General features: G+C 40.5%; 1 protein-coding gene across 2 annotated transcripts; it reads left to right on the plus strand.

Annotated features, from left to right (window-relative positions):
• Nucleotides 1-26,920: 26,920 nt before the first annotated feature.
• On the plus strand, nucleotides 26,921-112,510 carry LOC136866555 (ciliary microtubule associated protein 1A). Of its 2 annotated transcripts, XM_068227098.1 has the most exons (8): nucleotides 26,921-27,052; nucleotides 67,788-67,902; nucleotides 81,042-81,099; nucleotides 84,032-84,102; nucleotides 90,006-90,182; nucleotides 92,329-92,588; nucleotides 100,043-100,171; nucleotides 109,516-112,510. In XM_068227098.1, the coding sequence occupies exons 2-7, from the start codon at nucleotides 67,794-67,796 to the stop codon at nucleotides 100,169-100,171; spliced, it is 804 nt and encodes a 267-aa protein (XP_068083199.1). In that variant the 5' UTR covers nucleotides 26,921-27,052; nucleotides 67,788-67,793; the 3' UTR covers nucleotides 109,516-112,510. The 2 variants fall into 2 exon arrangements, with proteins under 2 accessions (XP_068083199.1, XP_068083198.1); XM_068227097.1 differs by lacking the exon at nucleotides 100,043-100,171.
• The last annotated feature ends 31,669 nt before the right edge of the window (nucleotides 112,511-144,179 follow it).

Consider the following 144,179-nt stretch of genomic DNA (forward strand, 5'->3'; position numbering starts at 1 on the left):
CCTCAATCATACCAACTTGACCACTAGACCAGACGGGCTTGTCGCTGAGGTTACATGAAGTGTTAGTCAAATATTCTTACTCCTAGTTCTATATTAAACGAACAAACTTCTTTCCCTCCTTCAAGGACACGCTACCTATGCAGAATACAATACTAGGTGGCTTTGGAGCTTGCAAAAATAAGTAGTGTGGGGATATTGTGACTGGATTTTGCACTTCGTCTTTTCTCAACGGAATTTTCTGCAACATAGTTGTGGAAAATCTATCTTGGTGGAATAATGAAGTCAGGGGAACTTGTAAACCTAAGAAGGTGCATCATAAATGGCTCCAAACAAGGACTGATGTAGATAGGGAATTATACATGCAACAAATAAATAGAGTGAAAGACATCAATGTAGAGTTTTACAATACTTCGTGAGAAAAATTTGGCTATAACCTGGGGACACTTGCAAAAGGGAAAATCTTTCTGGGCAGGAAAAATACAGAAAGGGAGGGAAAAGGGAAACGAATAGTGTATTGGATAAATCAGTTGAACTCACTGTACAACCTACTGAATCACTAGACAGGTGGAAGGCATATCTCCTCAATGAAAATACAAATATTGCTCTTGAAATCCCGAACAATGAATTTCATGGTGAGGAGAACAACAACGAAGGCAGTGAAATTGCGCTAGAGAAAGTCGATAAGATAGTAAATAAACTAAATTTGCATAAAACATCAGAGATAGATGATATTAGACCTGGAATGTAACGGGAAAACAGGAATGAAATGGCTTCGCAGAGTAAGAACGTTAGCTTGGAATGTTATTAAGGTAGGTTCTCATTGGACGAAAGCAGTAATTGCACACTTTCTAGCAAGAGAACAGTAAGGATTACAAGAACTATCGAGGTATTCTATTTATCAGTATACCGGCGAGGTGTTCCTTTGAACGTCTTTCCAGAATGAAAGCGGATTGCGGTCGATGGTGGAGAGTAACTTGTGTGTTTTTAAGACTACAGAGGGGTTGTCAGGATCAGATTTTTAGTATGCGTCAAGAGAAAAAGATGATATCCGTATTGGGGGGTAATGGGATTAGGGGTAGATTAGGTTCTTCTTCTATCGCTTTTCACACACCTGTGGGGTCACAGGTGCGACCTGTGCCGAGCATGTGCATTTGGCCCTGTTTTAAGACCGCATGCCCTTCCCGACGAGGGATGCATTCAATATTCCGTCTTTCTGTGGTGGTTGTCTGAATATGAAGAGGAGAGGGTTGGATCACACACAAATACCCAATCCCGGAGCCAGAAGAATTAATCAGACGCCATTAAAATCCCCAACTCTGTCGGAAATCGAAGCCGAGACCCTCTGAACCGAAGGCCTCAACGCTAACCATTCATCCAAGGAGTCAGAGAGAGGTAGATTAGGTTATTACAGGCAATTAAAAGCATTTTAATTGATAGTATTGCCCCAGTGAGAACTGATGTTAGAATGAGTTCTTGAGGGTAGTTATAGGGGTTGTGCAAGGAACTAATCGTTCACCTTTGTTGTTCATAGTTTACATGGATCATTTGCTGCAAGGTACCGGATAAAATGGGAGGGTAGGATTCATTTACGTGGAAATGTAGTAAGCAGTTTGGGTATGCCGACGATTTCATCTTAATGACAAACTGTGCTGAAACATGCAATGTAATATCTTGCAACCTGAAAGGAAGTGTAGGAAAGATGTCAAAGTTAGCATTTCCAAGTCTACTCTAAAGTGACGTCAGTAGGAATGAAACTAAAGAGGATTGGTCAGGTCAGGAATACAAAGCTGGAACAGGTGGATCATTTCAAATGTTTATGATGTTTATTCTCCAAAAATGACAGTAAGTTAGGGAAACCGACTGAAAGTGCAACAAAGCAAATGCATCATATGTCATCAAAAGTATTCTGTAAGAAAGAAGTCACCTCGCGGACGAAGCTGTCCTTTCACCGATCTGTTTTCAGATCACTCTTTGCTGTACAGGAGTGAAATCTGAGTGGACTCAGGTTATCTATTTCATAAAATAAAACAGACATTTAAGTAGTGAGAATTATTACTAGTACATGCAGGTGGGAACAATGGCAGGAGGGTAGTCGGAACAATTATATAAAGGTTAAGTTAAGGATAAATTCTATGAATGAAACTGTATGTGCCAACAATTTTTTTGTGGAGGGGTCATGTGAAGCGAAGAGAACAATGCACTCAGCCATGGAGGATACGCTACGGCGACGGATGTCATTTGGTGATGAGCGATGTAGAACTATATGCAGCCTCAGAGCCAACTGGAAATAGAAAATTGAGGAGGCATTTACTTGACACACAGAGGCTTCCAGACTGAACGCTGAAAGGCACTATTTGTCGGTGATGGAAGGATAGGAATGGACTAGGAATGGGAAGGAAGCGGCTGCGGCTTTAATTAACGAACAGCCTGGTGTGAAAATGGGAAACCACGGAAAACTATCTGCATCGCTGACGAGGGTGAGATTCAAACCTACTATCTCTCGAATGTAAGCTCACAGCTGTGTGACTCTAACCGCGCGGTCAACTCACTTGGTACGCTAAAAGGGAAAACAGACTAAAATGAATGTGTGTGCGTTTTTCTGAAATTACTATAATATGGACAAAAATTATTAATTTTAAAGACTCTGGGTGTGGCAACCATGTCAGGGTCTGATTTAAATAGAGAGCCATTTCCAATGAGAGTAATAACAATAATGCTATTTGCTCTACGTCCCACTAACTACTTTTACGGTCTTCGGAGACGCCGAGGTGCCGGAATTTAGTCCCGCAGGAGTTCTTTTACGTGCCAGTAAATCTACCGACACGAGGCTGTCGTATTTGAGCATCTTCAAATACCACCGGACTGAGCCAGGATCGAACCTGCCAAGTTGGGGTTAGAAAGCCAGCGCCTTAACCGTCTGAGCCACTCAGCCCGGCTTTTTTTTTCAATGAGAGATAACTTGAATAACTTGAACAGCTGTTTCACTTAACCCTAGTTCGACTCGTTGGCTGAACGGTCAGCGTACTGGCCTTCGGTTCAGAGGGCCCCGGGTTCGATTCCCGGCCGGGTCGGGGATTTTAACCTTAATTGGTTAATTCCAATGGCATGGGGGCTGGGTGTATGTGTTGTCTTCATCATCATTTCATCCTGATCACGACGCGCAGGTCGCCCACGGGAGTCAAATAGAAAGACCTGCACCTGGCGAGCCGAACCCATCCTGGGATATCCCAGCACTAAAAGCCATACGACATTTCATTACTTAACCCTAGCACTGGTAATGTTAAATTTTGTGGTGGCAGCAATATTTTGCAGCTTTTACATGTCTAAATAAAATACATAATATACATATGATATGAAACAAATCTTTCTTTCTTAATCTGTTTACCCTCCAGGGTTGGTTTTTCCCTCAGACTCAGGGAGGGATCCTACCTCTACCGCCTCAAGGGCAGTGTCCTAGAGCATGAGACACTGAGTCGGGGGATGGAACTGGAGAGGAGGACCAGTACCTCACCCAGGCCGCCACACCTGCTATGCTGAATAGGGACCTTGGTGGGGGATGGGAAGATTGGAAGGAAATTTCACACAGAAGAGGGAAGGAAGCGGCCGTGGCCTTAAATGAAGTACCATCCCGGCATTTGCCTGGAGGAGAAGTGGGAAACCACAGAAAACCACTTCCAGGATGGCTGAGGTGGGAATCGAAACCACCTCTACTCAGTTGACATTCCGAGGCTGAGTGGACCCCGTTCCAGCCCCCGTACCACTTTTCAAATTTCGTGGCAGCTAATCACGCTAACCACTACACCACAGAGGCGGACACTAAAAATGTATGTAATCAAATGATAGACCGGTGCTCCACCAGTACCTTGGGATCCTGTTTTATGCATCCCTTCTCATTTACTACAATTCTGAAAGACATCGGTCCCTCTCCCAAAACTGAGGTAATATAACAAGATGTGTGTTTACGGGCTAGAAGACGGCAGGAATCGAGAACCCCACTATTAAGTCATGGGTACCTCGAATGAACCCAGCACTATACCCAATGCAACGATACATACGGTCCTTTACAGAGTCAAATAAACACACCTGTCCTTGGAAGCTATCAAGTATGCAACCTGATCATATCCCAGGCAACTGGCTGTTAAAAAAAAAAATGTTATGTGGGATTCAAACCTCCTGCCTCGAGCACTGTCCACTATCACATATCTCCCCGCCCGCTTGCCATGTGAGCTACTGCGACACTTGTCCTACGGCGCCCACTTCCCAGTCTTTACAGTAACGTGCGCCCGGTCTGTGCGTCCACCTCCTGTTTTAAAGTACGTGTTATGGGTATCTGTACTCGTTTTACGGGTTCAGTCGAGGTACCCATAATGAATGAATAGTGGCGCTCACGATTCCTGCTCTCTTCTAGCCCGTAAACACACATCTCGTTATATTACGCCGGTTTAGGAAGAAGGACTGATTTCTTTCAGAATTGTAGTAAAAGTGAAGGGATGCATAAAACTGGATCGCAAGGGGATGTGGACCACCCGGTATATGCAGTAAATAACTGCGCCAAACGGTAAACTACAAAATGAAATGAAACAGAATAGAAAAGCAGAGCCCGTGAAGGTTTGTTCAGACACTACAGAAATGGCGCTCAAACAGATCGTCGGAAAACTGCACTCATTAGTTTAATGAAATTGCGCCCAGTCCGCTTCTGTGGTGTAGTGGTTAGTGTGATTAGCTGCCACCCCGGAGGCTAGGGTTCGATTCCCGGCTCTGCCACGAAATTTGAAAAGTGGTACGAGGGCTGGAACGAGGTCCACTCAGCCTCGGGAGGTCAACTGAGTAGAGATGGGTTCGATTCTCACCTTAGCCATCCTGGAAGTGGTTTTCTGTGGTTTCCCACTTCTTCTCCAGGCAAATGGCGGGATGGTACTTAACTTAAGGCCACGGCCGCTTCCTTCCCTCTTCTTTGTGAAATTTCCTTCCAATCTTCCCATCCCCCACCAAGGTCCCTATTCAGCATAGCAGGTGTGGCGGCCTGGGCTAGGTACTGGTCCTCCTCTCCAGTTCCATCCCCCAACTCAATGTCTCATCCTCTAGGACACTGCCCTTGAAGCGGTAGAGATGGGATCCGTCGCTAAGTCCTAGGGAAAAACCAACCCCGGAGGGTAAGGAGATTAAGAGAGGGAGAGAAATTGCGCCCAAAGAGGTTGTAAATATCAATGAAACTGCTGAGGACATCGAGAACGACAAGAAGTAGACTGTCATGATATCTGTTGAAGAAATGAGGAAATTACGAGAAGAAATATGAACACGTCGAATATTCGAGTGCCACTACAGCAAAGTATCGAATATTCGATAGTTGCCAGTTCTAGGGTTAAGGAGACATTCTGCGTCATAGGATATTCTGTTTCATATTATTTAGAAGTAGACTACGCGAGTGAGGAAACAATTTGGGGAAATCCTTGTACTGTACGTGCATCACAGAAATGTTCGTTGTTGACCTACAAACACGATTATCGGGAAGCTAAAAATAATAAATCACCATTAGAATTAAGCGAATTCCTGAAATAACTGTGTGAATCGCACGGCAAACCACACTTTCCGTCTCGGGGTACTGATAACGATAAGTGTGATGGCGTCATTCATGTCGTCGTTATTTCGGAGAGATGCTTCTCAGTACGCGTTGGAGTGGGTTTATTTGGAAGGAAATTTATCGCTACTGGATATCTTACTTTCATAAAGTAGAAACAATAAAAATTGTCGCATAATGAATTCACTCATCCTGGGAGGTCAACTTTTTCGATTTTATTTTTTTATTTTTGCAGTAACCTACTAAAAAAATGCTCTCTATTATTTGATACTAACAAGATTAGTAATTTCAAATTATAATAATTATAAAATATCAAAACCATCTTATTAACAGTGCTGATGGTAGTAATTATTATAATTAACGATATACAGTCGTACAGTATCACACTAAATTTTATTTCAAAGCCGGTTTTCGGACTCTTTAACATGCATCAGTAGTGTTGAAATTATTTTAAAAACATTCGATTTTACATGAGTATGTTGTCACGTTGAGTTTTAAAACAGTTAAAATGGAGCCCTGTTGAGATCAACTGTCAAATAATAAGAAGAAAAGTGTAAAAGTATGCACACAATACATATAAAACTTAATAATGATGATTTAAAAAATATATATGTGACATACCATAGGAAGGGCTGGATTATCCTCATGATCAGGCTGTTTATCTAGTTTTTTTTTTTTGCTTTACGTCACACCGACACAGATAGATCTTATGGCGAAGATGCGATAGGAAAAGCCTAGGAGGGTGAAGGAAGCGTCCATGGCCTTAATTAAGGTACAGCCCCAGCATTTGGCTGGTGTGAAAATGTGAAACCACGGAAAACCATCTTCAGGGCAGCCGACAGTGGGATTCGAGCCCACTACCTCCCGGATGCAAGTTCACTATCTAGTATTAGACAAACGTTCATCTTTAAGTACGGGGCACGCTGGAAGCACATGATAATACGTCACCTCAAGGTTGTAGACAATATGTTGCTTGCCACTGTTTCATTTAAAATTTGATCAGGTTCCGTCATCTGCAAATGCTGGGATGGTACCTAACTTAGGGCCACGGCCGCTTCCTTTCCTCTTCCTTGCCTATCCGTTCCAATTCTCCCATTAGCATGGCCATTGGGCGCGCTGTGGGTTGATGGCTTTTCTACACTTCTACTCTCATCATTCTTAAAAGATTCTACTTCCATCAACAGAAACCAACATATTTCAAGTATATTGAACTTATTTTGATGCAATTTCCACTTTACATTAAGTGTATAATTGGACAGCATGATATCTAACGTCTTGCATGTCATCATCGCCTCAAGAACGGTGTCTTTCTAGAGATTACTTTGTAAAGAGGAAGAAGCCCTACTGACAGTTTGCAACTCGAATTGCCCACCACCAAGCATTTGTATCTTTCTACAGAAATGTTGGTACACTTCTGCTCCATTTCTCAAGCGTATCTCACTTTCAGACGCGGAATAATTCACTAGGGCATGCGAAAGTGAGCTTTCCTAAGTCCATGTATCAGACAGAGATTCAAGATCTTCACGGCTGCTGACAGTCGTGATGCCTTCCTGCACTTGTAGGTTAAGGCCGTAATGCCCCTTGCACAAGTTTGACGCCCTATGAACAGAGTTCTCTCTGCGTGTAGTACATCATCCTGTTTTGTCCGCACGGAGATTCAAGAAGAGATGATCTATCAGGGCTGAATCAACATCCTTTTCGGTTTCCGGCAGAATTAGAAATACCAGGCTTACAGTCGCATTTCCCAATGATCAGTAATAATAATAATAATAATAATAATAATAATAATAATAATAATAATAATAATAATAATAATAATAATAATAATAATAATAATAATAATAATAATAATAATAATAATAACTGTTACGGGAATACCCGTGGAGCAGAAAGAGGTTAAAGAAGGTGCCTGGGTGAATGGGTTTAACTACAATATCAAAATTAATTTAAAACTTGAACGGAAGGTTATATTTCTTCAAAAAGACAACAACTCAACAAATAACAATATGTCAGGTACAAAAGTAATCTTGAAACAAGACTAGGAAAATTCAAGATTAGTGAACTTTACAAATTATGGGCTTCAAGCCCGTAGTTCTACAATTCCAGAGATACGGATCCAGTTTACATCATTTAAGTTAAAAATTAGAAACCATTAAGTCAGGGGCAGAAATCCCCTAAATCAAGAGCACTTGCTCCCTAAATACAATACCTGGCCGTCCAGAGGCACTCTTTACAATAATCAAAACTTGGAAAAAGAGCAAACAGGCTCTCCAACATTCATCCAATTTTAACCGCCCGTTCAAGGCAACATTATACACAATTCTAACACTCTCTGACCTTCCATGATCCAACTTACAAATTGAAACAGGGGTATCTCGTACCGAACTTAGGGGGCCTTTGCGAAAAAGAACGGGTTAAGTAAATGGGCCGAAACACAAACTGAAAGGAGGCGTACACTGCACTCCCAGATAATGAGAATTAAAACCTACAGGGCTCTCGGCCGATGAAACAGGGGCTAATCCCAAGCTACTTGAGGTGGCGCGCATGGAAATCACGTTAACACATTACAGGAAGAAAACCGTTACAAAACGAGGTCACCTCAAACCAAGATGAAGGGGAGCTCGAGAGGGTACTTCACTCTCTATCCCCGGTTTACAGTTAAATATTTTATGAACTTTTTACATTAGCCGGAAGAAAGTTACATTTTAGAAAAGTAGGTTACACAATTAAAGATTAGGACCTTTCCCCTCGGATTAAGCTGCGGAGGTAGCTATAACAAGAAACATGTAATTTATGTGGTCATTACCTTATACATGTTCTGCTGCCGACAAAAGAGGCCGCCCGCCTGCTGCTTAAACACACACACTCAGTAAGACGACAATCAATTGGCCAAGAAATGTGAAAAGCCGCAGTTCATAAACGCGCAAGGAAGGTTCGAGATCATTCAAGACTAAATCAGCCACACCCTCTCATTTTAAATAGTTAATCTCAAAGTTATACTCAGAATCGAACAAGAAGCCTTTGATAGGTTGACAATTAATTACAGAAATGTTTGATTGACCAGGTTCAAAACTGGTGGAAAGAAAAAAGGAGGGTGGCCAACCCAAAAATAAATGAACATAGATCAGTTATGGTAAACGTAGGAATACAAAACTTCCTTAAGTTATAAGTTCTTATACCTTGCACAAGGGTGCATGATCATAGTTTTTTGGTAGTGTCATCTGTGGAAAAATGTTCAAACTTCTTGATGTACATCAAAACAAAACAAGGAGAAAATCGGTCAGTTAAGGAAACAGCACAATAACAAAATTACTTAATATTTCAGTGGATACATCTTCTGATTAAAGTTCTAAGTTCCTGTTGTAGTGGTTTCCACTTTAGTTTGATAAAGGAGTTCATTTAGGCGCTAATTTTGAATGTGCGGCGTTGAGGTGTACCTCCCGGTACAGACACCCCCCCCCCCCGCATGTCCTTCCTTGGGGTGACACAGAAGAATTTTGAGAACACATTTTCAGTTGAAGAAAACAAATTTCTAAGTTTTTGAAGTTGATAGGTAGAAACTTGTTTAACTCCAGCTTTAGAGTGTCCTTGTTGTTGTAGAATGTTAAATACATGTTGATAGATTTGCCGGCAAGACCTGCCGCCGCTTGCCGATACCGAGTTGAGGTCGCTCGGACCTCTCAAGTACCCTCAGATACACCTCTCCCACTATTATGAGAGGGGTAGTCGTGGTGACGGTCGCCGCAAATGAGATGTATATGTACAGTCCCCAGATGAGTTGGCAGTAGGGTCACCGCACTTCAGCCTTTGCCAGGAGATGGACTCCGGCGCGCCGTTCACAAGGAGTGGAGCGGGCCCTTACCCCACTTCTGTTTTTCTCACCAGGTGTTGCAGTACGGCGGCGAACGGCTGAGGGGGAAATGAAACAGTAATATCTAGGCGACAAAGAAGTGTTGAAGGAGACTTGAGAGTACGATCTTTATTGGTGATGCAGAGGGGCGGGCGGCGTGGAAAGTGCTTGTGTGCCAATAGTGCGGAGATGCAGGAGGCGTGGGATTTGGTAATGGCCACCAAGGAATAAATAGCAGGAAAACCAGAGGGGAAGATCGTACATAAAGATCATATACATAATTAAATTAAATAATTTGGGCCAGAAGGCCTCCAATAATTAAAAAAAATATAACTTTCAAACTCCTGCTAAATTTAGCGGCTAACGAATATAAGAAAACCAATTATACAGGTTTCACCTGGGAGAGGTGGACTCTAAAGATCCTCTCTGTGGCTGGTGTCAAAAAATCTAAAATGACGCACGCCCCACGGAATATGGGGGCAAGCCTTAAGTTTTGTAGATTTTTTCACATGTTATACTTGTCAACACCCGTGCGGCTTTCTTCTTCCTTAAGTCATTAACCAATCAGTAACTTTTGTGCATATTTCTCTAGCCAATTGAAATCGGGGGTGTGTACAGGCATTCTGGCTAGCTCAATAGAGTTCTGGAACTTTCTCCTCTGAGATACTATAAACGCTGGGCGCTTTAGGGCCGAATGTAGAGGCAGCAAACTATCGCTAGTAATCGCCATCGATATTTTCCGATATTATGAGCTCTACTATGGATAGTAATCGATAGTTTTCCAAAAGTGGAACGAATCATATCATTATGCCTGAAAATAGAAAATTTGCTGAGGAGAATCCACAAAAAAATTAGTAGAAAGCACAACTACTTCATACTATGTAATTTCTGAAATTCAAATCGGATTCACTTATAAATCTCTTCAGTGGCACGTCCGATACATTCCAGGGCTGCTCGCGCTTGCCCATAATGTGACCGCCCGAGAAATTCTTGCTCAACAGCAGTGTTCATTTTGCTTTCGCCCGACATTTTCTCGGGTATTGTAATATCTTAGAAACAATGTTTTACAGCATTCTCAACAGATGGCAGGAGAGTTTGCAGTTGCTTTCATGAAGTCTTTGACCTAAAATGTGCCTCATCTTCTCTCGCCTACATACAGTCTCTGACAACATATAAACACCTTTTTTGTCCCGTATTGGCATCAACTCAACTAAGGTTAGGTTGAATGGAGAATCCCACCTTCTAAAATGCTAAATAGTCTTTCTGTCGGCACTGAAGTCGCAGGTACGAGAGATACTTAAATGCACACCTATGAACTGAAATAAACTCCTCACCAGTTAACAACAAACAGCTGTACAATTTCTGTTAGCGCGAAAAATAAGCCAATGAGGGAAGAACTATCGTCAACTATCGATAATAGACAACCGATTATCGATGTATGACGATAGTGGTCGCTATCTATAACTATCGATAGCAATATCGTTAGTTTTCCGCCACTAGCCGTATTGTCATCTTCATCGCTCCGGTTTGGTGCGTGTACCGCGTAATAGGAAGCAGGGGATGTAGGCCACATTCGGAAGACGCAACAACTCAACGTAATGGCAGAGATCTCTTAACATGTGATAGCTCCAGGCAGATAACTCGAGGGGAAGGTTTCAAGGTTTTTAATTAATGTAAAGCCCTAAGGTCTCTGTTTAAATGTAAATTTTCGGTAATTCTAAAGACTCTGTTTAAATCCCTGCTGGGAAACATGTAAATTAAGAGAACAAAGAGTGTTCACCTTCTGTTGATTCCCATTTAACTTGGTGTGGGGTGACTAAAATTTTTCTAAACCTCTAAATTCTTCACACTCTTTCGGCATTTAATGTTCTTTTTTTAGTCACCCCTCTGTAGTATAGGCTTAACCTCTGTAACTTTTGGGCCGTAAGCCCATTTAGGGTTTTAAGAATGTTTCCTGAAAGTAGTGCAAGTGCTTCGCCTCCTAGCCTTTTGCACATGGCCGTTCGTGTTAAACCTTTCTACTTTAAGGCCATTTAGAATGAGCACTCATTGTCCCTGTTTATTTGGTAATCGTTTATAGACGAGTGTGTAACAGACTGTTGAGCAGAAGCGACTGCAAACACTGTTTTTGAAAGTTGTAAGGCAGAATTTTGTATGAAGCTTGTGCATCTTAGAGGATGGACTAGAGTAACCACCCGGAGCTAAGTCTCCTAGCATGTGAGTGGAGCAAGCATGCTCTTGTGGAAAGAGTGTACCTTCTGAGCTACAATTTCAGGAGTTTTAATGAAAATTTCGGTAGTTTCTAGAGGATCGAAATGTTATAATATAACTAAATTAAAGAATGCAATAGTCAAGTGAAGTTATTATGAGGAAAATATACAATTTCACTCACCCGTATTCTCTGGCCACTCTATGCCTCTTCTTCTTCTTATCATTCTTTTCCTATAGATGTAGTTATTCATCAGGCGTAGAAATTATGTACCAATTTTGTAGTTGTAGCAGGATGAAGATGTTTATATTCTATGTGCGGGTCGGGGATTTCCCTTAGAATGATGCAGTCAAACCTGAGTTTTGATTTCAATAATAGGAGAGGGATTACGTAATACGAGCCTAAAATGAATGCGGGGAAGTACCTAACGAGTGAATAAAACGTCACGCAATGGGACGAGGAAAGAGTTTTTCGGCACCATTAATCATTATTATTAATTTTCCTTAACTTTGGATTAGAAGAAATTTTGGGATTTTTTTCTGGTTTTCTGGTGTGTTATAGAAACATGGGTAGATCTCCTGAAATTTCGGGAGACCTGGCAACACTGCCTCTTCAACCACTTTTCTACACTTTCCTTTCATTTCAGGAAAGTGAAGTATACCGTTACGCTCTCTGCTGTAGAGTTACGTAACGGAAGCCACCTGCACTCTCACAAACAGGGATACCCCAAGTGGGAGGTAGCGACTGTGACTCAGGAACGTTGGCGGAACACGCTCTATGTATGGAGAACTGATGGTGGAGAGACAACGTAATGTGTCATGTCGGCTGTCCATAACTGGCTATCATCAACTGACAGACTAACGACTAAATGAAAATTTGAAGACGAGTTCATCATCATCATCATCATCTGTTTACCCTCCAGGTTCGGCTTCTCCCTCGGACTCAGCGAGGGATCCCACCTCTACCGCCTCAAGGGCAGTGTCCTGGAGTTTCAGACACTTGGTCGGGGATACAACTGGGGAGAATGGCCGGTACCTCGCCCAGGCGGCCTCACCTGCTATGCTGAACAGGGGCCTTGTGGAGGGATGGGATGACTGGAAGGGATAGGCAAGGAAGAGGGAAGGAAGCGGCCGTGGCCTTAAGTTAGGTACCATCCCGGCATTCGCCTGGAGGAGAAGTGGGAAACCACGGAAAACCACTTCGAGGATGGCTGAGGTGGGAATCGAACCCACCTCTACTCAGTTGACCTCCCGAGGCTGAGTGGACCCCGTTCCAGCCCTCGTACCACTTTTCAAATTTTCGTGGCAGAGCCGGGAATCGAACCCGGACCTCCGGGGGTGGCAGCTAATCACGCTAACCACTACACCACAGAGGCGGACTGAAGAAGATTTACCAAAAAAAAAAAATTGGAACATTTTCTCCGTTGTGTAGTGGTGGTGATTATTGTTATAAGAGGAAGTACAACTGGGCAACCATTCTCTAATCAGAAGGAAAATGTGGAAACGGTCCGAAATTTAGAAAAATGAAGGTACCGGCCAAAGAAACAAGGGTCACGAAAGAAGTAAAATTGAAAGACTAACTAGGATTTGCAAACCTAAGACCGTTGGGGTCAGAAAAGAACAAAAGTAGACCAATGGAGGTCGGATAGAATAGATGAAAGTGAGGAACCTGCCACAAGTATTTGGAAGGAATGATAGGACTCAGCTAAGGGCCCAATGGTCGCCAAGCCACGATCTCAATAAAATATACTCTGGGGCCCCTTTTGGTCACCTCTTACGACAGGCAGGGGATAACGTGGGTTTATTCTACCGCCCCCACCCACAGTGCGTGAAGATGATCAGAGAGCGAGTACAAATTCTCTGGTTGCTCTCCTGTTAGTAGCCTTTTACAACAAGCAGAGGGGACACGTAATGCATCCTTTGACTCCACCACAGGGGAGATAAAGAGTTCAGATAAATATTTTATTTTATTTTTATTTCTTAGAATTTGCTTTACGTCGCACCGACACAGATAGGTCTTATGGTGACGATGGGACAGGAAAGACCTAGAGTGGGAAGGAAGCGTGCGTGTCCTTAATTAAGGTACAACCCCCAGCATTAGCCTGGTGTGAAAATGGGAAATCATGGAAAGCCATCTTCAGGGCTGCCGACAGTGGGATTTAAACTGATTAGACTAGACTACCAGTTTCAGTTCGGGAAATGATAAGGAGAAGGGGGAAGGAACCGGCCGTGGCCTAAGCTAGGTACCATCGCGGCATTTGCCTGGAGGAAAAGTGGAAAACTACGGAAAACAACTTCGAGGATGGCTGAGATGGGAATCGAACACCCTCTATTCAGGTGACCTCCCGAGGCTGAGCGGACACCGTTCCAACCCTCGTACCAGTTTATCAAATTTCGTGGCTGAGCCGGGCCACTAACCACTACACCACAGAGGCGGGATTTTATTTATTTATTTATTTATTTATTTATTTATTTATTTATTTATTTATTTATTTAATTAGTTATGTTCGCTAATCGGGCAACTGGGACAACGACAAGTTTCTATATACATCCATTCTTTGTTTGATCCAGCAGGCTTTCGTTACCTTGCTGTACCCGGCTAGAGCCTTGCGTGGATATACAAAATAATATCCGCATCCACGCTTCCTTCATCCGCACCCGCATCCGCATCCGCGAATGGTTATCCGCTGATATTGTAAGTATTTAACTACAGTATATTACACCTGAAGAATTGACAATAGGCCTGACAGCTGGCACCAGTCACAGGCTTATCAGGGATTCGCTCTTGCGACAACTACCGACGTATTGACCTTTGTTCCTTCCATTACTTGCTGACAGGGGCCACAGGTCAGATTTATGGCTTTATGGTCTCAATGATCTTTATACATCACTGTTCTTCCATACCAATGTCAAGGGTCGCCTAAACACAAGCACAAACAAGAGTATAACTGAATGAAAATAAATAACCGTCATTATTTATAAATTACCAGCAAAATTATCCCCACTGCAATACAGTTTGTGTCCAACAAGACACTGACTTCGCGGATATCCGCATCCGTGAGGCCTTCTATGCCCGGCTCCATGGCTACATGGTTACCGTGCTGGCCTTTTAACCATAATTCAGGTGGCACGGGGTCTGGATATATGTGTCGTCGTCTTCTTCATCATTTTAACCTCCTGACGACGCCTACCGGCGTCAAATCAAAATACCTCCATCTGCCGAGTCGAACTTGTCCTCGGACACTCCCGACACTAAAAGTCAAACACAATTTATTTATTTTTTACCTCGCTGGTTCTAGCGCGGCTTTCTTCCGACCACTTTGCACCAGCTTTCCACTTCACACGAAGCTTGTTCTGGAAAAGTGTCGTCTGTGCTCGTCTTCTGGTCGTCGGCCCATTCCTTCGAGGTCTTTCTTGACGTTAAGGTACCAGGGAATTATTTTTTGTTTTGAGTAAAAATTGTTTAAACAATAGTTGAAAATGGGATGATTTTATTTACAATAGAAGTCAAGGTTGTCTTAAGGAACCAACGATTTGTACGCATATCACTCGTAACTTAGACGATGTGTCGCACCAGAGATTACGTGAGGGTCAACAGAATGAAGAGGTCTGATATTCATTTCAGATTCAAGGCGGTACAGTTCCTCAAAGGACAAGACATGAGTTTTAAGTGGTTCTTGGTGTCATGGGTGAGCAGGTCGTTGAACTTGGAATTTATTTACTTATCGAATGGATTTTAGTGTCGGGAGTGTGCGAGGACCTGTTCTGCTCATCTGGTTCTGGTCTTTCTATTTTACTCCCACAGGCGACCTGCGCGTCTGGATGTGGGGGGGGGTATGATTATGATGATATAAGGGAGGGTGAAACCCGGTGTCGGCACGTAGCCTAACACCTGGGGGGTCTGCACAAGGCTTAACGTCCCCATCCGACGGACGAATCACCATCAACAGCAGCGTATGCCCTCCCTCCATATGAACACTGCGGAGAGGTTTGTAATGTAATCCAGGCTTTTGGCACGCAATCTAGCGATTGCAGGCCAACATTCTGATGGTGGAAGATTTTCGACCAACGGGACTCGAACTGACGAACCATGGTGTTTAAACGCTCCTTTCAAGTGTCTGGTGCAAGGCTATGGAATTCCCTTCCAGTTAGTGTTAGGAATTGCACTTCTTTCAAGCGGTCTTGCCAAGATTACCTATTAAATTTATAACCAGCTTGTATGAATGGCAGTATGAATGGAAGAATGAATGAAGTTAGGATTTATATTTTGTTTTTATTCTGTTTTATGAAGTTTATTAGATATGTGGTTAAGTGTAAGAGAGGGCAGTGAGCCTTAACTTCGCCACAAATGAAGACATGAAAATAAATAAAATAAATAAATAAATAAATAAATAAATAAATAAATAACATGGCCTCCATACGAGCTTGTAAAAGGTATGTACAAAAATCGTAGACAGTGAAATGAGAGGCCTAATTTCTTTAACAGCCATCGATGAATATATCGTAAGAAAAAATGCCCAATTCCTCGAAACGTATGCCTGCACCGACTTGCGTAACAGAATGAGCAGGACTAGAAACTCCGAGTAACTTGGCTGCGCAGTATGTGTTGGCTGGATAGCCAGGTCAACATACATTCAATTAAGTAGGTTTTTGTTTGTTTGTTTTGGGTTTTTTGCCACGAAGACTTAATTTCACTCCTGCAACTTTTAATTTTTGATTATAATGCACAGTTTAGCAACTTTGAGTTACTCTCTTCAAGGCCGACTGGGTCCCTTGCTGCACTCCTTATATCGGCCTTGACAATCGCTTGTGAAGCCCAGCATAAAGCTGTAATTGGAAAGTTTCACCATAAAGCCGCTGGAGCGCTGGCCTCCTAAGTCACTGACAGCAAGCTGTATACCGCAAATTACCACATTTCCAGTTTCATTTATATTGTTTTGCTGTCGTAAGCGTTAGTAAATGTGTTCGTAATGAGGTGTTTGTTGGCTTGTTATTGAGAGTTGATAGTTATGCACTAATTAGTTGTTTATTGTGTAGTATGGTGATTTGATTTTTAAATTGTGTTAACAAATCTTGGAATATGTGATATTGCTGTGCGCTTTTTTGTACTTCGAACAGAAATTTTCTGCAAACAAGAACAAATGTAATGCGTCGCTCAAAGTGATTTCTCGACGTAAATTCGTCCTAAACAAGAATTCTAATTTATGCGCTAATTCGTATTTTTAAATTGTGTAGTGTAGTGATTTGTTTTTCTTTAATTGTGTTTGAAAATATTCGAACATGTATTTCTGTGTACCTTTTTGTACTTCGAACAGGAAAAATAGCAAATGATGCTATCATTTCACGAGTACCCTGTTGACCAGGACAAAACTTAGGAGCAGATCAAAGCACTTTCTTGCGATAACTTTGTCCCTAACATTAATTCTACATGTTCTGTTGTCTGTATCCTTCATTTCAAATAACATGATTATTCATGCAAAAGTGGAAGAGTACTGAAGAAAGGTTCTGCACCATCAGTGTTCCCTAATTATCCTAGCTATAAAGTGACTTGTACCAAGAGCCCTAGAAGAAAATTTATTAGAACCGCACCATCCTCACTCAAGAAATACAAAAGAGTTGAAGCTGATTATCATTTTCAAAATCCTAATGCAAGCTGGTCAACAGCCAATAACGAAACTACAGGCAATTTTCCAATTTTCACTGCAAAACAACTAGCATAAAGTGAAGATATGTTTGAAGCAGAACTGGCTTTACAAACACAACAATGACTGAAACACCTAAGTTTGTATTATGGCTCCTACAACCACCCTTGAATTAACATTTTCATCTTAGTTTTCCGTTTATATTTTCGGTTATTTATTACCCCTAAATTTCAGTAAAAGATAATTTTGTTTGATGATGAACTAGATTGAATACAATCGAGCGGGGTCTCGGAAAGGAGGGAATAAGCCAAAGAACCTGATAAGAATAGAAGTTGATAAAAATGAAGGTAATAAATAATGGAAATGTATTGTAAAGAAATTGACTCACTGATGTGAGATAAAAGTCACGTATTAAAAATAAATAACACAATTAATGAATGTAAGGTTAAAAAAGCAACATAAATTTACGATAGGAGTAAAAGTTGGCTATAATTAGTGTTACCGTGTTTTTGTGGTAGTTAGGCGTGAAAGAAGGTGCGGGTTGTGAACGGGTCTCAAGCTACGAAATTATAGTGCATGTAAAATTAACAAGGTTATATTTTCTTTTCAAAATAAAGAAATAACAATTATGGCAGGTACAGAGTAGCAAGGCAATAAAAACACAATTACAATATTTACAGGATTTGGGCTTCGAGCCCCAGCCTCACAATTCTTGAGCAATTAGCCCAGTTTTACCCCAAACACAAGTTTCAACAGAGGGGCAGTAAACCCCATTCATGCCTAGGAGCACTTGCTCCAAAATTCACAGTAAGGCCTCCTTGAGGCGCGCAGAAAACAAAATTTTCGGGAAAAGAGCAACTTGCTCTCAAAATTCAGGCCTGTCAAAGGCCACACCTAATTCCACTTTCAAGCTGTCCTCTAAGGACATATACACAGGGGTAAAATACCCAACCTACTGAGGTCTATTAAAGGAGAAGAAGGTTAATTACATGACCTCTAAAATAACAATTTGAGAGGAGGCGATCTGCACTCCTAATGCATTTGTTTTGAAACCTAATCTGGCTCTAGGCCACTAACGCAAGGGCTAATCCCATACTACAGAGGTGACTTTAGAAAAGAACAATTTGCTTTACGTTAACGAAGAATAGGTTGAGAAAAATAAGTTCACCTCAAAACAATATGATTGGGAGCTCGAGAGGGTTAAGCACTCTCTATCCCGAAATGCAGTTTAAAGATAGAATAGATACATTTTAAGGAAGGTTACATTATGGAAAAACTTCGGACCCGCCCCGAGAGTTAAACTGTTGAGCTAGTAAAGAAAGAAGGTATTAATTGGCCATTACCTTGTTGTTGACCGCTGCCGAAGAAAGAGGCGCTTCCCGCCCCCTGCTATGTACTTTACACACTGAAAGATGGAACAGAAGTGGCCTAGAGACCCTAAAATCAGCAGTTTATATACTCTCGCGGAAAGTTCGAGGCGTTTTAGGAAGGAAAACACCCGCCCACAATCTTTTATTGGTGGTTAAAGAAAACCCCTACACAAGATGAAGAAGAAACACATCATTGGTGGAAAATTAATTTAAGAAATTCGGGATTGGCTAAATTCAAAACAAGGGGAAAGAAAGGGTTAACATTGCCAACTTAAACAATGACTGAAAGAAATTTAGCAAAGAACAAACTTTTGAAATTAAATTTTCTCCAAAAAAACAGTTCTTTCACTCCGCACTAGGGTGCACTATTGTTGATCTTCAGTAGTGTCCTCTATAAGAGAAATTTCACACTTCTTACTACAAGCAAAACAAAAATACGTCGAAAATGACACAGTTCAAAAACTCCAAAATTTCCAGGTAGTGACATCTTCTGAGAAAGTAGAAAATTAATACCGTAGATAAAGTTCAGACTTCCTCCAGCAGAGGAGTTTCAACTGGCGCAAATTTTAAATAAGCGGCGTGGAGGTGTACCGCCCGGTACAATTAGTAAAGAGAAGTAGAAATCGTAAATTATGTCATTAAAGGAACATAACTGAAAAATTAAAATAAAGCCTAATGCAATTTAATCATTTCAGATTTAACTCGAATCTTTGAGTATAAAATGTAAATTTGCATAGGCAAAAATTAGGACAAGAACTAAATAATACTCTATTTCTTAAAGGACTTAATAAAAAAATAATAACAATGAGGAAATAGATGTGGAACTCTTCACGAATTAATGAACTCCTGAATAAGTAGGATGCTCAATTTCTCAGAAAAGAAAAATGTCATTGGAACCAAATGAATTTATTTTGGAAATCATTGTTATTTGGGATGGTAAGAATTCTTACTGTTCGGAGGTTGTGGTGGACCAGCAGAGGTGAAAGAAGGTGCGGGCTGGAATGGGTCTAACTACAAGTCCGAAAGATGAATTTTAAAATTTAAATAAAGGTTATATTTTCAACTGATAACAAGATTTAACCATTTTCACTAGGTGAAATAATAAAGAAAAATCAGTTACAATACAACTTTACAAACGAAAGCACAAGTTAAGAGGATATTACAAATTCTGGGCTACGAGTCCCAAAGTCTGAGCTCAACCACAAATTACCAAAGGGCAGAAAACCCCTCATTACATGGAGCACTTGCTCCCAACTTCACATCTCAAGCCTCTGTAAGGCACTTTTACCACAACACCATAAAGAGCTGATCCGCTCTCGATCTTTCGAGCCTATAAAGGCAATAACAGACTATTACGCTAAACTGCCATCAAGGCACAACTTATAAAGAAACAGGGGTATCTCGTACCCAATCTACTGGGCCTTAGTGGGCAAATACTAGGTTAATTTAAATGGCCCAAAACGCAAAAGGGATGGAGGCGTGAATTAGCACTCTTAAATACACATTTTAAAACCTAAGTGGCGCTAGGCCGATTACACAGGCGCTAATCCCAAGCTAGGTAGGTGACTCGTATGAGAAAACTTTAATACATTAAGGAAGAGAAGAAACGGTTATGAAAACGTAGTCACCTCAACTTCAAAATGAAGGGGAACTCGAGAGGGTAAAGCACTCTCTATCCCCGCTTTACAGTTAAAGAGAATTGTAGTTTTTACATAGACTGAAATGGGATTTGCATTTTAAAAAGGTTGGTTACATATTAAAGATTTCGAACCTTCCCCGCGAGTTAAACTGCTGAGCTAGCAAGAAAAGATGTTAAATGGCCATTACCTTGTTGAAGTTCTGTTGCCCGAAGAAAGAGGCGCTTCCCGCCCCCTGTTACATATCCACACGCGAAGCTAGATGTTATTTAAGTGGCCCGGAGACAAGAAAATCAGCAGTTTTTATACCCTAGCGGAAAATTCGAAACCTTTCATGAATGATTAAGACCCGCCCACAAACGTCTATTGGCTAACAGCGAAAGTTACACACAAATCGATGAAGAAACACCTTATTGGTGGGAAATTAATTACAGAAATTTAGGATTGGTTAAATTCAAAACAGGCAGAAAGAAAGCTTAATATTGCCAACCCTCAAATGAAAGAACAAAATTTAGTAAAGACAAAACTTATGAATACAAAATTTCTCCAAGAAAGTTCATTCCTTCGCACCAGAGTGCATTATCATAGTTTTTTAGTAGAGACATCTGTTAGAGAATGTCTACACTTCTTGATCAACAAAAGCAATTCAAGAACACCCAGAGATATCTCCTGATAAACAGTTGAGTTGATTCCGTTTTTACAGTTCAGAGTTTCTCCTGTAGAGGAGTTTCAATTGGCGCAAGATTTGAACTTGCGTCGTAGAGGTGTACCGCCCGGTACACTTAATAATGTTGAAAATTTGATTGATTTATAGTTATGATGATTCACCTTCGATACCTGGAAAGTGGGGTACACAGACGATAATAAATATTTTTGGATTCGTGTGTAAAAATCCTAGGGAATTTCAAGAAGTATGAGCACTTGTAAATATTCTTTTTCTTCACATTCATGAAAAAGTTAAAATTTTATTTTAAGAATAATGTCCAGAATTCTTGTGCTCAATAAATTTCCATTTTATTTTGATTTTGTGTAATTTCTTGTGCCAGTCATCGCCTGTCCTGCCACCAACGCCCTGCGAATATAAATTCTATTTAAAATGTCCTGATATAGCGATTTCGGCTCTACGAACGTTCCACCCTTGGAGCTGTCGTGCAGCCGACTGAGCGACCACGGAATAGGGGACAATATATTGAAATTTAAATTTAAACATGTTTGAGTGGAAATATTTGTTATTTGTTTTGACCACGCACCTTCCCTGACAGCAGCACTTGTCGAATTTAAAAACTGTAATTGAGTAATGACTCTTAATCTCAAGATTAAATCAGAAGACAAACACATTGTGGCCCGTTCTGTTATGTATCTAAATGCTATTGATAATAAAAGTAATTACTATTATTCCTCACAGTTAAGAAACGTCACTTGGACTAGAGCATACCTCCGTAGTTTCGTTTCACGTTATTTCGGCAAATATCAATGAAAGTAGCTTTTAGGATTAATCATTTTAACAGTAATAACCTATTTAATATTCTTGATACCTCTAGATTACGATAAATAGGCAATCGAAGTCAATATATTTTCCATAGAAGAGTGTGCATTTCTACTGCAAAACCTTAGGTCGCCAGCGCTGCGTGTCGAGCTATGAAACTACTCTGATTACAGTGCGTGGATCCGATTGTCAAGGCCGGTAAGGAGTTTGCTACAGTGACGCATCAAGTCGGCCGTGCTCTCTTCTACCTTGACTGACTCGTTGGCTGAACGTTCAGCGTACTGGCCTTCGGTTCAGAGGGTCCCGGGTTCGAATCCCGGGTCGGGGATTTTAACCTTAATTGGTTAATTCCAATGGTCCGGGGGCTGGGTGTATGTGTTGTCTTCGTCATCATTTCATCCTCATCACGACGCGCAGGTCGCCTACGGGAGTCAAATAGAAAGACCTGCACCTGGCGAGTCGAACCCTTCCTGGGATATTTCGGCACTAAAAGCCATACGACATTTCATTTCCTTTCTTCTACCTTGTCTGTACATGTATCGATAGATGGCGCTGAAGTTGAAAGTTATACCCCTCACCTAACCTAATGTAAGAATTATTGCAAATCGGTCCCTACTTATTCCACTCTAGGACAAGCGGATTATCGGGACAAGCACTGGAAAATAGTGCAACATGTTCCCGATTTTAAAGGTAAACTGTTGTACATAATATCAATTGTACTCAGCTGTCAAGGTTTACTGTGAAATCTCTACTTTTGACATAAATGTGCCTTAGGTCTAGGGGTCATCTGAAAATTTGCGTCGCGAAATGAGCGAAACAAAGTGTGTGACGTTATGTTACCTAGCAACCGTGCAGGCTCTGATGTGAAATACTGATGGATGGCCATGACTGAGAGACATGTTATCAATGAGGGGCGTTAGAGTACCGATGGTCGATGTGATCTTGCAGGCTGTGATGTGAAGTACTGATGGATGGCCATGACTGAGAGACATGTTATCAATGAGGGGCGTTAGAGTACAGATGGTTGATGTGATCTTGCAGGCTGTGATGTGAAGTATTAATGGATGGCCATGACTGAGAGACATGTTATCAATGAGGGGCGTTAGAGTACAGATGGTTGATGTGATCTTGCAGGCTGTGATGTGAACTACTGATGGATGGCCATGACTGAGAGACATGTTATCAATGAGGGGCGTTGGAGTACAGATGGTTGATGTGATCTTGCAGGCTGTGATGTGAAGTACTGATGGATGGCCATGACTGAGAGACATTTTCTTTTACAATTTGCTCTACGTCGCACCGACACAGATCGGTTTTATGGCGACGATGGGACAGGAAAGGACTAGCAGTGAGAAGGAAGCAACCGTGGTCTTAACTGAGGGATAACGCCGGAATTTGCCTGGTGTGTAACTTGGAAAGCACTGAAAACCGTGTTCAGGTCTTCCGACAGTGGGGTTCGAACCCATTGTCTCCCGAATATAAGCTGATAGCTACGTGACCGAAACCGCACGGCCACTTGCCTACGAACTTTCTGCTTGGCTTACTGATGTCACTGTCTACTGGTAAGACGTTTCCTCTACATAAACTTCAGATTACGGCATGGTCATCTACCAGAAAGGCGTTGTGCAATCGCGTTATCAGGAATGGCGGAGGAATGTCCAGCAGTGCGTAAATAAGTTCATAACATGTGGAAATTCACCGAGCGAAGCTGAGACGAGCTGTGTGTTCATAAGCTGTCCTGAGAACAGATTTCTGTCGTTTCCCATTTTTACTTCGAGGGCAATTCCATTTTATCCTCATTAACTTCTTCTTAACTGACGTTGGTGACCTCATGTCAAGAAACAGGACTAAGACGTACAAACCACACCAAGATGGTTTTGTTAACTTTGTTAATGAAAGGAAATGTCGTATGGCTTTTAGTGCCGGGATATCCCCAGGAAGGGTTCGGCTCGCCAGGTGCAGGTCTTTCTATTTGACACCTGTAGGCGACCTGCGCGTCGTGATGAGGATGAAATGATGATGAAGACAACACATACACCCAGCCCCCGTGCCATTGGAATTAACCAATTAAGGTTAAAATCCCCGACCCGGCCTGGAATCGAACCCGGGACCCTTTGAACCGAAGGCCAGTACGCTGACCGTTCAGCCAACGAGTACTTTGTTAATAAACAATGTCCATGAACATTTTTGTATGTTAATAAACAAAATAGCGTGTTCATTTACTTTTCGAGCATGTTGATAAATAAAATTTCTTTAACTTTTGTAAATTAAACTTTTCGTTAACTTTTCGTATTTTCGTTAACATTTCGGTTGGCGCATGCGCAAGGACGCAATTAGAGCACGCATATCCATAACGCGGTTACGTGATTTCTTATTTCGTCTGAAAATTGACTCTCAAATCGCAAACGGAAGTTCTAATATACAGCACCTTTAATTCTGTATGATATTCTTTTAGCTGCATTCTAATGTAGTTTCATTTCCAGCTCCGCTCCAATTTACCAATTCCTTCAGATTGTTGTATAAAGCTTCATACTCCTCAGGCACAATAACTGAAATTGCTTGTCAAATATATAAGTGAAATGTCCGAGTCACCAGTTGCTAGGAATCTTAAAGTTATACCTATAACAAATAACCTGTCATTAGTGGAGCCGAATTTCCGATAATCTGTACAATTTCTACCAATTCCATGCCCAATTACTGCCAATAAGAACTGAAAATCATGTAGGACCATTCTCAAGAAAATTTTGAAAGCCCGCTGGATCATGAATTAAAAGTTATGACATAAGCCTTTCCAATATTTTTCCTTGCCACACTTCTTTCTCCATTTGTACCCACTAAAATAATGGAAGCTGTAGCTGTAAGTATTTTCTTCTCCCTGACCTTGTCCATTGTAACCTCACAAACAGCTATTTTGGTGTGGACACAAATTCAAGAAGTTTGTTAACAAAAGTTTATAAACTTGTTGAGAAAAGTTTTCATTAACATTGTTGATTAACCTTGGTATGGAATAACCATTACATTGCTACTGACTTCGTGATCATCAGCCACGCGATTTCTATTTCAACGAGGAATCTGAAACAAAGCCATGTGTCTCTTTGTTTTAAATATCCTTGCAATGGCGTTATTCACTGCGTAGCCGCCTTCACGCGAAATCAGAGACTATTGCTCCTCTGAAAATACTGTACGTGTGTTCGGTATTGAGATAAATATCACCTGGTGATCATTCACGATCGTCCGCGCTACAGGTTCCATTTCTTTCTTTCTTTCTTAATCAGTTTACCCTCCAGGGTTGGTTTTCCCCTCGGACTCAGCGAGGGATCCCACCTCTACCGCCTCAAGGGCAGTGTCCTGGAGCGTGAGACATTGGGTCGGTGGATACAACTGGGGAGGATGACCAGTACCTCGCCCAGGCGGCCTCACCTGCTATGCTGAACAGGGGTCTTGCGGGGGGATTGGAAGATTGGAAGGGACAGACAAGGAAGAGGGAAGGAAGCGGCCATGGCCTTAAGTTAGGTACCATCCCGGCATTTGCCTGGAGGAGAAGTGGGAAACCACGGAAAACCACTTCGAGGTTGGCTGAGGTGGGAATCGAACTTACCTCTACTCAGTTAACCTCCCGAGGCTGAGTGGACCCCGTTCCAGCCCTCGTACCACTTTTCCCATTTTCGTGGCAGAGCCGGGAATCGAACCCGGGCCTCCGGGCGTTGCAGCTAATCACACTAACCACTACACCACAGAGGCGGACCAGGTTCCATTTAATTTTCAAAATTAACGTTCCGTACGAACAGTAATTGTATTCTGACCGTAAGATTCGTGAATTAATTCCATTCGGAAGATGGTGGGTGCGAGTTCCACCTTGGGTATCTCCGAAGGAAATTTCCCGTACTTTCTCCATTTTCTTGCTAGTGGTTTTACGTCGCACTGACACAGATAGATCTTGTGGCGACGCTAGGATAGAAAAGGCCTGGGAGTTGGAAGGAAGCGGCGAGTACAGCCCCACCATTTGCCTGGTATGAAAATGGGAAGCCACGGAAAACCATCCTCAGGGCTACCGACAGTGGGATTCGAACCCACTATCTCCCGGATGCAAGTTCACAGCCGCGTGCCCCTAACCACACGGCCAACTCTCCCTGTTTTATCCATTTTAACACTACGCAAATGCTGAGGCAGTACTTTGATTAAGGCCATGACTGTTTCTTTCCCATTCTAGTCTTCCCTATCGTATCGTCGCCGAAAAAGTCTCGGTTAGTAAAACGCTGAAACACTAGCAATAAAATCGTCCGCCTCTCTGGTGTATTGGTTAGTGTGATTAGCTACCAACCCCGGAGGCCCGATTTCGATTCCCGGCTCTGCCACGAAATTTGAAAAGTGTTATGAGGACTGGAAAAGGATCCACTCAGCCTCGGGAGGTCAACTGAGTAGAGAGGGGGTCTCGAGGATGTCTGAGCCGGGAATCGTACCCCCACCCCCCACCTTCTACTCATTTGACGTCCCGAGAAAGTTTCGCGGCAGAACCGGGAATGGAACCCGGGCCTCCTGGAGTGGCGGCTAATCGCATTAACCACCACAGTAAAGAGGCGGTCCCGTTTAGTTTTTAATAGAAAGTAACCTCATGTCTTCGTCCCGAGGTGCTGCTGCTCTTTCCAGGCACACTCCCGTTTGACGAACATACCAGCCTTCCTACCAGTTTTTAAATTTCTGGCAGTACCGAGAGTCGAAACCGCGCCCTCGAGGACGGCAGCTAATAACACTAGCCGTTACGCTACGGAGGGGCCATGCTCAGTGTGAAAATGTATCTTACGCTCTTTTATGTATTGTGTTAGTAAATTTTGTATATTAGCTGATATATTTAAGTTAACAGTGACAGTGACCTCTGGTCCTTCTTATAATAATTGTTAACTTTAAACAAATACAGCTACTGTATTCCGACGAGCGAAGTACGGTGGCCACTCAGTCTAGCGTGACGAGTACACTTGTACGATATTTGCCATAACAGAAAATAAAACAAAAGGACTGAGTGGTGACATTTCAATTGTCTCATCCTGGCCACGGTCATATTTGTGTTGAGGTCGTGGCTGGTTGCTGTTCGTGTGGGTGTACGCGAATCGTGGCCGTGCCTTGTTACGGGCATGAGGACGCAGCGCGCAGGCGCGAGCAGGCCGACATACCTGGTGTGAGAGCGGGCAATCGCGCCAGTGTAACTCCAGCACCCTAGAGGCGCGCACGTGTGACTTGTGACTAAGGATAACTCGCTGACAGACGTCGAAACCTCAACCAACAGGTAAGGCTGATGTTCTCACAAAGTACACTCGATAACTGCTGTAACCTTCTCGTGAAATATTCCGCAGTTTTAATCTCGTACAATGTATCCGAAATTTTCTTAAGAGCCTTTAGACCACGTTCGTAGCGCAGTTCGTCAAATATTCTTTATTTTATGCTCTAGATTCCGAGATCGAAGGCTGAAACAGCCGGTGAGCACTTCAACGCGTAATGTCTAGAGGAATTTAAATGTTGTCCCAAAATAAATTTAAAAACATTGCTTTATACTGTGCATTCACAGCTAACTATGTTATGTTCCAGTTAAACACTACAATGGTTTCGATTCATTCATTTTATATAATAAATAAATTGAATTATAATAAATCAAAATTAATCAGAAACATTTGTATTCACTACTTCGTGGAGAAAAAATTAGTTTTTTTACAAGTTCATTTACATCGCACCGACGACGGCAACGATGGGATAGGAAAGGGTTACGACTGGGAAGAAAGTGGCCGTGGCTTTTATTAAGGTACAGCCCCAGCATTTTCCTGGTGTGAAACTAGGAAACCACGGAAAACCATCTTCAGGGCTGCAACAGTGGGATTGGAATCCACTATCTCCCGAATGCAAGCTAATAGGTGCGTGACCCATAACACACAACCACTTGCTCCGTTTTTAATTGCAATTATTGTATGTTTCTTAACAGGCACTGACATGAAAACATCGAAAAACAGGATAAGTGAAAGGAAACCACAGCTTTTGAATATTAGCAATGAAGTCTAATTAAATTATCTGTGTTAAACCTTCTTAATTATCTACGGATATGTGAAGCTATGTGTGAACAATATCAGATTACTTTAAATTTAATTAAGTACAGAAATACTACACATGTTTTCATTGCATTTTCGGATAGTATCAAGAAATAGTGAAGTTAAGAAAACTTTCCACTAGAGACTGCTTACTATTTCGGTATGAACGATACGGGATAGTAAGAAAGGGTTATGACTTGGCGTTTCTAATAAATGAGTGTTAGAGGTCGTTTGTATGTGATAGGCGTCTGTTAGTAATTTTCATGGGCGTTAAAAAAATACCTTTTCTCGGCAAACTTTCAGCTTACCGGAATCTCTTCAAATCCAACACATATCTTTGTTACAGAGATGCGACTTATAATTCTTGAGGCTCTGAATTTGAGAGCAGGGGTTGGTGACCAGAGTCTATAATTCCTTCCACTTACTTGTGTTAGGCATCCCACATGCATCTTTCACATCTGTCCTCTCTTGGTAAACTCATGTTCTCTTCCATCCTCAACGAGATTAGGTTTACGAGGCCTAGGAAGTTGTCCGTTTCAATGAATGGTCAGAATTGTTCCATTAATTTGCTCTAATTAGTGTTAAAGAGATTTTGATTGCACAGTTGTAGGTCCTCTTAAAACAATAATCACCACCACCACCAAAATTCTTGTGGCTTATGGGCAAATATTTTCGATCACGTAAAACTGTATGATTGGTTCCCTGTTTATGACAACGTAAAGGACAGTTTAATTTTCTGTGAGTATAATTCAAGTTATTTTAATGTTATACCTTTAAAATATTTATGGGCTAAAAGAAGGCGACGAAATGTCAGTTTCAGAGAACATGTTTATTTCAGCATAATAACTATAAGTAAATTATACAAATAATGGATAGGTAGCAGCTAGCATGATTAGCGTTTCTAGAAAGTTCGACTGAGGTTTTGGCCTTAAAGGAGAACTCCGAAATAGTCCACCTCCTTGAATTGTGTCATGCACTGGATTGAAGACAGAAACTGTAATTTTTACATAAGATTTCTGCCATAAAAGTTTATCGAGATCGATATTTCAAGTTTGAGGCATAAACATGCTGAGTTAAGGAGCAAACATACTGTATCCACAAATCTGCAAATTAAGAGTGAGAAGATTCAAATGCTCTTCAAATCAAGTTACAAATAAATCACGTCAGAATTCCTAAGACAGAGGCACGAATAATACAATCACTGATACAACAGCAATAAACTGTTCTAAGCCACAACCGGTGGATGTATTCATAATAATAATGTACTCGTTCATCTCAGTTGCATTTCAGCTTTAGTTTCAAGGTAGTAGTGTGACTAGTATCATAGAAACATGACCTTAAGATCAGTGTGTGATTTTTAGTAAACAAATAAGTTTAATTATTAAGATTTATTATTTTATTTGTTCAATTTCTCCATGTTATCTAGATATCCACTACACAGAAGATTTAAGTAATGTGAATACATGCGGAGTTATAGAAGCGTCTCTCAGTTCTGTACAGAATACAGTATCATAATAGAGGAATGATATCGTAGAAACATTCTCTTGTAATAAACAAATTTTCAAAATTTTACCCGTGTGATAGCAATGTAGCTTATCTATACAAATAAAATCATAATTGTCGGGCTGAGTTGCCCAGACGATGGCTCAGTCTGCTCAGATACGCCAGCCTCGTGCCGGAAGGTTTACTGGCAGGTAAAAGAACTCCTGCGGGACAAAATTCCGACACCTCTGCATCTCCGCATGTAATTAGTGGGACATAAAACCAATAGCATTATTATTAAAATTATAAATTTTTCTTACACTTTGAAGTCTTGCCCCACGTTTCATCTTTATTTCGTTTCGTTTATGAATGCAGTTCCTGGGAGCAAACACGAGGTTTACCTAGAACCTGAACCATAACGACATGACTTCCACGTCAAGAAATCCCACATGCGAAGTTCCTAGGAGATCTCGTAATTTTCTACCTTCATGTTGTGCTCATGATGATAACTGTTATTGTCAGTAAGAAAACATTAATACGGATGATAATAATGATGATTTCTATTGATTTAAGGGGTAAGAAATTGAGCCTGAAACTAGTAATTATTTTCTCTTGTTCACTATTTTTCATCCGGAAAACTTTAATAATACCAACAATAATAATACACGAACCCGTGGCGCAACAACCCATTATGGGCAGTGGCCTGCCAAGTAGATTGCTGGGCCGATGGCCTTAGATGTTAGGCCCATTTAAACAACAAGCATCAAGTAGACTGCTACCCAGCAAGATGGCCTGCAATTCTAGAATGACGCGGGGTCAGCGTAACGACATCTTCATACATAGTTCGTGATATTCTTGACCGGGTGCGCTGTGTCTTATATCAGGAATCTCTTGGATTGTTTCACCAGGCCTAGTGAAACCTATTCCAACCCTCAATTCAGTAAGAAAATTCCTGGACTAGCTGGGACTCAAACCCGTAGACTCGGGTAAGTGTTAGGCACTCTAACCCCTACATCATAGGTTGAAAGGAATAAATTAATTAATTAATGAATAAACAAATATTACCAATCCTTTAACAACTATCAATTATAAAAGTTGCCAGAGTACCGAAATTTTGCCCTAGATGTGGTTCTTTAACATGTGAATAAACACTGCAACGCTGCTCTCTTGCCCCTCAAATAACACTATACCTTAAATACAAGCAACAGATGAAATATTTCAGATACAACTCATTTTATTCGCTTCAAAGGGCACGCAAAAGAACCTTCGGCAATAAATATCACATTTAGACCTTCAGATCAGTCACACATAAAAACTGGGCAAGTGCTAGGTAAATATTGTTATCACATCTTTTTAGTAAACATAGGCTATTATACTGGTAGGAAGAGGGACATGAAATTACACTTTGTGCCTGTCGATATTTACTGCAACCGAGAATGATGTGGTTAAGATCGTCAGTTTCCTCTTGGTCCGTGTCGCACATAGGAGAATCCACTACTCTAATCCAATGAAGATGATTTGGGTAGCACGGGAATAGGTTAGAATGCAAACTAATATGGTTAGTAGGAACTTTCAGCCAGCCCGCTCTGCCGTGATGTAGCGAGAGTAGCATAAATTGTAGGGATTCTGATGGGCCGTAACCCTAAAGTTATGCAAACCTCATAGCATAACAGTTGTGTACAATAGAGTATACTCTTGTTACTCGCAGTGTTGCCAGATCTCCCGATTGTTTGCAACACACCAGATAACCCGAAAAAACAAAAAAGGTCCCGAAATTTATTTTAATCCAAATTTAAGGAAAATGAATAATGATTAATGGTTCGTTGGTAATCCGTTTATCCTCCAGGGTCGGTTTTTCCCTCGGGCTCAGCGAGGGATCCCACCTCTACCGCCTCAAGTGCAGTGTCCTAGAGATTCAGACTTTGGGTCAGGGATACAACTGGGGAGAGTGACCAGTACCTCGCCCAGGCGGCCTCACATGCTGTACTGAACAGGGGCCTTGTGGAGGGATAGGAAGATTGGATGGGACAGGCAATGAAGAGGGAAGGAAACGGCCGTGGCCTTAAGTTAGGTACCATCCCGGCACTTGCCTGGAGGAGAACTGGGAAACCACGGAAAACCACTTCCAGGATGGCTGAGGTGGGAATCGAACCCACCGCTACTCAGTTGGCCTCCCGAGGCTGAGTGGACCCCGTTCCAGCCCTCGTACCACTTTTCAAATTTCGTGGCAGAACCGGGAATCGAACCCGGGCCTCCGGGGTGGCAGCTAATTACGCTAACCACTACACCACAGAGACGGACATGATTAACAGTACATAATATATTTGTGCCTAAAAGTTCTTTCCTCGTCTCACTGCGTGATGTTTTATCGATAACATCACTCGTTAGGGACTTCCCCGCGTTCATTTTAGGCTCGAATTACGTAATCTCTCTCTTCTTATTGAACTCAAACCTCGCGCTTGACTGCATCATTCAAAAGGAAATCCCCAGCCCGCATATCCTGTTACAACTCCTAAACTGACACACAATTTCTACGCTTGATGAATAACTACATCTACAGGAAGAGTGAGGTGAAGAATAGAGTGGTCAGTGAGTACGGGTGAGGTGAAATTGTATATTTTTCTCACAATAACTTCACATGAATATTACATTCTTTAATTTAGTTATATGATAACATTTCAGTGCCCAAGAGATTACCGAATTTTTATTAAAACGCCCAGATTTGTAGGTACAATTTACCGTTATTTTATTTATAGATGTGGCAACACTGATTACCCGCTTCAGTGAATCTGCCATGATGTAACAAGAGCAACATAAATTCTAGGGGTACTGATGGACCGTACCCATAATGTTATGCAAACCTCATAGCATGAACGTTGTACAGGCTTATTACTCGCTTCAGTAAGTCTACCCTGATGTAACGAGAGTAACATCAATTGTAGGGGTTCTGATGGAACGTACCCCTAATGTTATGTAAATTCCATAGCACAACCGTTGTACTTGTTATTCTCTTCACGAAGTTTGCTTTCTAAACTATTACAGCACAAAAATTCGGTCTCTACACATGAGCTCTAAAGTTCAGATGTTTCTTCGCACGTGTTCCGGAAGGAAGTCATGAAAGGGAACATTGAATAAGTCACACATAAGAGGCCTCATTTGCGGTTCGTGTGTACGAGTGGCATCATGTCGTGAATATTGACACCCTAGTCATGTTAATATTTGTGGAGCGTTAAAAGCTGCCAAAAAGTCGAAATTTCGATTGATTGCAGTTACTGAGAGAGCGAAATGAACACTTCAATGATAACGTCTACAGACGGCTTAGACGAGTCAGCACGAAAGTATGCTGTGAAGCCTTGAATACTGGTTTGCCTTTCTCGTAATATATATCTACCTTAATGGCCTTTGAGGTCATCAAATTCAGCGAAATCTTTACGACTTGCATCAGCTCATATCTTACGTCAATGGATAACAACATAAGGACCACACTTGACTCGAAGATTGAAAAGGAATATCCGCCAATTATCGTGATTTATCACCAATAGGTAAATATACGTAGTAGAGTCGTTAAGTTCGTGGACTGGGCGTCTAGTGTCGCTGTGGTAGCTTGCACCACAGGATGTTGTGACAGATCTCTGCTAGTCCCAGTAAGAGGCAGTTGCGTGTATACAGTATAAGTGCAACTACGGTCTCTGTTGTGAAGGGTAGTTGAATGTCGTAGTTTGAGCAACGGGTAGATTTTAACTTCTGCCAGCGAAACGTTTGAAATAATCAAGTCGAAATCCCCCGGAAAAACCACGACGGGAAAAGAACCGAAGAAAGGCAGGTCAGAGAAGATTATGTGATCCTTGAACTGTTAGCGCCAGTTCACGAATACACTGACTGTAGTACGTACATAAGTGTACACTTTGTTGCCTCCATTATACGCGCCGATCCAAGAAGTTATTGACTGTAGTTCAGGAGTGTACGCCGTGTTGCCTCCACTGTAGGCGCCAGTCCAAAAAGTTTTCGACTGAAGTACACGAGTGTACGCCGTGTTGCCTCCACTGTAGGCGCCAGTCCAAAAAGTTTTTGACTGTTGTACACGAGTGTACGCCGTGTTGTCTAGACAGTAGGCGCCAGTCCACGAACATTTTGATCGTAGTTACCGTTTAAACACTCCAAAAATAGTTTCTATGCTTCTTTATGATGCCTTTTAGAACTGAATAAAATCGAATGTTAAACTTAAAAACCTTCTATTAGAATATATCCGTGACCTGAAATAAAGTACCATTCGCTAAAAGAATTGTAATAGTGTTTATTGTCAGGATCGCCCGTCTCCTTATCTGAATGGTTAGCGTAATTGCCTTTGATTGAGAGGGATCCCGGGTTCTATTTCCGGCCAAGTCAGCGAATTTAACTTCTTATAATTCCCACAGCTCGGAGACGAGGTATTTGTTTTGTTCTTGATACACTTCTCTACGTCTACACGCAACACAACACACTACCAAGCACCAGAGCAATATGTAATAGCGAATACGTCCATCTTCATATGGTTGGCGTCAGGAAGAGCATTCAGTCGCAAAACTTGACTAAATCGCCATAAATTGTCTACCTCATTAAATTTGGGGAAGGGCCAGGAAGCAGTAGAAGAAGACTCAGGATCGAGTACCTCTAAAATCTAAGCATTACGATGACTACTGCTTTATATATGTATATATATATATATATATAAGCCGCTTTACATCGCACCGACACAGGTCTTTTGGCGACGATGGAATAGGAAGGGGCTAGGAGTGGGAAGAAAGCGGCTGCGGCCAGAATTAAGGTACAGCCCAGGCATTTGCCTGGTGTGAAAATGGGAAACCACAGAAAGCCATCTTCAAGGCTTCCGATAGTGGGGTTCGAACCCACTATCTCCCGAATACTGGATACTGGCCGCACTTAAGCGACTGTAGCTATCGAGCTCGGTACTGCTGCTTTAGCTGGTACGCTTGTGGAGGTAGATATTTTCGCCAGGGAGTGGACTTACAGTCTCTATTTGGTTAGATTGATCTTGCAAAACTCATAATACTTCATCCAGTATGTATGACCAGAAGCGGAATTCAACGCCCGTGCCCCTGTTCTCTATGCAAACCTTCAAACAGAAGCGTCTTGCAGTCTAACAGGCAAATTCTTTGGGTTGGACCAGACATATTTTAATGTAACATGGCTGAATGTTCAATAAAAGTGGATGTTTATAAATCCGATCCTCCGCGGTTCAGACGGCAGCACACTGGTCCCTCACGTCTGAGTTCCGTGGTTCAAATCCCGATCACTCCATGTGAGATTTGTGCTGGACAAAGGGAAAGCGGGACATGTGTTTCTCCGAGTAATCCGGTTTTCCCTGTCATAACACTCCCCAATATCATTTCATTTCATCTATCAGTCATTAATCATTGCCCCAGGGGAGTGCGACAGGCTTCGGCAGCCGGCACAAGTGAGCAGTGTCTGTTCAAAGGTGTATCTCGTCCACATCCATTGCAGTCATTGAATACTATCCAATATCATGAGCGATCCAGACCAGGAAGGTGTAATACCTTGAAGGTAGTACTATCCCGGATCATGAGTCCGTTCCACGATCCTTTCATTATACATTTCCTTGCGGTTTTTTACAACTTTCTTAGGGTATAAATAGCGCCTGTTGAACAGGCACTCTTCAATTCCTATCTTTGCCGCTTCAATCATTAAATTCCTGACCCGGTGGAATGACTGGAAACAAGCTCAGGATTTTCATTTTATTTATAGATCCCAGTTATTTTCGCAGTAATATGTCAGAATGGAAACTAATTTGCCTAATAGCCTGCTCTTCCATAATGTAGCGAGAGAATATAATAATTTCTATGGCTTCTAATAGGCCGTACCGTAAATGTTTATGCGAACCTCATAGCAGGACAGCTGTGCGGGCTAGTATATACTTCTTACTCGCTTCAGTACGGTAGCATTATCCCTAAACATACCACTGTAAATCAGTAGAAAGGTTCAAAATGTATAATTTTGTAGGTTTTTCAGTGTTGTAGGTTTGCCCGGTACTTTAGCCGCGTGATTTTACTTGTTCCGGTACGGTGTGCTGACAAGTACCATAGCACTGGATCCGTAGTGATATTATAGGTAACTGAATGGGCTGTGTATTTCGGCCTGGTCTTACTCGGTGAGCCAAGAACACAGCATCGTGCAGACTTCACACGAGCGTGTTACAAGGTGGGTAGCCAAGCATTGCTTACCCGAGGCCTTTCAGCATCCGACCCCCAAGGCTGGCATTATCGCAACTAGGTTAGTTTTCTCTCTGTGTTCTCAAAACAGTGAGTTAATAGTTGCCTCTGGGTCATGACTAACCTCACACCAGGCTGAGTAGCTCAGACGGTAAAACAATGGCTTTCTGAGTCCAGGTTAGCGGGTTCGATCTCGGCTCAGTTCGTGTTCAAACACGTAATCCTCGCGCTGCTGGATTCACTGGCACGTAAAAGAACTCGTGATGGATGAAAATGCAACACCTCAGTGTATCCGTGTCCGGAATATGTAAAATTGTTGTTGTTGTTGTTGTTGTTGTTGTTGTTGTTGTTGTTGTTGTTGTTTGGGTCATCAGTCCATAGACTGGTTTGATGTAGTTGTCCATGACACTCTATTCTGGTCTAAATTTTTCATGTCTACGTAACTACAGCATCCTACATCTACTCTCTAATTTGTTTGCCATATTCATACCTTGGTATACCCTTACCGTTCTTACCACCTACACTTCCCTCAAAAACTAACCGGACAAGTTCTCGTTTCCTCTGGTCCAATTTAGTCAACTCCTTCTCCTCTCACCAATGCGATTATCTCTTCATTTGTGATTCGATCTATCCATCTCACCTCCAGCATTCTTCTGTAACATCATATTTCAAATCTTCTATTCTCTTTGTTTCTGAGCTTGGTTCACTTCCATATAACCTCACGCTCGAGATGAAAGTATTTAAAAACATATTTTGTTATCAATGTTCGAAGTGAGTTATTTTCGTTGCCTGTACTATTCCTCCTTATTTCTGCCATCTTTAGTTATTCTACTAACCAAGTAGCAATATTCATTCCCTGTCCTTCACTATTGTTACTTCGTCTCGGTGTTTTCCAAGTTCGTACGTTCCTCATCGCCAGATGTTTCATTCCAGGCTTGTGTCAATGTCATATGTTACGTACACATGTTATGTGGTCCTCTTAGACTGATTCTGATGGTTCGGTCAGCTTCCGCTTAGAACGCTAGCGCTGTGCCACGTCCGGGGAGCCATCTGGTGACGAATGAACGTACCATTTCCACTTCTATTATAACGTCTAAATTTCAAAAGCTCATTGTTTAAGAAGCCTTTCTCGTGGACAGTCGAGATTTTCTTCTGATGACGCAGAGCACAGTTCTTTGCAAAATGTACCCACTCGAACGCACGCTTTTAAATATAAGGCTGAGGAGATGGATTATTGGATCTGTCAAGTTTATAACTGAATACTGGTATCAGCTACATTTTTTGATTGGTAAGCTGACTTATTTACTTCTTGTATTCAAAATGCTGAAATTTGTCAATGCCTCAAACACGGACTTATGGGAGTTCAATGTTTGAAATTAGTACACCAGCAGCTGCCCGCTAGCACCCTCTGCAGACACCGTGCAAAAACTCATTTTTACTTAAAAAAGTGGACATAACATATTTTATACTGGAGCTTCCATTACGAAATATGTAATATTATATACATAAGTTTATTTTATCTGAAGTTATACTTAACAGTGGTTTACTGTGACTATGACCATGTATGCGCTGTACGACTATCCGTGTGTTGCTTTTGACCTCTGGAAGAATACACCTGTGCTACAATAGAATTTGAAACATTTGTACATAAAGGAGACAATAATATTTACATAGTAATAAAGTAATCTCGTTTTTCATCATAAACAAGGAAATTGTTCTGGTTGGTGCCAACGAGGTTACGGGAAATGACGTCATAATGGCTGCGTTCATCGTGTAGTTATTACAGTTGCTTCAATGACTGAGCACAAAAAAAATGTGAAAATACAGATTGCTATAGACGACTTCCTTTCTTTTAATTATTTGTTAAAATAATCAAAACAATGTACGTATATGAAAAATTCGTTTCGTGCGCTGCTGGTTTCAGCATAGTTCACGGATCAAACACCACAGTGGAAAAGGTGGAGGCCCTTGGCAGTCAGGCATAGGTTTTTTCTTCTTCAAGAAATTCAAATGATCATATTCATAAATGTATCTTTCAAAAAACGAAACTCGAATTGATAACGACTAATTTATTTAACGAATTGTTTTCGAGAGACAACTGTATGGAATATGTAGTGCAGGTCCAATGAAACTACCACGAATTAATCCTCCCTAGAATATGATGAGATGAGGCTTCCTTGATGACTCTCATCACTACCTGCCCGGTTGCTAGGTAACATCACGTTAAGGGAACCGGAAGTGTGAAACGATAGATAAATGTAACTTCCGATGTTTAGTTACATATCTCAGAAACCAAAAATGGTATTTCCTTTAAAGTTACTTTGATATATTCCGAATATATTCATTATTATTTAGGCAGAACATTGAGCTTCTGTGTTTAATATTTTGTGCCAGAAAGAATATTATAAAAATTATAACTTTTATAAATATTGCTAAAAATTCCCTTACCTGATGTACCTTTTTCTGAGAAAACAATCAAACCAGACACAAGAGACTTTGCATGCATAATATTTCAAACTTTTCTGAGCTGCTTACGTTTTAAATTATATTCCTATTGCTTACAGGAGTTGAGAATTTGTTTTTTAAATACCCTAGTTTAAAACTGAAATTATCTGTAAAATTATCAGTACTTTTCATGCTGGCCTCCATGAACTAATCAAAATTTGTGTTTAAATTTACTTCCACAAGCAGATCTGTACACCGTATAAGAGAATACCAAGTTTGAATAACATTAACGTGATAGTTTGTGAGAAAAGGGTACACAAAGTTTCAATGGTAAATTCAAACAGGAATGTTTGACTGGTAGCTGGCATCTAATCATATTAAGTGTGCACTATTATGTTTAAATCATGATTTTATTGCCTCCTATATAACTTCAGCAGAATGATACACCAAATTCTGCAGGAAAGATGAAGATTCCTTTAAGCTCAAAAAGGAAATTTGAGATTTTGAGCGTATCCCTTAAGCATTTTGTGCCGCTAATTTCAGATGATCGCCAGTCATAAGACATATTCATGCCAAAATATCAACTGGTCTCAGGTAGGATCTAACTCCTCACTTGGACATAGGGAGCTACTTAACAAAACCGTACAGCACCTGTAGTTGAGCTGCCTCTGTGGATCAATTGGTAGAGTGTCGGCCTCCGGATCCCAAGATAGCGGGTTCAAACCCGGCAGAGGTAGTCGGATTTTTGAAGGGCGGAAAAAAGTCCATTCAACACTCCATGTCGTACGATGTCGGCATGTTGAAGATCTCTGGTGACACATTTGGTGTTTACCCGACAGAATTCATTATATCTCAGCCATAGACGCCCAAGAGAGTTTCGGTTTACTCGGTCTGCCATCTAGTGGGCCTAGAGTAAAACGGAACGTCGAAATTGACGATCAGACAGCCAGGTGGCGTCAAATTGAAATGTCTGCATACGGTAACTGAGGCCATACGATTATTATTATTATTATTATTATTATTATTATTATTATTATTATTATTATTACCTGTAGTTAACAGTTGGAGCTTGCATCATGGGTGAAAATATAACAAGCTACTTCCTTGTAAAACAAATTATTAACAGTTTCTAAATCAGGTCACATATAATTCCATTAAGAATGTGAACAATCTATTGTTACGGGAGGAAGTACGACGAAAAGCATTCATTAGTTTGATTTGTGGGAGTGTTCCTTCCGGTTGTTCGGTGATGGGGCGTTACTTCTTTATCACATACAGGATATGCTGCTTATTGTCTTGATAGAGCTTTAGATAATAACGAGATAAATGCTGGGGCAAAACGTGGAAGGAATTAGTTTATTCGGCTGGTTCGCACCAATTAATTAGAGTTTCTTTGCTAGCATGTCGGCGACGCTGGGATGGGCAGAGGGTAGCAGCCGTAAGCTGAATTAACTCCTTAAGTGCCAAACGCTCTTGAAAATTCCTGTACATATATTTTCAAGAGCTGAAAATACAGACTATTTCAATATGTGCCTGTTAATTTTTGAGTACGAAGTTCTTTCTTTCCGGTGACCTCCGGAAAGGCTTGGTGCAGGTTGACTCCTTATAGGCGACCTGCGCGTCTGTGAGTATGTGGTCCTACCTGAGATGAACTCTAATGCTGAAGACGGCACAAACAGACATATCCCCGGCGAGAGGAATGAATTAATTCAAGTTAAAACTTCGATTTGACCAGGAATTGAACCCGGGATCACCTGGAAGAAAGTGAAGAACGCTAACCATTTAGTCATGGATCCGGACGGTTTGAAGCTAAATATTTATTTTACAAAGAAAACTGATGAATATTTTTTCTGGAACTTGTTTCCAAAAGTTGTCAGGGACTTTTCAGTTTTATACTTTCTCAGGATTGTTTATATTTTCATTAGATCCGTTATTTCTTCCTCGTATTCCTTACCAGTGGGCTTGAAAATGAGGCACTAAGATTCGAACCCACCATCTCCCGGGAATGCAAACTTACACCTACATGCATACCACCCAAGCATCTCGCTTCGCATATGTACTATTTATTTATTTATTTATTTATTTATTTATTTATTTATTTATTTATTTATTTATTTATTTATTTATTTATTTATTTATACGTGCTTTACTTAACAGTTTGCGCTCCTAGGTCAGGTATGTTCAGACAGCACGATTAGAGCCGCACATTGCCGAGTATGAAGAATAGTCTGACCCCCGGTTGTATAGGCAAACCACCAAACTTTCCCATGATTGACTCATGTATTTTCTACTTCAACGTGTAAGGAATGTGTCTGAAAGTTTGGCGTACATTATTGTTACACTCTGTATCATTCATAAATCTTAGAGTAGAGTGATGCACGTCAAGTTCCTCCGGACACTGTCTCTATTGTCGCTTAAGGACCAATGCAACATAAGAAAAATAATGATAATTCTACATCAGAAGGAAAAAACGCATAAAATTGTCAAAATTGTCCAGAAGTCTTATGAATTGGTCTCTTATCATGAAATAGCTCGCCTGATGTTTATGCAAGAAGAAAACGTAATTTCTGTACCTACGGTACGTACTTGTCGGTGTTAGTTACGCGATACCGAACCGTTGCATTTGGCCAGCGCCGGTCTCTACATAAACCTTAAACATAACAAATCCTAAATTGCACAAATAACAGCAATAATTAGACGTCAGACGTTTAGGTAGTAATAAGTTGGAATGCAAACTAAATTGGTTTGTAGAAAGTGTCGTCTACCTCACTCTTCCGTAATGTAACGAGAGTAAATTAAATTTTTAGGGGTTCGATGGGCCGTACCCCTATTGTGTATGCACATCTCATAGCATAACTGTTGTGCAGGATAGAGTATACTCTTGTTACTCGCTTCACTAAGTTCACATTCTGCCATGGTCTCTACTGTAGTGATAATTAGACCCCGGATTTTTAGGTGCTGATAGGTTAGACTGCAAACTTATTTAAGCCAATAAGAAGTGTACACTACCGTGTACAACAGTTATGCTATGAGGTTTGCATAGACATTAGGAGTACGGCCTGTATAACTCCTAAAATGTATGTTACTCTTCCTACAGTATGGAAGAGCGAGTTGCGCGACACTTCCTATTAACCAAATCAGTTTGCATTCTAACCTATTACCACCTAAAAATCCGAAGTCTAGACTGATAGATCTGTCGCCACGTGAGCCTGGTTGCGTCGTGCAGGCGTTCAATGCCAATTAGAATAGTCTATTAGCGAGCCGTTAGCGACTCTGATAGCGATCAAAAGAGCCATTGACACGAAATGCTGTTTCACTTTTAGTAGCAGTCAGCTATTTAAAGCGGCTCTGTCTTTAATTATCTCACAATTCATTCACTAAAGATGCAAGAGATATTTCTAGATTTTAATTTCCATGTTACATTCATTAATGGAAGACATTAATTCTTGAATGAGGAATGAATATTGACCACATTGCAGAACACATTCTTCAGCTGACTCGCAAAAGATTTACACAGTGAGACAGCTAAAATATTGACTTGAAATAACTCGTAAACTGACATAAAATATCTGTTTTCAATTTTAGTAGCCTACTGTTACCAAGGGAACGAAATTGTGATACTTTTCCAGATAGTAAATATCAAAATAAAAATAAAAGAGAAATAAAAAAGTACAAGCAAAAATAAAAATGCAAAAGTAAAAAAGATAGATATATCTAGCTAGATAGCGCTACTAACATCCTATTTTTAAATGGAACTAGACTATATTCTACCATAAACAAAATTCCAATTCACCTGTCACCTGGTAGAGTAAAATATAACGTCGAAATTGACACGAACGGAAACTAAATAGCCATACGACTTTTTATTCTAACGTTTTAACGTCCCACTAACCGGCAACACAAAGATGGGAAAAGCCCAGGAGTGGGAAGGAAGCGGCCGTGGGCTCAAATAAGACACAGCCTTGCCTGGTGTGAAAATGGGAAATGAGGGAAAATATTTTTCAGGGCTGCCAACGGTAGGATTTGAACCCAACATTTCCCGAATGCAAGCACACAGCTATGCGGCCCTAACCCCACGATCAAATCGCTTTTTATTATTATTATTATTATTATTATTATTATTATTATTATTATTATTTATTTTAATAATAATCCAATTACCGTTCAGGCTTGGATATTCCTCGGACTCAGCAAAGGATACCACCTCTACCTCCTCAAAGGCAGTGCCCTAGAGCATGTGACACTGGGTCGGGGATACAACTGGGGTGGAGGATCAGTACGTTGCCCGGCCGGTTTCTCCTGATATGCAAAACAGGGGCCTTGTAGGCGGATGAAGAGATTGGAAGTGATAGGCAAGGAAGAGGGAAGGAAACGGCCGTGGCCTTGAGTTAGGTACCATCCCGGCACTTTCCTGGAGGAGAAGTGGGAAACCAGGGAAAACCACTTCGAGGATGGCTGAGGTGGTAATTGAATCCCCCTCTACTCGGTTGACCTCACGAGGGTGAGTGGACCCCCTTCCAGCCCTCGTACTACTTTTCTAATTTCGTGGCAGAGCCGGCAATCGAAAAGGGCCTCCAAGGGAACAGCTAATCGCACTAAGCACTAAACCACGGAGACGGACTATTGGTGTTTTAAAGTCATTATTATTATTTATTAATAATTATTGCGGTACGGGAAACACATTATGTTGTGTGGAGGTAATCTTAGCTTCCTCCGTTACGTTTTTAGCTCAGTGAGAGGTTAATTCGTTCGACAACGTAAATGCTACTATTCTTACATGTGATGGATCACGAAGGCGAAAACCCACTTAGCTGAAAACCTAGTCCTTCAGGCGGTATTACAACACTTCAGAACCTTGCGTGACAGACATTTCAATACACACAGACATCGTGTTCTAAGAAAGTACATTGTGCGTGTGTAAATGTAAATTCCGCGAGACTGGCACAGACAATCACAGGCATGCAATTAAGTGGGACAAATAATTACCGTAATCACCTGTAATGGACCAATGGAAATTTGTCATTTCCTTCAAAATTATCAGCTTGTTAAATCTAGAAAGATAAGAATCGTGATACAGAAATGATAATATTTGTGTTACAAAACCGATTAAGGAACATTCCTTTAATAGGATCCCCCTGGAGTAATTGAGAAATACCGTATGGAGGAAAATAGACGACACTAAAATTATTTCTTATCTTCTATCCACGATTCCCTAACAACAAAGTATGTATTTATAGTATGTAATAGTTTATCACATTGAGAATTCAGTGTTGTGTTGATTTTTGCAAGTACGGTTCCATAAGAGAGGAGAAGGTGTTTATCGTGGAACATTATTTGAAGTTATTTGGCTGTAATAATAACTCGGGTGACCAAGCCTGCATAGTGAAGCTCCTTTTGTTCACAAGCCGCACAGAGATACTCGGGTGTTTTGTGAGCTCAAAGTTTAGTCTCGACGGAGCGTTTTTTGCTGGGCAGGGAACATATTTTAAGATACATGGTCTTCAGTCTTTCTAGTGTAGCTAGGTTATCCTTTGGTAGGTGTTCCCGGATATCTAAGGCGTATGTCATGATGGGGGAATTCTTGATGTGGAATAGGACTATTGCTGTAATTTGATGAGTTTTACATAAACATTAGAGGGGTACGACGCATCGGAACCCCTAGAATGTATGTTACTCTGTCTTCATTACGAAACAGCGGGCTAGTCGACTCTTGTTACTACTACTACTAAAATGTTTTCATTTCTTCCCTGAAGGGGGAGGTGGGCATCCTAGACAGTGACGCCGTCTCTCAGGCCTGGAGAATTGTTAGGGTGAAGGAGATGCTCGGAGAAGGTGAGGGGGTTGGCGGCCGTGGCCTATACTAGGAACCGTCTCGGCATTCGCCTTCGTGCAGGAGAATGGAAAACCACGTAACCATTATCAGGACAGCCGACAGCCGTGAGGTCCAGCCCTGTCCCGTCTCCCGAATGCAGAGGCATACAGCCACGGTAGAGCCATGTCCACTTATGGGCCGAGACCCACTCTGCATCTACCGACCGTCGACACTTCCTAACAACCCAATGAATGTGCAGCCTAACCTGTTACTGCATAAATGTGCGGACTCCTATGCCTCAACCAATCTGTGCCATTTCAGCGAAGTTTGAGAAACAAGCAATAAAGTAATTCGAATCGTAACAGTCGCTAGAAAACAGAATAGAGACTACGCTTTCATTTCCTATACATCCTTGTACAAATATAATTAAAGTTGTGCAGACTGGCGTGTGTCCACTTCGCCAGGATGTTCTAACAAGTGTGCTGGGATGAGCAGCCATCTACCGTGACCCGGAAATTGTAACAATGCTTGAGCTTCCGGTAAAGCCCCTGTTGGCAGGTTGGGAGCTTATCAACCATCGTCCGACAGCTGGTCCGCTTCCTGAAGTCTTGGCTGGACAATGACACCTCCCCAACCTCCTCTTATTCCTGTCAATGTTCATGTGCTTTTCTACTTTCCCCTCCTTGTCATTTCTTCCTGCAATTGTGCTCTTCCTCCGGCTTGCTCCCACCGTTTCTTTCATCTGGGCAGTTTTACTTCCTACTCCGTTCCACCTCTTTCTTCAAACATGTTTCTATTTCTCCCTGCTCCTTTCCATCTCTTGTTTTTCTTTTTATCGCTCTCTATCACCTCGTCAGCTGCAATCTTCTTCTGGGTGGATCTTACAATATTTCCCACTAACCGAGTTTCTCGTCTTGTCCGGAACGTGCCACGTCTTCTTTCAGTTGTGGCCTTCTACTTGGTGAACTGTGTTATCTCATCTGTTATCTGTTAACTTTCCACAATTTCCATACATCAACTTCCTTGTGCAGTTAGTCAGTCACTGAGGCTCTCTATGAACTCCCTATTTATAGTTATATTATCTTAATAAGGCTGCAATTTCTTGGACGAGAGAAGACGAAACTCGATTCAGTACCGTCAAAACGTAATAATCATGTGACTTTCTTTACGTCCCACTAACTACATTTACAGTTTTCGGACACGCCGAAGAGCCCGAATTTTGTCCCGCAGGAGTCCCTTTACTTGCCAGTAAATCTGCCGACAAGAGGCTGACGTATTTGTGCACCTTCAAATACCACCGGACTGAGGCAGGATGGAACCTGCCAAGTTTCGGTCACAAGACCAGCGCCTCAACCGTCTAAGCCACTCAGCCCGGCCGTCAAAACTTGTATAAGTAATGCTAGTGGTAGATGCAATCTACCTTATGTCTTCTATTAATTATTCTCGCTGTTAAGTTTTCCCTCTACCCTTGACTCAGTCGTGTCTACTTTCGGTTCTGTAACGGGTGTCTGCAAGTATAAATCCATATCGATGCAGAGATCACCTTCTCACCCTCGATGACTTAAGTTCAATTTGTCTGTTATACCAGGTGGTCCGTCAGCGCCGTAGTTTCTACTTTTAAAATGTCCCACATGCACTCATGATGAGTAGGATGTCTAATAAGAGATATTCACAGGGGTATTACTGCCTGCAGGTTAGTTAGGTCTAAATACCAAGAGATAACAATGGAACACCCACACGTTCCTCAGCGCTACCCGTCTAATGCATTATTAAGCTTCGTTTTCGAACGTATGGTAGTAGTAGGCTGGTATTTGATATAGTTGCTGTCAACATATCGATAGTGACTAGCGTGTTCAGTAACAACGAATATACACACATAATTTTAATCTATGGAGGATCTGGTCGGAATACAGCCGAAGCTCTCAGACGGTTTGCGCAGGGGTTTCCAAATAACCGCCGGACTTTTATACATGTATTCAGTCGAACATAATTGCAATTAGGAGCTAATGGATCGTTCAAGGTACATACGACATACAGTAATATTTTGGTGTAGTAAAATCATTGCTGTTTGTTTCACATCAAAAATATAGCGCGTTGTAGCGCTCCTTTGTAAATCTGTGACTAGGCATCCCATTCATCACTAGTGCATGCGGGAGAGTTATACGTAGAAAGTACGGGGCAGGAGGATCACCCGGTATATGACATCAAAGTATAGGAAAAGACAATGAAATCAGGAGTTCGGCTCGATCAGAATTCCCAACTTACTTCATGTAAAATCTTCCCCAAGGGCGTTGCTGTGGTGAATTGCCAATTGAGCGGTTACCAGTGATATAAAAAGATTAGATGTTAAAGATAAGATGATACCAGTGATGTTACATATTAACAATTCACTACGTGACTGAACTTGGGTAGAGACGACGAGCTTAGCGCTCAGTCGCTACTCTGCTAACCAGCAGGGGGACTTACCAGTAGCCTTGACAGCTACATTTGGACTGAACCACACATCTGTCATGTCACGATCTTGAAAACAAATATGACAGAGAGTTAAAGAGATAACGTGCACTACTCGGAAACGAATAAGCGCGGAACTAGTGGACAGTGAAAGCAAACTTGTTGTGAATAATTAAGAGGAAGTGGAAGTATGGCAGAACTGCAACGCAGATATTTTCAGACATAATCGCTCAGCGATGCCGAAGAAAAACTGGATTGTCCACAGATTCTCAGGGATGAGCAAGAGAAAACCTTAGTCCAAGGAAAATTTGGCGAAATCGTTGAACCAAGGGAGTGGTGGTGGTGCTGAGGAAGTTCAACTGGGCAACCATCCTGAGGGAAAACGGATTAAATAAAAATATCAAAATTGCATATTGAATGTTTGCGCAATAAATTCTCGAGTTAATTGAATACTTAACTTATACTATTCAATATTTATACGACTTATTTGAAATATTTTAATTTTTTATATTAGAAGCATACTTTAGAATTTATAATATTGTCCTTCATAAAGTATTTATTTTCTTATTCTTTCTATTCCACAATATTTTTTTTTCTATTTCTTTCACAAGTTGCCTTATGTCGCACCGACACAGATAGGTCTTATGTTTTTTCCTCGGACTCAGCGAGGGATTCCACCTCTACTACCTCAAGGGCAGTGTCCTGGAGCGTGAGACTTTGGGTTGCGGGACACAACAGGGGAGGACCATTGTGGGTACCTCGCCAAGGCGGCCTCACCTGTTATGCCGAAAAGGGGCCATGTGGGGGCTTGGAAGATCGGAAGGGAAAGACAAGGAAGAGGGAAGGAATCGTCCGTAGCCTTAGATTAGGTACCATCCCGGAATTTGCCTGGAAAAGGAGTGGGAAACCACGGAAAACCACTTTGAGCATGGCTGAGGCGGGAATCGAACCCCCTCTACGCAGTTCACATCGCGAGGCTAAGTGGGCCCCCTTCCAGTCCTTGTACTAGGTTTCAAATTTCTTAGCAGAGCCGAGAATCGAACCCGGACCTCCGGGGGTATATGTAAATTTGATAATAAGAACTTGGAGGTTTTTGCTAGCTTTTTAAAAATTCTGAATAATAGTTCATAAATAGTTAAAGAGTGTGTATGTGTGTGTGTGTTTGTTTGTTTGTTTGTTTGTTTGTTTGTTTGTTTGTTTGTTTGTTTGTTTGTTTGTTTGTTTTATACATATTTGAATTTACTACATTTAAGCTAGAGAAGAGCTGAGATTGACGTTCGTTTGTGGACCACCGTAATCCCTCAGTTAAACAATCGCAACTCAGAGCTTCCCATACGTAAGAGGTCAGAGTTAACGAAGCTTTCGCGATGTCACTTGTAGGATTAGTGTTTCCTTTTAAGGACATGGTGGTCATTGCCGTGGTGTCCAACCCATTATTTATAGCATCCACGTGAAGAGGCCAGTATCACCATGTTATGTTCCGTAGAAGGTCTGTGCTCAGCGGTTGACATCTGAAAGAGGTCAGAATTTGGGAAACTTCCGCGGCATCTCTTGTAGGAATAGTCTGTCCTTTTAGGGAAGACGTGTTTACTACTCCTCACCGTTAGCCTCCAGCGTCACCAGGTTCCGTTAGTACTCTCCACAACAGAGGACCGTTACCGCCTTTGTCGCAACAATAGCTGTGACCACATCCCCGCCTGACCAGCGCGCAGCCAACAGGGTCCTCTAGTGTGGCGCATATCAACTGTGCCCGGCTATCATGAGGTCAGTCTGCATGGGTGCACCCAGCAAGTTGGCCGTTCGGTTCGGGTCACGTAGTTATCAGCTTGCATTCGAGTATTCGTGAGATAGTGGCTTCGAAACCCACTGTCGGGAGCCCTGAAGATAGTTTTCCGTGGTTTCCCATTTTCACATCAGGAAAATGCTGGGGGCTGTACCTTAATTAAGGCCACGGTCGCTTCCTTCCCACTCTTAGCCCTTTCCTACCCCATCGTCGCCATAAGACGTATCTGTGTCGATGCGGCTTAAAGCAAATTGTAATAATAATAATAATAATAATAATAATAATAATAATAATAATAATAATAATAATCCACAGTTCTAGCCCTTCAGGCAAGCAACTCAATGTTGAAAGTACATCCTAGGAACATGAGTTACGAATTTTAGGTAAATAAAATATAATAAAGTATGAGAATATATTCTTTTGTATTCGTAAACATTACAACCCTTTTCTTTTAATCATCGTTATGCGGTCGATTAGATTAGCAGTTTACCTTTTTCTGCTAATGTGAGTCAATGCATTGTTTCCCTTAAGCACCACTACGAACGCTAATGTGAGTCAATGCATTGTTTCACTTAAGCACCACTACGAGCGCTAATGTGATTCAATGCATTGTTTCACTTAAACACCACTACGAGCGCTAATGTGAGTCCATGCATTGTTTCACTTAAGCACCACCACGAGCGCTAATGTGAGTCAATGCATTGTTTCACTTAAGCACCACTACGAGCGCTAATGTGAGTCAATGCATTGTTTCACTTAAGCACCACTACGAACGCTAATGTGAGTCAATGCATTGTTTCACTTAAGCACCACTACGAACGCTAATGTGGGTCAATGCATTGTTTCACTTAAGCACCACTACGAGCGCTAATGTGAGTCAGTGCAGAGTTCCACTTAAGCACCACTACGAGCGCTAATGTCAGTCAATGCAGAGTTTCACTTAAGCACCACTACGAGCGCTTATGTCAGTCAATGCAGAGTTTCACTTAAGCACCACTACGAGCGCTAATGTCAGTCAATGCAGAGTTTCACTTAAGCACCACTACGAGCGCTAATGTCAGTCAATGCAGAGTTTCACTTAAGCACCACTACGAGCGCTAATGTGAGTCAATACAGAGTTTCACTTAAGCAACACTACAAGCGCTAATGTCAGTCAATGCAGAGTTTCACTTAAGCACCACTACGAGCGCTAATGTGAGTCAATGCAGAGTTTCAATTAAGCCCTTATAACTACATTTGTCGTGGACATTTTCAAAAAAATCAAAACTCAAAGAACGCCTGAGGGTATTGAACCAAGGAACACATAAAGAATTATGTAAATAAGTTAATTTGGCTATGATTTGAATAAAGAATAAAAAAGTAAAGAAACCAGCGATTTTAGGCTGGTTTTTCGGAACTGCATTTAGGACGGAAGTGATTTTCGATTTTTTTATTATTTTTTTTATTTTTTTTATGCAGCAATCCAAGACTCACAGTTTGAAACCTTTCCGGGCCTTTAGCCCTTCAACTTTCGGCACAGTTGAGGAAACTGCTTATACGTCCTACTTTGTCTACTAATGTTTTCAACATTGTTGCGAAATTAATACCCACTTTGGTATTGTCTCCATTAACTTCCTATATTATAGCGTCTCGATTTTCAACCATCAGTTTTAAAAAACATAATTTTTAAAATGTTATTTTTTATATAAATATGTTACACTTTACTGTTGTTTTTAGCGTACGTTGTTTCTCTGTAATATTTGATCATAACATCACTGTATGAGTAGCGTGTGGCCAGCCCTCCTCCACGGGGTCGCGTATGAAGGGACATCTATCTACCTACCGACTATTTACGGCGGAATGCCTTTCCTCGTCCGAGGGCATACTATAGTACGAAGGGAGAGAGTGAAAACCGGTGCCGGCACGTAGCCTACTCCTGTCGAATAGAAGTAAGATGTTTGCTTAACGTCTCCATCCGACGGACGCATCACCATCAGCAGCGTCATACGCCCTCAGTCCATATGAGCACTGCGGAGAGGTTTGGAATTTAATCTAGGCTTTTGGCACGCAATCTAGTGATTAGAAATTGTATCCCATCACCTCTCCTACCCTGCCGGCCAACATTCTGATGATGAAAATATTTTCCATCATCGGGATTCGAACCGACCGGCCACTGTGTCAGACTTGACACCTTAACACTCATTGCCACCAGGCGAGTCGCTCAAAAATGACCACATGTGGTTCGAAATACAGTTTCAACTTCATTGTCTGACCATCCATCCATCCATCCATCCATCCATCCATCCATACCTTACATCACTGCCTACACGGTTGGTATGGTTACGCTTCCAACAACGGGCGAGTTGGCCGTGTGGTTAGGGACGCGCGGCTGTGAGCTTGCATCCGGGAGACAGTGGGTTCGAATCCCACTGTCGGCAGCCCTAAATATGGTTTTCCGTGGTTTCCCATTTTTCACACCATGGGGATGTACGGCCACTTCCTTCCAACTCCTTGCTCTTTCCTATCCCATCGTCGCCGTAAGACCTATCGTTGTCGGTGCGACGTAAAACCACTAGCAAAAAACATTTCCATCACACGTTTTGTCAGGTTACACAAATTTTCGGATGACGCCCATTCTTAAAACATACTGATGTCAAAACAGAAAAGAGAGATTGAAGAAGCGTCCAATTACAATTGATGGACCTAATACACAGCAGCGTAAGGAAGTGAGACGTGGGCTGATGGAAGAGAAACAGAGGCTTATGTATTTGAACACCAAACTGAACCACGATCGAGTCCGTGAACTTGAATACCTCCCACTTCTTAGACATTGATTGAAGATCGTGAGGGTTATTGTCCTCTACGCTTCACATACTGCACTGCAGTGTATAATTAAAACGGTTGTAGTTAATAAGCTACCTCTGTTTCCAGACTACAAGTCAGTCAGACATTGTCGTCACAAGTTCCAGCGTTATCGTGGTACCAATGAAGGAGCAATTCCTGACATACCAGTGAACTAATTATACTTCAGTCATGCCACACATCTTGTCGTGCACAACTACTAATTACAAACTGTAGCATGGAAGTTTAAAACAGGAAACAAGAAAGAAATGAGTTGCAAAATAGAGCCTAGAAAGAAACAAATTATGCAACGTCCAGCGGTGACTGTTCTATTAATACACATTACGAAACAACGGACTTCGCTTATTCTTATTCTTCTTTACAATGAAACCTGCTAGAGACCACGTGTCAACTTCAATTCATCCTTCCTTGTTGTTTCCTTCATCATTGCACTTTCCCCAGACCAATTTGGAACGGATTTTATTTTCATCCTTCCTTGGAATCATCCTTTTAAAAATATCTCTTTCTCTAGTTTCCTCTTCTCTTATTTTATTTCTCTCTAAATCGTATCCACCTCGTTCTTGACATTTTCCCCCAAAGGCACTTGAATATATGTTTTGTGAATCTCTTCCATTCTGTAGATAATTCCAAAAAATACTAATCACCTTTTTCCTGATTGACTCTCTTATGTTGTCTACGTTCTGGTATAGTTCCTTATTACTTCTCTGTGGTGTAGTGATTAGTGTGATTACCTGCCACCCCCGGAGGCCCGGATTCGATTTCCGGCTCTACCACGAAATTTGAAAAGTGGTACGAGTGCTGGCTGGAACAGAGTTCACTCACCCTCGGTAGGCCAACTGAGTAGACGGGGGGTTCGATTCCCACCTCATCCATCCTGGAAGTGGTTTCCCGTGGTTTCCGACTTCTCCTCCAGGCAAATGCCGGGATGGTACCTAATTAAGGCCACGGCCGCTTCCTTCCCTCTTCCTTGTCTATCCCTTCCCATCTTCCCATCCCCCCACAAGGCCCCTGTTCAGCATAGCAGGTGAGGCCACCTGGGTGAGGTACTGGCCCTCCTTCCCAGTTGTGTCCCCCCGACCCAAAGTCTCACGCTCCAGGACACTGCCCTTGAAGCGGTAGAGGTGGGATCCCCGGCTGTGTCCGAGGAAAAAGCCAACCTTGGAGGATAAAGATATTAAGAAAGAAAGAAAGAAAGAAAGAAAGAAAGAAGAAAGAAAACTTCTTAATCTCTACTTTTCTGTTGTTTTAAGTGGACCTAAGATTGTTCTCATAATGCTTCTCCCTATAACTTACAGTTTATCTAAAGTATAGTTCAAAAGGCGATACTCTTGCGTAAAGACATTGTCGTTTCACCGCTGTATTGTAGTGCCTTATTTTAAGATTTTTCAGATAAGCACTAGCAGTTTCCCACTGACTCCGCCCGCAATGTACAAAGTATGCTGTTGTTCGTTACTATCCTCACGGATGTATTTGCAAAGTTTCGAGTTAATGAAATAAAGCACATGATCTGCTGTGGTAACAGAATGTAATATTATGTCAACAAAACACTTGAAAATACATCACACAAAGAAATTAAATTAGTATAAACGTTCCTTGGAACAACACTACACACCGAACTGTTAAAAAGTCCTTCAAAGATCTTCGTCATGGAGACAAATGTACTCATAACTTTTCTCAGAATCTACCAATTTAAGAAGGTATTACCTTAAAAGAAAGCGCTTGATCCACTGAGTGTTTTTAGGCCAAAACAAACTGCGTACCTCAATTAGAACGACAGATATGATTGCTTCAGTGAGAAAAAATGTTGAAGAAATGAGACGTCAAATTGAATGTGCACTCATAACTTTCTTCAGGATCATCCAATTTGAATAGTTAAGAGCTGAAATGAAAGAACTTGATCCACTGAATGTTTTTAGGCCAAAACGAACTCCGTACCTCAATTAGAACCAAAGATATGATTGCTTCAAAGAGACAAAAAATTGAAAAACAACTAATTTGCGGAAGGCGGAAGTTAAGTGATTTATAGTACCTGATGACAAATCTGTGCATGAATACCTTTCATTTAAAAAAGAAATGAAGGAAATTGACCAGATTGAATGGTCGGACTGACTGACTTAATTTTCATAAATATTTTTAATATATAGATTTATTGTTGTAAAAATTTTCAGTTATACAAAGAAAGTGCACAGTGAGAAGATGGCGCTTAATTTTTAAAGCAACGTCCAAAATTCGGATATAGTAAATGAATGCTCCTTCTTTACGTAATCACCACCAGTATCGTATACAACACGAACATGGCACATGCAACTTAAGTTTTCTGTCTGGATCGGGCTTCCTTTTAAGTTACTCCATATCTTCGGATTTCTTCAGAAATTTGTTTGTTTTTTTTCCATATTTTTTATTCTATGTTGAGTTCTCGCCTCAAGAAGTGTTTGATCCTCAACAGTGCCAGCATCAGCTTGCGAAGAAATTCCCGGCGTTACTGAAGAAGCGTACTAGGAAAATTATGTTGTTCTTTTTTTCTCGTTTTCCTTTTACAATTCTATTCGCGTCGCACCGTCACACATAGGTCTTACGGCTAGAAGTAGGAATGAAGCGATCATGGTCTTAATTAAGGTAGAGTCTATCCTCCTCCATTCGCCTCACATGATCCACAACCGAAGCCGGATTATGAGTAGAGCTACCACTAAGTAGAACTACCACTACCCTCCTGCCATTGTTCCGTCCTGTTGTTACCAATAATAATAATAATAATAATAATAATAATAATAATAATAATAATAATAATAATAATAATAATAATAATAATAATAATATCCATTAAGGGCTTGGCGTGCCAAGCAGGCTTCTGCTCAGCCAGGTGTCCTGTAGATACTCGAGTGGTGCCTGATCAGCGTGACATTTTGAGTTGTATTGTTCGAAGGGATTCACTGCCCCTCACGTTAGTTCCTCATTTCGTATCACTGGGCCGAGTGTACCGCGTTCAAGCCTTCAGGCCAGAACTGAAATCTGAAACTGGCCGAGAATCGAATCATGTGCCACCAGGGAAAGAGAAAGACACGATATCCCTGATATATGAGGAATGAGAGGATTAGAAGGGAAAGAAAAGGAAGAGGGAAGGAAGCGGCTGTGGCTTTAAGTTGTGTACCATTCCGGCGTTTCTCTGGACGAGAAGTGGCGAAACCACAGCAAATCACTTCGAGGATGGCTGAAATGGCTGAGGTAGGAATCGAACCTATCTACTCAGTTGACTTCCAGAGGCTGAGACGACCCCGTTCCAGTCCTCGTACCACTTTCAAATTTCATGCCAGAGCCGGGGATCGAATCCGGGCCTCCGGGGGTGGCAGCAAATCGTACTAACCATTACACCACAGAGGCGGACTGGAGTGTCATTGTTCGGGTCCAAAATCTCTATGAAGGTGCCTGTTAAATACCACGACTCGAGCTGGAACCCCACGCTCCAGAAGCAGAACACTCAGAGTCCGATGGCTCTTTAAGTAAAGAGGGTGCTAAATATTTAGCATGTGGCAGACTCGTTCAACGTGTTAATTGCTTTAATTTGCGACGTCATTATATCGTTAATAGGAACGGTACAGCTCTTGTGTCCCAATCTGAAGTTAAAGACCTGCCGTGTGACGGACGAGCTAAAGAAAATTACAAATAAATGTAATCTTGCTCAATGTACATATTTTTTTATTTTTTATTTTATTTTTTACAGTTTTGCTTTATGTCGCACCAACGTAGATAGGCCTTATGGGGACGAAAACATTCGGTGTGTTAGTGTGACGTCAAATCATTAGCTAAAAACAAACAAACAAAAACAAGTCAGGTATAATTTGCGAGTGTGGGTAGCGGCGGAAGTGGGGCGCCTAAAGCAGGTTGTAGGCCAGTTGTAGGTCGAGAGAGTGATGCTGGAGGCAACGGTACTTCGACAGGAAGGTTTAAGAAAACAGAAGATGTGTCGAATATTATAGTTCTCAAGACTAATTAGACCGATTATTTTGTTTTGCATGGTTTTAAATTCTGGAACAGTCCAACAGTCAAAAGTAAAGTCTAGTAAAGTTATTATAACAACATTACGAACTGCAGATCTAACAAATTCATGCAGGTTCTTCACACAAATTCTCGCCCTGTGGGTGGGGGCGGTAGAATAATATCCATGGAATCCCTTGCATGTCGTAAATGGCGACTGAAAGAGTCCCCAGGGGTTCTTAACAAGGGAGCGTGGCTTTCTGTGCCAGGCTCCCGACCTCCCTTAGTCAACTCTTGTTCTTTTCCGACCTCGACGATATTAGAGTATTCGAGGCCTCGGAAGACTTTCATTTTCATTTTCACGCCCTTCGTGGCCCTTATCTTTCTTTGTCCGATAGCTTCATTTTTCGAAGTGTTGACTTCTTCCATTTTTTCCCTGTGATTAATGTTAATAGAGGAGGGTTGCCCACTTGTAGTCTCTCTTACAACAATAATCACCACCACCATCACCTGACCACTCAACCTCCATCATTATCTGAGTACGCTAGGCTCTGAATCACAGAGACTGCCGTATGTTCTAGTAAGTGATCCATGTCAAGCTACAAAGCATATCACGTTCACATAGTCATTAGCATGTCTGATGCAAGCTAAATAGGACAAGCAGGCTCTTGTGCGCAACGTGTCAACTGGGAGGCTACACACACGTTTCCGCGCCGTTTTCTTATTAATGTGCCTCTCAACCTTGAGATAAGATCTGCATAATTATTTAATTAAGGTTTATATTTACATTTCAACGCTATAAATTTCTTCTTTACCATAACAGGCGAGTCTATAAACATTTCCCCTGCAAAACAAAACGAAATGTACCGTTAAAGTTCGTCTAATTCTGTAATGGAAAGCAGATGATTATTTTAAAGTGAATTAGTTCTTTATTACTTTTGCCAGTTCTGTGGTCCAGGGATATCGTGTATTTTTCTTCGACCGGTGGCCCACGGTTCGATTGTCGGCCAGTTAAGGAATTTCAGTTCTGGCCTGAAGGCTTGAACGCGGTACACGCAGCCCTGTGATACGAAATGAGGAACTGTCTGATATGAGGGGCAGCGAATTCGGTCAAACAGTACAGTTCAAAATGTCACGCTGATCACGTACAAGTCCAGTATCTACAAGCCACCTGTCTGAGCATAAGCCTGCTTGGCACGTCAAACCCTTAATGGTTGTTCTGCCACGGCTTTATTATTATTATTATTATTATTATTATTATTATTATTATTATTATTATTATTATTATTATTATTATTATTATTATTATTATTATTATTACATCCCTCCATATAGGGTTGGCGTCAGGAAGGGCATCCTACCGTAAAACAGGGCCAAATCTATAGAAAATTATTATTATTATTATTATTATTATTATTATTATTATTATTATTATTATTATTATTATTATTATTATTATTATTATTATTATGGAATTAATAGAAATTAAAGTAGTGAGAATGATCGCTGGTAAAAAGCAGGAGGGAACAATGGCAAGAGGGTAGTGGGAGTGAGGAGATAAAGTGTAAGTTAACTCCATTGATGAAGCTGTAGCCTATAAACCGGCTTCGGTTGTGGGTCATGTGAGGCGAATGGAGAAGGATAGGCTAGCTAGGAGAATAATTCACTCAGTCGTGGAGGATAAGAGAGACCATCCTTTTCCAGAGTTCATGACTGGAGATTACTTCCGGCCATTGGATGTTAAGAATCCTTCGTAAATAGCGGTTGACAAAGGTCTGAAACTTGGAGGTAACTACTTCACTCACTTTCCCAGTCTCAGGCCTACATAGTAGAACAGACTTGGTATTATTCGGAAGGCGCGGAGTTTGTTCCTGATAGATATTCTGTTGTTCTCCCACACCGGATAAAGCCGAACCAAAGCACCATATGTTTCTGAATACGCTGCGAGACATCCTGTGCAGTGATAAGGCCTATTACGAAAGAATAATTCAGGCTACCATGGAGCTGTGAAAGAAAACAAAATACCGCGCAAGAAGTGTGTTCCTAACCTCTAATTTTGAGTCACAGCCTTCTTGATTGGTACGGTAGCTGCTGTACCTGTCGAAATAGTTTGGTGAATCGCGTGACTCGCAAGAAGGAGTTAAAATATTAACCCGAAGTTAATAAACCCAGTGTTAGAGTATATTTAACTCTTCTTGACGAGACAGGGCCTAAGTCAGTGACTTGCGGTACGCGCACCTGTGTGAGAGACAAGGTAGGAGTTGGAGGCGCTCCCTGTGCCAGCCGCTTCCTACTTTCCGTTTGCACCGCCTCCTGCCGCCAATCGATATTCAGTTCGGTGCTGCATTCCGACAAGGCAGCCACTTCCCGCCAAAAGTTGACGACACGCAACAATGTGTCAGACAGGGTGACCATCCCTTCTTAAAGGCTGCCATTTTACAGGTCACAGTCCTTCCACAGATCGGTGAATCACGAGTCTTCAGTCACGTCAATCAATCCTCTCTGATCTGCATTTAGGACTGTTGCTCACGTGGCAGATTCCCTACTAGTTATTTACCTTGTATTTTCTTAAATGAGTTCAGAGAAGTTGGAAATGTTTCGAACACTTCCCTTCTTAAATTAATCCATTGTCCTCCTCTGTGGTGTAGTGGTTAGTGTGATTGGCTGCCACTCCAGGAGGTCCGGGTTCGATTCGCGGCCATGCCACGAAATTTGAAACGCGGTACGAGGATCTGGAATGGGGTCGACTCAGCCTCGGGTGGTCACCTAAGTAGAGAGGATTCGATTCCCGTACCATCACGTTATTTGCCTCCCGAGGCTGAGTGATCCTGTTCCAGCCCTCGTACCACTTTTCAAATTTCGTGGCAAAGCCGGAATCGAACTCGGACCTCCAGGGGTGGTAGTTTATCACACTAACCACTACACCACAGAGGCGGACTTCCGAAATGTCCATTGTTAAATTAATCAATTGTCCGCCTTGAAAGCCTCCGTAGCTTAGGTGGCAGCGCCTCGGCCTCTCACCGCTGGGTTGCATGGTTCAAATCCCAGTCACTCCATGTGAGATTTGTGCTGGAAAAAGCGGAGGGGGGCACGCTTTTCCTCCGAGTACTACGGTTTTCCCTGTCACCTTTGATCCCAGCAACATTCCCCAATATCATTTCATCTGTCAGACATTAATCATTGCCCCAGAGGAGTGCGATAGGCCTCGGCAACCGGCACAATTCCTATCCTCGCCGCAAGATGGGGGCTTCATTAATTCCATCCCTGAGGAAAAGAGGTTGTAGGTTTTCATTGTCCGTCTTGAAGTGGTTTTCCGTGGTATTGCACTTCTCCAGGCAAATGCCGGGATGCTACCTAACATTTCTTTTGGCAAGTTGCTTTACGTCGCACCAACACAGATAGGTCTTATGGCGACGATGGGACAGGAAAGGGCTGGGAGTGGGAAGGAAGCGGCCGTGGCCTTAAGGTACAGCCCCAGCATTTGCCTGGTGTGAAAATGGGAAACCACGGAAAACCATCTTCAGGGCTGCCGACAGTGGGGTTCGAACCTACTATCTCCCGAATACTGGATACTGGCCGCACTTAAGCGACCTAACTTAACGCCACAGCCGCATCCTTCCCCTCTTCCTTGACTATCCCTTCCAAAAATCTCCCCGCAGGTGTGGCTACCTGGGTCAGGTACTGATCCTCCTTCCCAGTTGTATCCCTTACCCAGGTAGAGTTGGGATCCGTCGCTGACTCCGGAGGAAAACTGCAAAGGGAAACGTTTATTTTTTTTTTCACTTTTTTACTTCGCATCGATGCAGATAATTCGTATGGTAATGATGGGATAGGGAAGGGCTAGGAGTGACAAGGAAGTGACCGTGGCCTTAATTAAGGTTCAGCCCCAGCATTTACCTACAGTGAAAATGGGAAACCACGGAAAACCATCTTCATGGCTGTCAATAGTGGAGTTCGAATGCAAGCTCATAGCTACGTAACCCAAAGCGCGCAGTTCCTCGCTCAAGAGAAATTCACTAAGTTCAATAATACATTGCGTTGCCTAGCAATGTTAATATTTAGTATGAGCTGTATGTTCTTAAAGAAGAACTAGGCTTTCTTTATATTTTTATATACTTTTTTTTTTTCTAAATTTCTTCTCTTCCGCTTGCCATGCAACGAATGAAGAGTCCTGAGAAGGGAATTCCCACACCGCCAGGCACAAAGCTAGGGACCGTGCAGGAAAATGCCTCGACCCCCGTCAAGAAGAGGAGAACGAGAAAGGGGAAGTTAGTGCAGGACCTTGAGGAGAACTTGCTTAACGTTAATGTAAAGTGTGGGTGGGACGAGGGTTGCCAGGTTGTCTCTCAGCTCAAGAACTTCCTCACATTAATCTTCCGCATCACTGAGATTTGAGGTTATGGTTGCCTAGTTGTACTTTACCTTAAAAAACATGGACGCTTCAGTGGCTAATCCTAGTAAGTATTCAAAATATGAAACTGATTAACTGAACGTCCATATCTTTGTTGCATAAAATTCATCGATTTTCCTCAGTTCTTTTTTGTCATATAGTTTTATTCTTATATACTCCCATCAGCCCCCAAATTATCCCTCTCATTTCTCTTTTTTGTTCACATCCTTATATTTTTACTTATTTTACCAACAAGTGTTCTCTTGCTATTATATTCTGTCTTTATTATTTGTCTTTCATTCTTTGGTCTACCTCTTACACAATCCCATATCATCACTTGATAAATGTCTTCTCCAGTGGTAAGTCATTCCTATGTCACCCCATCCACCCAGTTGATGTTTCATTTTGTGTTAGTATGCTATCCTTAGAATTTCACTTCCTGTCCCCGCAGTTAACCTCATTATTCGTTTAACAATATCTGCCAGTATAGTCACCCCTTCACACACAATATTCTCACACCACTGTTTGTAGTACAGCTCTCATGAAATTACAACCTGGCATGTCACGGAGTCATCATGAACTGTGCTAAAGCAGCCCGTAGTGAATAGATGCAATGAAAAGGAAATCACTTCAGATCAACTACGTACTACCATCTTGTATTTCAGTGAATCTAAAAAGTATAGATTCTTCTTCTTCTACTTGAAAGGTGTGGTTGGACTCATGTGTTATCGTCCAGTCACGAAAATAAAAATTATAGATAATACAACAACGTATCCAAATAGTAGTCCCAGACCTTCAGAGAGAATGCACAAGTCACAGTCAGAGAGAATGCACAAGTCACAGTCAGAGAGAATGCATAAGTTATCAGTTTCAATGTCCCACACAGCCTAACCTAACGTAACGCAATCTATCAGAAAATGACCGCCAAATTTTGCTATAATAACAGACTCGTAGCCGTTTAGTCAGAGGTGCCGTAAATAATGGTGCAATAATCTGTCTCAATAATAAAGAGAAACGTACCGCATAGCCGAAGCGACGATAAATACGTTTAATTAACCGAATATAAAATTCTTCACCAAGGGAGGGCAGTGGTGTAGTTGTACATATATTCCTCGAAACCAGACAAAAATAAATGCATATTCAGTTGAACAGGCGATGGAAGTTTCAACTAAAAGTTAGTTTTCATACATTAACCTATATCATCGCAATTATTTTTTACAACGTCGACAGTAGCCTTAGGCAGAGGACACTAACAGTTATCTGTATATCAAGTTACATTCTAACAAGACACTGAATCATTATCTTGAACTACGCTTACGCAATATAATCTAATACCCTAAACTCTACTGAACTAAATTAACTCTATACCATTTGTGAGACAGTAGATATAAATAATCGAGGAGTTTCAAGTCTCAAAATTAAATTTCTTTTCAGGCCTTTCTGGCCGCATCTCCTTTGAAACACTTCTCCCACTCCGTGAAACTTATTTCTGTATAAAAATATTTCTTTACGGTACATTATTAACATTTGAATTATAAAACTGATATTTTTACTCCTCCTCATTTCCCTTTATCCAGCTTCTGCCGGGTCAGGGAATTTATGTTACTTCCCCACCTTCCTCTCTTCTTCCACCATTCCTCTTCCATGATTTTGTCCAGTCCAGCTTTCTTCTTCTTGCACTCCTCTTTACTGAGTCAATCCACCTCGTTCTAGGTCTCCCTATCGCCCTGTTTCCCTCGAACTTCATCTCCATCATCTATTTTGTTATTCTTTTCTCCTCCATACTCCTTACATGGCCAAATCATCTGAGTTTACTCCTATCAATTCTCTCATTTAGGACTTCCTTTCTCACATCTTCGTTCTCGTCCGACTCGTTGGCTGAACGGTAAACGTATTCGTCTCCGGTTCAGAGGGTCCCGGGTTCGATTGCAGGCGAGGTCATGGGTTTTTACGTTAATTTTTTAATTCCAATAGCACGGTGGCTGAGTGTATGTGTTGTCTTCTTTTCATCCTCATCAGGACGCACAGGTCGCCTACGGGAGACAAATACAAAGACCTGCACCTGGCGAGACGAACCCATCCTGGGATATCCCGGCACTAAAAGTCATACGACATTTCATCTTCGTTCTCAATCTTTCCTATCACACTTCTTAGGTATTTCATTTTGCTGGTCTGAAATCTACTCTCTTCCCTACTTATCACTGTCCAGGTCTCAGTCGCATAAAACAATATGGGTACATAATACCTTTTGTTTATTATCTCTTTACACTCCCTTGGTACTTCCTTATTCCGGACACTCTGGTAGAATGCATTCCCCTGCTGGACCCTCTTGCTAATCTCCATGGCCAGCCTTTTATTCTTAACCAATTCACTCCCTAGTTATTTGTAACTGACAACAATTTCAAGGCTTTGACCACCAACTTTCGCATTACTTTTCCCTTGTCTTCTTAGCTTGATATTACCATGATCTTGCTTTTCTCTGGGCATATATTTACTAGTTTTCAGAAATGACGAGTGTAGTAGAAATGTGTATGAATTTGGGGTACATTCAACACTCTTGTTAACCATCTAGCGACTGATTGATGAGAACTGTAAACCTGGCAACCTTAGTCTGAGCCTGATATTATCGCGCAGGGAACAAGCATATTCATACCAAGTGTTTCCATGATGATGATACAGGCGTTCATGGAAGCTAGAGAAGAGCACATGTGTTGATTTGAGGCAGGGAACATCTCAGTCGCACCTTATACGCCAACGCCGTTTTTCGTAGGTTGCAGGTGTGTGAATGCATATGGGTTCAATATGATGCCGCCCCATCCCACTTTTAACACGCTACTTTAATCAGAAGTTCCTACACAATTGGACAGGAAGGGGAATCATTTTACGTGGCCACCTCATTCGCCTGATCTGATTCCATTTTATTTCTTCTTCTGGAGACTGCGAGACACTTACAGGGTCTGAAAAAGACCTCCTGGCAAGAATTCTCACTGTTAGTGACAATGCTAGAATGACACCAGAGACATTCAATTGGATCGCCAGAACATTCTGCGAAGTTGTCGAAGCTGAGGGACGCTATTTTGAACAGCTATTGTACGTTTCTTCATAACGTGTGCATGCAGGGCAGAAAATTAAAGGTAATATATCACCGCAGAAAGATTATTAAGTTTTTTAAGTCCCACGTTCATAAGTATCCCATAACAAATTTGGTTTATACAGAGCGAATGAAAAGGTTTCCGGTCCGGGGTTCTCCATCTCAGATTGATTCATGTATCCTTCTCCAGCGTCCGTGAAAGTCTGTATCATTATCACGAGTAATCCTGTATATAAATACAGTATTATTGCAATAATTCGTCAGAAAGGAAGGCCTCCTCTACGTCCTCGTTCATATTTTATTCTATTTTCTGTACAGCAGTAATTCTATAATTTTAAATTTAATGTTGTCACATTTAATATAATCATTAAATTAAATGGACTAAATTTTTCCTAAATTTACAGTTTATGGTTTTAGCTAGGAGAACGTAAAATTTCTTTTGATGCACAAATTTAAATTTGGGTAGGTAATTTTTGTTTTCCTAAATTTTATGATAGAAATGACATTCGATCCTTTTCTTGTTAATGTTTCGTGGATCAAGTCACAGTAGTTGTATTGCAATTGAACGCAGCAGTCAACACCACCATTCACTTGTGACTCGTGATAGTACAATTACTTATCGGATGCTATTGTATTCGAGTAGCCTAGGTTTGAATACCAGTTACTGTAGAATTAAATTTTATCGTAAAAATGACGTGGCATGAAGGACATCCAAAAATATTAGGTTCCTCAACGGACCTGAGACAATGTAACGGAATTACCCTCATGAGGTTAAGAATTTGAAGACTTTAGGAGTGGTACTTGATCCTGGGATTTATTCAGCGTACATAGGAATTATTAAAAGCTTCATTCTTGGGAGAAAAGGCAATCGGGCATAGAACAAACCTCTCTACCTTCACTTTGTGCCGAAGTTCACATCTTCAAGCGGTGTTCATGACCTGTGGAGAGATTTACCTTACAGTAAACTTCCAATCCTGTCACAATTTGGTCTTTCGTTATTTTTTGCTGAAAAAACGTTTCCTCTTACATAATGGACTAGTAAAATTTATGCATGAAATCAGTGTTGAGAATGAACGCTTCTACGTTTATCTCATGTTACTGATAACATATTTTCCTAGGATTCTTCTTCATGCTCTATTAATGGTACATTCAACCAAGGACATTCCTTCACCCATTATAATGATAGTTTTCTGTGGGCTCCAAGGTTTTGTAACTCGTAGAGACATAGAGCGTTACGCGACTAACATTTTCAACAGATCAAGGGAAGACGTTTAAGGGTGTTGCGTTCTCGTCTGTCCGGTAGGTGACAAGGAAAAGCTCTCTCTCTCAGTTAACAGCCTTTGTTATAATCTTACAAACGTGTTTACAACAGTTTAAAAATATGGCTTTGTAAATTTGCTATTCCCTTGAACAGTAAGGAAAGCTGAGATCTTTGGAAAGCTTAATGGTAACCGGAAGAATTAATTCGGATTTGCTTCTAATGGTCGTTCTTAAAGCACATACAGTTCTGTATCAAGCAGCATGTTCTGTTAAGGGTACGTATAACGTTAGTTGTAACACAACTAATTTTAGCAGGTAAAATACATTGTCCAAGAAAGATTCTATCTTATTTTATACTCCTTTCTATCCAAGAAATATGGAAACATTATCTAGACCACATGTTGAAGAGTGAATAGGTCTACGCCTAATCGAGAACGTTTTTTGATCATTATTCCAGAATGTTACGCACTTAAAAAATACTTCAGTCACATTGATTCATGGTTTAAAGGGAGCAGTCGAATATGAAGTACGTTGTTTTGTATAAATAATACAAAATATATATGTTGAATAAATTTGACACGCAGGAATGTATGTATGGCTGCCGCCCAGGTGGCAGATTCCCTATCATTTGTTTACCTAGGCTTTTCTTCAATATTTTCAAAGTACTTGGAAATTTGTCGAACATTTTTCTAGATAAATTATTCCAATGCCTAACTCCTCGTTTTATAAAAAAGATATTTTCCCTAATCTGTCCTCTTGAATTCCAACTTTATCTTCGTATTATGACCTTTCCTACTTTTAAAAGCTCCGCTCAAGCGTATTCGTCTACTAATGTCATTTCACGTCATCTCTCTAGTGGCAGCTCGAAACATACCACAAAGTCGAGCATCTCGTCTACTTACTTCCAAGTTTTCCAGCCCAAAGATCGGTACAGTTTAGTAACACTACTCCTTTGTCGGAAATCACCCCGAACAAATCGAGCTGCTTCCCTTTGAATGTATTCCAGTTCTCGTATCAAGTAGTCCCGGTGAGTGTCTCATACACTGGAACCATGCCCTAATTGGGGTCTTACCAGAGACTTATATGCCTTCTCCTTTACTTCCTTACTACAGCCCCTGAATACCTCATAACCATGTGAACCTTTCTTACAACGTCGTTAATGTGATTACCCATATGAAGATCTTTCCTTGCGCCATCATCTAACACTTGTACTTAAACGTTTTTTAATGACGTGCCTGATTGAACTGTGATACAGTAAATCATGTAACTATTTGCCTTCACTGTATCTAATAGAAAACTAATTCCATAATCTCAAAATGATAAACAACCTCTTCTCATCAAAGTATGAAGGCTTTCACGGCCGGTGTCAATATAATAAAAATCTTCCGGGCTATTATGCCGTGGTCCTCTCCTCTCATTCCTTGATACAGGAGAGAATACATACACGCACCACAGAAGATGACTACCGCAGCTGTGGTGGAAACGCATTATAAATGTATCCCTTAATTGATTAAGAACTTTCCTTGGACTTGTAATACTACCCGTCCTTTACTGATTGATTCCTTCACGAATCATCATAGCATGTTCGTGTGATTCGAATTAGTTTGAAAGTACATATTTAAGAGTGACGTACGAGTTATATTTATCAGAAATAACATTCTTTTTTGGTTTTAGTATAGAAATAGAACAAATTAATTCATTTATAGTTGAGCAGTATCGTGAGAGAAAAATGTTAAACATGTTAAAAGGAAGGCAGTTCCAATCATGACATGCAGTCCATGGAAACCTGTTGCTATATAGAATGTTGACCCATATACGGCGTCACTAATAGTAAAGGGGGCTTCAATATACTCAAGGTACTTACAGTGCCCCCCCCCCTCTGTTCATCTCGTTGGATGAATGGTCAGCGTACTGGCCTTCGGCTCAGAGGGTCCCGGGTTCGATTCGCGGCCAGGTCTGGGATTTTAATCGCTTCTGATTAATTCTCCTGGCTCGGGGACTGGGTGTTTGTATGCGCCCCAATACACTCCCCTTCATATTCAGACAACACACTACACTAGCAACCACCACAGAAACACGCGATAGTGATTACATCCCTCCATATAGGGTTGGCGGCAGGAAGGGCATCCGGCCGTAAAACATGGCCTAATCCACATGTGCGAGGTAGTTCGCACTCGCGACCGCACACGTGTGGGAAAAGAAGAAGAGTTACCGTGGTCCCCATGAAGTACTATCACCCCAACAACGCAGTAATTAAATGTGAGAGGACTTTTCCTCTTGGTGAAACTTACAACCTGACTTTTCATCCCGTTCAATATCATACTATTGTCCGCTGTCCATCTCACAACTTTGTCGAGGTCTTTTTTGCAGTTGCTCACAATCCTGAAACTTATTTCCTACTCTATACGGTATAAAATCATCCGCAAATATCCTTACCTGTGATTCGTCTTCTTTATTCACATCATATCATATAATATAAATAAGAAAAAATAAAGGTCCAATAACAGTGCCTTGCGGCACCCCATCACAGAATCAGAAAATACTTCAACTACTTTAATTCTCTGAGTTCTTTCTATAAATGTAGCCACCCCTTCAACCACTCTTTTGCTCAGTCCAATAGGCCTCTTTTTGTGAGTAATTGTGCATGATCTACTCTATCAAAAGCCTTGGATAGATCAATAGCGATAAACTCCTTTTGATCTCTTGAATTTAAAATACACGTATTTACAATGGGTGGATATCTCATGATGTTTACTATCAAAAATAAGGTCCCTAGGACGAAATCATAATTTAATTTCATCGTTTGCAAATGTTAAAAACTTTTAAGCTCTTTAGGCTTTTCGAATCCTAATATAATAATTTCGTGTGGCTATTTCTAGCCAAGTGCAGCCCCTGTAAGGCAGACCCTCTGATGAGGGTGGGAGGCATCTGCCATGTGTAAATAACTGCATGTTATTGTGATGGAGGATAGTGTTAAGTGTGGTGTGTGAGTTGCAGAGATGTTGGGGACAGCATAAACACCCAGCCCCCGGGCCATTGGAATTAACCAATGAAGGTTAAAATGCCAGACCCGTCCGGGAATCGAACCCGTGACCCTCTGAACCGAAGTCCAGTACGCTGACAATTCAGTCAACGAGTCGGACTTTCAAATCATGATATTACCAGCGTTTCGCCCCAGTGTAGCAGTGCGCTCATCAGTTGCAAGACGCTGGCGGCTAGTGCGCCGTTGAGACACCACTGTAAACCCCTCATGTAGGACAATGCAGTGACGGTGCACTAGGGGAGGCATGTGCCTCCACTTGTAAAAATGCCCGCCTTTGGTCTTTATATCAAAAATAAGGTGCAAATTTTCATGCGGATTTCAAATCTGAAAACCATTTTACTCTATAATGTCAGATTTTGAAGATGATGATAAAGATTTTATTTTTCATGCAAAGCCGAATATTTTTGTGTTTTTATTGTCAGTGCCAGTGAACATTATGGGGCCCAGAGGTTTCACAAGTTCACCAAATCTGTTTTGCTACGTGTGAGGCTGTGTAACAAACAAATCCAATATGTGGTGCATTTGCACGAAGCTAAAGCCATTTTTTTAATGCTATTTGTTCGGGGCGTCGACCTATAGAGATCTTTTGCCCCTACTTGCACCATATGGTATGAACCTACGTGTAATTGGAATTGCGGAAATGTAGAGTGTTGAATGTGAGGAAAGGAACATTAAGGACGACAAAAACACCCAGTCCCCAAGCCAGGGATATTAATCATTTACAATTAGAAGCCCCTGATCCGGCCGCGAATCGAACTCGGGGCCGCCGGGTGACAGGCGGACACGCTGCCCCCTACACCGCGGGGCCAGGCAAGCTAAACCCATGCTCATTAGTACTCCGTGTAGCAATCAGTGCTCTAGTCAGTTATTTTCCCTGATAAATGTTAAGCATATGTAAATGGTTGATGCCGTATGTCTCAAGAACGGTGAGTGATGGAGAAAAATGGTTTGCATATTTGGAATAAACATGTTTCAGCTCTTAGAACGTGTGTTGGATACCAAGATATCCATCGAAAGTCAATTTTTGTTGTTTAGTGATATCTGCTATATCTTGCTGCAATACTCATACTTACAAATTTACAAACGCTCTCTATTCATAATAGTAATAACGTTGAACATTGTGTAATACCTGTCTTCTCTCCTTCCAGCGTACCATGGGCGGAATCCAGCAGCAGCCATGGACCCCAACCAAAAGGAGAGGACCCATCCAGGCCGAGTACCAGAGTCCCGGTCCAGCTTGTGTCGCTCTGCCAAACCTGATAGGTAAGGACATACTCCTCATTTAGCCACGCACTCCTTCACCCAGACGCTAGGTTCTCCTAGTAGAAGAGTGATAGTAGTAATCTTCCGCTTCACACGATGACCCTTTCGCGTGGCGACAGTGCGACAGTGGATTAATTAAGGATACAAAGGACACTAGGAAAGATTTGCAATACGCAAAAAACGGTTGGCTGGACACCCCTGTTATGGTGAGGGATGAAAAGAGGGGTGAAAACCAGTCTAGAAGACAGCAAGGCACGACCTTCACAGCAGTTGTTACCAAGCAGTGGGATTGAAAGCAAGTTAAGATGTAAGAGTGGTCTAAAGGTGAATATCGCGCAATTATCCGCTACAATTTTGCTCGTGGATTAACTGTTGACCAGTGCCTGGAGGAAATAACTCCTGTGCTGGGGAAAGACTGTCCACAACGGACAACAATTTTCCGCTGGTACAAAGAAGTTCCAGAGAGAACATTTTGGGGTTGAAGACGATCCTCGTTCTGGGCGACCGTCTGAATCAGTGACTGAGGAAAACATTGAAGCTGTGAGGAAAATGTTGCAGCATGAGAAGCGGTTGGCATATCGGCAGGTAAAAGAGACCCTCCACATCCCTGCACCAGCTAGTCGTTCACTTCTACACGACCATCTCCATGTTACAAAGGTTCGTTTCCTTTGGGTGCCCATTCACTTTCAGAGGAACAAAGGGCACATCGAGTGAAATGGTGCCGAAAAATGCTAAAACAGTTTGAAAATGGGACTTCGCGTAACGTCAATAGCATCGTTACAGGTGACGAAACTTGGCTTTATTATTACGATATCGCAACAAAATTCCAGAACAAGCTGTGGCTGCAAAAGTCAAGGTCAGTGAAGAAAAGTATGATTGCAGTATTCTTCACTAAACGGGGCATCCTGATTCGGGTTGTGCTAGAAACACAAAGGACAGTTACTGCGAAGTGCTACAGTGAGATTTGTCTGCCTCAGGTCATTCAGGCTCTCAAGCAGTTCCGTCCAAGGTCACAGCTCAACACTTGGCTCTTGCATTACGACAATGCTCCAGCACATCGTGCTAATGTAACAATGGATTTTCTTGCCAGATCAGGGTTGACTGTGCTTGATCACCCTCCATACAGTCATGATCTTGCCCCATGTAACTTCGCACTCTTCCCAGAAGTGAAGATGAAGCTGAAAGGGCGGCGTTTTGCATCCGACGAAGAGCTTCTGGCAGCATGGGATCAAGAGTGTGAAAATGTAACCGAATAAAAGTGGCAGAGTTGGTTCAGTGACTGGTTTTGACCTATGGAGAAGTGTATTGAGTGTGGTGGAAATTATTTTGAAAAAGTCTAAAGCGTTCACTCACATTGCAAAAGTTTCCTAGTGCCCTTTGTATGTAAATTACAAGTGTTCTGTTACTCAGGGAACGCACGTTCCTTTTTGATTCGTTATGATTTTTCGGCCTAATTCAATAATTGTTTATGTTGTTTTGTACTGCGTTTCCAAATTCCTTCGTTGAATAAATAATTTGGTTTTATTTTAAATTTATTTTCCATTAATCTGTTCAGAGAGGATGATTACTTCGTTGTACTTCCTCTTAAAACAAAAATCACCACCATCACACGATGACCTGAAAACTGCTCTTTTGCCAAGCCCAGGTTTGCTGCTGTTGATATCCGCTATCGCATTTGTGATTTTCCAAAATTTATTAAAATGTTGAGAAGAGATTTTATCTGCTACTAGGCCTACAGTGTAAAAAACCTAGCAATTTTGCGCTTGAAAAGTAGGCCCTTTCTGCTCAATCTGAAATAAAGTTATTTTAAAAATGTCATTTGCTTTGCTTTTACGGTTTTCGGAGACGCCGAGGTGTCAGAATTTAGTCCCGCAGGAATTGTTTTATGTGCCAGTAAATATGCCGACACGAGGCTGACGTATCAGAGCACCTTCAAATACCACCGAACTGAGCCAGGATCGAACCTGCCAAGTTGGGGTTAGAAGGCCAGCGCCTCAACCGTCTGAGCAACTCAGCCCGGCTTAAGTTATTTTATCAGACTTCTTATTATTATTATTTTGTGACGGCCTCTGTATAACCACGGGCAGCTTTATCATGGTTTCTGTTTTCTTCTCCTCCTAGAACCTCTTCATCGTCTCCCTCCTCCTCTCGCGTCCTTCAACTGATATTTTCAGTATCCTCTTCTCTTGTCTCCCCCGCTGGTGCTTCTCTATCCTACTGCTGTACCTTTCTCTGTCACGGAGCTCTGGCATATTGGTTGGTGTACAGTGGAATCTCGATATCTCGAATCACCTCGGGAGCTAAATTTTATTTCGAATTATCGAAATTCCGACATATAGAGGATACCGTTTTTGAGCATATCATCATCATCATCATCATCGTCTTTTTACCCTCCAGGGTAGGTTTTTCCCTCGGACTCAGCAAGGGACCCCACCTCTGCCGCCACAAGGGCAGTGTCCTGGAGCTTCAGACTCTTAGTCGGGGATACAACCGGGGAGAATGACCAGTACCTCGCCCAGGCGGCCTCACCTGCTATGCTGAACAGGGGCCTTGTGGGGGGGGGGATGGGAAGATTGGAAGGGATAGGGAAGGAAGAGGGAAGGAAGCGGCCGTGGCCTTATGTTAGGTACCATCCCGGCATTCGCCTGAAGGAGAAGTGGGAAACCACGGAAAACCACTTCCAGGATGGCTGAGGTTGGGAATTGAACCCACCCCTACTCAGTTGACCTCCCGAGGCTGAGTGGACCCCGTTCCAGCCGTCATACCACTTTTCAAATTTCGTGGCAGAGCCGGGAATCAAACCCAGGCCTCCGGGGGTGGCAGCTAATCACGCTAACCACTACACCACAGAGGTGGACTTTGGAGCATATATAGCGCGTAATTGAATCATACTACACACAGTATTTTTACAGTATTTAAAAAACTCGTACTTTACGGAATCGCTTTAATTATGACCCTTATAAAAGTAACTTCTTAGAAGACAGAATACAGTACAAACAGTAGTGAAACAACGAACATACCTCCGTTAACACCTTTGGAAAAAATTCGTTAGTCTCTTCTAGTTTTCCTGTTAACCTTCTTTCCTTCCACACACATTTCAACAATATTTATGTGAGAAACACTTTAATTTATATTCGACTGACTGTATGTAGCTTAGAAACCACGCAGCCAAGTTTCGTAAATGGAGCTTGTCATCCGCGATTTGAGGGGTTGCTTTCGTACGTGACCGGTAATGAATTCACACCCGAGAAACAGCGAGGCCTTCGCCGATTTTCCGTTCACTAGAAGTTTTAGTTTCTCGGTTCCCGTCATATTAGCTCCAAACATCACAGTGACCCTTTCTTTACTTGTTAACTGTTCCTCACAAACTACAAATGCTGTATTGCACAGTCAGTGTTGTACAAAATTCGAGTTACAGAGTAGTTTTTGCTTCAAGGGAGGAAACGTTTGCTTCGCGAATTCGAAAAATTCGTGCAACCAGATTTCGAGTAATAGAGAAATTACTACACGTTAAGAATATGACAAACGACCAGGACATTGAAGTTACTTCGAGATAACTGAAAATTCGAGTAAGGGAGATTAGAGTTTAGAGAGGTTCGAGATATCGAGGTTCGAGCTATCGACAGTTCTCAGTCCAGTCCTTCCGGTGTTCGAAAACCCACTTAGTTCTCGACTTTCCTCTCGTTCTACCCGTTGTCCCCAATACCTTCCATGTCGATCCTGAGCAAATATTGCTCTTTTGAATCTTATTTCTTCCGAGATGGTCCTCATGTTTCGGTACATTGTGATTAACTGCCATCCCCAAAGATCTGGGTTCGATTCCCGGCTCTGCCACGAAAATTTAAAAGTGGTACGAAGACTGAAATGGGGTACACTAAGCCTCCGGTGGTCAACTGAGGGGATTTTGATTCCCACCTCTGCCATCCTCGAAGTAGTTTTCCGTAGTTTTCCACTTCTTCTCCAGGTAAATGCCAGGATGGTACCTAACTTAAGTCCACGGCCGCTTCCCTCCCACTTTCTTGTTTATCCCTCCCGATCTTCTCATCCCCCACCTGTTCAGTATAGCAGGTGAATCCGCCTGGGTGAGGTACTGATCTTCCTCACCAGTTGTATCCCCGACCCAAACTCTCACGCTCCAGGACACTGCCCTCTCGCTGAGTCCGGGAAAAAACAAGCCTGGTGGGTAAACAGATTAAGGAAGAAAGAAAGAAAGAACTAATAACAAATTGCACACACGCCAGTTATACTCACATTTAATACGACACTGTAAAACCGGAAGTAACATAACCTATTTATTGTATTCGTAGCAAAACTCAGGTATTCCCGGGCCACAGTTGGATGATAAATCCGAGTCTGGGCCTTATATGGGCTCCTTGGTGCGAAATAGATGTTTCAAGTGTGGTACTTGAGGATAGAGCTACATCGCTCGCCGAGAGCATTGCTCACGGGCTGGGCAGGAACTGGTTTTTACAAGTCAGTGACCCCGGTTAGTCTGTCAGCCAGGTCCGGCTGAGGCGGCGCCGACTAGGTCAGGTACAAATTTAGTTCTGTGTAATGTACATTGGAGCGAAATTCGACCCACCTCCATAGCCGAGTGTAATGTGTGTCACTTCATGGTAGAAATGGGAAGCCACCGCCGTGATCTGCGGGCGAAGTACAGCAATAACCCAAGTGAACTGGGGAATATTCCCAAATCTGTTACTTAGTTCCCAAATAAATAACATTTCCCTCCCATTTTTAACTGTTTACTGCTACTGCAGTAGTTATTGATTAAAACGGTTGTTATCAAGTATCAAATAAATTCCCAATTTCGATGTTAAAAAATTATAGTCGAACCTAGATATCTCGAACCTCCGTTACTGGAATTTCCAGTACCTAGAAATAATTTCCCTTCCGTTTCTTCTATCCCTCATGTATAATCATGTCCCTATCACTCGAAATTCGATTACACGAATTTCTCCACTTCTTGAAGGAAACGTTTAGTCCAATTTTATACAACATTAACTATGCAATACGGCATTTAAGGTTTGTGTGTTATTGTTCCTTAACGTGCTATAGTATATCTTCCCATCAGACTTCGGTATATTTACATAGCGACTTATCTGACCATCCCTGGTGTGTTGACGACAGGTAGTTAGAGCAGCTAGATCCTCACTAGACCAGGCATTAAATGCACTGACCATTCCTTGATCCTTCACAGAGTCAGTCGAGAGTGAAAAAGAAAAAGAAACTAACGGATATTTTCCCAAGCTGTTACTGGAGGTGTGTTTCATGTTCCTCTACCGTATATATGCTGTCTTAAACGACTTTCTGTAATAAGTGTTGTAATTAAAATGAGAAAATGAGGTTGATTTTATATAGTCAAATAACACTTATGACGGTATCAAGCCGTAGTTACACGTGATTCGATTATGCGCAATCCTCAAAAGCGAGAATGCTCTATCTCTAAATTTAGAAAACTCAAAATAAAATTCAGGTCCCGAAGTGATTCGAGATATCGAGGTTCAACTGTTCATTGAAATGAACTAAAGTATAAAGTTCTGTTTAAGTGGTAGACATTACAGAAAATGAATATCAGTTTATGTTGCCTTCTTCTACTTTATCCATCCAATTTTGCACCTCTTTTTCATTTACAAATTTTTAGGATGGAATTTATCATTTCATTTCTCCTTTTTTTTTACAATTTGCTTTACATCGCACCGACACAGATAATTATAGGAGTAGGAAAGAAGAAATCGTAGCCTTAATTAAGGTACATCCCCAATATTTGCCTGGCGTTGGAACTCACTACCTCCCGAATGCATGAATGCATATTTTCTCCTTAATTTGACGTAAGTGTCGCAGTGAATTTCCTTGACGATATCCGTCTGTTGGAATGTATTTGTATTTCAATTAATGAATTTGATAATTCTGACCAAATTTCAGGTGCATATTGGCTTTAAGTGTCAAGGAGATAGTCAAAACATTTGATCTAACCCTGCAGCCATGTTTCCCAAAAATATAGGGAAATATCACAATGGTGCAAGTTGCTTTACGTCGCACCGACACAGATAGGTCTTATGGCGACGATGGGAGAGAAAAGAACTAGTAATGGAAAGAAAGCGGCCGTGGCCTTAATTAGGGTACAGCCCCGGCATTTGCCTGGTCTGAAAATAGGAAACTACCGAAAAACCTCTTCAGGGCTGCCGACAGTGGGGTTCGAACCTACTATCTCCCGAATACTGGATACCAGCCGCACTTAAGCGACTGCAGCTATCGAGCTCGGTTCACAATGGTCAAATACGATTATTATTATTATTATTATTATTATTATTATTATTATTATTATTATTATTATTATTATTATTATTATTATTATTTCTCGACATAACTATAATTCAATAACTAAAGTTAACGGGAACCAACTGGAGAACTCTGAATAACCCTCCCCTCCCTCCACGTTTTGGCTCGGGTTACCGGTTCGATAACCTATTTCTGTCAGAGTTCCGGATTCATTGAGAGTAGCGCGTGGTTGGAACGGAGATACAGTTCACCTCACGCGGAGAAGCACCTAAAAAGAGCTGCATGTACTTAAGAAGCCCTCAAAGGCCCGGGTTCGATAACTGGTTCAGTCAGAGGGTATTACGGTGGTGGTGGTGGGGTGGGTGATCATTATTCTTAAGAGAAAGTACAGCTGGATAACCATCCTCTCTTACAGTTACTTAGTGCCACGGAGGGGTGAATTTGTGGCATGCATAATTAGCCGTAGACAGAATAGCGTTTTAGTTAACCCACAGGTAAAATGAGGAGTGTCTGTTCGAACCCCACTGTCGGTAGCTCCGAAAATGGTTTTCTGTGGCTTCCCATTTTCACTCCAGGCAAATGCAGGGGTTTTCCTGTCCCATCATCGCCGTAAGACCTATCTGTGTCGGTGCGACGTAAAGCCTCTAGCAAAAAAAAAAAAAAAAAAAAAAAAAAAAAGAATGTAACAACTTTACATGTGTATGGAGTGAGTTGCGAAGTGATGCTATCAGAATGTCATCCAAACTACTGTCTGCTTCCGAACCATCTAATGGTAGGAGAGTCAACGGGCAATGTCATGTATCCCGTTTCTCAAGAAAAATGTTCGAAAGTGAAAACAGATACATCACATTGCTTGAGTAACATGTGGCAAACACAGACAGATCAATGATGACGTCACCGGACGCGCTTGACCGCAGCTGCTAAGTGCTATTTAGCAGGCGGCCATGACCCTGAGCGAGCCGAGTCAAGGGTGGAGTATGCAACCCTCCACACAACACTGCAGGAAGAATTACCTACACAATTTATCTCACGGCGCACAGCATACCGAAACGAACATCTAAATGGAAAAACTATTTTGTGTGTTTCGTTACAAAAGTGTTCTTATGTTTTCGAGGTCACTTAATTCATTTCTGGCATCATCCATTATGTAAGGGACATAAAGAATTTGCATTTTCGTAAACCTAAACACACGGTACATTGGGTAGGGTTTTGACAAATTGAACTGCAATTCACGAACATAAAATGAAATTATTTAACCTCCGTTTCTTCCAAACAAAAGTTTTTAAAACTTAGTTTGTTTAGTTAAATTTGCTAACAAAATGACGATTTTCTATTATTTAAGTAGTGATATGGAACACGAAGTCACAATTCATTTAACCGGTCAAAAGACTCCGAGGAGTCGCGAACAGTTGTAATCATTTTTAGTCTAATCTGTTCCATTTATGAAAACAAAAGCTGGAAGGACATCCAGCAACTTCAGTGCTTCTGAGATGAAACGCGTGGATGTTTTTAAACAACTCGCTGTTTCTTATTTATCAGTAAATAGGAGGTAACCAACAGCTCTGTAAGGACGTCTCTACTCGTGGAACCTCTGAGTATGTGCTCCTCTCTTCTTCCTACCTTCACCCACTTTTCATTGATTTACAGGGATATCAGCCTTATATTGTTTTCTTCGGCTTATTGTGTACCAGCGTTGAATTTTCCCTGAATATATTCAAAACGACGTTCGTTTCAAGATTTGTTGGATGTTCCTTTCATATAACTCCACTTTTGATAAAACGCATGAGATCTCTGAAAATTATCACGAAACACGCAATGGGCATACGAGTGGAACAAGCCACTTGAAATTTTTAAATCTACATTAAATTCCCTATCTGGTAACTTAAACCTGAAATTCTGACAGAGGTACTCTCTAAGTAATCCCCAGTAAGATTAACGGTTTATAATTCTCTCTACTTGGTTAAACTGATTACTAAAGCTCATATCGAATGGACAAATCCTCTGTGAATGATCTCATCCCCATGAGAGAGATTTTGCGAGCACTACACGTCTATCTTCGCACAAGACAATCGTTTGAATTTTGTCCACCTATCTGACGAAACACTGTGCGAGGTGAAGTACTGTATACAGGCTGTAGAAAATGTTGGTGACCTTTACGACCAAGCGCACATATTTAACCTGAAACTGCGCACTAAATGAGTATTACTGAGTCTCATATTCCTATGAAGTTGTCACTTGCACATGCATCCAATTAATCTCATGTCATACATAAAACTACCGTCTTATCTACCATTCGCGGAAATGAATCTTCTCTCGCCATATGAGGAACAGAAAAAAGTAGGGTTTTTATCTGATGAGCATGTTACAAGTATCTTCTTTCAGGGAGCATTACTTTCTTTATACTTTGGTGCTGACGACTGCCGTACAAGATGCAAAGACTAGATAAAATAATGATTAAATTACTTGGAGAAACTAAACCCGTCTCTTACATGAAGTTACCCTGACATAAGAGGCTAATAGTCTTGACGGCAGTGTGCCGATCTCATTGGTGTAGGAGTCAGAGTCAGTGCTCTACCGTGTTACACAAATGTATCTATAAATTGTTTCTAAGAGTATCAGCACACTTCATTAATCACCCTGCATAAATAAAGTATGTTATAAGAAATAATGTTACAGTAGAGCCCCACTAATCCGAACCCTACTTATCCGAGAACTCGGTTAAACAGAACTAAAATGTTTGATATAGAATAAAGAGAAATTACTTTTTCCTTTGCGAATATCAAACGATCATAAATACGTCTCCCGGTCATGACCATCTATCAACGGCTGCTACTTTCAGATGGCAACCAGCCATAAGAGATAGCCTGCACGGTTGCTAGGTAACATTGTCAGACCACCCATCACCCCTTACATCAATGCCTGCACGGTTGCTAGGTAACATTGTCAGACCACCCATCATCTCTTACATCACTGCCTGCACGGTTGCTAGGTAACATTGTCAGACCACCCATCATCCCTTACATCACTGCCTGCACGGTTGCTAGGTAACATTGTCAGACCATCCATCATCTCTTACATCACTGCCTGCACGGTTGCTAGGTAACATTGTCAGACCACCCATCATCCATTACATCACTGCCTGCACGGTTGCTAGGTAACATTGTCAGACCACCCATCATCCATTACATCACTGCCTGCACTGTTGCTAGGTAACATTGTCAGACCATCCATCATCTCTTACATCACTGCCTGCACGGTTGCTAGGTAACATTGTCAGACCATCCATCATCTCTTACATCACTGCCTGCACGGTTGCTAGGTAACATTGTCAGACCATCCATCATCTCTTACATCACTGCCTGCACGGTTGCTAGGTAACATTGTCAGACCACCCATCATCCATTACATCACTGCCTGCACGGTTGCTAGGTAACATTGTCAGACCACCCATCATCCATTACATCACTGCCTGCACTGTTGCTAGGTAACATTGTCAGACCATCCATCATCTCTTACATCACTGCCTGCACTGTTGCTAGGTAACATTGTCAGACCATCCATCATCTCTTACATCACTGCCTGCACGGTTGCTAGGTAACATTGTCAGACCATCCATCATCTCTTACATCACTGCCTGCACGGTTGCTAGGTAACATTGTCAGACCACCCATCATCCATTACATCACTGCCTGCACGGTTGCTAGGTAACATTGTCAGACCAGCCATCATCCATTACATCACTGCCTGCACGGTTGCTAGGTAACATTGTCAGACCACCCATCATCCATTACATCACTGCCTGCACTGTTGCTAGGTAACATTGTCAGACCATCCATCATCTCTTACATCACTGCCTGCACGGTTGCTAGGTAACATTGTCAGACCACCCATCATCCCTTACAGCACAGCTTGCAAGGTTGCTATATTTACACTTCTGTCACACATTTTTCCGTGTCATGTTATACACATTTTCGGACGACCCCCAGCCAAAAGACATGCTTATGCCAAAAAACTTTAAAATAACGTCGCTCAGATTTACACATTAGAAGGAATGCATGAACTTCAAGTGTAAATATTGTAGTTTCAGAAAACTGTGCTGTTATTATTTGTTGGAAAGATTAATTACTTCATGGGGTTATAATGAATAAATCCTTTCCATATGAACGTTAAAAATGGTCGACGTTATGTTCAATGAAAATGCCATTGTAATGCAATACATAGACCAAAGGAATTTTAATTTGTGCAAGATTACATCAAGATTATCCCAAATATCAAGTAACACCACCTTTAATGGCTAGTCCACACCAAAGATAATAAACAATGTTAACGAAAACATTTCTCAAGATGTTAATAAACTTTTGTTAACAAACTTCTTTAACATTGTGTCCACACCAAGATATCTGTTTGTGAGGTTACAATGGATAGGATCAGGAAGAAGAAAATACTCATAGCTGCATCTTTCATTATTTTAATGAGTGCAATTAGAGAAAGCGCAGACGCAAAGTGTGGCAAAGAAAAATATTGGGAAAGCGTTCAGAATTAAGTTTGGAGAGGACACTAATATCAGAACTTTTAATTCATGACGCAGCAGCCTTTCAGAATTTTCTGAGAATATCCCCACATGACTTTCAGTTCTTGTTGACAGTAATTGGGTCTGAAATTGCAAGAAGTGATACAAATGATCGGAATGCCATCTCCATTAATGATAGGCTTGGTATAACTTTAAGATTCCTAGCAACTGGTGACTCCTACACTTTCATGTCGTTGGTTTGCGTGTTCTAATTACGTCTTTGTGCATGTGCGAACCGAAATGTTAACGAAAACACGAAAAGTTAATGAAAAGTTTCATTCACAAAAGTTAAAGAAATTGTGTTTATCAACATGCTCGAAAAGTTAATGAACAGGCTATTTTGTTTATTAACAGACAGAAATGTTCATTAACATTGTTCATTAACAATGTTCATTAACAAAGTTAACGAAAATATCTTGGTGTGGACGTACCTTAAGTGATATACGGTACGCAGTGTTTCCATACATTCTTTCACCTGAATATGAATTTATTTATTTATTTATTTATTTATTTATTTATTTATTTATTTATTTATTTATTTATTTATTTATTTATTTATTTATTTATTGCCATCCTCGGCAGCTCGGGTTCGATTCCCGACCCTGGCGCAAAATTTGAAAAGTGGTACGAGGATTTCAACGGGGCCCACTCAGCCTCGAGAGATCAACTGAATAGAGGGCATTCGATTCCCACCTCAGCCATCCTCGAAGTGGTTTTCCATGTTTCCCCACATTCGGGGTAGTACCTAACTTAAGACCAAGGCCGCTTCATAGTTGTATCCCCGACCAAATGTCCCATCCCCAAGACACTGCCCTTGAGGCGGTAGACATGAAAATCAACCATGGAGGATAAACGGATTAATTAAATGTATTGCATATTAATACCAATAATATGCTATTTTAAACTATTATGCTAATTAAACACTATACGATATTATCTTGTATTAAAATATTAAAATGAAAATACTAATTAAAGAAGTAACACGGTTGAATATACATCAGTTATAAAATAAATGAATAAAATAACAACATATATAAAAATAGTAATATGCCGTATGCATATACTATTACAGAAATATGGAATAATGTACAGTCATTTACAAATTTGTGAGTGGATTCATGATTTTTTAGAAGTTCTGAAGTCTATTATGAAGGCTTCGAATGATGAGTTGAAATCCAGCGAGTCATTTTTTTAAAGAACTACTTTGTTTCTACATAAGGCATAGTCTGTGAAGAGGAGAATTTACATGAGTGGATGTTCTGGCTTCAAAATGTTAAGCTTCTTCTGCTGTTGACCCTAGGAACATGAAATTGTAAAAGTGCCAGGCATTCATAGTTATGGCATTCTCAAGCAGTAATTTCTCGTTCATATCGCTTTAACCTACATCTTCATTACTCCTGACGGTAATGTTTTAAGAGTTATTGTGTTATTGTTGCTTAAGTATCAGCCACATTACTATCTAGGCTATCGGTACTTGAAGTCAGCCTACTTGTTTATGATAGCCTGTCTACTTCTTAGCCGGATTCCGCTCTGGGCCATTCTCGACTGAGAACTGGAACGAAGGGCCTGTCTGAAATGAGAGGTGGTGGTCATGATGACCACATGACCCTCCAATTCCCGCAGAGCCATCTGGCTGGCCAGCAGTCACCTCGTCTTAATGGCTCATATGTACCACGGGTAAAATATATTCTTGAAATGGTTCATTTGCGCCAGGTTCTGTTTATCTCCGACCTGGCACTAAACCTTCTGCTGACTTAAGTCTTTAAAATACATATTGTTCTCCTTTACGTCCGCATTTCTCATGAACTTCCAACTATCTCGGTGGATCTGTAATAGTGTCCAACTCATGAGCTCAAGTTCGATCCTGGCTGAGGGAAGTTGATTTTTAAAGAACTCTCAAAGATCTTAGCACCCGGATATTTAGGCAGTAATGCAAACCAATGTGTCGACTATCCCGCTGATCCGCAATGTAACGAAGGTAACATAAGTTATAGAGGTTCTGCTTATGCGTATCTCCTAGCATAATCGTTGTGCATGCTAGTTTACATTGCAAGCTATCACTGTCTAAATATCCGCGCTCTATTTATTATTATTATTATTATTATTATTATTATTATTATTATTATTATTATTATTATTATTATTATTATTATTATCTTCATGCTAAGAAATACTAGACTGCAAGACTTCAACTAAGTGGAAGTGTACAATAAAAGGGGATTATGCAACAAATTGTAAGACAGAACTAAGCTGCTCCTGCTGATTACGTTCCTCTTTTTCATTGCAGGTGTCACAGTTCCAGATTCAAAGCGAAACAGAGCACCAGCGTTCAGCTTTGGAAGCAGGTAAATACATTTCATGACAAATTCATTATACGCATTCCGTTTAAATGTGGGTGCAGAATGGAGCCCTGCATAATGGGATTTGAAGACCAGAGTTTAAATGACATAGTGTGGCTTCCGGCAGTATAGGCAACCAACAAACGCTTCTGTGAAACAGTGTTGTACAATACAACCGAGTATGAAAATTTCAGCTGCGTGTGTTTATGTTTGGTCCGTGATGTCATACGGTTTTAATTTTTTAAATCCCATTATGAGTAAACAAATTATTTTGTTTCAATTATTATACACTAGTCGTTAATTAACGTAATGATTTTGTTAACACAGTGGGAATACAAGAAGGGCGTTATTTAAAAAATGTAGAACCAGAATAGATCCCCCTGTTGTTTAATCACTCAAGGGAGAAGTAATTGGGTTTAATAAATTACAGATACCAGAGAAATATTTTACTCAATGTATTATTATTCTTAATCCGTTTACCCTCCAGGGTTGGTTTTTCCCTCAGACTTAGCGAGGGATCCCACATCCGCCGCCTCAAGGGCTATGTCTTGGAGCGTGAGATATTTGGTCAGGGATACAACTGGGGATGAGGGCCAGTACCTCACCCAGGCGGCCTCACCTGCTATGTGAAGGGGCCTTGTAGGGAATCGGAAGATTGGAAGGGATAGACAAGGAAGAGGGAAGGAAACGGCCGTGGACTTAACTTAGGTACCGTCCCGACATTTGCTTTAAAGAGAAGTGGGAAACCATGGAAAACAACTTCGAGGATGGCCTCGGGAGTTCACCTCCCGAAGCTGAGTGGACCCCGTTCCAACCCTCGTTCAACTCTTCAAATTTCGTGGCAGAGCCGGGAATCGAACGCGGGCCTCCGGGGGTGGCAGATAATCACACTAACCACTACACCACAGAGGCGGATTACATTTTATATTACTGAAACTGTTTAGCTCCTTTCTTTCTCTTTGTGCCTTGTATGAACAAATGGTTTGTCCTTTCACAAAATTTAAAGAGTTACACATTTGATGACTTGATTTTGCTATTCCTAAACCTCACCGAAGTCGGCTCCGTGGTGTAAGGGTAGCGTATCTGCCTCTTACCCGGACTCAACGGGTTCGGTTTCCGGCCAGGTCATGGATTTTTATCTGGATCTGAGAGTTAGTTCGGGATCCACTCCGGCTAAGTAACTACAATTGAGGAGCTATCTAGCGGTGAGATAGCGGCCCCGGTCTAGAAAGCCAAGAATTTCTCTTTTTTCTTTTACTATTTGCTTTACGTCACACCGACACAGATAGGTCTTATGCCGATGGTGGGATAGGAAAGGGCTAGGAGTGGGAAGGAATCTGCCGTGGCCTTAATTAGGGTGAAATGGTGTGAAAATGGGAGATCACGGAATACCATATTCAAGGCTGCTGACAGTGGGGATCGAACCCACTATCTCCCGAATGCAAGCTCACAGCTGCGCGCTCCTGACCGCACGGCGAACTCGTCTGGTGAAGCCGAGAGGATTCGTCGTGTAGACCACACGACACCTCGTAATCTCTAGGCCTTCGTAGCTGAAGCGCTATTGGAAGGGGGGGAGGAGTAAATGTAATTGAAAGAATTCTTACTCCGTTAATAAGATATCGTATTTCTTAGCAAATAGTAATGACTAGGGCCCGGATATTTGTGACATGTCATATTTTATTTCTTTTTTTTATTTCCATGGAAAATACAAGTTAAACATGATTTTATCTTACTTACGTACTTACTTATCCGGCGCTACAGCCCTGTGTGAGCCTTGGCCTCTTCTACGATAGTCCGCCATCTACTTCGATCCTGAGCGGCTGGTCTCCATAGTCGGATGTTCATTGCCCTCAGGTCGGCTTCAACATCGCTCCATCTATTACGGGGCCTTCCTTGTCGCCGTATTTTATCTATTCGGGATTTAACTGCTTTTTTTTTCTTTTCTTTTTTTGGCATTCGATCTTCCTCCATTCTTTCCACATGGCCAAGCCATCGCAGTTCCTGTGCCTTAATAAATCTAACTATGTCCTCTGGTGTATTATGCTCTGTATTTCAGAATTCGTCCTTATCCTCCAACCATTCTGGTCTTGAATTGGGCATGATTTTATCTACGGTGACTAAATTATGCAGTTTTCACGGGTCATGTAAATTCATTTTGGCTCTTTTAACGGTTTTTATCATTTTCCGGTAATTTTTCATATTATGGTCATATTTCCTCGAGAATTTTCGTGTTTATGTCATATTTCTATTTTTATTCCATTTTCGCATACCTGTCTTCAGACGTCTCAAAGGCGGATTCTTCACATCTCCTAATTGTTGTCTATTATTTCTTTCAATTACCTTCCTACAGCCTATGTACGTGAATTAGGACGGTAAGCTGTATAGAAAGAGACAGAAAAATGAGTCTCAACTGAACTCTAATGATTTGACGTATTTCAATTATGGCCCAATAATATCCTGCGATGTTGAGCGGTCTTTTTCCCGTTACAAGTCTGTGTTGCGTGAAAATAGAAGATCGTTCCTATTTAAAACCTTTAAAATGTATGTAATTTGCTATTGTAATTCTTTCTGATCACCCATCAGAATGTGACATTTATTTCATTCTGTGCAGAGTCGAGAGTTACCTCTGGAATGAGTAATTAAATAAATTCAAAATATAATAATAAAATTAATATTATTACTTATTTATTATTAGTTATTATCCTAGATTTTAAAAGTATGTTTTTCAAATAATTTCAATTTTTGAACAGTGGTGAGATTTTGAAGGTTTCGAAAATGTCACCAAAAAGTATTTTTGTCATATTTATTGTCATATTTTAATATATTTTAAAGGAACAAATTCTTGCATATTTCTAACATTTTAGGTCATAAACATCCGGGGCCTAGTAAAGACTTATATGATTACAATAATTAAATTCATTGTTCTTGTTTCTTTCAGGCATGGAGCTAAGAATGACAGCCCAGGACCCGGACCCGGCCAGTACAATGTCACTGGTCTCAGCGCAAAAGGTATGTCTTTTATGTATGTCTGAAACAAACCTACAGAGGTAGTAAAGCACTTATCAGGCAATTGCATTATGATAAAGTACCTCGACAGCACAGGCGGACCGTTATGAGTGAGAGTTACTGACTTTACAAAGAATAAACTAACACCAGGGCCGTCTGGTACTGCAAGCAGAAATCAAGGAAAATAACAGTTGTTTATATTATTATTATTATTATTATTATTATTATTATTATTATTATTATTATTATTAACAAATACATCGCAATTGGGAAATATTCCGGTGTCAATGGGTCAATGGTCACTTCCAGTAGTGTGATGATAAAGTAAAGTTAAAACATAATTACCCAACAACGACGACAACAACAACTACAACAAACAATTCCAAGGAGAGAAAATATTACAAGAAATACTACTAGTTTAAAATTCTAAATCCAGCATCATCGTATGGTATACAAATTCACACACAACTTAAGTATTTCCAGTGCTTAACATTATAAGTGATAATAAAGTAAATTTAAAACTTAACTACCAACAAAGCAACAATAACAACAACGACAAGAATACAACAATCAACTCCATGGAAAGAAACACGGCAGAGGTAGTCGGATTTTTGAAGGGCGGAAAAAAGTCCATTCGACACTCCACGTCGTACGATGTCGGCATGTAAACGATCTCTGGTGACACATTTGGTGTTTACCCGACAAAATTCATTAAATCTCAGCCATAGACACCCAAGAGAGTTTCGGTTTACTCGGTCTGCCATCTAGTGGGCCAAGAGTAAAACAGAACGTCGAAATTGACGAGCAGACAGCCAGATGGCGTCAAATTGAAATGTCTGCGCACGGTAACTGAGGCCATAGGATTATTATTATTATTATTATTATTATTATTATTATTATTATTATTATTATTATTATTATTATTATTATTATTATTATTATTATTATTATTATTATTATTATTATTATTATTATTATTATTACAAGAAATACTGCTAGTTTAACATTCTAAATCAAGCAGAAAATCTCAAATTCAGTGTCCATCATTTACAACTTTTATTTTTCACTTTACACTAGCACTAATGATCTTCTTAAAAGTTTTTGATACCGGAAGGGAATCAATCAAATAATCAATCAGATAATTTATTCCAATCCGTTGTGGTCCTGTTTTGCTTTTAACGATATTTGACGGATCATCACCGGATGTTTAAAGCCCACTGCACTTGACAAGCTTTATTGCCTTGCTGGTATTGCACCTCCTGACATCCGCAGAGAGGTGCGGCAAAACGTGAGATGTACAAGGTGCAAACTTCTCAAGCACATCCTTTACATGGATATCAATCATAAACCCCACGATTAAAATAAAGGAACAGCTTCCTCAGAACAACAGCTAGGCTCTTATCGGGACTCCACAGCATTCCCGAACTGATCTCTGGCGTGCAAGGTTTAACAGCTCTGAGAGATGGCTCACATCCTGTGAAAAACTTCCCGCTGGACACACAGAGAAATGGCCCAGTCGCTCAACATACTACGGTCAGGTGTTACTAAATGCAAAGAATAACTTAATGAAATAGGGTTTCCACACGGAGTCGCCGCTACGTGAATGTGGTGAAGTGCAGTGTCCAACATCATGTACTCCAGAAGAGCTGATTTGTGCTAACTTCTGGGCGGCAAAAGTGTAAACCAACTGCCAATTCAATGTTATGTTGTTCATCTATCGTGTACATATTATGCATTATCACCATATTAACTTCAATTATTGTAAGTGCTTTTGACACGAATAAAATGGTCCTGTTTATGAAGAAAAACTTGCGCACATCCGTATGCTGGTTTCCGACACTAATTTTATGCTTTTGATCACTTCTCAGTTAGCACGAGAGAGGATCTAACCTATTCATAATACTGCTCCAGGTAGCCCTTCTCGCGTAGCTCTTACAAAGACCACACAGGCGTGCTCTAGTTCTTCTAGATTCAATATTTTCCCAGTTGATGGTATTCCTCCATATTCTCTTTTACGAAACACATCGCTCTCCTTAGAACTACTTCTAGAGAATGTATTAATCCAACTGTGTATGTGACCCAGTACGCAGATCCATATTCGAGAATTGGTGGTAGCTATCATGTGAAACATTTCCAATTTTGCGTGTTTTACCACCTTACTTTTGACCGCTAAGTGTCAAAAGTTTCCAAAAAGTAGACGCTACATGTAGCTGCCAAGTGGTGCATGGTCCAGAGGAAAACTGATTTGCTAGTGAGTAACTTTCTGTTTTCAAGTTGGCAATATGAAGTCGGTAGTGTTTCACAGTTTCTCATACTTTATATGAGGTTTCTTTGATAATGAACGTCGTAAGGAAACCCCCATAGAAACATGCAATAGAGATTACAGTCATTCACATAGGGTTCGAGACAGGAAGGCTTCCGTCTGTAAAACAGGGACAGTTCCACATGTACGACATAGTTCACAACCATGACCTCATAGGTATGGAAAAAGTGGTAGTAGAAGAAATGGCCAGTAACCAGTACTCGGAAGATAGTGGGTTCGAACCCCACTGTCGGCAGCCGTGAAGATAGTTTTCCGTGCTTTCCCATTTTCACACCAGACAAATGCTGGGTTCTGCACCTTAATTAAGGCCACGGCTGCTTCCTTCCCACTCCTAGCCCTTTCCTATTCCATTGTCGCCATAAGACCTATCTGTGTCGGTGCGACGTAAAGCAACTTGTAAAAAAAAAAAAAAAAAAAAAAGTAGAAGAATGCTGGAATCACATGAAGAATATACCGAAGAAAATACAAGAATCAGAACATGGCATCAGTCTGATTATATTTTTATGAGAAAAACCTGTTTCTATGTTGAGATATTTTAAGATATTACCACATTTCTGTCACAATGTGCACTATCTTTACCTCTAACTCATGTTATCTCGTAGACATAACAGTTCTCCCAACCTGACATAAATCAATCCTGGGGCAGTAAACAATGTATAGCACCTACCTGCAGATAAACAGTGGCTTGTGCAAACACAATAAGGTTGTTGGCAGACAAATTAAGGGCGAATATTTGGGTTAGCAAATTTAAAGTATAATGAGAAGGTAATATCTTATTTTTATCTGTTTACCCTCCAGGGTCGGTTTTTCCCCCAGACTCAGCGGGGGATCCCACCTCTACCGCCTCAAGGGCAGTGTCCTGGAGCTTCACACTCTGGGTCGGGGTAAAACTGGGGAGGATGACCAGTACCTCGCCCAGGAGGCCTCACCTGCTATGCTGAACAGGGGCCTTGCGGAGGGATGGGAAGATTGGGAGGGATAGACAAGGAAGAGGGAAGGAAGTGGCCGTGACCTTAAGTTAGGTACCATCCCGGAATGTGCCTGGATGAGAAGTAGGAAACCACGAAAAACCACTTCCAGGATGGCTGAGGTGGGAATCGAACCCACCTCTACTCAGTTGACCTCCCAAGGCTGAGTGAACCTCGTTCCAGCCCTCATGCCACTTTTCAAATTTCGTGGCAGAGCCGTGAATCGAATCCGGGCCTCCGGAGGTGGCAGCTAATCACACTAACCACTACAACATAGAGGCGGACATGACAATTAAATAACAAATATTGTGTCTTCAACTGGTGTATTTAAAACATTGTTTTAACGCTCACAACCAGATACTCGTGCACGTTGCATGGTATAAGAAGTCTCATTCGGTATTGATGACTATCACTTTACAAATAGAAAAAAACGCGCGAGTTGGCCGTGCGGTTAGGGGCGCACAGCTGTGAGCTCGCATCCAAAAGATAGTGGGTTCGAACCCCACTGTCGGCAGCCCTGAAGATGGTTTTCCATGGTTTCCCATTTTCACACCAGGCAAATGCTGGGGCTGTATATTAATTAAGGCCATGGCCGTTTCCTTCCCATTCCTAGGCCTTCCCTATCCCATCATCGCCACAAGAGCTATCTGTGTCGGTGCGACGTAAAGCAAATAGGAAAAAAATAGAAATGTTTTTATGTTATCCTCCTTTTCAATCCAAATTGTCCACCCGTGTCAGATGGGAGAATGTCTAACTAGACATGTTTCGGCCTATCTAAAAGCCGTCTTCAGTAGAAACCTTAAAATGTTACATATATACACTAACAAACAAAACACTGAGCAAATTGTGCAGAATTAAAAGAACAATGGGCATGATTGAAACATTAAAAAAAGACAATCTCAACGTAAACACGTGTTTTTTAATCTGTTAATCATGCTCATTGTTCTTTTAATTCTGCTCAATTTGGTCAGTGTTTTATTTGTTAGTGTAGATACGCAACATTTTGTCCGACTCGTTGGCTGAATGGTCAGAGGGTCCCGGGTTCGATTCCCGGCCGGGTTGGGGATTTTAATCGCTTCTGATTAATTCTGCTGACTCGGGGACTGGGTGTTTGCGTTTTCCCAAAACTTTCCTCTTCGTATTCAGACAACACGCTACACTACCAACCACCATAGAAACATGCAATAGTAATTACATCCCTCCAGAAAGGGTTGGCGTCAGGAAGGGCATCCGGCCGTAAAACAGGGCCAGAGCCATATGTGCGACCCCACAGATGTGGGAAAAGCGGTGGAAGAAGAAGAAGAATAAGAAGAGTATATATGTAACATTTTAAGCTTTCTACTGAAGATGGCTTTTAGATAAGCCAAAACATGTCTAGTTATATTGTCCCATCTAATGCAGGTAGACACTTTTGTATTGAACAGGAGGATAACATAAAAACTCGTGCACGTGTACATCTCTTGGATGAAGTGGCGACAAGTAACCAGGGTCCTGTGCCCCTACATCTTAAGTCGAAGGTCTACAGAACTGTAGTGCGCCTTTCTCTATGGGTTAGAACATTGACGAGCAACAGCAAAGCACGAGCAGGTTCTACCTTAATGACCACGGCCATCAGGCAGTACTCACACACCATAGATCAAACAAGTGGCCCAAAAACGATCTTATTTTAATATCTATGCTATTTTCAGACATTATAATTCATTCATTCATTTCCGTGTCCGGTCAGCATTTGCAAAAAACTGCAGCTGTGATGACCTTGTTGTTTCCTCTAAAAACATCTTGTGATGTGCATGGGTTATCCTGGAGGGTACAGATAAGTAGGTGGTTTGGGTCTTCTTCAGCACTACATTCACACGAGGTGTCTGCGTTTGCTGGAAGAATCCCCCATTTCTTCAGGTTGGTCTTGCATTGAGGGACCTCCATACAGGGTAAGGTAGGTCAGCACCAGGAGCTATTTCTTCCTTTGGTGACATGTCTGTGGGCAGTGAGCTGCTCCATCTGTTAAGACGAGTTGTCTCTGGTGTTCCGTCTAGCGGCAGAGTCCTAGCGGTATCTGAGATGAGACCTTGCAGCTTGGTGCCCATGAAGTGGATGATACAGGTCTTGATTCCCATAGGGAACCTGAAATATTTGTTCTGAATGAGCAAATGTATAATACCAATATAGGTGGTCCGTTATTGGACATCATAAATTTTCCAGCTAACTCATTCCTCATTGCCAGCGTTTTGCCCCAGTGTGCTAAATTGGGCTCATCAATTGGTAAATAGCACACCTACCATGACTGATGAAGTCTCAAATAGAGACGAGACATGTCCCTAAATATTTTTAATATCTTTTTTAATCAAATAGTTCACTTGTAAAGTGACATGTATTGATTGGGTGCACCAAAACCTAACATTGTTTCTTAGTCCCCAGGTGCTGCCGATCAGCTTCTTAAGTATGCCATTGTGAGCACTGAACTTCTGTTTCGTGTTCAGACATTGCTGCCTGTATGTTAGAGCGTGGTCTAGTGTAACACATAGATAAAGTGGTGTTGAGCAATGTGTCCGTCGTTCCCCTCGCCATGTGATGTTCAGCTTAAGTAAATATATCACCTTTTTTTTTTCTCTCTATAGGCAAGGACAGCCCCCCAGCAGCTACCCTCCACGGTCGTCCCAAGGACGCTAAGCATTACACGACACCAGCCCCAGGAGACTACAACCCAGAGAAGTCTGAGAAGATGGTCCATGACAACTCTCCAAAGTACACATTTGGTCTGAAGACTCAACTAGACAAGCCCAGCACTACCCCAGGTAAATTATTATAATTTCTCTCTCTTTCGATAAGGCCAACTAAGGACCATGATATTCAACTCTGATGTTTCCCTAGTTCGTGTGCAGTCTCTGGCCAAGTTGCTCCTTTGTCTCCTCAGTCCTGAGGGTAACTGTCTTCTTACGGGGTGGATTGTCCTGGAACCTCCTTTGCCTCAGAATACTTCTGATTGGTGAACGGTCTCTGATGTGACTTTCAACTATTCCTAGTTCCTAAAGATCTTTAGCCACTTCCGTTAACCATGGGGTTTTAATCATTCTTTTCTGCCCGTAGGATAGAATTTGGTTGGTCATTCTGGCTGAATTCATCCTTGATATGTCCTCATAAAAGGTCTTACATCTCTTCCGGCCACGTCCGTGATATTTTCTGTGTCCCTTGTCCCGTTTCTCTATGGGGTCGGGTATGAGGTGAGGTGAGATGAATCTGTCGTAGCGAGTTTTTATGACCTGATGACCTTCCTGATGTCAACCTCATTAGAGGAGTTAATGATATGAAATGAATGATGTGATATATGATAGCAGGAAGGGAGAGGGTAACACCCAGTACCAGCTCGTAGCCTACTCCTGTGGAATAGCACCAAGGGGTGTGCTCAAGGCTTAACGTCTTCATCTGACGGACATATCACCATCAACAACATCATATGTTCTCACTCCACATGAGCACTGCAGAGAGATTTGGAATTCAATCCAGGCTTTTGGCACGCAATCTAGTGATTAGAAATTGTAAAACACAACCTCCCCTACCCTGCCAGCCTACATTGTGATGGTGAACATCGTACACTATAGTGTCAGACCATTTAGACTTCAACGCCACCAGACGGGCTTTGTGTTGCCTTCTGTATTCACCTTATATTTTGACTGGCCAGAGAATCTTCCTTTCTTCTTATGATTATTATTATTTCCTTTCCTAATCTGTTTACCCTCCAGGGTCGGTTTTTTCCTCAGACTCAGTGAGGGATCCCACCTCTACTGCCTCAAGGGAGCATGAAACTTTGGTCGGGGATACAACTGGGAAGGAGGACCAGTACATCACCCAGGCTGCTTCACCTTCTATGCTGAACAGGGGCCTTTTGGGCGGATGGGAAGATTGGAAGGGGTAGGCAAGGAATGGGTATGGAAGCGTCCGTGGCCTTAAGTTAGGTACCATCCGGCATTTGCCTGAAAGAGAAGTGGGGAAACCACAGAAAACCACTTCCAGGATGGGTGAGGAGGTAATCTAACCCCCCCCCCCGCCTCCACTCAGTTGACCTCCCATAGCTGAGTGGACCCCGTTCCAGCCCTCGTACCACTTTTCAGATTTCATGATAGAGCCCGGAATCAAACCCGGGCCTCCGGGGGTGGCAGCTAATCACACTAACCACTACACTGCAGAGGTGGACATATGGTGATTACAAATGGGGAAACAAACGTCAGTGTTGCCAAGGAATTGGTTGTACCATACTCAGCGATTTCTACAATTTGGAAGCCAAAAACCATGTGTGACATTATTGATCAATTTACGTTGTTGCTACTTCTTTCCTCACTTATTATTGCAGAACGTACAGTGTAAACATTAGAAGAAACATTCCTGCTCAGTCCCACTCCACAAATACTGTATTCCAAGTACAGGCCTTATTTCACTTACATTTTTTGAAGTTAACTTCATTTTGTTAATTAACCACGTAAGTGTGCAGTCTATCACTTACAGATATGATATTTTAGCAACAAAAAAAGCTTGGTTTGTGTGACTAATGCCTATAACAACCATTAATTAGCAGACCCTTTGAAAAACGTAAGAAAACTTCTCAGTCTATCACTATTACACATGGTTATACAGGTTTTACAAGGTATGTGTACAGTGTTATAATTTATATTGTTTACAGGTATGTTTATAGTGTTATAATTTATATTGTAATTGCAGTGTGTTTGACAGACAGAGAAGTTTTTGTTACATTTAACTAAGTCGACTCTGAAAAGTGTGGCTTCATTCTTAACAACAAGAAAAGTCCCTTTGGAGTCGTTATAACCGGTTTTCACTGTATTTGTATTGAGTTGGTGGAAAATTATATTACCATTTTTCTATCCCATTGCAAATTGTCAGTATGAAATCACGATGAAATTTATCATATGCAATTATTCTGATTTGCAGCCCCAAATGTGTACAACATACCAACTGCGATAGGAGCAACCAAAGAAGGCAACAAGAAGCAAGCACCAGCATTTACCATCTCTGGTCGTCAGAAGGAGCAGTTAGATGACCGTGTTCTCACTCCTGGACCTGGCACATACAACGATGCCAAACCGGACAATTACAAGTCCAAATCACCAGCATACTCCATCAGCTCGCGTTTCCAACTACCCTCCGACAGCACAATGAAACCAGGCCCTGGCGCTCACTCCCCTGAGAAGGTCAGTAGCTGTAATTAATAACAGTGAACAATATTTGAACTGACATTTTTAATTATTGTTTACCTTAAGGATTCCTGCATCATTACAAGTGACATTTTGATGCGTATTACAGTGGTCTACCGGCAACCAGTTAATTTTGCTGGGTTTTTAGTAATAAAAAGGAATAAACAATTGAGAATTCTAAGTCCCTAATATCATCATCATTGTGGTGGTATTTGAAGGTGCTTAAATACGTCAGCCTCATGTCCGTAGATTTACCGGCATGATAAAGAACCCCTGCAGGACTACATTCTGGCACCTTGGCATCTCCGAAAACCATAAAAGTAGTTGGTGGGACGTGAACAGATAATAGTCTCTTCTGAAGACGTGGAGCAAAGTTCTCTGCAAAACGTAAAGAATTTCACCTTATTTCCTTGACAAGGCATAAGCGCAAAAGCTTATTATCATGTCTTGAAATGACCTTGTCAGGGGCTGAGTATGAAATGGATGTATAAGAACTGGCATTAATGAGAGGAGACTGTTTGAAGACATAGAGATAATTCGTTTGTATTTTCATGGTTTCCCTCATATCCTTTTCCTCTTCCGATGCTGACCTAATCTTCATCTTTCCTACTTTTACAAACTCCACTCAAATTTATTCATCTACTAATGTAAATTCATACCATCTCTCCACTGTCGGCTCAGAACACTCTGCTTTGTCTTCCCAGACCAAAGTTTGCAACATTTTGGTAACACTATTCTTTCGCGTTCCTTTTCTTGTTTCTATCTCTACATATGACTTGATTTGACACTTGTTTATTCCTTTCCAATACTCATACCAGTGTAATACGTATCGAAATGGGAGATCACTTTAATTGATATTCATTTCAGCAGAACTCTGAAAGCTACGTATTGAAATATGGAAAGCTAACTTGAAGAACAACTACTTGTCTAATATTATTGAAGATCTTGGGGTAAAAAGTAAGACTGTCACAACTTAGTCTCAAGTTTGTACAGGATGAACCAAAAGTCTGTTAACATTTGACGACACAATACTTCACGGAATATTGGCGGTAGAGAGGTAATAATTGACACACATGATTGGCATGACATGGGATTTTATTGACACCAAAATAAAGTACACAAAATGACCAACAGATGGAGCTTCATGTGATACATACGATTGGCATGATGTGGGGTTTTATTGACACCAAAATGAAGTACAAAAAATGACTAACAGGTGGCCTTTCATATGATACAAAAGAAATAATTAGCATAACAATCGAGGTTTAGCACAGACAATATTCTTTATAACACATGCTCAACATGTCAGCCATCATTCATCAACAATACTTGTAATCGAGGGACAATGTTTTGAACAGCGCTGTACAGCATCTCCATAGGTATGGTGAGAAATTGCTGTCGGATGTTGTCTTTTAGCATCCCCTATGAGGTCGGACGATCGCGGTAGACTTGCAACTTCAGGTAACCCCACAACAAATAATCACACAGATTGAGGTTGGGGGACCAGGGAGGCGATTGCAAGTGCACCTGACACCCTCTCTCATGACGCTCCTTTTATACCGCACACGGGTCTCGTGCGGCATCACTGATGTGTTGCTGTCCAGTGCCATCTGTTGGCCTGTTTGTGCACTCGTTGTTGGTGTCAATAAAACCCAACGCCATATCAAGCATGTCTGGCCATTTGTACCTGACATACTGTGATCCAGCACCATCTGTTGGTCATTTTTGTACTATATTTTGGTGTCAATAAAACCCCATGTCATCCCAATCATGTGTGTCCAATATTCCTCAGCAAATGTTAATGGACTTTTGGGTCACCTTGTATTTTAACTTTTGTTGATATATGCATTTAGTTTTCTCTTTCCTGTAATTAGAACTGTTATGTATTCTCAGTAGAGAGACTTCTTGAATATGTATCAGTCGAAATTTAGATAGTACTGAGGAAGTTTAACTAAATGCTTTACAAGATAAAATCCCCCAACACTGTCTATTGACAGAGAGGCTAAAAGTAAGCTACACTTGTGAATAAATTTCTGACAAGTTTCAGAGCCACTTTCAGGACAAAATTCTCACACTCCAGCATCTATTTGGACCAATAGCAGTTGAAGAGGTATTGTTACAACTGTCTGATCCCAAATAATGTCTTGAAAGCTGTCTAGTAGTAATCTGAATTCCATAGATTGTGTAATCCTTAAAAGAATAGTCTGGGGTTTTTTTTCTTTCTTTCTCACAAGTTTCTTGTTGATACGTTCCTTGCATCAAGAGTGGTTTCAGTGTTGATATTTCAGCTAAGAGTTTCTCTCCACCATCTATTTCATCTGGTTTTCGAATCCTTTGGCGATGGTAAGTCAGAAGATAACTATATAGCTGATGATAAATCAGCACGCCACTCCAGCAACTTGTATTCTTCCATCTTCGTTTCCTTTCTATCATAAGCAACTGGTGTGTAGGGACACACTCCCCTTCAAATATTCAGCAAACATTTGTATGAATGGTATCAGCGAACATTCGTACTAGTGTATTTGGCGATGTGAGAAGAAGCCACAACAGACCGGCATTCGGATCCATACAAAGCCACAGTGCGGACAACTGTATGATAGATCTTAGACTTCAGGCGTAATGGGATTTTACGGTCACAAAGAACACCTGATGTCACTTTGTCCATGTAGCATTTACCATTGCTTGGCGACCAATAAAGTATTATGCTTAATAGTTACATGGGAACCAAGGTGCCAGAAGTGAAGTACCATCTACAACAATGGTGTTGTCAGTTTGGGCCCTACATTCTCAGTACACGGTCTCAATTAAGTTGAGACACAATCTGAATTCACAGAGTCTTGACCAAACGCTCCAAGTACTGTACTCCCTAGTCTCATTTTCCAGCATGACAACGTCAGGATACAGCGGAGTCAAAGGATGTGGCATCTGCAAATCTGCTGTTAATGTGTCGAAACAAATGATGAACAGGAGTACAAAAAGTCAGACCCTTGGTGATGACCCACTCAAATGCCAAATGATTCTTACTGGATAATTGTTTCTCTTTCCCATCCTGCAATTCTTATCACTACACTTCAGTTTGATTGCACACGGTAAAAGCATCTAGAAGTCAAGGACAAGTTTGATGCAATTGCACTGAAAATGGAATGCAATTCTTTTCTCTTTGTTTTCTACCTTTTCTTCTTCTTCATATATTGCTTCAGTATTAAAATATGAGTGCAAGTCAACTTAATAATATATGTACATTCACAGGGGCAGCTTAGGAAGATGACGGGAGGCAGTAGCTCCAGAATCCGAACTGCTCACATGACCCAAACAATGAGAAAGTAACAGTCTAACTTGTAACAGAAAAGTAACATGAATATGGTGGAAGTCTTAATCACAATTCTAACATGAAAAGTGTTGATTTAGATGTATATAAATAATTAATTTCTCCCACAGCTAATTGTATTTCTGTAAGCAATTGAAACCCTAATTCTGATGGTATATAATTCTGATAATATAAGGGAAAATCAGACATTAGTATTTCTTATTCCTTATTACTTGGAAACAAAGGTATGCAGCTTACAACTTCTGTACCCATTAGTAAGTAGTCCTAACACAAAGCCATAAGAATTGGAAAACCATGACTGTCCTCATTTAAAGGGCTGAATATCCAGAAAGTTGTTAAAAGTCCAGATTTTCTTTTATAAAGTATCTTAGAAACATCACAAAATTTCACTAAGTCAGAATAATGTGCAGTGAAGTTTCAGAGTCTATCTGTTTAACAGTGAATGTGGACCTTCCATTATAAATATCAACTACAATTCCAAGATCTCCCTATTACTGACTTTATTGCCTCTTCTTTCTGATGTCTTGGTGGTGTAGAGTACATTGAATTAATGTTAAGAAGAACCAATAATGTTGTTAAGTTACATCTTAAAACAATTGTAAGTTTCACCAGAAAGAAAAAGTCCTCTCAGTTTTAATGACTGTGTTGATGGGGTGATAGTACCTTATGGGGACCTTTGTAAGTACCTAAGTGTTAATATAAGGAAAGATCTTCAGTGGGGTAATCATATTAACGAGGTAGTTAAGAAAGGATACAAATCTCTTCACATGATTGTGAGAGTATTTAAGGGTTGTAGTAAGGATGTAAAGGAGAGGGCATATACTGTAAGTCTGCAAGACTAGTTGATACGAGAACTGGAAAGCAGCACAATTTGTACTAAGTGGTTTCCGACAAAGGAGTAGTGTTACAAAAATGTTGAAACCTTAGGGCTGGGAGGACTTAGGAGAAGGGAGATGAGATGTTCGACTTTGTGTTTCGAGCTGCCAATGGGGAGATGTAGTGGAAATACATTAGTAGACGAATAAGCTTGAGCAGAGCTTGTAAAAGTAGGAATGATTGTAATATGAAGATGAAGTTGGAATTCAAGAGGACAAATTAGGGCAAATATTCATTTATAGGATGAGAAGTACTGGTAAGGGATTTCCAAGTCCTTTGGAAACACTGATAGGGTGTCTGCTACCAGGGCAGCAGTCCTAAATGCAGATTATTGATGAATGAATGATTGAACAACAACAGCAACCAATCCCATAATTTTTCACTTGTCATTTGACCATTTCTACCCTTGCTGGATGGACTTCCTAGCTGCTGCATTCAAAAGCATAATCTGTTGGTGGATATCTGTAAATTCCATGTTTCCTGTCTGCAAAAATTGAATTATCTTATACATCTTCCCTCAGTTTCTTGATGATTTTCACAATGTAATAACAGCCTGTGTATTTGTACACCACCTTACAATGGGACAGTATATTGGCAGTCATGCAAACTGCAGCAAAATGCATACCTTTGCTTCAGTGTAATTAAATGAGGAATCTTACTTTCTGGTTTCCCTACCAATATGAATAACATAACAGGAATTCACTAAGTAGAGCTGATTCATAGAAATAACTAATTAATTTGTTCCACAGCTAATATGGTGTTTCCTTTTCTCTAAGGAAAGGAATGTGAGATGTAAGTAGTAGTAATTCATACTAATGTCAACATGTCTGCAATTTATATCCAGAAAATATAATTTATATTTTACAAATCTCCAAATCTTATGCTTTTTTATGCTAAAATAATCAGCTAATCTGCTCATAGATGCTATCTAGTAGCAACAGATATGAGATTTTTACCTTATCAATACCTAACCTTTTTTTTTTTTTTTTTTTTTTATTATTTTTTTTTTTAAACCAATAATCAAGATACGTACAAGAATCAGGATACTGTTGACTACAGCAGTGATTTCCAGACTACAGAGTTTAAAGCATTAAGAAATATTATTAATACACTGCAAAATAAAAAATGAATACATCTACGATACTAATTTAAGGTTAGGTTGAAGGAAGAATGCCATCTTCCAATACCGGTACTTATTTACTGTTTATTGGTAGTCTATGTAATCACAAAACATATTCCAGCTTAAAATCTTGTTAAATCAATAAAAAGTACATGTTTCATTCCTAATTTGGAACATACCGGTATTCAGCTAAAAATACATGTGTAAAGATACAAAAATTGGCATGTACGTATGAAGTAAAAAACACTTACCTGGTATGATGATGATGAAAAATGATGAGATAAAATCTCAACAGGTACTGGCCAGGAGACTCCCTTCAGCACTTCAAAATCAAGATTCAACTTCAACTTTGGTTATTCTTAAGGAGTTTAAAGTACATACGGTACAGTACTAGAATACTATAGCAACTTCTCCAACATTTTGAAGAAAGGAGACCGCTTTGTAGGTTCCCTTACACACAGATTTTGTCACAAATTTGAACAATGACTTGTTGAGTGTTTTAGCTCAACATAAAGGAACATTTTATCTCATAATTATCAACATCATCATAAATGTTTTGTTTTTATTTCATATACCGTATGCCAATTTTTGTACCTTTACACAACATGTTTTTTAGCTGAAGATGTTCCAAATCAGGTATGAGACATGTAGGCTACTTTTTAATCATTTAACTAGATTCTAAGCTGGAATATGTTTAGTGATTACATACACTAGCCATAAAAATTAAATAAGTATTGAATGGTGGGATTAAACCTAACCTTAGTTGAGCTGATCCCAATGCAGGACAAAAATGAGATGTATAAGTTGATACTGATTTGCTGCAACAAACAAAGCAAAATATAATGTTACAGTATTCTTTGGGAATGACCTTTATTAGCAATTGTTTGATAAATAGTCATCACAGTCTGGAAAAACTGTTTTTTAGATAACTTGTGTCACTGCTTTTAACACCGCAATAAATCAAGCCATCTGAAGTAGCCTTTTCCCCATTTCCTTACAAGGTGTGATTAGTCGAGCATTCACACTGTAGTGAAAATTTTGTAACACACTGTTTTTAAATAGTCCTCCCAGCACTTGTTAAGAAAACTCTCTTTATCAATCTATACCTGTGTTATTCAGCCACTTAAAAATGTTTTATCTTGCCTTTCTCTGTTCACCCAGGTTCCTTTTTTCTCCCATCCATCCATTAACCATTTCCCTCATCCAGCTCCCACCAGGTTGGGATGTTTGTGGCACCTTTCCATCTTCCTCTATCCAACCACCATTGTTCCTCTTCTAATTATACTATTCTTCATCATTCTCAACCACTTTAGTGCTCTTTCTATCTGGGTTTCCATCATCTGCCTCGGCATCTTTCCCTCTTCCACTTCTTAACATGTCCGAACCATCTAATTTTATCCCTCTCCATTTTGCTGATAAGCTTTTCCACTTCAATTACCTTTCTGACGTCCTTGTTTCTTACTCTGTCCTCTCTCGTCTTTGCCATCACACAATTCCATTTCACTGGCCTGTCTTTTAGTCATTGCCCAGGTCTGCACTGTATATTTCAGTATTGGGCAGTCGTACATCTTACATTGCCTCTTTACACTCCATTGGTACTTCCTTCCTCCACACCAGATTTCTCACACACTCATAGAATGCAGTTCCCTGTTAAATCCTCTACTGATCTCTGTGAGATCTTTGCGAGATAATTATCACCCACATTTCACTTCCATATAATGCCATGCTCCAGATAAAAGTCTGCCAAAACATCTTTCTGATTCCTATATCAAGGTTTGAAGGGAGTAAATATCTTTTCTTAAGAAAGTCCTTCCTTGCTGCATTTTGTGTCCTCTTTACTTCTGCCATTCTTATTTTACTACCTAGACAACAATATTCATGTACCTTGTCCATTTCTCCAGATCTTCTGCAGACACAGATAAAACATCAATATCATCATGAGATTTCAAGGGTTTTGATTTTTCTTCCTTGGATTATGATTCCCCTTCCATTTTTCTTAACAATTCAATAATAAAAGAAAGAAAGAAAGAGAAGTTCACGATTATTGTGTACGTTGAAGCAGTGGCACACCGCTGTTTTAAAATCACTAATGAACTAACACCTCCTTCCTCTCATCCTCTCCCACAGGTTACCTTAGCCAAGCCCTGGGCTCCCAGCCATTCCTTTGGCATAAAACATTCGCCCTATCTGGGCAAGTTTCCGACAAAGTTAGTGCACGATCCTAGAAACGGGACTGGATCAACATGTACCTGTTAGGTAATGTACAGTGCACTTTGCAAGCTGCTTCCTGCCTCATTCTGCTTGGGGGTTTGGCTTCATTCCTTCTCTTGCACATATACCAGGTGTATGCATAAGTTTTTGCTTGTTCTTTTGGTAAAGGAAATACGTAATTTTCAAGGGAAATTAATTTTATGTTTATTCAAAATATTGGCCATCGGCTTCTACACACTTCACCCATCTTACAGGTAAGTTATGAATACGATGCCAGAAAAACTGTTTGTCTTTTAAGGCAAACCATTCGTTGAGCGATTTTCCAACTTCTTCAAAATTGCTGAAGTGATGCTCTGCGACCGCGTGCCCCATTGATGCGAAGAGGTTATAGTTAGAAGGTGCCAGGTCGGGGTAGTATGGTGGGTGTGGAAGGCTGTCCCATCCAAGTGATTTCAGTGTCTTTCACTGTATTCGCTGTGTGAGATGGTGCATTGTCGTGCAACAAAATCATTTTTCCATGTCTTCTGGCCCATTCCCGTCGTCTTTTGATCAATGTATGATTTAAATTAATCATTTGTTGGCGATAGCGTTGTGCATTAACGGTTTCGCCGGGCTTGCTTGTCTTCGCACTTTCGTGGTCTACCACAGCGCTCACTGGCTTTCACACTGAAATCACCACATTTAAATTGTCGAAATCATGTCTCACGTGTTCTAATCGATGGAGCATGTTCACCAGCAAACAATGACTTTCCACAGCCTTTTCCTTTTGATTAAATATGAAAAGCAATGCATGCCACAAATGTGTTTTTTTTTTCAGGAACAAACGTCGACACGATCACTGAACGATAAAACACAGACGCTATTGTTTGGCGGGCTCAACTTGTCTGTGTTGGTAGGTTAATCTCAGACAAACAAACTGACATATGAGTCTAATTCATACACTGCGTACTGTTCGCTGGCGCTATATCTTAGTGAAATCGGAAAACACTTATGCATACACCTGGTACAAGGTGTAAATTGCTTTCATAAATTATTTAAGGTGGTGATTGGTGTTTAAGGAGACAAACTGACTAGATATCAGCCCCTAATTAAAGTAATTGGAAGTATGAAACATAAAAATTGACTTTTTAATGAAAAAGCTCACCAAGATCAGATTTACACAAGTTAAGGAGAGGGAGACCAGTGATTTGTCAGGGAAGAACAGAGATACAAAATGATACTCATATATAAAATGAGGAAGAAAATATACCCTATTATCCAAAACTTCCTGTATAATATTAGTGAGAAGAATAGATCTCTAGAGAATTGTATAGCGTACTTGGACACTACTGGAAACAGAGTGGTGTAAAAAAAAAAAAAAAAAAAAAAAAAAAACTTTACATTCATACATTTTCTCCAGTATGTGGAAAAGTGTAGAATCATGGATATGATTTTGGGATTAGAAGATCAGAAAGTGAGTTCATATCCACAATTCTATGCTCAAAGATAAGAATACAGTGGGTTTACTTAACTGATGGATCATTGCAAACACGCCTTTCTTCCACTGCATCCAGTACTGTATCGAGTTGGAAATCAGTTTGAAGAAAGAGAGATTCCACTCGATTCAGCCCTCCATAAACTTCTTGTCTTCTACGTCAGCACAAGTAAGGTCTGCTGTATCAGCGGCGATTTTATCCAGCTCCATGGCTAAATGGTTAACACGCTGGCCTTTGATTCAGAGGTTCCCGGGTTTGATTCCCAACCAGGTTGGGGATTTTAACCTTCATTGGTTAACTGCGATAGCTTGGGTAGCTGGGTGTGTGTACCATCTTTATCATTAGAATTGATCATAGGTAGGGCCCCATCCTAGATGCATAGGTCGGCTATAAGGCCTCAACTCAAAAGACCTGCACAAAGCCTCTTGAGAGGCCACACGCAATTGTTTATCAATGGTTCTGAACGTGGCAAAGAAACCTTCCGTTAAACAGATACGCATCATTTTCATTGCCATGTAGAATACATGCACGGGCTTCACTCCGCATCTGTCTGGACTAGGAATTTCACTCGTAGCCATCATTAATGGAGTGGCGTATTCAGTCTTGAATGCACATGGTTCAAAAACATATTAATAAGAAGGCAAATAGGAAAGAAGCAGAGATAAAGGGAAGCCATTGAATGATAAGGCCAAACTATCTTGGTAATTACACTAGCACAAAGATCTCTCCAGTACAGGCATGTAATGTATTCCCTGTTTGTGTGCAAAGGTTAATGTGGTACCTTCAAACCTGTATCGACACCAGGCTGAGCAACCATTGTTGCCACGTCACACCAGAAGAAACTGTAATATCCCTCCATCTCTCCCTCAAGTCATCCCATCTACCACCCACCACCCTCGCAAGCACCCAGGTATCTCATCATCCTCTCCTCCATAGACAGAGGTTGTGCTGAAAATTCTGGATTATATGAGACAACGATTCTTTTAATGTAGACTTACGTTCCTCAATGACAGGTACATAGAAAGAAAAATTTTAAGACACTTTTAGAGTTTAGGTAGAACGCGTATATCGCTGAGGGTACTTAACTTACGATTATGTTTACTGCCTCGATTGACAGATAAAAACACAAGACTACCTGTTGCAAAAAAGAATTGAAAATCTGAAATGTAGGTTGCATGAAATAGGACTTCAAAGTAACGCAAAATTTGTGCTAGCAGACGCATACTCTGATGTAAGATGATGTTGTATTGACTCGCACGCTTCATTGGAGGTCAGCTATCATTGTGAATACATCATAATCGGTTGTACAGAATAACAAATTTAATCATGGAAAAGAGACATTTGATTAGGATTCAGTAAAACATGCAAAAGTAAGAGTTGAAACGAGAAAAGTGAATGATGAAGGGAAGAAAAGAAATTAAACGAAAAGAGCGTAGAAGGCGTTACTAATGAGTAATACAATTACAGTAGTGACAACCTACCACCATTTTTGTTGTTGTTGTTGTTGTTGGAAACGATCTGTTTCTCTTGTGAAAATGCATTGTAAACATACGCCCTTTTTATTTTCAGCATAAGAGATTTTAGCAGACTATGAGAAATTAAAATTCTGAAATGTCAGCATTCTAATGGTGCTATCATTTTTATTACTTATTGCAATTTGCTTTATGTCACACCGACACAGATAGGTGTTACGGCGATGATGGGATAGGAATGGGAAAGAAGTGACGGTGGCCTTAATTAACGTACAGGGTTCAAACCCACTATCTCCTGAATGCAAGCTCACAGACGCATGGCCAACTTGCTTGGAGGTGCTATCAGCACTACTGTATATCATTCATATAAGCAGTCACAAAAGCAAACACCTGGAAACACCAATACAAAGAGATGGCCTAAAAACTAGTATAAAGAAAGAGTTGTTATGCCTGCCTGGTGACCATGATTGTTACAACGTCCAGTGTATATAATGGCAGTTACCCAGTTCGAGTCCCATTGGTGGAAAATATTTTCAAATAGCTCCCCCAGTGGATCACCAATAGAGTGTCAGCCTGCATATTCCAAGATCCGGCAGAGGCAGATGGATACTTTTACACAGCGCAGCGACAGCACTTTGCAGTTCATGTCCGTGCTCAGAAGGTGTATTAAGTGCTGATCTGTCCCTCCACATGTTCCCAAGTTGTGAAGTGTTACTTCAGGGTATAATTCTCATATTCCTTCACATGTGTACATGGTAGAGGAAAGGGTATTTATGTGAACAGCGTCTTACAGGGAACTCCTATGGCAATTTGTAACACAACGTCCAGGTGTACGCCCTCCACATAGAGAGATCGTGTGGAAACTCGTAAACAAATTGATGGAACTGGTTCTTTACTAGATAAGAAGAAAAATGTTAAAGAAATGTGTACTTAATAAGGAAACAGTAATTGAAATTGCAGAAAGATTAAAACATATGCCTGCAAACTCCCTAAGACGACTCGGACAAGAAGCGAGCTACAAACATGTTAAAATTGAAACCGTACAAGTTAACTGTAGTACGTGAACTGCATCCATTTTCTTAATTTTAATAGTTATCTCTTGCCATGCACAGATAAAGTGAGAGAAGTGCTGTCCTTATTGCCATGCCGCGGGGCAGAAGGTAATGAGTCAACGGGAGGAAGATAAACTGGGTGCACCTGACAGCCAACCAATGAGGGAAACTCACTGCACTAGACAACACACTGCAGAAATAAAGTTCCTGGTGTCAGTGCACCAGAAAGATACATAACAAAATTATCCATAAAGAATCCTGAGAGAAACCCTCTCTCAAGGTTAAAATGGTTTGGACATGTAAAATAAAAGGATGAAAACAGAGTAGCAAGAGAATTGCTTGAGAAAGATCTGTTAATATTGCTCTTCACATAGCACAAAACTAGAGCTCATCGCATTTGCTTTGGCTGCAATGCTTTATGCATTTGCCTATGAAACTGCAATGAATTCAAACAGGAAGTTTGTTTTGGAATTCACTGCAATATAGATTCCCTAATAGCACTTAAGAGGCTAGCCTATAGATAATACTTTATGAGAAACCTTACCAAAACAAGAGGAAAATAAAGTATCACTTGCATGTTTCTGGTCACGCTTAATGAAATATTTTATCATTCTTTGTCCATATTTCCCTTTACCAACCAGCATTCAGAAAAAGAAAGGAGAAAGTAACTCACCAAGACAAGGATCAAATAGAAATTCAGTGGGGTAATAGGACAACAACAAATCAAACCAAACCAGCCCAAAGGCCTTGAGTTTAGGAGCTGAGGTGTGGTCATTTTTTTGGTTTTGTAGATTGGGCCCACTATCTCACTGTCAAGTTCCCTCTGTGGATGGACTTTTCTCCGCCCTTTAAAAATCTGACTACCTCTGCTGGGTTTGAACCCACTATCTTGGGATCCTGAGGCCAACACTCTTCCACTGGTCCACAGAGGGAGCTAATAACAAAATGAAGAAACCAGGATGACGAGTTCTTTCAATTAATTTTATGATAACCTTGTCTTGGTACCTTTCCTGCCTTCCTAAGTTTTATTTAGAGACCAATAAGCTTACGACCATAGGATCATTTACCTGATATCCACAAAGATTTCATGATGAACTGTGTGTTATTATGCATCATTCTATCAAGCATGTTCTCTGTGGACTTGGCTTTGGACTTGCAATTTCTGTTCCCGCAACTGCTTTATTTGACTTACTTTGCTCCTAGTGGCATGAGGATGGATTTTGTTCACATCAAGTTCTGGTTCTCTGGTTTTGGTGCAATATTGTAATTTTAAAGCTCTGTTTGGAATCAAAATGTGTATTAGTATAACTTCAATGTGCAACTGCAAATGGTATAAGTCAACTTATTCATAAACTGTCTTAAATTATTTTGGTTGCTACAGCAAAGTTCTGTAAGTTAAACAATTTGCACCATGATTACAGAAGTAATATAGATTTTGGTCCAGTTCTTATATACGCAAGGTGTATTGGAAGTGATGGCAAAAGTCAAAACAGTAGAAAATACATCATAGGAGACACAAAAACACATCAGTGAACAAGGGGTCACAATCGATTTGCATGGGAATTAATGGCGGAATGTCATCTTTGCACATGGACGCAGTACTGTACTTAATCGCCACAATGAGCTCCTCGCTTGGTAGATTGTGGAATTGTTGACAATTGACAATTCTCTGCTCTAGTTCTTCAACAGTATCAACAGGCTTCATGTATAGTATTATTTCTAGATGTCCCCAGACGAAAAATTCCAAAAGATTTATATCAGGTGAACATGGTGGCCAACATACAGGCAAGCCTTCACCTATCCATCTTTAATCTTAAATTTTATATGTCAATCAATCAATCAATCAATCAATCAATCAATCAATCAATCAATCAATCAATCAATCAATCAATCAATCAATCAATCAATCAATCAATCAGTCAATCAATCAATCAATCAATCAATCAATCAATCAAACACCAGTAATCTGCATTTAGGACAGTCGCCCAGGTGGCAGATTCCCTACCTGTTGTTTATCTAGCCTTTTCTTAAATAATTGCAAAGATTTTGGAAATTTATTGAACATCTCCCTTGGTAAATAATTCCAATCCCTAACTTCTCTTCCCATAAAAAAAATATTTGCCCCAGTTGTTCTCTTGAATTCCAACTTTATCTTCATATTGTCCAGCTCCATGGCTAAATGGTTAGTGTGTTGGCCTTTGGTCACAGGGGGCCTGGGTTCGATTCCCGGCAGGGTCGGGAATTTTAACCGCCATTGGTTAATTTCGCTGGCATGGGGGCTGAGTGTATATGTCGTCTTCATCATCATTTCATCCACATCACGACGCACAGGTCGCCTACGGGAGTCAAATCAAAAGACCTGCACCTGGCGAGCCGAATATGTCCTCGGACACTCCCGGCACTAAAGCCATACGCCATTTCATTTAATCTTCATATTGTGATCTTTTTTTATTTTAAAAACACTACTCAAACTTATTTGTCTACTAATGTCATTCCACTCCATCTTTCCAGTAACAGCTCAGAACATACCACTTAGTCAAGCAGCTCATTTCCTTTCTCCCAAGTCTTCCTAGCCCAAACTTTGCAACATCTTTGTAACACTCCTCTTTTCTCACAAATCGCCCAAAACAAATCAATCTGCTTTTCTATGAATGTTTTCCAGTTCTTGAATCAAGTAATCCTGGTGAAGGTCCCATACAATGGAACCATACTCTAGCTGGGGTCTTACCAGAGACTTACATGCCCTTACATCACACAGGGCCAGCAAAATGGACTGGTGAACTACCATTATATCCGGCTCCATGGCTAACTAGTTAGTTTGCTGGCGTTAGGTCCAACGGGCCCCAGGTTTGATTCCTGGCTGGTTCGGGGATTTTAGACTTCATTGGTTAATTCCCCAGGCTTGGAGACCGAGTACGTGTGCTGTCCTCAGAATTAAATTTCATCCCAGGTAGGGCCCCATCCTCACAGAAGTGCAGGTCGCCCAGGGGTGTCAATTGAAAAGATCTGCACCAGGCCTCTCCTGAGGTCACACGCTATTTTTAACATCATTATCTGCCACAATCTCACAAACAGTTCAATTGAGAGCGCATGTTTAACAAGGCGTTTTTTCCTTCTCCTATTGTGTATTTTCCACCATTTCTGCTCATGCCATCACTTCTGGTATACCTGTATCTAGAACCAGATTTACATTATCACCATCCCGACTTCATTTTTGCACATAATAGTGATATAATCACTGTCAAGTAGGAGATATTTGATGGATTCCACTTGAATCCATATTTTATTTAAAACTGGGCTCAATAATGATGATGATGATGATGATGATGATGATGATGATGATGATAGCCATATTAAGATGATAAAATAAAAAGTGGATCCATGTGAGAGGTCTTGTTTTCTCTTCTTTGAATGTGATGAATTCCTTTGCATGATGGAATGAGGATTGACTTCATTTATTATATTATAAGCAATGGAAGGGAATGATTATCTTTGTCTGTGTCTCTTCTTTCTATTTCTTCCTCCTCTCACATTGATCTGACATTGTGTTTATCCCATTACGTGTATGTTCCTATCTCTGACTATGTTCATCAGGGGCGGTACGTGGTATTGTTGCAGTATTGCACAAACCCCAATAATCTTACACTTCATTTGTTATATTTCTTCTAATTATTTAGTTTAATAAACCTAATTCTAAAATATGTTAAAATCAACCAAATTTGCCGTTGGGTGTACTAATGCTTCATAATGGATTAATAAACGCTACCGGCATTGAATCAAACTCAGGAGGTTCGCTTGCCTACGGCAACTCCCAAATGGGCAGCACAGCACGATGTAGTTTCAGCAAAGATGAGCCTAAGCCGGTATGTAGCATGCTCACCACCCGGTCCTTGGATGTTGCACGAGACCAGCAAGCCCCCTATCGAGAAAAATTAATTGTTTGGAATTATTCTAAATGCCCCTGTTAGATTGCACTAGTCTGTGCAGATGACTTAATTCCTGTTTTCTCTCCTCCCAAAATGGTCATTTCTTCTCCACACTACAAGGGTACGCCATACCAATCCACCCACAATATGACCTACATTTTGCATCAATGAAAAAACAGGATGACGAATTTTCAATTCAAGTGAGATTACATTTTAAACATTTTTAATTACAGTCAATACCATACATAAACTTATTCATACACATACAGAAGTGATGGCAGATGCAGAGTGGGTTTCGGACTATAGAGTGGCCACGGTTGGTCCGTGGTTCTACATCTCTGTATTCGGGTGATAGAGAGGGGCTAGTCCACACCATCGGCTGTCCTGAAAATGGTTTTCCGCAGTTTTCATTTCTCATGCACTAAGGCGAATGCCACGCCAGTTCCTAGTATAGGCCATGGCCGCCAGCCTCCTCGCCTTCTCCGCACATCTCCTTCACCGCAACAAATCTCCTGGCCTGAGAGACGGCGTCACCGTCTAGGAAGCCCAACTCCCCTTCAGGGGAGGAATGAAAACATTTAGTAGTAGTAAGAGGCCGGCTCCGTGGTGTAGGGGTAGCATGCCTGCCTCTTACCCGGAGGCCCCAGGTTCAGTTGCCGGCCAGGTCGGGGATTTTTTACCTGGATCTGAGGGCTGGTTCGAGGTCCATTCAGCCTACGTGATTAGAATTGAGGAGCTATCTGATGATGAGATAGCGGCCCTGGTCTAGAAAGCCAAGAATAACGGCCGAGAGGATTCGCCATGCTGACCACACAACACCTCGCAATCTGCCAGCATTTGGGCTGAGCAGCGGTTGCTTGGTAGGTCAAGGCCCTTCAGCGCTGTACTGTCATGGAGTTAGGTTTTTAGCAGAAGTGAGAGATAGAATCTGAATCCAACATAAGATGAACTTGTGTGTGGGCTTCATGCTAAGAATAACTGTAGCTAATGATAATAGAGTTTCCTGTTATTTCTGTCAACTTCTCATATAAAAATGTGATAATAATTTTGGTGCAATACCCAGCTTCAGATACCACCATCCACCACTGATGTTTATTGTGGTTATACCATAAAATTATGTTCATGAGTAGAAAAAAATATAAAATTACAGATGAATGATGAAAATTTAATTCATAGTTGTACAGTGAAAAGAACCAAACAACAAAATATGAAAAACTTGGTATAAGTCAAAGCCTCAGCAACCAAAATAACATTTTAATGAATACTGAATTTTTACGACCGCATTGTAATTGAAATAGGTAGACTTCCAATAGGTTTCAACCTATTAGGTTGAAAGTCGATTTTGATTATAACATTTTGATTCCACTTCCCAGGCCATAATTAGTAAAATTCATATTATATACATTTTATGAATATTCTGTTGCCTAGAGCATTATTGTAATATAAATTTGTTTACAATTTCAGGTAAGACTCGATAACATCCCATCTCACACTTTCGGAATCAGACACTCTCCTCATATCGGTGTCCTGAAGGGTCATGTGTATTAAAGCAGCAGCATTGCAAGAGATGCAGAAGCTATGTTGAGATGCTACTTTCTCCAAGCCATCATTTTCAACATTTGTGAATGACCATTGCATTTTTTTTTTATCACCTTAGATAAGTCTTGCCACATAAAATGAACTAAACACTAGAATATAATTCCCAGTTTTCTGCAAATGTTTAAAGCACTGTAATTTCATGTGTAACACAAATACTTCAACTGACACCATATTTATAAAAGTAAATATGATTCCAGTTGCTGATATTTGTATATTTACAGAATAATTTGATTCTGTGAAGGGGAAAATCAACAAACTAATAATAATGAACAAGTAATGCTCAAAAAATGAAAATTTACCACATAATCATGATGTGGTTATTAATGGGCATGGCAACTGAATAACTGCCAGACCAAAAATGTAAAACGCTTACAAAGCTTCTAATTTAACTACTAAACATGATATAGAACACATAGTAGAAATGAAGTTGTAATAACTCAACACTGAAAAGAGTCAAGGGACAGTTGAGGGAGTAATTGATTGCTGTATGACAATATATTACACGTGCAAACGTTTGTAAGATGTAAAAGTATGACAATTTTAGTAGTAGGTGGATATTATACATGCTCAACTCTTAAGTTTCTCATAGTTGTTTAACTAACTGTGGCAGTTTCTATAAGTTAGCCAAGAGAAAAAAAAATTTTTTAAAAAGAAGATGAAGACAGTATTAAAGACGATCTGTACTGAATGGATTTGTACCTCAGCCACTTCTTGAAATGAAGAACTCAATCCATCAATCCACTGTTACAATACTTTATCACAAGAATATTTTCAAACTGTAGCTCCTACCATTGGTCTAGAAATAATCCAAAACCTTATAATTATATTTTGATGCAAGTACGTAACTCAAAACCTTGTGTGGCCATTTTAAGATACTACAGAGTTGATTATATCACAGCTGTGGTTTTGAAAATTATCTAGTTATAATACAATTACATCTATAATCTAAGTGAAATGCATTCTAGTTGAATCACTGGAGAATTTCTAAGGCTGCGGTCATGCTGTGGGTGGTGAATGAGCGAGCGAAGTATGATGACAGGACAGCACTGGACTATCCATGCAAAGTGGCGTCAATCGAGCGGTGGATTATGACTCATTTTGTCTTTACTTAAGGATAATGCATGCTTAAGAAAGGCTGTTTTGGAGACAAGTATTAGAAAATTACCGTAAGTGTTCATTCAATTAACAGGTAAAACAACTTTCACGGAGAATTTTATCACATACAGGTAGTTAAGAACGCTGCCACTGGTTTCCTCCCTTGAATTTCTAGTCTGTACAGTAGTAGAGTTTTAAACTCCTTATACATGTCAAACCATAAAAGTGAACTTTAGAAATATTTCTCTTCTTTTGAGAGCAGATGTCTCGTCATGCTGCAGATATGAAGCAAACACATGCAAATCACGAACAGTACTGAGTGGCGAGCGAGAAGACCGTGCACTTACTCTCCGAAAACCTGCTCTTCCTGCAGCATGGACATACCCATAGTATAACACAGGTTTGTGAATTCTTTAACTTGCCACACATATCGCAGTGTGGCCAAAGCCTAAGTGCAGGAAAAAAAGCAAACAAAGTGAACCGGTTTGTTGAGATGTTGATGAATGATGAAATGAGGCACCTAGCTTCAGTCATCTCATTTCTGAATCAGAAACTCACGTTAATGCAGTGTTTCTTTTGAGTGTAAATTGCTGGAAAAAAAACTTTTCTATAATTTAAAATGATCGCTGCATAACAGTTTTAATCTGATTGCCTTGTGCATCCATGTAGTGTTTAAAATTTATAGTAGAATACATTTTAACAATGGTTCGTAACTTTCAGAAATATTTTGTGTTAAAGCACAGAAACGACCAAATAGGTATTTATGGTGCAATGGACATCCGGTTAAAAATACAAGGAATGTACTGAAACGAGAAATACCGTAATCGTGTGATTCATTCCCTTGACTTGTCTAATATTTAAAACTATGCTTTGAAAACAATAAATATAAAATTGTCACACCAAGGTCTTTTTGAAAATAGACCAAATTGTTTTTTGAAAAAAAAAAGTGCCATAATTTTGAAAATATTTTCTCTATTAGGCAATTTTTTTGTTTTTGTTTTTTAGAGCCATATTCATAATCTTACAAAATTTGTGGAATTTAGATAAAATGATAGAAAATATGAATTTCAGTAGAGTCCCTCTTTAAAAAGGTTGCAGAATGGCAAGAGAAAGTGGAAAAACTGATAAAGGAATTTATGCAAAAATATCAAAAATGTAGAAGTACTCATCTAAGTTTAAATGCTATACTTCAAAATGTCACAGAAACTGAATGTAAACAATTATTAACAAGCAAGTAAGCATTCATGTATGCACTCTAAGGTGGGCCTATGTTTATATAAAGTTTTTAAAACTGCTCATCTTACATGTATTTATTCAATTATAAAAAACAAAAGAGAGCTAACTTATGAAGTTGTGTTTTTTAAATAACTTTATTTATTGAAATATTTGAAATAAATGAAATGTATTGATAAAGAATGTAAACTATTTTCATGTGAACATATTCATAATTCTTTGTACTTAAATATAATTTATTATATAAATTTCAGCTTCAATAACCCTTGCACAGTTTGTAGTGTACTTAATGTTTGTTAACCCTCCCTTAGCACTGGTGTCTGACATTGGTGAAGGATGCCTAAGTTTGTCAATGAACATTCGTTTGGTAAAAAGTTTTAATAGTTGGAATGTTCTTTCGATTGAAGTTCCTTATATGTAATGCTATTACTGTTAACAATAAAGGCAATTTTGTTTTTCTAAGATAATGATTCTGAAAATGTTTATAATTCCAAATTAAAAAGATACGAGGGTTGTAAATAAAATAGTGGCAATAGTACAATTGCATTGCATTCCTTCACTGTAGTCTGCTGCAAAGTCTATAACCTTTTGCCAAATGTTGGGAAGGCATTGGGGACCGTTGATGACAACGACGGAGTGCTCTACTGTGTGCAACACAGATGCCACGTCACAAAATCAGCAGCCTCAGAGGGGTTCCTTCAACTTCAGAAATAGGTCAAGGTCACAAGGGCTCATGTCTGGTGAGTACGGAGGGTGTTCCATGACCTTCCAATGCCACTGTTGCAATAAGAACTTGACATTGTTTCATCACAGTGTGCGTTGTCATGCAACACGCTAGGATGAACATAGCCGGACGCAGATGTTGCTAAAGCAATCAGCAAAAGTAGTCGCTATCGACGGCTTGTCCCTCAGGCACAGCATGCGTAAGAATAACACCCTTGTAGTCGTACGCCACGATCGGCATAAGCTTCACCCGACTGGGTTCCTGTCAAAATTTCTGGGGATGTGGCGAACCTGGGTGATGGCATTCATTCGACTGATGCTTTAATTCAGGATGATGCCCATGTCTCATGAATGACAATAATACACTGCGGAAATATGTCTCCTTCATTGAGGTACCTGTCCAGGTGGATGTCAGCCAATGCATACCACTGGTGAGTTGATCTGTAACCCACCAGGATACAATTTTCCTCAGGTGGTGGTGGTGATTATTGTTTCAAGAGGAATTACAACTAGGCAACCATCCTCTATATAACAATCAGAGAGAAAAAAATGGAAGGGATCCGACACTTTGAAAAATGAAGGTATCGGCCAAAGGAAGACAAGCGCCAGGAAGGGCGTGAAAATGAAAGACTGCCTAGGCCACGAGCACTCTAATACCAACGGGTTGGAAAAGAACAAGACTTGACCAAGGGAGGCCAGATGGGATAGGTGAAAGTGAGGAGCCTGGCACAAGTAAGCGGAAGCAATGCCAGGATTCAGCTAAGGGCCCATCTGTGGAACAGCAGATGTGAAAGAAGGTGCGGGCTGGAATGGGTCTAACTACAAGTCCGAAAGATGAATTAAAAATTTAAATAAATATTTTCAATAGGCAACAAGATTTAACAAATTTTCACTAGGTGAAATAATAAAGAAGAAAATCAGGTACAATTATAACTTTACAAACGAAAGCACAAGTTAAGGGGTCTTTACAAATCCTGGGCTTCGAGCCCCAATTTCACAATACTTGAGCTCTCAGCTCACAACCAAAATTTTCCAAAGGGCAGAAAACCCCTAATTACATGGAGCACTTGCTCCCACCTAGTAATATCAAGCCTCCTAGAGGCACCTTTCAAAATACCAGAAAGAGCTGACCCGCTCTCAATCTTCCAAGCCTATTAAAGGCCATAACAACGTTCACATTGCCTGCCTCTCAAGGCACACTTACAAATGAACAGGGGTACCTTGCACCCATTCTACTGGGCCTTAAATAAAAATAATAGGTTAATTTAAACGGCCCAAAATACAAAAGGAATGGAAGCAAGAACTTGCACTCCTACATGAAACTTGTTAAAACCTAAGTGGCGCTAGGCCGATTCAACAGGGGCTATTCCCACACTAGGGAGGTGACTCGTATAAGAAAATTTTAACATATTAGGAAAGAGAAGAAAATCGGTTATGAAAACGTAGTCACCTCAGATCAAAATGCAGGGGAGCTCGAGAGGGTAAAGCACTCTCTATCCCCGATTTACAGTTAAAGTAACATGAAAATTTTACATCGAAATGGTATAGGTTACATCAAAACGGTTTCGGACCTTCCCCGAGGATTAAACTGCTGAGCTAGCAAGGAAATAAAGATGTTACACGGCCATTACCTTGTAGAAGAGCTGCTGGCGGATGAAAGAGGCGCGTCCCGCCTCCTGCTATTCTTCCATACACTAAGCTAGATGTTGTACGAGTGGCGGAGAGCTAGGGAAATCAGCAGTTTTTATACTCTTGGGGAAGATTCGAGACCTTTCATGAATGATTAAGACACACCCACAGTCGTTTATTGGGTAGCTTACAGGTACACATCGAGATTGGTAAAGAAAGACGCCATTGGCTGAAAATTAATTACAGAAATTTACGATTGGCTAATTTCAAAACTGGTGGAAAGAAAAGATTTATATTGCTAACCTACAAATGAAAGAACGAAATTTAGTTATAGGAAAACTTAGGAGGAGTATAAAATATCTTCAAGAAAAGTTCCATCACTTCGCACCAGGGTGCATGATCTTAGTTTTTGGTAGAGACATCTGTGAGAGAATGTCCACACTTCTTGATCATTAGAAAACAAAAACAATTTGAAATTAACACATCTTAACATTATCTTCAGATAAACGGTTGAATTAATTCAGTTTCAAAGTTCAGAGTTTCAACTGTAGAGGAGAACTTTAAGGCGGAAAATTCAAATGTGCAGCGTATAAGTGTATCAACCAGTACAGACCTCCCCCCCCTAAAAGTCCTTCCAAGGGGTGACACAGAAGAATGTTGAAGAAAATTATTTTCCAAAACAAAAGTCCAAGTTTTGTTTAACCCAACTTGAAGAAAATTTTTGCTTCCCTGGTGATAGATTTGTTGAAGTACATGGAAGAAACATTAATATATGAAAAAGTTTCTTAATGTTGAATAGAAGAAGAATTTTGAAGAAAGAAAACAATTTTTTTTTTCAAAGTCCCTTTGGTGGATGACTAGATAAATTCCAGACTTAAAGTGTCTTGTTTGCCGTAGAATACCAGGTACATGTTGCTACTTTTAACGGCAAGACCAGCCGCCGCTGCCAAAGTTCAGTCGAGGTTGCCCGGACCCCTCAAGTACCCTGAGATAACTCTCTCCCACACTATGAGAGGGGTAGTCGAGGTGAAGGACGCCGCAGATGTGAAGTTTGTTTATAGTCCCCAGATAAGCTTGCGGTTGGTGCGCCGCACTTCAGCCTGTGCCGGGAGATAGACTCCGGCGCGCCGTACACTGTAGGACATCACGGGAGTGGAGTGGGCCCTTACCCCACCACTGTGGCGGTAAGGCGCCGAACGGCTGCGGGGCACTGAAACAATAAAATCTCGGCGGCAGAATTGTTGTTGACATCTGATTTCTTATTTTACGGTATGATCTTGTTGGTGAGGCAGAGGGGTCAGCAGCGAAGAAAATTTTTTATTTTTGCCATTGGTATGGTTTAGCAGGAGACGGGAGCTTGGTAATGGCCGTAAGGAAAATGACAGTAGAGTAACTGGAGAGGAAGGTCGCACAGGTTTATACAGAGCAGATGACAAAACAAAGGGCAGAAGGCCTAAGATTAATGGAAAATATAACCTTTACACCGTTGTAAGACACAGATGGCAAGTTAGCAATTACATTACACAGGTTTCACCTGAGACAGGTGAACCCTAAAGATCCTCTTGGTGGCTGGATTGCTTACTAATAATGTTACCGGAGTTTTAAAAATCCAAAACGGTGCACGGCCCATGAAATCTGGGGGCAAGCTTGCCCACAGGAACAAAGTTTTTGACCATAACTTGGTCTCGTACCTTTAAATTGGTGGGCCTCCGTCCACGATCATATCTTTCCCTAACCTTTTGATGAGATATTTTAAGGTTGGCCTTAGCCTTCTTCCAAAGATCTCTAATATTATCTGGATCTATTGTCTCAGGTAGAATATCACTAAGAGACCAAAAGTTAGACAGCGCCGAATTGGGTACAAACTTAAACATCAAGGAAGCTGGAGTAAACCTATGAGATTCATGAACCACCGAATTCAAAGCGAAAGCTAACCAATGCAAGGACGTGTCCCACCTAGAATGATCATCATGATGATAGGCAATTAGAGCCGATCTAAGATTACAATTGACCCGTTCAGCTAGAGATGGATGAGGATAGTATGCAGAAGTAGTTACATGAGAGATGGACAGATCTAAACAGAATTTACGGAAGAGATTGGAGGTGAAAGCTTTAGCATTGTCAGAAACAATATATTGACACAGACCAAAAGAAGTGAATATGAAATTTAAACACGAAATGGTGGACTGAGCGGTAGCCACCTTAGTCGGAAATAACCAGGAAAATCTCGTAAAACCGTCTACACACACAAAGATAAATTTATTGGCATTCCCCTTTGATTGGGGGAAGGGTCCTACGTAGTCGATGTAAAGACGTTCCATGGGGCGCGGCGCTTGGTGAGAAGACAATAAACCTAGCTAGTGGACATAGTAGGTTTACTCAGCCAACAAGTTTTGCAAGCTTTTACCAATTCACGAATTTCACCATCAATACCTTTCCAAATAAACATTTCTCGGATCTTTTCTCAAGTTTTGAAGATGCCTAAATGCCCCCCTAATGGGGTTTCATGGTAGTACTTGAAGATCATAGGTACAAGAACAGCTGGAACCACAACTTTCATCTTCTTATCATGCCCCGACGGGCAACATAAAACACGATTCCTCAATACATAAGGGACGACATGTTCCCCAGAAGAAAGGGTTTCCATAATAGGAGCCAGCAGTGGATCTTCACATTGATATTTTTCAATATCCCTAAATAGCATGGGAGCATCAGTTAGAATGGCATTAACACCAGGAGATATGGACTCGGGAAGTGAAGAACTGTCTTCCTGTTCAAGGGGCTCTACCTCATTGGAAAACATACGGCTTAGTCCGTCAGCAACAACATTTTCAGTTCCTCTTATATGCCTAACATCAGAAAGGCAGAAATTCTGATGGCCCAGCGGGCTATGCGACCAGTGCGACGCGGCCTACTTAAGACCCAACTTAAAGCTTGGTTATTAGTCTACAAATCGAACTTGACATGTTCCAAATAGAGGCGGAACTTTTCTAGAGCAAATAAGACTGCCAAACCTTCAAGTTCATAAATTGAATACTTGGCCTCTTGAGCCGATAAGGTTCTAGACGCATAGGCGATAGGTCACCTCCCTAGTTCAATCTCTTGAAGAAGGACTGCAGCCACTGTCGATGACGACGCGTCGGTTTGGACGATGAATTTCTTCGAGAAATCAGGCATGGCAAGAACAGGGGCATTACACAGAGCTAATTTGAGAGCTTCGAAAGCGGCTTGTTGAGAAGGCCCCCACTCAAATTTGACGCCTTTCCTACTAAGTAAGTTCAAGGGCGCCGCTCTATTAGCGAAGTTGGGAACAAATTTCCTGAAGAAATTCACCATGCCAATTAATCGGGCAATACCTTTGATGTCCTTAGGAGGTTTGAAATCACGGATAGCCTGTGTTCTAGAATGATCTACAACACCATCATCGGGCGACACAATATGCCCTACAAATGACATGGAAGGCTTAGCGAAAGCCACCTTGGATAACTTCACCGTTAACCCTGCCTTACGAAGGCGACTCAGGACCTTTTTCAGATAATCTAGATGTTCTTCAAAGGTTTCAGAAAATACGACATCATCAAGATAATGGTATAAGTAATCGAATTTGATGTCGGAGAAGACCCTGTCTAACAGTCTTGTAAGTACAGCTGCTCCCGAAGGAAGCCCGAAAGGCACACGGTTGTATTCGTACAAGTTCCAATCCGTGGCAAACACTGTAAGATGTTTAGATTCTTCCGCCAGAGGGATCTGGTTATACGCCTGATTAAGGTCTAAGATGGTGAAGAACTTAGCTTTTTGAAACCATGAAAAGCAAGAGTGAAGGTCGGGAAGGGGCACAGATTGTAACACCACCTTCCGATTTAAAGCCCTATAATCAATCACAGGCCTGAAGCCACCTTGGGGTTTCGGAACTAGGAAAATAGGCGATGAATACGCCGACTTAGAGGGCCGAATTATACCATCTTTCAATATCTGATCTATGATTTCTTTCAGAGCCTTCATTTTAATTGGAGATAACCTATAAGGTGGAAACCTAACAGGGATCGCATCAGTAACCTCAATCTTGTATTCGATAAGGTCAGTAACACCAAGAGTATCGGAGAAAACTTCTGGAAACGACTGACACAACTTACGAATACTATCGGCCTGCTCCTCAGGTAGATGTCTTAGGTCTAACAACATCTCATCCTGGGTAGGCGAAACAGATGAACATGACACAGAACTACATTTAAGTAAGGGGATTTTGAAATTACTAGCAAATTTGAAAGTGCACGACTTGGTCTGAATGTCGAGCACTAGACCAGTGTGCGACATGAAATCCGCTCCTGATATAATGGGGCAAGACAAATGCTTCCCCACAAACAGTTTAATTTTCCAAGTAAATTTAGCAATTCTAATTTTGGCATACAGAAAACCTAAAATTTCTAATGGAGAAGTGTTAGCCGAAATGCATTGAACCGAAGACGAACAAAAATCAGAAAATTTACAAACAGATTTTAATTTGGAATACCATTCAGACGAAATAATGGAACACACACTGCCAGAATCTAACAGAGCTGTTACCGGTTCATTATTCAATTCAATTTTGAGAAATGGTACAGGTGCGGGGGTATCCGCCGCAATCCTAAGACATTCTTTGGGACCTTCAAAAGATAAATTAGAAGACTGAGTTTTCCCTGAGATTTGGTCGGATTTAACCGGGGCTGAGCCTGAAGAAGTTGGGCACGCCGACTCAGCCGATGCCACTAGTCACTTTTGATTATTGGTGATGTTCGAAGGTGCACCATAAGTTGAGCCGGAGGGAATGCTATTAGAATTCGGGCAATTCTTGGCAATATGGGAAAAAGCGCCGCATTTAAAACAGCCTCGAGATGACCCTGCTCTATTCTTTGTCCCGTTGGATCTGATCAAAGGGCACTTCTTCCGAAGATGGTCAGGCGACCCACAAGCATAACATTTGCGGGGTGTGGCGGTTCGGCGAGGTGGAGGTCGAACATTACTTGAAGATGGAGGGGGCTCCTTCGCGACACGTAATGTGTCCGCATATCTAACTCCTTCTGCTGATACAGCCATAGCCTCTAACTCAACAAAGGTTTGAGGACGCGACGTGAAACACAAGTATGACCTGTATGATGGGGAAATGCCTTCTACAATAGTGTGCACAATTTGGTCTTCAGGGAAATGAAGAGCAAATACCCTTGTGTAGAATTTAATGTCTTGGATGAAATCGGCAAGGTTTCCATCCAGACGCTGTACACGATAATAGTACTTCTGAATTAGAGATGACCTAGCTCGAGCCGGAATAAAATTAGCTAACAGATGGGCGTGAAAGTCTTCTATAGATGATTGTTCAGCAATTGCTCTTAATATCTTGTCTGAGAGAACACCAATGGAATAGGGATAAATAATCTGTAGGATTTGACATGGAAAAAGCGAAAATACATGAGCGTGATCTTGGAATTCAACTAAAAACCTTAAGAATGCGATGACGTCATTCGTAGAATTAATGGAAAACTTAGAAGTGCCCCTAAGCAACATCGCTAAAGGATGAGGCAAACTACTGAACCCGGGTGACATAGTAGGTAAAGGCCTAAGGGGCGGAGAAGCTGTTTCAGAAGGTGAATTATTCAACACAAATGGAGGGATAGATGTACACCGACCTGACTCGGTTTCTAATGGGGCAGATGTCTGTTGAGTTGCCACGGATTTTCTAACTCCTTCACCCGTGGGAGAATGCTTCTCGCTAACTACATTTACCAGAGTGGGTTGGTCGGTTTTGGGGGGTACTGCCCCAGTTAACAATAGGCTAACCTTACTGGACAATTTAGAAAGGTTTACGAGAACAGCACTAGCCTCCTTCCCTTGAATGTCATTTAACTTAAGAGACAATAGATCAGTAACCCTATTGTAAAAATGGAACAACCTAGCTTGTACACGTTTAAGTTGATTAGGTGATGGATCACCCCCTTCAAAAAAACTAACTCGAGATGCTAGCTCAGTAGCATTATCAGTGATCGTGGAGAGAGCATCATCAATATCTTTCTCCCCCAAGATGGTGATACTAATCGGCAAATCCAGAGAATCTTTAAGTTTAGTGGTATCGGCCGCAACCGTGCCTCCAGATTGGACATTTCTAATAGGTAATTCGTAAATCAATTCCTCCTTTCGCAAATAGCCGGGATGTAGGACATCGCGAGGGCCGGACATGATGACAAAAGATTGACAAATTTAGAAAATAAGAAAGAAAATTCCAGCAATAGAGAAAATTGTTGAGTTCAAAACAAAAGCAATGTTTAGCCATCAAAAGGGGCTAAATTGAGACCCATTCAACCACGCTCTGCTACCACTTGTTCCGAGCTATCTGTGGAACAGCAGATGTGAAAGAAGGTGCGGGCTGGAATGGGTCTAACTACAAGTCCGAAAGATGAATTAAAAATTTAAATAAAACTTATATTTTCAACAGACAACAAGATTTAACAAATTTTCACTAGGTGAAATAACAAAGAAGAAAATCAGGTACAATTATAACTTTACAAACGAAAGCACAAGTTAAGGGGTCTTTACAAATCCTGGGCTTCGAGCCCCAATTTCACAATACTTGAGCTCTCAGCTCACAACCAAAATTTACCAAAGGGCAGAAAACCCCTAATTACATGGAGCACTTGCTCCCACCTAGTAATATCAAGCCTCCTAGAGGCACCTTTCAAAATACCAGAAAGAGCTGACCCACTCTCAATCTTCCAAGCCTATTAAAGGCCACAACAACGTTCACATTGCCTGCCTCTCAAGGCACACTTACAAATGAACAGGGGTACCTTGTACCCATTCTATTGGGTCTTAAATAAAAATAATAGGTTAATTTAAACAGCCCTAAATACAAAAGGAATGGAAGCAAGAACTTGCACTCCTACATGAAACTTGTTAAAACCTAAGCGGCGCTAGGCCGATTCAACAGGGGCTATTCCCACACTAGGGAGATGACACGTATAAGAAAATTTTAACACATTAGGAAAGAGAAGAAAATCGGTTATGAAAACGTAGTCACCTCAGATCAAAATGCAGGGGAGCTCGAGAGGGTAAAGCACTCTCTATCCCCGATTTACAGTTAAAGTAACATAAAAATTTTACATCGAAATGGTATAGGTTACATCAAAACGGTTTCGGACCTTCCCCGAGGATTAAACTGCTGAGCTAGCAAGGAAATAAAGATGTTACACGGCCATTACCTTGTAGAAGAGCTGCTGGCGGATGAAAGAGGCGCTTCCCGCCTCCTGCTATTCTTCCATACACTAAGCTAGATGTTGTACAAGTGGAAGAGAGCCAGGGAAATCAGCAGTTTTTATACTCTTGGGGAAGATTCGAGACCTTTCATGAATGATTAAGACACACCCACAGTCGTTTATTGGGTAGCTTACAGGTACACATCGAGATTGGTAAAGAAAGACGCCATTGGCTGAAAATTAATTACAGAAATTTACGATTGGCTAATTTCAAAACTGGTGGAAAGAAAAGATTTATATTGCCAACCTGCAAATGAAAGAACAAAATTTAGTTATAGGAAAACTTAGGAGTATAAAATATCTTCAAGAAAAGTTCCATCACTTCGCACCAAGGTGCATGATCATAGTTTTTGGTAGAGACATCTGTGAGGGAATGTCCACACTTCTTGATCATTAGAAAACAAAAACAATTTGAAATTAACACGGTGACGTCTTCAGATAAACGGTTGAATTAATTCAGTTTCAAAGTTCAGTCTCAACTGTAGAGGAGAATTTTAAGGTGGAAAATTCAAATGTGCGGCGTATAGGTGTACCAACCGGTACAGTTTCATCACAATGTGCATTGTCATGCAACACGCTAGGATGAACATAGCCGGACGCAGATGTTGCTCCAGCAATCACCAAAAGTAGTCGCTATCGACGGCTTGTCCCTCAGGCACAGCATGCGTAAGAATAACACCCTCGTAGTCGTACGCCACGATCGGCATAAGCTTCACTCGACTGGGTTCCTGTCAACATTTCTGGGGATGTGGCGAACCTGGGTGATGGCATTCATTCGACTGATGCTTTAATTCAGGCTGATGCCCATGTCTCATGAATGACGATAATGCGCTGCGGAAGTATGTCTCCTTCATTGAGGTACCTGTCCAGGTGGATGTCAGCCAATGCATACCACTGATGAGTTGATCTGTAACCCACCAGGATGCAATTTTCCTCAGGTGGTGGTGGTGATTATTGTTTCAAGAGAAAGTACAACTAGGCAACCATCCTCTATATAACAATAATCAGAGAGGAAAAAAAATGGAAGGGATCCGACACTGTGAAAAATGAAGGTATTGGCCAAAGGAAGACAAGCGCCGGGAAGGGCGTGAAAATGAAAGACTGCCTAGGCCACGAGCACTCTAATACCAATGGGTTGGAAAAGAACAAGACTTGACCAGGGGAGGCCAGATGGGATAGATGAAAGTGAAGAGCCTGGCACAAGTAAGTGGAAGCAATGCCAGGATTCAGCTAAGCGCGCATTGGTCGCCAACCCATGCTCCGAAGTTCGGAGCCCCTGGAGCCCCTTTTAGTCACCTCTTATGACAAGCAGGGGATACTGTGGGTCTTATTCCACCACCCCCACCCACAGAGGGAGCAATTTTCCTCATGTTAAGACATGTAATCAGTATACGCCATACTGTATTATGACTAAGACCAAGCCCTACACATAATTCCTGGCCATTCCATTGATGGTCTGCGGAAATGAGACCTCTCACGATGTCAGTCTGATCTTGAAGAATGGATGGCCGACCTGTGTGGTGCAAATCTGCAGTCTCATTCTGACCCTCATGAAATGCCTTGATCCATTGTGCAACCAACTTATATGGTAATGCATTCCCGCAACAGGCTTCACATAATCCTCGATAACATTCCGATTTTTTTTTTTTTTGCGATGGGCAACCTCGGTTTTAACCCACGAACACCGCTCGTCTTTTGAAAACGCATTTGACAGAGGTAAAATCGCCACTCTTCACTTGAACGCCTCACAGCAACAACACTCCCTAATGAATGCCCATCACATGCACACTACACATCGACAACAGCGCTACCTGACCGCGCATGCCCGATCTCCTGCGAGTGTGTGTGCACTACTTTATTTACAGCCCTTGTATACAGGTTGAACCAAAATTCGCGCACTCGGTCATCGCAGCGCGATTCCTCACATACCAGCAATAAAAAAATATCTCTCTCAAAAGTTCGTCCTGCGAGTATATCCGGCAGAAAAAGGACGTTGAAGAGTAGCAATCTGGCAACACTGTAACCACATGTAGGTTAACTACCTCTGTCAGCACGTATTAGTCGTGCTGTACAGTTGGTGCAGTGTATAGAGTTTTGGGTTAGCATGCAGGAGGTCGAGGGGTTGATCCTGGGTTGAAGCGTATGTTTTTTATTTCGTAAATGTAGTCCAGGTGATATGGTATCTGGCATCTTAATCGTTAACAGAGAATAACACGCCCACGACGTGGAAAGGGAGTCTTTCAAGGCTGACCAATGAAAATGATTGCCGTCCATTTCTAGGATCGTAGTATGTAAGTGCAAATGGTTTCAAGAGGACCCACTGCAATTATCTTATTAGTATTATAAAATAAAAAGTAAAAATGTATTGACAAGGTGGATCCAACATACACTATTTTAAATAGTTTCATTAATAGATTTAGACAAGTCCAGACGGGATCAAATAAAATACCTATTATGGTTAAGTTTATCAACATCACTAATCATTTGTCTACTGGACGATGCGCAGAGAGATGAATGTTCTTCCCCCACACTTCCGGTAACATTTTTCGCTTTTCCTTTTCAGTACCTCTCCCAGTATGTATCCTAACTTGAGAAAGTATGGAAGTTCTTTTGTGCCAAATTTCATTTTAGTGTTACAGAACTGCCATTGTCTGAGGAATGAACGGTTAGTAATAACGTGACAGTATGAACCGTAGAAGAAAGACCCAACACTGCCTTCTATGTATTTCTTTCTACATAATCAACATGTTCCTTGTCAATGGTTACATAATATACTGCCACAATATTCTGAGGAAAGGAGAAAAACCAGTCTCGTGAATGACCTATGCACAGCAGCTGTGTGGAGATCTGAATACACCTCACCTCCAGCACCAGCTTATGCAACCGACTTTGCTGCGGCCGTTGAGAGCAATTTTAGGTGAAATACTCAAAGTAAATGTAGAAATACGCAAACCTAAACAAGAGGAACCCTACAAGGAAAAAATATGTCTTTTTGCCTTCAAAGTTGCAGACTCGCTTCTTTTGCACTGCTTGCAGTCAGGCAGGACCACTGCTCAAACATCTGAATAGAGTGTTTAAGTGACATGTAGGTAGTTAAGAGCAAAATAGACAGACAGTGTAGTGAATCATAATTCGCAAATACCAACAAGACACGCTTAAAGTAGGAAACAAATGCATGTGTCAACCAAGCTCCTGATAAAAAACATGATCCCGTGTTCAATTTCACAATGGACATTAAGTGTGATGCCAATTGATGTTTTTGGAGAAAATGTAGTAGTAGAGATATTGACCCCAGAACAGAGTGAAAGAAAGAACATTTGTGCAATTTTCTCCTTTGATCGTATTGAAATTGATGTTTTCTTAGTGTATTGGTTACGATGGAGATGTGCGGTGACAAAAAGTCGAACAAGTGCTTTCCACCACAAGAAATAAATTTAATAATTAATCCACATTGTCAACATCAACAAGATAGAGTAACTCCGCCTTTACAATACAGTACAATACTATTTTTTAAAATTTTATTTTAGAAAGGGACGTGTTTCGTCTCTTCGAGTCCCACATAGGACAGCAAAGGAGCCGGCCAGATGAGAGCAAGAGGAAAATAGGGCAGAGATAATATTTCACATACCCCCAATATGTGGACCACATGGGTTGTCTGACTACACCTAAGAAAAACAAGCCCTGTTTAACCACATCCCCATACTTGACACAACATCAACTTAATTCAAGATAGTATTTCCACTTTTAGAACACTGTGATCTTCACATCGACCTTTTATCTTGAAAATTCAAAACTCAATGGAACTTTTAACATGTAGTAATTTGTTCCTATGACACAACATGAACTTTCTTTAACTGTGTTCACATATGATAGACTGAATCATTTTGAGTCTTAAATAATTTAAGGATGTCATAGTTTTTAGCGTTTCCAAGAATATCATGTGTTTCCTATTGTAATTATTTTTCGGCTGAAGATGTCTCACAAGGAAGAGACAAAACATGTCCCTTTTTAAAATATAAAGAGGAATAATATTGTACACTACTGTAAAGGTGGAGTTACTCAATTACCAAGTGCTTTCCATGTAGTAATGATTTTTAGGACTTTGAAAATAGAAAAATGTGCTTGTATATGTGTATTTTTAAGTTTTGATTTACTTTTATTACGTGCATAAAGATGACAATTGCAGATATTGGTGGCTTCATTTGCCTAGTCTCACAGAAGAATGGTTAGTGATAACTTTGGTCATGGGAGAGGTTAGTGATCAAGGGTTAATTCTGATTGCTATCATGAAATGTTTAAAATTAAAGAAGTGACTGAGAATAACTTTTCGTAAATAATGTTCTTGTATATCGAGTCCTCAGTGCAAAGGCTGGTTGGATCCCAAAAAAAACTCCACCATCAGTTGTTATATTGTGTAAGAGTCTGCAAAGCCCACTAGAATACACACAACAACCGACCTCATGAATGACACTCACAATTGCAGAGTTTTCTGACATTCCCACGTAATCAAGACCACATATGTTGTAAAATTTATTTATTTATTTACATCTAAATTGCAATATTAGTTTTGATCCATCGATCATCCTCAGTTGCTTACACTAACAATTAAAATAGTACCTACAATTATTAGGAACCACTTTCTTTGAGTTATTGACATATATTACAGTCTTAAAATGTAATAAAACATTTCTTTCATTTCAGTGGCATATCCTTACCTGTTGAATGGGGAACCATAAGTCCGTTGGTATTATATAATTGTGTTGCCTCAAAACACTCTTACCGGGCGAGCTGGCCGTGCGGTTAGCGTTGCACAGCTGTGAGCTTGCATCCGGGAGATAGTGGGTTCGAACCCCACTGTCAGCAGCCCTGAAGATGGTTTTCCGTGGTTTCCCATTTTCACACCAGGCTAATGCTGGGGCTGTACCTTACTGAAGGCCACGGCTGCTTCCTTCCCATTCCTAGGCCTTTCCTATCCCATCATTGCCGTAAGACCTATCTCTGTTGGTGCAACGTAAAGCAAATAGCAAAAAAGAATTTAAAAATAAATAAAGAACACTCTTCTCTGACTTCTTATAAATTTACTATCTTAAAATCTAGTAGCCAACTGTTTAATTTGTTCTTATTGTGCTACATTACAATCTCACAGAAATGGGGCTTCATGAAGTTAGTTACACTAGTATATATACACTGCAGCCAGAACATTATATGAGAACTATCAGTATAAACCCGTCCAGGTGATAGCAGCGTCAACTGACGAGGAATGACTGCTAGTGAGACACACATGGTGCAAGTAGTATCAGTGAGCATCCTGTCCATGTGTAGAATAGGGAAGGAGCGCAATCTATCTTAATTTGACCAAGCGCAGATTCTGATGGCCCAGAAGTTTGGCACGATCATCTCGGAAACTGCACAATTTGTCGGGTGTTCAACGAGTGTTGTGGTGAGTATCTTCAACAAGTGGCGAAACCAAGGTGAAACCACGTCCAAAAGTCGTGGTGTTGGGCGGCCACAACTCATTACAGATATTGGGCATCGTAGACTGGGCAGACTGGTAAAACAGGACAGGCGGCGAACTGTGGCGGAACTAACATCAGACTTTAATGCTGGGCAGAGTACAAGTGTGTCTGAACACACAGTGCACCAAACACTTGTAAGGATGAACCTCCGCAACCGATGACCCATGCATGTGCCATGACATCGGCAACTATGACTGAAATGGGCAGATGACTATCGTCACTGGACGTTGGCGCAGTGGCAGAGGTTGCCTGGTCTGTTGAATCCTGATACCTTCTTCATCGTGCCGATAGGAGGGTGCGAATCCGTCGTCTTCCCGGGGAAAGCTCCTTGAAACCTGTACTGCGGGATGGAGACAAGCTGGCAGCGGCTCAATTATGCTTCAGGGAACATTCATGTGGGCATCCATAGGTCCAGTGTGAACAACTAGCTTAGAAAACCCACTGTTAGTACTTACAGCACCACCCATAACCAATGAGCCAGTGCAAGTAAAATAAACCGGGAAGCAACACACAAAAACTGCACACCCAAAACATAAGCATAAAACGAGATAAGAAATTACCTTCAGGTGGTAGGAAAGACACAAAACCCTGTGAACCCAAGTACCAGCCTGTCAGGGCATCAAATTGTTAAGAGCAGAAACAAGACAAATTTTCTTGGAAACAAGAAGAATTTAATGCAGGATTTCAAATAGTAAAGATTAAACAAATTTAAAAATTACCCTCGTTATTAAATTAAAATAAAGATATGCTGGTTAAGATTTAACCTCAAAATTAAACAATTTTAAAACCGCCGGCGGGCAAGATACAAATTAAATTAATAAACACAACAATGACCTTATTTACAGAATAAGAAGCTTGTCTCAAACCTTTTTCCACTTGAGGGGTATTAACCACTAAAATTTTAAAGTCACCTCTGATAATAAATTAAGTTACGATTTGTTCTTAATTTCTTTACAAACTGTAAGAGAGATGCTTCCCCGAACACTCAGGGGAAGAAAAGGCAAAAAACCTTAATGTGGACCCCAATTAACAAATTAATACAATACAAAACAATACAATGGAAACAGTATCTCACAACTGGACTGTCCACCATAAAAATCATTCACACCCACAAAACAATAAACATCACTATGGTAACCTCCATCAAAATCATTAACGTGAGGACCAATCCCATTTGTAGGCCAACAATCGTAGTTAACATGGAGAAAAACAAAAGCTAAGGGTCACCACCAGAACCCCAAAACTAAATTTAACAAAATATAAGCAATAAGAAACAAAATTAGTATTGAACCAGACTCCAAATACAATAATCCATGCCAGACCTCCCACTGTATTAACCCTCCATTATGTGAAAATTTAATTTGAAACAGAGGACGAGTAGCCACATTTGACATTAATAATAATCATTTTTGAAAATATAAGTTTTACCAAAATATAGTCGAATACTCTTTAGGTGACAATCAATTATGTTTTCTTTAAGTAATACAAGTAGATTATACAACTTTCGCAACCCAATGATTTATTTTTAAATACATACTTTCATCACTAACATACTTGAAGGGAAAGTGCTGGGAAAGAAAGGGAGAGGAAGACCTGGGATGAAGTATTTGGATGACATCAAGAAGAGGTTAGGTTGTGACAATTACATTGAACTGAAACAAGCAGCCAATGAAAGAAAAGAGTGGTTGCATCGACAAGGCAAAAGGCCTTTAGAATATTGATTGATTGAATGTCAAAGCTAAAGTTTTTCCACGCTTTTGGTAGTTATGATTTTCCAAAGCACTTAAAACTTTGTATGGTAGAAATAAGTTCATGAAATAGGAATTCACTTCCTGAGATAATTTTCCAAGATAATAAAATATGTCCATCACTTACGGTATGAGGTGTATCAGTAGAAAAGTCTCAAAATGGCCTAGCCATGTTGTTGCTTACCAGACGAAGCTACCAAATCAAAACACAACAAATAAATTCATAAGGATAATGAGAGAACCTTCAGAGGGTAGGAACACTTATCCATAATCCATAATGCTGTTCCAAGCCAGGATGCACCGAGAACTCCAGAAGCATCTGTTCACCATGATAGAACACAAGTGAGTCAGTCAGATCACTTCGCTTACCGCAAGCTGAGATTTACAAGATGGCTGCCTTGGGTGTTGATTGGTCAGAGTAAGAGGGAGGGAGAAACCAAGATAGTTGGCCAACTGCCGAAGGTTGGCAGTACCGACCAGGGACCATATAAATTTGGAGAATAAAACTTTAAAGGTGAACCAGCCACAGAAGATATCAAATTAAAACGACGACTCCCATAAACACAGGAAATGATTGGGAGAAGATAGTTTGAAAAAAGGAATTAGTGACACCAATTTCTATAGAATATTAGCCATCACGAAAACATAGATGGAGAGGGAGACCAACACGAAACCACTGTTTCAAGTGGAGCTTGTGCAATGACACCATGATGGCCGAGAAGTATCGTACACTGGTTGCAGACCATGTATACCCCTTCCCAACAGCAGTGGGATGTGCCATGTCACAAGGCCAGGAGTGTGATGGAGTGGATCAAGGAACACAGTGGCAAGTTACAATTGATGTGCTGGCCCCCTAAATCGAATACATCTGATCGAATACATCTGTGATGTGATTGAACGTAGCGTCAGAGCTCATTTCCTCCCTCCCCCCGGAATTTACAGGAATTTGGTGACTTGTGTGTGCAGATGTGGTGCCAACTCCCTCCAGTGATCTACCAAGGCCTCAATGCTTCCATGCCAAGATGCAGAATACTAATCAAAGTATATTCTTTAATCTGTCAACTCTCCTCCACACACAACTAATAAGCCTATAGCTCCGCCTTCTCAAGCTCACCCTCCTCCAAAGACCTCACGGTTACAACACGAGAAGTAGGAACTTACCGCCAGTAGTCCTAAATTTCTTAACATGAATAGATAACATCACAGCAGTCTAAGGGGTAAGTGTCAATACTTTTTTGATTAACTCCACTACTCAGTTCAATCCTTTCAAATAATAATTCTTAACAAATAAAATTTCTTTAATTACAGACTTTCAACACACACTCGGCATTCTGCCCACTCACAGCTATCATAAATTTGATCATTCTCCTTCGACCAGCTCGCTTGTATCAGCACGTTCCATCATCAACAAGCTACGCTAATTGCACCTTTATTTCTCTATCAACACTCTACATTCATGAAAGATGGTCCAATTGAATTCATGACAACTTAAATTACATTGTTGGGTGTTTAAAATTTAATTCTTGAACTCTTCTCCAAGGACTACATCAAATGCTAATACTTCAACCATATACATATACAAGCATGTCAAACAAATAGTTAATCTCTCGAACCCAGGACTCTAACCAGATGATTTTATATTTTTAACATTATTATTTATGTTCCCTGGTTTATCGTGGATCGCAGAGGTGAAAGAAGGTGCCGGGGTGAATGGGTCTAACTACAATATTAAAGTTAATTTAAAACTTTAACAAAGGTTATATTTCTTTAGAATTTCAAAAATCAACAAATAACCATGTAACAGGTACAATTAGCAATTTAAACAAGTCAAGGAAAATACAATATAGTGAATACCACAAGTCCTGGGCTTCAAGCACCTTGCTTTACAATTCTTGAGCTCTCAGCTCAAATTTACAAAGAGCACAAATTCACTCAAGGGCAGAAATCCTCCTAATTCATGGAGTATTTGCTCCCAAAATTACAACATCTAGCCTTCAAGAGGCATTCATAAATCTTACAAAACCTTAAAAAAAGAGTGAACAGGCTCTCAGTTTTCCAAGCCTACTCGAGCCAACCTCAACTTACAATTACCGGCCTCACAAGGCACTATTTACAAATGGAACTTATTTTTGCAGGGGTATTAAATACCCAACCTACTGGGCCTTCGTGGGAGAATAACAGGTTAAATAATGGCCCAAACACAAAATGAATGGAGGCGAATACTTGCACTCCTAGATATGAACGCTTAAAACCTAAATGGCACCAAGCCGATGAAACAGGGGCTAGTCCCAAACTATTGAGGTGACTCGTATAGAAATTACATTACATTACAGAACAAAAAAGAGTCATGAAACGTAGTCACCTCAAACCAAAATGAAGGGGAGCTCGAGAGGGTACATCACTCTCTATCCCCGATTTACAGTTGAAGATTTTATGAAGTTGTTACATAAGCCGGCAGAAAGTTACAATTTAGAAGGTTGGTTTCATAGTTAATGGTTCGGACCTTTCCCTCGGGTTAAACTGCGGAGCTAGCAAGAAAGAAAGATGTTATGTGGACATTACCTTGTTGAAGTACTGCTGCCTGATGAATGAGGCCGCCTGCCTCCTGCTTTGACACACACACTAGGTCAGATGACGATCAATTGGCCAAGAGACGAGAAAAGCTGCAGTTTATAAACCCTCAGGGAAAGTTCAAAATCATTCAAGATTAAACTAGCCACACCCTCTCACGTTTATTGGTCCCTTTAAAAGTTACACTCCAAATCAAAGAAGAAGAAGAAGAAGACTGTGATTGGTAGAAAATTAATTATAGAAATTTGGGATTGGCTAGGTTCAAAACTGGCGGAAAGAAAAGATAAATATTGCCAACCCAAAAATGAATGAACATCAATCCAAAAAAAAACAACTTATGAATACAAAACTTCTTTAACTCAAAAGTTCTTTCACTTCGCACCAGGGTGCATGATCGTCGTTTTTAGTAGTGACATCTGTGGAAGAATGTCCAAACTTCTTGATGAATGGCAAACAAAACAAGTAGAAATACATTCAGTTCAGGAAACTTCCCAATAACAACATTACATCAAATTTTAGTGGTGACATCTTCTGAGTAAAGTTCTAAGTAGGTATAGTTTCAATTTCACTGTTTCACCAGTAGAGGAGTTCTTTTAGGCGCTAGATTTAAATGCGCGGCATTGGGGTGTACCTCCCGGTACAATTTATATAAGATTTTAATAATATTGCCAACTGATATCTTATTTGGGATGTGTTTTCTTATAATCATACTGATAAAAGTGTAACAGCTTTTAACATTATGTAATATTGTCACCATATGTAAATTATATTAAGCAGATTTGATACAATCAATCTTTAATCATAGCTATTGCTATAATATTGTTAATCCAATACATTACCATATTTTTTACATTTCAGTTCTTTTAAAATGATGCCAAATTCAAACATTATGGTTCATTAGTTAAACCTGAAGCAACTTATGCAAGTGAAACTCTGTTTAAGTTGAATACCAAAGCAACAACAGTTAAAATCCAAAAAATAGACAGAAGGATCATCAGGACAATCATCAATAAAAAACATCAAGTAAATGGACGATGCAGACTGCTGCCTAATGAAATAGTCTATTGGGAAAATGAATCAATTGTGGATACAATGTGAATAAGGAGAATTGCCTTTTTCAGCCACATAATAAGACTACCAGAGACCAGACTACTGAAACAATTATTCAGTTTCTTTTGGAAAAGTAAAACCAAGAACAACTGCTTTGTTGAGGTCCAGAATGATTTAGAAGAGCTGAATATAACAATGAAACAAATTGCAGAGAGAAAAGAGAAGAGGATTCTGAGAAGTAGAGATACAAGACTAAAATTTAAAAAAGTAAAACGAAAACAGTACACCATTACAGATGAGGAGAGGGCGGCCAGGTCAGAAAAAATGAAGAAGTTCTGGGAGGAGAAGAGGAAGTTGAGAAAACATTACAACTAATATTGTGAAGACTGAAGTGTATATGGATTGATTTAAGTGCTCCAATGTGGGCGTAAACAACGTAAATAAATAATGACCGCTTATCCAATTTTAAGTGTATAGATGTATAATCTTAGTAACTTATAAGTTAACTTTAAATCAGGTGCCTGATTTAATCTTGAGGAGATACAATGGCTGATGATGCCTACAAAGAAAGGTGAAACATGTCCCATTTCATCTAATATAATAAGGATAAAATCCTAAAATTTCTTATGACTTTAATGTATTGAATAGGTGGATGAACAATAAATAATTAATTATTTTAGTAAGTATCTATCTCTCTCTCTTTTAGTCCAACCCTTCGTAAGGGTGTAGTGGCATCACACGACAATCCTTTTGGTGATCTTCCTCCAGGAGCCTCTGCTTTGGGCATGGTGACTTGCTTGCTGTAAGCTCATCCTGGCCAAGTACTTGATCTGGTCCATCCATCGTAACAGTGCACGTCCTCTATGTCTTTGACCTTCGATTTTTCCCTCTATGATAAGTATTTCCATTGCCTCCTGTCTTCTGGCAATATGACCAAAATATCTGAGTTGTTTTTGGTTGATAAGGGTCGACAGTCTCTTTCTGATGCCGAACTGTTGCAGGATCGATTCATTAGTATGGTGTGCTGTCCATGGTATTCGCAGTAACCTCCTATAGCACCACATTTCTAGAGCATCAAGCCTGCAGCGATCTGCCATCTTCATCGTCCAAGTTTCTGTTGCATAGGTCACGATAGGGAAGATCACAGTTCGAATGAGGGTGAGCTTTGTCTTCGAAGTGATGGAGGTGACCTTCCAGATGCGAGTAAGTTTTGCTGTTGAATTTCTCGCAATCGTAATGTGCTTGCGGATCTCAGGTTCACAGTCTCCAGTATTTGTGGCAACAGATCCTAGATACTCGAAGCGGCTAACAACCTCCTAATCCGCAATTCTTGTTATGGCAGGTCGCTTGTTATTAAAACAGTCTACAATCATCACTTTGGTCTTTTTATTGTTGATTTCAAGACCATATTCTCTGTTTCGCTCGCCTAACCTCCGCATGATAGCTTCTAGTTCATGATCATCTGTTGCAATTATCACAGTGTCATCCACATATCTGAGATTGTTAATTTTCCTGCCACCAATTGTGATGCCGTCACTCTAGTCCTCGAGAATCTCCCTAATAATGTACTCACTGCATTCATTAAATAGGAGGGGGGGAAAGAATGCAACCTTGTCGCACTCCAGCACTAGTAGAAAAGATGTCTGAGAAGTCGCCATTAATAACTTTCAATACGGATCTACAATGATATTAATCACTTACAATGTCAAGACATACCACTTAGTCGAGCAGCTCATCTCCTTTCTCCCAAGTCTTCCCAACTCAAACTTTGCAACATTTTTGTAATGCTACTCTTTTGTTAAATTAATAAACTTCATTGTTTGTCCATACTGAACCAAGATTACAACGTTTATTATAATTTGGGTCCACCTTATTCAATACATAAAAATTGTTGCTTAGGTGTAATTACAACATATATTTCAATCAGAACTAGTTTCGACGCCCCTCTGCGTCATCATCAGCTGATATAAGTTTGTGGAAAAATCGACAATCATATAAGTTTATCTAATTCAAATTGATCACAATTTAAAACCATATTAACAACATGAAACTGTGTTAAAATTATACTATATTTTCTATATTTTAAATTGTGATCAATTTGAATTAAATAAACTTATATGACTGTCGATTTTTCCACAAACTTATTTCAACTGATGACGCAGAGGGGCGTCGAAACTCGTTCTGATTGAAATATATGTTGTAATTACATTTAAGCAACAATTTTTATGTATTGAATGAGGTGGACCCAAATTATAATAAAAGTTGTAACGCTACTCTTTTGTCGGAAATCACCCAGAACAAATCGAGTTGCTTTTATTTTTTTGTTTTGATTTTTTCCAGTTCTTGAATCAAGTAATCCTGGTGAGGGTCCCATACACTGGAATCATTCTCTATTTGGGGGTCTTACCAGAGACTTGATTGCCCTCTCCTTTACATCCTTACTGTGTATGTATGTTTAGTCATCAGCCCGAAGGCTGGTTGGATCCTCAACAGCTCCGCCATCAGCTGTCATAGATGGCCTAGGCATCACTGAAGAGGCATACTAGGGAAATGAGCAGTGAGGTAGTTTCCCGTTGCTTTCCTCACTGAGCCAGAACTTGTTATTACATATCAGTCTGCCAAACCCACTGAAATGCATGCACCAACCGACCCTATGAGCAATAGCTTCACACCATTCATAGCAGGGACTGCTGCATAAGGAATGGCATTACTAGCATCGCTCATATCTCAGTCACTTTCACATCGTCAAAGCCAAGTATAAGACATAATGAAAGTAACAAAATTGCTCTAGCCTATTCCAGAAGACATAGTGCACCGTAAACACTAGGTGCCGCCAGCAAAGGCACATCCCTAAACACACTCATAACCACGTGCAGAGATCTGTACCCTTTATTTATAATCACATTTATGTGATTACCCCAATGAAGATATTTCCTATTGGGCGAGTTGGCCGTGCTTGTAGAGGGCGGCGGCTGCGAGCTTGCATCCGGGAGATAGCAGGTTTGAATCCCACTGTTGGCAGCCCTGAAAATGGTTTTCCGTGGTTTCCCATTTTCACACCAGGCAAATACTGGGGCTGTACCTTAATTAAAGCCATGGCCGCTTCCTTCCAACTCCTAGGCCTATACTATCCCATCGTCGCCATAAGACCTATCTGTGTTGGTGTGACGTAAAGCCTCTAGCAAAAAAAAAAATATTTCCTTATATTAACACCTAGGTACTTATAGTAATACCCATAAGGAACTTTTGCCCCATCAGTGCAGTATTTAAAACTGTAAGGACTTTTCCCATTAGTGAAACTAACAACCTGACTTTTAACCCCATTTACCATCATACCATTGCCTACTGTCCATCTCACAACATCATCAAGGTCATTTTGCAGTTGCTCACAGGGGCCGATGACTTTCGATGTTAGGCCCCTTAAAACAACAAGCATCATTATCATCATCAGTTGCTCACAATCTTGTAACTTATTTATTACTCTGCACAGAATAACATTATCTGCAAAAAGCCTTATCTCTGATTCCACTTCTTTATGAGTGATAAAGCAAATAAAAATCATTCAAAATCTCATTATTTAGATTCTATATGTTTTTTCAGTTTCTGAAAAATTCAACCAATTGGATATGGCCTGTTTTGCAAATAGATGACTCAATTACAGAGTGTGAACCTGTTTTTATCATTTTTATGTTTTTTTTTTTGTTTTTTTTTTGCTAGGGGCTTTACGTCGCACCGACACAGATAGGTCTTATGGCGACGATGGGATAGGAAAGGCCTAGGAGTTGGAAGGAAGCGGCCGTGGCCTTAATTAAGGTACAGCCCCAGCATTTGCCTGGTGTGAAAATGGGAAACCACGGAAAACCATCTTCAGGGCTGCCGATAGTGGGATTCGAACCTACTATCTCCCAGATGCAAGCTCACAGCCGCGCGCCTCTACGCGCACGGCCAACTTGCCCGGTATTTTTATGTTTCTTCCCTAACATCTTGACATAAGTATGAGATCTCACGGTCTGTACATTTCCTTAAAACCTGACGTTCAAATTCTAGAACTACAGACAAAAGCCTCCCTCGGGAGCTGAAAGTGCAAGTCTGGCAGGTTACTGGCATTCCTGACAGGCTCGTCTGAGGTAAGTAGTACTATTGACCGAACGAGAAAGTGCACACAAACTTTTCAGCGTATGAAATGTGTTCGTAATAGATGAAAGGAATATCAGAAATACTAATGAATGCAGTAACTTCCCATTACCTTGATCTGGGAAGAAAAAAAATGCTGGCACTGTATGGTAGTTGTAAATCATAGTGTACAAATACATTCAAAACCGGTTATAATGACTCCTAAGGGACTTACATATTAGATTTTTTTTCATTTTGGTTCTGTATTGACGTTACTAAACCTGTATAAATGCAAATGTCGTATTCTGACCAGCCTGAGAAGTTCCAACAGGCCCAGCGGAGAACCTCACACGTCTTACGAGTTATATGGAGTTGTCAATAGCAAGCCCTCAGTATTCAAGGTTCAATGGTTCTCTGTTGAAGTTCACCGCAACATTAAATAAGACTAATCCATGCCAATGGACGTATATCCTAATTTAAAACTTTTTTATGCACTTTGTTATATGTGACACAATTTGGATCTCACCACATCAAGACCTTGTGTATCAACACAATCAATAAACAATTTTAAGACTTTAATGATTAGCTTGCCAAAATATGTGTGATTTTACGACTTGATAGATCCATTATCTATTCATATTTTAATTTGATGTCTCATTTTAGATTTTAATGTACTGATGATGATGCTTGTTGTTTCAAGGGGCATAACATCTAGGTCATCGGCCCCTAGTGGTACGAAATGAGATGAAATATGATGACAAATTAAAAGTCCAAAATCCTCCACTGACCAGAATTCAAAATGTGAGGACGAAGAATGAACGGATGGATATGGAAACAATCAGTGGATGCGACCCGCAATGCCTCACATTCACAGGAACCGACGTAAAACAATAGTATAACTGACCAAGGGACTGCTTATATAGCGCAATACTTTTAGTATGCTTTTAGTCTAAAGGGGTTCAAAATCCAAGTCATCGGCCTCTCATAATGGTACTTATCTCTAAGAAAGTAGAACCATGGTATTTGTTATGTTGCGATACTAATCAAAAGTAGCGGAGACTCGCGGTATTCCACACATTATGGTAGTACTCACAGGTAATTAAGTTTGCACATGTAACACAGACCTATGGTGTTCCGCACATTGCGGTGCCATGTACAGGCAATGAAAACCTATGGTGTTCATCACATAAGTGTACTAACTACAGGGACTCGTACTATCCCGTGGTGTTCCTCATACAGTGGGTACTAATCATAGGCAAGCCAGAACAATAGTGTCACTCATACAGTGGGTACTAATCACAGGTACTGTAAAAGCCAACAGCGCACTCTGTTGCTAGTAATCATAAACATATTTTTCACCTAACATAGTGGTACTACACGCAAGTAAAAGCGACCCATGGTGTTCGCTGCATGGTGGTACTAATTACAAGTAGTCTCATGGTTCTAATTCAATCATCCCTTGGTTGCCCCTTTTAGTTACCTATCACGACAGACAAGGGATACCGTGGGTGTATTCTTCGTCGGCGTCTCCCACACACAGGAGGTGAGATATGTACTAATACTTGCTGTCAGGTAATAATTGTATCTGAATATATAGTGTATTGGTGGACCTTTTACATCCTAAGGGACCGAATTGATTATTTCCTAAGGGACCACCAATTAACTGTTGTTATAGGTGATAGTCGCACAAATCGTTCTTTTTTTTTTTTTTACTAAAAATGTCATATATGTAAGTTTTAGGCTGCACACTTACATGGGTAATTAACAGAATAAAGTCAAAACTTCAAAAAATATTTGTGAAATAAGTCCTGTTTTTGCAATACAGTATTTGTGGAATGTGGCTGAGAGGACTGTTTCTTCTAATATTTACACAGTACGCACAGCAATAATATACCGTCAAGAGCTGGACTCCGTAGTCAGAGAACACGGGTGATACAAGCGGGCCACGTAACACTTAAAAATCAGACGGTTCAACTTCAATAATGCTTATGTATATCAGCCCATGTCGGAACACAACAACTATTTCTTTGAAATCATTTAGGAAAAGGCTAGGAAAGCAACAGATAGGGAATCTGCCACCTGGGCGACTGCCCTAAATGCAGATCAGTATTTATTTATTGATTGATTGAAGCGAATAGTATACAGATACCAGCTGAACCAAACCAAAAGGACAACACAAACATTGAAACAGAAAGACCTCCAGGTCAGCATTATTTTAATGATCAACATTTTGCAGTTTTTAAACTTTCATCATGCTTTTTAAAAAAAATTTAACTAAAATTTCATTTTGTGTGTTTCCTAGGTTTTTAATTCATTTTACAGGTCTTACTTAGGATAACCCAATGCCAGGTCGAAACATGTCTATTTATGTGTGAAGTTTCGTCTTAATTAGATGTAAAATATATAGTACTGACTAGGAGGATTAAAATAGTTTTTTTTACAATTTTGTAAGAAGGCAGTTTGTTCTCAACCAAGCTCCTAATGTTACCTCCCACAATGTTGAAAAACATACTACAAGCTTCAGGAAAGACTGCTGATTTCAGCGGTATAACTATTTTACGCATTAACAAATTAAAATAATTATTAAGAATAAAAATCAATCAATCATTCAATCAATACTGCTCTGCATTTACGGCAGTCGCCCAGGTGGCAGATTTCCTATCTGTTCTTTTCCTAGCCTTTTCTTAAATGATTTCTAAGAAATTGGAAATTTATTGAACATCTCCCTTGGTAAGTTATTCCAATCCCTAACTCCCCTTCCTATAAATGAATATTTGCCGCAATTTTTCCTCTTGAATTCCAACTTTATCTTCATACTGTGATCTTTCCTACTTTTAAAGACGCCACTCAAACTTATTCATCTACTAATGTCATTCCACGCCATCTCTCCACTGACAGCTCAGAATATGTAAAAGTATACTTTGTCGCAAGGCAGCCTCTGCATGAGAGGAAGTATTTCATAAAATAATAAATGAGATTTCTGCACATGGCAAAATAGTAAAAAACATTAATGGACTCGATTTATGGCCCCGTTATGCTGACAACACATTAGCAATTATCAATAAACAACTTAACAATAGTGATAACATCCTAATGCTTCTAAATAATTTAGACAAAAATATAAAGTTCACAAAGGAAAATGAAAACAACAATTCAATCAATTTTCTAGACATCAAAATTAAACGAGTTGTAGACAAATTTGATTTCCAAATTTACCGCAAACCTTCATTTACTCCAATAACTATTAAAAAAAAAAATTTAAAAAAATCTTTACATCCAAATTCCCATAAGCAAGCCACATATTACAGTTCAGTATATAGGGCATTAAAAATCCCTCTTTCACCAAATAATTTAAAAATGGATTTAGATTTCATAAAAGAAATAGATTCAATGGGTTCAATCCAGAAATGATCAACAAAATCATTAATGAAGTTAAACTAAAATTAGCCACAAACCTTTGTCCAATAAAACCCAACAAACCAAAATTTGCAAAGTTCGCATTTACCAACCCAAAAATCCATCTAATTACCAATCCTTAAAAAAAAAAAAAAAAAAAAAAACCATGAGATAAAAATTGCTTACACTACGCAGAATACAAATCAAAATTTATTTTTTAATCATAACTCAGTCATTTCAACTAATCTATATATATAAAATAAGAGTTTTGTCTGTACATTGCTCAGAATTTGAAAAGAATGGTATTCCTGTATCGGTCATGTCCACAGTAACAAGGAAATGCACTTTTTACTTTTCCGTAATTTCTGTCTGTCTGTCTGTATGTATGTATGTATGTATGTACAAGCATCACTAGAAAACGGCTAAAGAGAATTTCATGAAAATCGGTATGTAAAGTCGGGAAATAAGTCGCTAAAATCTAGGCTGTAAATAATTTTATTCACGTTGATATAAATGGTAGTTTAGGGGAAGGCCTAAAATTTAATTTTCAAATAGTTTTGTTGTTAGTGGTTCTATCTTAATGAAAATTTATATGTAAAGTCGGGGATTAAGTCGCTACAATCTAGGCTATAAATAATTTTATTCACGCTGAGTGAAATGGTAGTTTACGGGAAAGCCAAAATTTAATTCTTAAATATTTACGTTATTAGTTGTCCTGTCTCAATGAAAAGTGGTATGCTTAGTCAGAGAATGAGCTACTACAATCTAGCCTATAAATCATTTTATTCACGCTGAGTGAAATGGTAGTTTAGGGGAAGGCCTAAAATTTAATTCTCAAATATTTATAATAGGGGTCGTATTGATCAATACTACACAACCAAAGTTATATAGAATTACATTTCCGACCATTTATGTCTTATAAATTTTTACCTACCAGCTATGATAACACAGATATTCATGAATTTATAATTTTGTTGCTAAGTCCATATCAACGCCAAGCCACGAGAAAATGTGTTATTTAATGAATATCGGTATATAGTGTCGGGGAATAAGAAACAACAGTCTAAGCTATAAACAAATTTATTCACCCTGGATAAAACTGTAGTTTAGGGGAAGGCGCCTAAAATGTAATTTTTAAATACCTATGTTATTGATCCTATCGAAAAGTATTACATAATAAAAGTTATAGAGAACACAATTTCCGATCATTCATGTTTTATTCAGTTTTACCATACCGACTATGATAAGAGTGGTATTTCAGAGTCAGAAGAAAACTAAATGTGAAGGCCTACAATATTGAAAACGCATAACATTGATCAACAATAACATTACATTGACCATTGTTTGTTGTGAGGGATGATTGGATTGGAATCATGAAACTACTTGTGATTAGTACCACCACGCGGGGAACACCATGGGTCGCTATTACTTGCGCGTAGTACCACTACGTTAGGTACCAAATAGGTTTGTGATTAGTAGCAATCAGGAGCACCGTGCGGTCAGGCTTTTACGGTACCTGTGATTAGTATCACTATATGAGCGACACCAGGGTTGTGGCTTGCCTATGATTAGTACCCACTATATAAGGAACACCACGGGATTGTACGAGTCCTTGTGGTTAGTACACTTATTTGATGAACACCATAGGTTTGCGTTGCCTGTAAATGGCGCCGCTATGTGTGAAACACCATAGGTCTGTATTACATGTGAGAATTTCATTACCTGTGAGTAGTACCATAATGTGTGGAATACCGCGAGTCTACGATACTTTTGATTAGTACCGCACCATGTCAAATACCGTGTTTCTACTTTCCAAGCGATAAGTACCATTATGAGAGGCCGATGGTCTATATTTTGGACCCCTTTAACTTGCAAGGATCATCGATTCAGTATTGAGCTATAGAAGCAGTCCCTTGGTCAGTATTAGGCCTATTATTGTTTTCCGTCAGTTTCTGAGACTGAGGCATTGCGGGTCCGCTCCACTGATTGTTTTTAACTTCATATCCATCCGTTCATTTTTCGTCCTCACGCTTTAAATTCTGGTCAGTGGAGGATTTTGAATTTTTATTTTGTCATTGCATTTTGTCTCATTTTGTACCATCAGGGGCTGATGACCTAGATGTTAGGCCCCTTAAAACAACAAAGATCATCATCATCATCTTATGCTGCCTCTCAACTCCGATAGATGGGATTACTGCTACGTACCGAGTATAACAGTCTGACTGAATATTGGCGGGAAATAGCTGGGGAGATAGAAAACTTTCTTCTTTAGCATGCCATTCCTCTGGTTCATACATTTTCTGATACAGCTGGTACATAACACACACACTGGTGCATCATAGTATTCCAGCTATTCGATCCCTACTTTGATGCGCAGTTTTGAATGAGCAGAGTGCATACTTAAGGCAGAGGCTCACTTAGCAGTAGTAGTAGTAGTAGTAGTAGTAGTAGTAGTAGTAGTACAGCCTGGTCTAGAATAACAGTTAAGCCTATAACAAATTATAGCACCACAATTCACTAACTCAAAATTCAACCCTGAAAAGAGCTGTTTCTTAAAAAAAGCTTCCCCCTGTTCACTTTTATTAAATTCTACATTCATTTTATTAGAAATTAGCAGTGAAGAGGGGGTTTCTCCTCTGGCTTGGAAGCAAAATTTGCCTCCAAGTCACATTTTTCTGCCGCCAGTGTAGTGAATTAAGACTTTCCGACTCATCGGGTACTCCTAGGAAACAGATTAATAAAAGGGCATGCTTTTTGCCCTGGGAGTCACCACTATTCAATCCCCTCCCCACCAAAAAGGACGAAGAGTGTTCAAGGATCATGGCTGTCTGCGGCTTTGATCATTCCAGCTCTGGAACTTTGGACTGTTAGATCGGCAGCGTGATCCTGTTTGTTAAAAGTGCGAAAATGTGTGGTTTTTCATTTGATCGAGTATTTCATATGAAAGCATTGCATTTAATCGCGCCATTCCTACTTTTTTCATTCTAAAGACGTATGTTCATTTCAGTTGGGATGTAAAAATGCAGGTGGAGAGTAAGTGTCTACCATTATAATGGAAACTCCCCAAACTGATTGTGACTGATGGTAGGCAAGCAGGTCTACCATTACAATGAAAATTCCCTAACTCAGTCTTCATATGACAAAAGACGTTTGGTGACTTCCCCGTCGCGTTTCTAGGGAAACGTTAAGAGCCATGCAATTTAATACAATCTTGCTCACATCGCGTACACTACCTAACCTAGAATTCTGTATACAATGTTAAATTCCATAGCGAAGCACAGGTACATCAACTAGTAATAAATATTCAAGTTCAGGTGTATATAGACTCAGATGCTCAGTATGTAACTTTTCTTATGTTGGCCGAACTGGCCGCGGTTTCTCAACTAGATATGCAGAACATTACAACGCCCAAAAACATAATAAGTTCTCTGCGATGAGTAACCACATGAAGGACACAGGCCACGAATTTATTACAATAGATCGAGATTTAAAAATCTTAAAAAGAATTGAAAAAGTTAAGCTCATAACGGAATATAAAAACTTATACATCTTCCTAGACCAACAATTTAACAAAAACAAAAACTTAAACAACGTAATAGATAACAAAAGTCCTCTTTATGAACAGATCCCAATTCTATTACACAAATCATCCCTTCAGAATAGTAATTTTTATAAAATATTTAGCACTAAATCAGTAAACACTCCCTTCAATCCAACACCCCCCTCCCCTCCTCTCCATGCCGGCATTTCCCCCTCACGCGCAACGAATAAGTCCTTAGCAACGCCTTCTTAAGCTCAACCCCTTCCACCAAAACTTCACAAGTATAACACGCGAAGTAAGAGCTCGGCAACTGCCAGTAGCTCTAAAGTTCTCAACATAATAAGTTAACATCTCAGTTGTCAAAAGGGTAAGTGTCAACACCTTTCATTCAACTTCCACTATTTAGCCTCCACATTCCAACTATGGTTCTTTATTAAATTTTCAAAATAACTCTCTAATTACAGAATTTCATCACACACTTGGCTACCTTCTGATCGACAACAACGTTCCCTTTCGACTAGTACGCTTACTTCAACACGTCCAACAACAAACTCTTCCCACGAATACCACATCAAAGAAGATGGCCTAATGACATCTACATAAACTTTAATATGGCCTATGGCATCCAACATAA

Source organism: Anabrus simplex, chromosome 3 (assembly GCF_040414725.1).
Source record: "Anabrus simplex isolate iqAnaSimp1 chromosome 3, ASM4041472v1, whole genome shotgun sequence".
Lineage (NCBI taxonomy): Eukaryota > Metazoa > Arthropoda > Insecta > Orthoptera > Tettigoniidae > Anabrus > Anabrus simplex.

Excerpts from the sequence above, each read along its gene's own strand:
- LOC136866555 (XM_068227098.1), top strand. The coding sequence starts at position 67,794 with ATGGGCGGAATCCAGCAGCAGCCATGGACCCCAACCAAAAGGAGAGGA. Across the intron at positions 67,903-81,041 it reads CGCTCTGCCAAACCTGATAG|GTGTCACAGTTCCAGATTCA; the intron begins GTAAGGACATAC and ends TTTTCATTGCAG. Across the intron at positions 90,183-92,328 it reads CAAGCCCAGCACTACCCCAG|CCCCAAATGTGTACAACATA; the intron begins GTAAATTATTAT and ends TCTGATTTGCAG.